The 144,179-nt window shown below is 52.6% G+C and overlaps 1 protein-coding gene and 1 long non-coding RNA gene across 2 annotated transcripts; both read right to left on the bottom strand.

Moving 5' to 3' along the window:
• Positions 1-26,466: 26,466 nt before the first annotated feature.
• LOC142906412 (uncharacterized) lies at positions 26,467-35,571 on the bottom strand. Its single transcript, XR_012930227.1, has 2 exons — positions 34,631-35,571; positions 26,467-34,535 (listed from the first exon to the last, which is right to left on the bottom strand). It is a non-coding gene; the product is annotated as an uncharacterized LOC142906412 (long non-coding RNA).
• Positions 35,572-36,501: 930 nt separating this feature from the next.
• LOC116956326 (cAMP-dependent protein kinase catalytic subunit PRKX-like) lies at positions 36,502-143,597 on the bottom strand. Its single transcript, XM_076054111.1, has 6 exons — positions 143,037-143,597; positions 104,590-104,685; positions 78,390-78,447; positions 52,523-52,600; positions 38,943-39,124; positions 36,502-36,770 (listed from the first exon to the last, which is right to left on the bottom strand). The coding sequence occupies exons 1-5, from the start codon at positions 143,045-143,047 to the stop codon at positions 38,996-38,998; spliced, it is 372 nt and encodes a 123-aa protein (XP_075910226.1). The 5' UTR covers positions 143,048-143,597; the 3' UTR covers positions 36,502-36,770; positions 38,943-38,995.
• Positions 143,598-144,179: the final 582 nt, after the last annotated feature.

Below are 144,179 nucleotides of genomic sequence, written 5' to 3'. Positions count from 1 at the left end.
ACACAGAGCAGATGGAGAGAGAGAGAGAGAGACAGAGAGAGAGAGCGAGAGAGACGGCCGTGTGCTCGGTGGCAGATGACGGGGAGCTCTGCATGCAGATCTGAGCTACCCGTCGGAGGCCGTTTGACTGTGGGAAGGGCTGCGTGCAGATGCAGCACTTGTCGTAGTTTAAAATATATTTTTTGTTGGGTCTTTCATTTAAAAAGGGGGGGGGTTACATAAAGCAAAGCATTAAAAAATAAAAAAAACGAAATGATGAACGAAGCAAAGTGCCGACTACACCAAACAACTTCGTGTTTCATACTCTTTGGTTCTATTGGGTAAAGTCACGTAGGTGAGAATAAAATAACAAAAAATCACGACGTTTCGGCCACAACACAAGCGGCCTTCATCAGGTGAAGGGACGAGACTGTCTGGAGGACAGCGCTGGAGTGGGAGAAGCCACGCTTAGATCACGACCTTTAAGCTTCACAATGATGAAGGCCGCTTGTGTTGTGGCCGAAACGTCGTGATTTTTTGTTATTTTATTTTCACCTACGTGACTTTACCCAATAGAACCAAAGAGTATGTATCCTAGCAGTCACGAAAGCTTCAAATCTAGAACTTCTTGTTTCCTCTGATAGTAAAAAAAGAGAGAGACAGCGAGAGAGAGAGAGAGACGCTGTTCGAGGTCCTGAGAAACATCCTCCTAAGTTTCAGCTTCCATTTCTCCACGACGGTCCTCATCTTTGGATACCCGAAGGGCGACGGACCCCAACATCTTCAGGGTCTGGTTAACGTGCTCTTCGGCTATGCCAAGCTCGCCGTATACAGGGCGAGGAAGGTGGCCCTGGAGGGGCAACGTCCGGCCAGCAGCCTGGGCATCTTCCGCGCTCTGGTCGGAGCCAGGGTGTGGGCCAGAGAACCGCCATGTGCGGCTGACCCACGCCGTGCCGACCTTCAAGGAGCAGTGGGCGCTGGAGGAGGCCGTGTGCTCGGTGGCAGATGACGGTAGAGAGCTCTGTGCGTGCAGATCTTAGCTACCCGTCGGAGGCCGTTTGACTGTGGGAAGGGCTGCGTGCAGATGCAGCACTTGTCGTAGTTATAAAAAAGAGAGAGAGAGCGAGAGAGAGCGAAATGGAGTAGGAAGAGAGGGGGCAGAGAGAGAGAGAGGGGGGGCAGAGAGGGGGGTAGAGAGAGGGGAGGGGCAGAGAGGGGGGTAGAGAGAAAAATACTTTGTTGGGTCTTTCATTAAAAAAGGGGGGGTTACATAAAGCAAAGTATAAAAAAACGAAATGATGAACGGAGCAAAGTGCCGACTACACCGAGCATCTTCTTGTTTCCTCTGATCGTAAAAAAAGAGAGACAGCGAGAGAGAGAAAGAGAGACAACGAGAGAGAGAGAAAGAGAGAGAGAGAGACAGCGAGAGACAGCGAGAGAGACAACGAGAGAAAAAGAGAGAGAGACAGTGGCAGGACAACGATGCCATGTGTAGAGATAATTTTCTTGGACGACGAAATGTATGTGGTCTTGAATTTTTGAGAGAAAAAATAAAAATAATAATTCAATTTCAGAACTGTTACCGCATACCCATCAATCAATCACATTCGCAGTTTAGCCCGGACTGCGTGCAACCAGACACGTTGTTGGAATATGCGGAGATGTCGCGATGTTTAATTTAAAGGGCGCGAGGGGAGATGGAAGCGAGAGATCTAGGGAGCGAGAGAGGAGAGAGAGGAGGGAGAGAGACTTTTGACTTTTAAGCAACTTTTATTGCCGCCAGCAGCAACAGCACTGGAGGCGATTTCGATATGAAATACACAAAGTCACCAGCAACACAAATACACAAAGTCACCAGCAACGCAAATACACAAAGTCACCAACAACACAAATACACAAAGTCACCAGCAACACAAATAATCGCTACAAATCCACGCGCTGCGGCGCTAAATGCACCGCGCACAACACGAAATAAAAGTCACGTGGTGGTGGTGGTTGTCATCGCGCACGTCACGATGACGAGCGAGCGCTTCAGAAGGTGAACACGTGGGGTGCCGTCCACGCTGGTACAGAGAGGGGCTTGCCCGGCTCCCCAGCGTTCGAAGAAGACGCGCTGCACATCACCGACACGTGTGTGGTACGTGGCGTGCTCCAGCCGGAGCCGCGCCTTGAGCAGGCCCCTGAACACTGGAGAGAGAGAGAAAGAGGGATGAAGGGAGAGAGAAGGAGCCTCTTGACTTTTAAACCACTTTTATTGCTGCCAGTAGGAAAAGCACTGGAGCCGATTTCGATATGAAGTGACGTCGAACACAGCGTGACGACACAACAAAAACACTACCTGCGGCACGTGTGCCCCCCACGCGTGTGCCCCCCACACAAGCAGCACGCCGTTACGCACGCCAACGCTCGACGGTTGAGCTCGCTAACAAGCAAAATCAAGAATGCCGTTCGCGTCGGTGCAGTGAGCTTGACCGGCCCGCCCACCGTTCAAAGAACACACGTGGCATCACCGGCATCGAGCTCCAGCCGGAGCCGTGCCTTGAGCAGGCCCCTGGACATTGGAGTGGTAGGCCTCGTGCTCCAGGTACAGCCGTGCCTTGAGCAGGCCCCTGGACATCGGAGTGGTAGGCCCCGAGCTCCAGGTAGAGCCGTGCCTTGAGCAGGCCCCTGGACATCGGAGTGGTAGGCCTCGTGCTCCAGGTAGAGCCGTGCTTTGAGCAGGCCCCTGGACATCGGAGTGGTAGGCCTCGTGCTCCAGGTACAGCCGTGCCTTGAGCAGGCCCCTGGACATCGGAGTGGTAGGCATTGTGCTCCAGGTAGAGCCGTGCCTTGAGCAGGCCCCTGGACATCGGCACCGCGGATCAGCCGTCAGCGTCGCCTTGCGGCATATTTTTCCTGCTCTTGTAAACCGTGCCGTGTTTGCTTGGGCGCAGACAAAGTTTGCAGGATTGTTGCGATTATTAGGCAGGTAAGGCGCACACCCCCCCCACCCCCCACCACCATGACTGAAAACTGTGCTTGTGAAAATGTCTCCTGAAAATGGACCCGAAGAGCCGTAACATTGGGGTTGAGCCGCTGGGAACAGCCCAGGTGCAAGTGGAGCCAGATCCTCCCTGTCACCGCAGAACGCAAAAGAGTCTGGTGCCCCTGGGGAGATTCGGCTGAGCCAGCCGGCCGACGGCACCGTCCGCAGTACCCCGGGGATACCGTAGCCCGTGATGCCAGTCATCTTGAGTCTGTCGATGGGCGGCGATGCGGCTACCGACTCAATCTCGACGGAGCTGCACGCGATGCACCGCTAACGATTGCGTACCGCGTGCGTTCATGGTTTCGGCGGAGTCGTCCTCGCTGACGTTTCGACATCGCAGAGTGGCACCGATTTCGGAGTGAAGTACACCCTTGGAACAAAAATAGTGTCCCGGAAATAAAATATTTTAATTGCCCATTTTGTGTTGTCTGGTTACCCCGGGGTACGGCCATGAGGATCACGTGTTGTCATTGAGCAGAAGAAAAGGCGGACGACGTCTGCCGGGGACGTCGTCGCTGCGTCTCGGGGGGTGAATCCACCCACACATTTCCTCCGCCTGGACTCTGTTTAACGGCCTAAACGAAAAACTAAAAAATCCCGTCCGCACTTCTCTCCTTGGCGCTTGTTTTTCATTTCCCTAACTGCCTGCGCGCGTGTGCGTGTGTGTGCGTCTGTGTGTTGCGTAACGCTGTGTGGAAGCTACCTGGTCTGTCGCTCCGCACTAAGCTTCAGGTCTTCTCGGCCACGGTCATTCCCTCCCTTCTCTACGCTTGCGAAACGTGGACCCCCCTAATGGAACATCTTCGCCGGTTAGAAACATTTAGGCTGGCCTGCCTACGATCCATCCTGGGTTTAACCAGACTGGATTGTGTGAGGAGCTCACAAATCCTTGAAAGATCTGGGCAAGGTCCCATCGGTGAGCTCCTCCGGCGGGCAAGGCTGCGATGACTGGGTCATGTAGCCCACATGCCCAGCCACCGCATGCCGAAACAGCTTTTGTTCAGCCGGATGGAGGGGGCTAAGCGGGCGCGGCACGAGCTAGAGAAGAGATGGAGTGATGTGGTACAGGAGGACGTGGAGCTGAGTGGACTTGCCGATGACTGGTACCAGCGGTGTCAAGATCGGCCTCTGTGGAGGAGGCTCGTGAAGGATGCTACTGGGCAGTTGGAGGTGGTCGCCCTCCAACAACAACGGAGGGCGGAGGAGCGACGCTCACAACAACGAGCGGAGCGCCGGGTGGCTAAAGCACAGCAGGTTGGCACAGTAGGTGGCACAGGTGGTGCATCAGCCAGTCATCTCAGTCAGTCGACCCGTGGCACCTGGGTATGCCCCGTGACCTCCTGCCAGCGGGCGTTCGACACTTCACGTGGCCTCAGGGTGCACATAGCGTCGTGGTGACGTCACCGCCACTTAGTGGCGAATGGCGGTTGTTGTTTGTGTGTGTGCGTCTGTGTGTGTGCATCTGCGCGTGTGTGTGTGCGTGTGTGTGTCTATGCGTGTGTGTGTCTGTGTGTGCGCGTGTGTGTATGTGTGTGTGTCTGTGTGTGTGCGCGTGTGTGTGTGTGCGCGTGCGTGTGTCTCTGAAACTGATTGTCCCACACCAGAGACAGCAGCAGTGAGTCTCACCACCAGTGTCAGACTCAGAGAGCAAAGCCACAAGGCGACCAGTACAAGGGCAATGCCACACGCATCAGAGTGTGCCTAGCTCGTGGTGAGCAGCAGCTGTATCATGGTATACCTGTTTGCCCGTATCAAGGTATGAAAAACAAGAAAAGGTTTTACCCTTAATACAGACACGATTCCTTGCAAAATGTTTCTATTTGGTGTTTGAACATCCTAAAACCTGTCGTATCGCCAGAAGGGGTGACACCGTTCCTTATTCTCGTGCTATAAACTATTTAAACTATATTTACTTTATTTTACTGGGTAAGGGCGCACTGAGATGCGTAGCTCGTTCTCAGGACCCACCCTGGCCATCCCAAATGAAAGCACAGCGAAGTGGCGGCTTGTATCATCACTGTCGCATTCGAAAAACTCTTGAGAACGCGTGATGTTGATTCTAAATGTGGAGGGGAACAGCCGGAGGGAAAATCCACGCGACCACGGGGCCAGCAAGAGAGAGAGAGAGAGACACGCAAACTCAGCAGCAGTTGTCACGGCTTGGGATCGAACCCACGACCTCCTGTATACCAGGCGAGGTAGTTAACATCTCCTAGCCACCGTGATGATGATGATGAAAGAGAGAGACACGCAATCTCCAAATATACAGCAGGCGTCATGGGTCGGGATCGAACTCACGACCTCCTGTACACCAGGCGAGGTAGTTAACATCTCCTGGCCACCGTGATGATGAGAGAGAGAGACACGCAAGCTACAAACATACAGCAGCAGGCGTCAGGGTCGGGATCGAACTCACGACCTCCTGTACACTGGGCGAGGTAGTTAACATCTCCTAGCCACCGTGATGATAATGAGAGAGACACGCAAACTCGAAATATACAGCAGCAGGCGTTAGGGTCGGGATCGAACCCACGACCTCCTGTACACTAGGCGAGGTAGTTGACATCTCCTAGCCACCGTGATGATGATGATGAGAGAGAGAGACATGCAATCTCGAAATATACAGCAGCAGCAGGCGTCAGGGTCGGGATCGAAGCCACGACCTCCTGTACGCCAGGCGAGGTAGTTAACATCTCGTAGCCACCGTGGCAATTGCAGGGCTGCGCATTTAGCTACTGAAGTTGCATGTATTACAGGAAGTCACCTCGACAAACAGCACGATGATGTCTGGGGTGGCTGTTTAAGTTCCTGCCACAATTTCTCTTCACCTCCTGGCGAGGGCCCCATTGGAGAATTATTTAGTTTTGCTTCTTCTTGTTAAAGTGTGGGTAAAGAAAAAATAATAAAATAAGTATCGTCTAGAAATATTTAAAACTAAATTCTCAGCGAAAGAATAATAAGAATCACCGCCCACGCCAGCCAATGAGCTTCTGTTGGAGCGCCATAAATTGGCTTTGAATTTCCGCAATAAAAATCGAGTGGAGAGAGAGAGACTGCGGTGACCTGGTCTCGACGCCGGAACACTCTGGGGTTATGTTGTTTGTGTGTGTCTCAGGGTTATGTTGTGTTGTGTGTGTGTGTCTCAGGGTTATATTGTGTGTGTGTGTTTAAGGGTTATGTTGTGTTGTGTGTGTGTGTCTCAGGGTTATTTTGTGTGTGTGTGTTTAAGGGTTATGTTGTGTGTGTGTGTGTGTCAGGGTTATGTTGTGTTGTGTGTGTGTGTCTCAGGGTTATATTGTGTGCGTGTTTAAGGGTTATATTGTGTGTGTGTGTTTCAGGGTTATGTTGTTTGTGTGTGTTTAAGGGTTATGTTGTGTGTGTGTGTGTGTCTCAGGGTTATGTTGTTTGTGTGTGTTTAAGGGTTATGTTGTGTTGTGTGTGTTTAAGGGTTATGTTGTGTGTGTGTGTCTCAGGGTTATATTGTGTGTGTGTGTTTCAGGGTTATGTTGTGTTGTGTGTGTGTGTGTCTCAGGGTTATATTGTGTGTGTGTTTAAGGGTTATGTTGTGTGTGTGTGTGTCTCAGGGTTATATTGTGTGTGTGTTTAAGGGTTATGTTGTGTTGTGTGTGTGTCTCAGGGTTATATTGTGTGTGTGTTTAAGGGTTATGTTGTTTGTGTGTGTTTAAGGGTTATGTTGTGTTGTGTGTGTGTCTCAGGGTTATGTTGTTTGTGTGTGTTTAAGGGTTATGTTGTGTGTGTGTGTGTCTCAGGGTTATATTGTGTGTGTGTTTAAGGGTTATGTTGTGTGTGTGTGTTTAGGGTTATGTTGTGTTGTGTGTGTGTTTAAGGGTTATGTTGTGTTGTGTGTTTAAGGGTTATGTTGTGTTGTGTGTGTGTCTCAGGGTTATATTGTGTGTGTGTTTAAGGGTTATGTTGTGTGTGTTTAAGGGTTATATTGTGTGTGTGTGTGTTTCAGGGTTATGTTGTGTGTGTGTGTTTAAGTGTTATGTTGTGTGTGTGTGTCTCAGGGTTATATTGTGTGTGTGTGTTTAAGGGTTATGTTGTGTGTGTTTAAGGGTTATATTGTGTGTGTGTGTGTCTCAGGGTTATATTGTGTGTGTGTGTGTTTCAGGGTTATATTGTGTGTGTGAGTTTAAGGGTTATGTTGTGTGTATGTGTGTGTGTTTAAGGGTTATGTTGTGTCTGTGTGTTTCAGGGTTATGTTGTGTTGTGTGTGTGTCTCAGGGTTATATTGTGTGTGTGTTTAAGGGTTATGGTGTGTGTGTGTGTCTCAGGGTTATGTTGTGTGTGTGTGTGTTTAAGGGTTATGTTGTGTGTGTGTGTTTCAGAGTTATGTTGTGTGTGTGTGTGTGTCTCAGGGTTATATTGTGTGTGTGTTTAAGGGTTATGTTGTGTTGTGTGTGTGTCAGGGTTATGTTGTGTTGTGTGTGTCAGGGTTATGTTGTGTTGTGTGTGTGTTTAAGGGTTATGTTGTGTGTGTGTGTTTAAGGGTTATGTTGTGTGTGTGTGTTTCAGAGTTATGTTGTGTGTGTGTGTCTCAGGGTTATATTGTGTGTGTGTATGTCTCAGGGTTATATATATATGTGTGTGTGTGTGTGTTTCAGGGTTATATTGTGTGTGTGTTTAAGGGTTATATATTGTGTGTGTGTTTCAGGGTTATATTGTGTGTGTGAGTTTAAGGGTTATGTTGTGTGTGTGTGTGTTTAAGGGTTATATATTGTGTGTGTGTTTCAGGGTTATATTGTGTGTGTGTGTTTAAGGGTTATATTGTGTGTGTGTGTTTAAGGGTTATGTTGTGTGTGTGTGTTTCAGGGTTATGTTGTGTGTGTGTGTTTCAGGGTTATATTGTGTGTGTGTGTTTCAGGGTTATATTGTGTGTGTGTTTAAGGGTTATATATTGTGTGTGTGCTTCAGGGTTATATTGTGTGTGTGTGTTTAAGGGTTATATTGTGTGTGTTTCAGGGTTATATTGTGTGTGTGTGTTTAAGGGTTATGTTGTGTGTGTGTGTTTCAGGGTTTTATTGTGTGTGTTGTGTGTTTAAGGGTTATGTTGTGTGTGTGTGTTTCAGGGTTATATTGTGTGTGTGTGCGTGTTTCAGGGTTATATTGTGTGTGTGTGTGTTTCAGGGTTATATTGTGTGTGTGTTTAAGGGTTATATTGTGTGTGTGTGTGTTTAAGCCAGGGTGTCTTCTCTGTGCTGTTTGTCTGTGTGTGACCGATGGAACATGCTAATTATAACCGGACCGTGGTCTCAGTCAGAATTCACTTCATCGTCTACGCAAACACAGAGAGACACACACAGAGACACACAGAGAGAGACACACACACATATACACACACACACAGAGACACACGCACAGACACACACACAACTACAAAGATCCCCCGTATAGCCATCGACTAACTGTTGGGGGCAAGTGCTGTTCGTGATCAGTACCTGGTGCGGTGTGTAGGCATCGCCACTGGGGAGACAAAGGCGGTCGGGCGTGGTGCTGGGCCACCCACCCCCTCGTGTGCCGTGCCGACCTTCATAGGTGCTGCTACTCGCTAACAGCACTTGCCCCGACAGTCTGTTAAAGCTACACAGGGGATCTTTGACTTTGAAGTGTGTGTGTTCTCCCCGTGTGCAGCAAGGTGTTTCCTCCACGTGTTTCTCCTCCCATACCCAAACCCACACCCACAGTGGAACTGGCATTGGCCAAAACTGTCCCCCAATACTGAACCAATTCCCATACACGTGACTAAACTGGGATCATAACGCAGCAGCAGCAGTAGCAGCAACAGTAGCGGCAATAGCAGCAGCAACAGTAGCAGCAGCAGTAGCAGCAGCAACAGTAGCAGCAGCAGTAGCAGCAGAGCAACTCTGGCTGTCGCCTGATAATGCTGGTTGTAATTACTGGCGAAACGTCACGATGCTAGAATTGTAAATGTTGTTTTGGGTTTAGTCTCCAACACACAACCGGTTAGTGCTGTAGTAGTAACTAATTAAGTTTACAGTCCAACACACAACCGGTTAGTGCTGTAGTAGTAACTAATTGGGTTTACAGTCCAACACACAACTGGTTAGTGCTGTAGTAGTAACTAATTGGGTTAACACTCCAACACACAACCGGTTAGTGCTGTAGTAGTAACTAATTGGGTTTACTCTCCAACACACAACCGGTTAGTGCTGTAGTAGTAACTAATTGGGTTAACACTCCAACACACAACCGGTTAGTGCTGTAGTAGTAACTAATTGGGTTTACTCTCCAACACACAACCGGTTAGTGCTGTAGTAGTAACTAATTGGGTTAACACTCCAACACACAACCGGTTAGTGCTGTAGTAACTAATTGGGTTTACAGTCCAACACACAACCGGTTAGTGCTGTAGTAGTAACTAATTGGGTTAACACTCCAACACACAACCGGTTAGTGCTGTAGTAGTAACTAATTGGGTTTACTCTCCAACACACAACCAGTTAGTGCTGTAGTAGTAACTAATTGGGTTTACTCTCCAACACACAACCGGTTAGTGCTGTAGTAGTAACTAATTGGGTTAACACTCCAACACACAACCGGTTAGTGCTGTAGTAGTAACTAATTGGGTTTACTCTCCAACACACAACCGGTTAGTGCTGTAGTAGTAACTAATTGGGTTTACACTCCAACACACAACTGGTTAGTGCTGTAGAGTAACTAATTGGGTTTACTCTCCAACACACAACCGGTTAGTGCTGTAGTAGTAACTAGCTGAGTTTACAGTCCAACACACAACCGGTTAGTGCTGTAGTAGTAACTAATTGGGTTAACACTCCAACACACAACTGGTTAGTGCTGTAGTAGTAACTAATTGGGTTTACTCTCCAACACACAACCGGTTAGTGCTGTAGTAGTAACTAATTGGGTTTACTCTCCAACACACAACCGGTTAGTGCTGTAGTAGTAACTAATTGGGTTTACTCTCCAACACACAACCGGTTAGTGCTGTAGTAGTAACTAATTGGGTCTACACTCCAACACACAACCGGTTAGTGCTGTAGTAGTAACTAATTGGGTTTACTCTCCAACACACAACCGGTTAGTGCTGTAGTAGTAACTAATTGGGTTTACAGTCCAACACACAACCGGTTAGTGTTGTAGTAGTAACTAATTGGGTTTACTCTCCAACACACAACCGGTTAGTGCTGTAATAGTAACTAATTGGGTTTACATTCCAACACACAACCGGTTAGTGCTGTAGTAGTAACTAATTGGGTTTACTCTCCAACACACAACCGCTTAGTGATGTAGCAGTAACTAATTGGGTTTACTCTCCAACACACAACCGGTTAGTGCTGTAGTAGTAACTAATTGGCACATGTTGTTAGCGTGACTAAACCCTTACGAGTTGGCTGCATCGGGTGGTCGGTGGTGGTGGGTTTAACGACACAAATGTTCAGATGATCTAACCCAATAATCAACGACGTGGCAGGAGCCTCCCGACAGAGACACGTGACCGAGCGAGCCAGTCCTGGGCGAACGAGCGAACTAATGAGCTCATCAAAGGGGTCGTCCATAAATGACGTCACGCACCTATTGGGGGGGGGGGTCAGATATTTGTGACGATGTGTGACGAGGGGGGGGGTTGAGAAATGTGACGTCATATCAAAATGCGCAACTTTAAATAAATATAGACAACACGTTCTACTTTATAAAATAGACTTTCTAATAAATGTTTTCTCCTACAACGCCACATTAAATACGCACTACAATGACAATAGTTTAAAGCGAATTGAAGCATGTTTTTTTTGAGGGGGGGGGCAGAGCTTTGTGACGTCATATTTGAGGGGGGGGTCTGACTTTTCGTGACGCCGTGTTACGAAGTGGGGGGGGGGGGGTCAAAAATCGTCCAAAATCGCGTGACGTCATTTATGGACTGCCTCAAAGATCATTTTGTGAGCACGGCTGCCGTGGCAAACAAAGAGGGCAAATCTTTAAACTCACGTCACTGCTGGCAGAAGTGCCATCCACTGGAGCCCGCTATATTTATATCCCGAGAGAGAGAGGAAATGTTGGCCTACTCTTCCACACCCGTCAGGCCGTCTTTGGAGGGCCGACGTGGTAGCGGCAACGGTGGTAGCAGTAGCAGCGGTTTTGGAAATTAGCAATTCGAGAGTAAATTAAGCCAGTCGCTTAAGTGTAATAAGGTTAGGGCAAATACGATCATGAATCACAGCAAAACACAAAACAGATGGGTTCGCATCGCGAACTGCTAATGAGCAATTAGGGACCTTCCCCTCCCCCACACACCCACCCCCTCCCTCCCACCCCCCCCACCCACCCCCTCCCACCAACCCCCTCCCATCCCCTCCCACCCACCCATAGTTCATTGTTCCATATATTTGGTATGGCCCTGTGAGCCAATCGGCTCTTGAATCGGGTGCAACCGCAACAAACAAAAACACGAACAAGTGAGCAGAGAGCCAGCGACTGGTGGGGAGAAAGAGAGAGGAAAGGAGAGAGAGAGTAAGGAGAGAGGGGGTAGAGAGAGAGAGAGGGGGTAGAGAGAGAGAGAGGGGGTAGAGAGAGAGAGGGGGTAGAGAGAGAGGGGGTAGAGAGAGAGAGGGGGTAGAGAGAGAGAGGGGGGGTAGAGAGAGAAATATTTCATGAAATATTTCATTAATAAAAGGGGGGGTTTACATAAAGCAAAGCATTAAAGAAAAAAGCGAAATGATGAACGAAGCAAAGTGCCGACTACACCGAGCATCTTCTTGTTTCCTCTGATCGTAAAAAAAAAACGAGAGGGGAGAGACTGGGGAAGAGGAGAGAGGGAAGGAGAGAGAGGGGAGAGTGAGAGACGGAGGGGGGGCCACTTTGCCTGAGATGACGTGGGTCGCGAACGGGCCTTGTTTTGTTTTGCAAAAATATGCCGGCAATTGTGGGCGTTTAAATGCCGACCGGACAATTACGCTCCGGAGTGACTCATGCGTAATGAATTTAAGCCGCTACGTGGCTCCCGTTTGGTTGGGGTTATTTCCACGTGGAGCAACTGCAGCAGCAGCAGCTGCATCATCATTCAGATTTCAAGCAGGGAAACGGAGGGGATGTCATTCATAACGGCAGGGTCAAGGTCAAGAGGTCACCGCTGATGCCACCTCTCACGACCTTTTCCGTAGCACACCGTCGTTCTCTCTGCGGAGTCCTCGACACTGCTCCGACTGAGAGGGGTTCCTTGCCTAAAACGTCGAGACCGTCCAGCGGGCGGCATGGACCCAAGCGGGTCCGGTTGGCGAGACGCCGCGCGGGCGGAAATGGCGCGCGGACTCCCAGAAGGCCGTTGGGCCATGACCACCACCAACCACCGCAAGGATGGAATCCTCCCTTGTCACACAGTTGCCACTCCAATCCCGAATCTCCGATACCTGCCCTCCTCCAGCCTCCACACCACGCGTCCCACCCATCACTACCACCTCCTCTATTCCCAACCTCCAAGTTTCTTGTCCCATCATCCTGTTCCTCCAGCCTCCACACCACGCGTCCCACCCATCCACTACCACCGCCTCTATTCCCAACCTCCAAGTCGCTTGTCCCATCCTGCCTTGGAATTACCAGACATACACCGTTTTAAAAATAAATAAATAAATGCAAACCGACACACCTGATGACGACCGTTTGTGTTATGGTCGAAACGTCGTGAGAATTTGTATTGTTTTATATATTTAATTATTTTATTGTTTCCCTTCAACGTGACTTTACCGAAAGAGCTAAGAATATGAATTACTGCAGTCACAAAAGCTTTAAATCAAAATTTAGCAGAGGGGTTAAAAAAAAGAGTACAGGGACTCCTCTATTTACGAACGAGTTAGGTTCCAGAGGTATCTGTTCGTAAGTCGATTTGTTCGTAAGTCCAACTCTACTCTTGTCGATTCCAAACACCTTGTACGATGTGTACACTAAATATGAGGAAGGGCTTTAAAAGTTGTAGATGCCACTGGTTCTTCACGTTCTTCAGATGTAGATGCCACTGGTTCTTCACGTTCTGCAGATATAGATGCCACTGGTTCTTCACGTTCTGCAGATGTAGATGCCACTGGTTCTTCACGTTCTTCAGATATAGATGCCACTGGTTCTTCACGTTCTGCAGATGTAGATGCTACTGGTTCTTCACGTTCTGCAGATGTAGATGCCACTGGTTCTTCACGTTCTTCAGATATAGATGCCGCTGGTTCTTCACGTTCTGCAGATGTAGATGCCACTGGTTCTTCACGTTCTGCAGATGTAGATGCCACTGGTTCTTCACGTTCTTCAGATATAGATGCCACTGGTTCTTCACGTTCTGCAGATGTCGATGCCACTGGCTATTCACGTTTTGCAGATGTAGATGACACTGGTTCCTCACGTTATGCGGATGTAGATGCCACTGGTTCTTCACGTTCTGCAGATGTAGATGTCACTGGTTCCTCACGTTCTGCAGATGTAGATGCCACTGGTTCTTCATGTTCTTCAGATGTAGATGCCACTGGTGTCTTCACGTTCTGCAGATGTAAATGCCACCGGTTCTTCATGTTCTGCAGATGTAGGTGCCACTGGTTCTCCACGTTTTGTAGATGTAGATGCCACTGGTTCTTCACGTTCTTTAGATATAGATGCCACTGGTTCTTCATGTTCTATAGATGTTGATGCCACTGGTTCTTCATGTTCTTCAGATGTAGATGCCACTGGTTCTTCATGTTCTGTAGATGTAGATGCCACTGGTTCTTCATGTTCTATAGATGTAGATGCCACTGGTTCTTCATGTTCTGCAGATGTAGATACCACTGGTTCTTCATGTTCTATAGATGTAGATACCACTGGTTCTTCATGTTCTGCAGATGTAGATACCACCACCGTAGTGTAACACGTAGGCTTTCGCGACCAATATGAAAAAAATCTGGCTGTCGCCTGATGAAGCAAGTTGTTATCACTGGAGAAACGTCGTACTCAGTTTGTAAATGTTGTGGCTTGGCTCTCCAACACACCGGTGTGCTGTACTAGTACACTACACTATACACTACACTATACACTACACTATACACTACACTATACACTACACTATACACTACACCATACACTGGTGCTGTACTAGTGACGCATTGGCCACGTTCTGTTTACGTGACAACCCTTACTGGTTGGCTGTGTCGGGTGGTGGCGGGTTCTAACGACACATTTATATATTTTACGCGATCTAACCCAAAAAAAAAACCCTCTATTATGGTTGGCTTGCTTGTGTCTGGGTTACCTTAACAGCAGACATGAAGCTCGGCGATTTAAAATAATATATATAAATATACACGTAACATACTTTCCAAAATATGTTTCAAATGTTCAAATATATATATACATTTACAAAATATAAATATTAACAACTGGTTATAGTCTTCTTTAGGCGACGCAAGGTTATTTGCAAGGAAGCGTGTTTTTTTTTCAGCTTCCAAAATGAAAAATGGTTCGTGTGTTATTGTTATTTTTTTAACGTTCAAATAGATTTAAGAAACACAGCGGCAAAATGTGGAAAGATTCTAAAGTGCACGCGCACGCAAAGACAAAGATCCCCCGTGTAGCCTTTAACAGGCTTTTGGGGCAAGTGCTGTGAGCGAGTTGCAGCAGCAGCTTTGAAGGCCGCCACGGCACACGAGGTGGTGGGTGGCCAGCACCACGTCAGGTCCGCCTTTGTCTCTCCGAGTGGGGGTGTGTTTACACCCTTCGCCAGGTACTCGTTCGAGGCTGAGTCGACCTAGGGGAGGCCCAGAACCGGGAATCGAACTCGGTTTGTAGGGCAGCGTGCTCAATGCTACAGTACGGCTGATAAACACACACATAATAACATCTCATACACACACACATAATAACATCTCATACACACACACATAATAACATCTCATACACACACATAATAACATCTCATAAACACACACACACATAATAACATCTCATACACACACATAATAACATCTCATACACACACATAATAACATCTCATAAACACACACACACATAATAACATCTCATACACACACATAATAACATCTCATACACATTATACCATCTCATACACACACATAATAACATCTCATAAACACACATAATACCATCTCATACATACACACATAATAACATCTCATAAACACACACACACACATAATAACACATACACATTATACCATCTCATACACACACACATAATAACATCTCATACACACACATAATAACATCTCATACACACACATAATAACATATCATAAACATACACGCATAATAACATCTCATACACACACATAATAACATCTCATAAACACACACACATAATAACACACATACACATAATACCATCTCATACACACACACATAATAACATCTCATAAACACACACACATAATAACATCTCATACACATTATACCATCTCATACACACACATAATAACATCTCATAAACACACATAATACCATCTCATACACACACACACACACATAATAACATCTCATAAACACACACACATAATAACACATACACATTATACCATCTCATACACACACACATAATAACATCTCATACACACACATAATAACATCTCATACACACACATAATAACATATCATAAACATACACGCATAATAACATCTCATAAACACACACATAATAACATCTCATACACACACACATAATAACATCTCATACACACACACATAACATCTCATACACACACATAATAACATCTCATAAACACACACACATAATAACATTTAATAAACACACACACAATAACACCTCATACACACACACATAATAACATCTCATACACACACACACATAATAACATCTCATACACACACATAATAACATCTCATACACACACATAATAACATCTCATAAACACACACACATAATAACATTTCATAAACACACACACAATAACACCTCATACACACACATAATAACACAAATACACACACATAATAACACAGATACACATAATACCATCTCATACACACATATAATAACACATACACATAATACCATCTCATACACACACACATAATACCATCTCATACACACACATAATAACATCTCATAAACACACACACATAATAACATTTCATAAACACACACACAATAACACCTCATACACACACATAATAACACAGATACACACACATAATAACACAGATACACATAATACCATCTCATACACACACATATAATAACACATACACATAATACCATCTCATACACACACACATAATACCATCTCATACACACACATAATAACATCTCATACACACACACATAATAACATCTCATAAACACACACACATAATAACATCTCATACACACACACTTAATAACATCTCATACACACATAATTACATCTCAAACACACATAATAACATCACACACACACACACACTTAATAACACATACACATAATAACACACACACACACATAATAACATCTCACACACACATAATAACACACATACATAATAACATCTCATACACACACTTAACATCTCACACACACACATAATAATAATAACACACATACACACATAATAATAATAACATCTCATACACACACTTAATAACATCTCACACACACATAATAACACACATACACACACACATAATAACATCTCATACACACACATAATAACACACACACATAATAACACACACATAATAACACACACACATAATAACACACACACACACATAACACACACACATAATAACACACACACATAATAACACACACACACACGTGTACGTCAATACACGTGCGTGGCAAAGTACCCCGCGAATTACGAACCCAAGACGGCCGCTGCTTCCTGATGCTTGTGTGATGATTATAATGATTCACTCGAGCCAATTACAACAAACAGGGTCCGTTCGATGTAATTCAATTTACGTCGGGTGTTCTTTTATCGTTTCTTTTTAAATTTTGGGTTTTTAAACCTCCACATCATTATTGTGCCAAGGGCATTTGTGCTCGCGTCCGTGTGTGCGTGTGCGTGGGTGTTTGCGTGCGTGGGTGCGTGTGTGTGTGTACGTGTGTGTGCGATAGTGTAGCGGTTAGCGCTACGCTGCGCTATGAACCTGGCGACCCGGGTTCGATTCCCGCCCACGGCCAACATCAGTGACGATTATCTGAACCGGTCCCGGGCCTCCCCTAGGTCGACTCAGCCTCAAATGAGTACCTGGTGCGGTGTGTAAACATTGCCACTAGGGAGACAAAGGCGGTCGGGCGTGGTGCTGGCCACCCACCCCCTCGTGTACCGTTGCAGCCTTCATAGGTGCTCGCTAACAGCACTTGACCCTACAGTCTGTTAAGGCTACACGGGGGATTTTTGTGTGCGGCAAAACAACCCCCTACCTCCTCGCAGTGCAGGACGGGCAACTCTGTCGTGGACAGTGCTGTGGGGGAGGTCCAATTTTGATTGGCTCCTCCCCTCATGGTATATGTGTCCACCACAGGGGGCTAAACGGGGGCTCTGGACGGGTGCGAGGGGCTGGTAACCCCTCCACCTTCAATTAATTACCACGAAACCACGAGTTAAACTGAAATATGTAACTAATAAACTTGTGCCGGAGGCCCCGGGGGGCCAGGCGTCTATGACGTCTCCTGGCCAAACCCCAATTGGCGGAGCCAGGAGATTGAAAATCTACCCTCGGGGCTCCTCCAGAAACAACGAAAATCCACTACGGGTGGCCACGTGGAATGTTCGAACGCTCACTGCGGAGGAGAGGCTGCCACTCCTCTGTCGAGAGCTGGACCGGTACCGCCTGGATCTCTGTGGCATTCAGGAGGTCCGGTGGACCGGCTCTGGCTCCTGCCACCATGAGGGGTGGACAGTCCTCTACTCGGGGCAGCAGACTGCCAAACAACAGGGTGTGGCTCTTCTTTTGAACAAAAGAATGAAGGGGGCGTGGGAGCGTGGCGGTGAGGTGTGGGAAGCTGTAAGCCCCAGGCTACTTTGGGCTCGCCTTCCCATCAACCGGAGGCGAGGAATGGTGGTCGTGGTTACTTATGCCCCCACCGAAGATAAACATCCGTGGAGGGATGCAGGCAAAGCCGATGAGTCAAACGCCTTCTATGACCTCCTGTCACAGGTGCTGGCTAAAGTGGCCCCTCGGGATAGAGTCATCATGTTGGGTGACTTCAATGCCCGAGTTGGTCATGATACTGGCACCTGGTCTGGAGTGATTGGAGGGCATGGGCCAGATCAGCTCAATAACAACGGTAGGAGGCTGCTAGATTTTTGTGCAGCCCATGGGCTTGTAATTACCAACACGCTGTTCCGGCATCGGCGCATCCACACAACATCATGGATGCATGCCGGGTCCAAGCAAGAACATCTGCTGGACTACATAGTGACAGACCAGCGGATGCGAGCCCATGTCCTTGACACCAGGACCTACCGTGGAGCTGATCTGCCCTCTGACCATCGACTAGTCATCTGTAAGATGCACCTGCCATTCTTCCACTCCGGTGGTGGGTGTACACCCAAGACCCCATTCCAACCTAAAGTGGCCTGGTCTCAGTTATCTGATGAAAGTTGCAAGCGAGAATTTCATCATCGCTTGCGGCTGGGATTGGCATCGTCCCCGACTCCTCCTGATGTCGAGGGTAAATGGGCGAGGTTTAGGACTGTGACTCATGCAGCTGCAATGGCTGCTTTGGGTACGCGGTCCAGACCTCCCCAGAGACCCTGGCTGACAGAGGTGTTCAGGATGGTTGAGAAAAAGCGACAGGCCCACTGTCATCGGCTACAGAATCCCACGTCAGAGAATGAGGAGGCTTACCACAGCCTTCGCTCGGAGGTTCGGAGAGCCGTGAGGCGCTGCAAGGATGGGTGGTGGTCGCGGGTTGCTGAGGAGATGGATTCTGCCTCAGTGGCCCGTGATCACAAATCTCTATTTAACTCCATCAAAAAAGTAACCTGCAGCGCCACACCTATTACCATCATTAGGGGAAAAAACGGTGATCCAATCTCCGACCCCCAGGAACAGGTTTGCAGATTTGCTGAGCATTTCTGTGAGGTCCTGGGGGAGGGAAAATCCCTCAGCCAGGAAAACATCGTGGCACAAAGTGAGGATGACCCTGCTGAGGCTGCAGTGCCTCAAATATTGGAAGAAGTCACCTCCTGTGAGTGGCTGGCTGAGGTGCCATCTGTTGAGGAAGTACTGAAGGCGATCCGGAGTCTGAGACCAGGAAAGGCAGCAGGCAAAGATGATCTCCCAAGCGAAATGCTGAGGGAGGGTGGCGTTTGTGCACAGACTGCCCTATATGACATCATAACAACAGTCTGGACCACTGGACGGGTTCTGCAGGATTGGAAGGATGCCCTGGTGGTCCCCCTTTTTAAGAAGGGGGACCGCACAGACTGTAACAACTACAGGGGCATCTCACTCCTCAGTGTGCCGGGAAAGGTCCTGGCAAGGATTATTCAGCATCGCCTTGCCAGGCACGCTGAGGAGAGGCTTGCGGAGCCCCAATGCGGTTTCAGGATATGGCGGTCCTGCACAGATGCCATATTTTCTGTCCGTCTGCTACAGCAGAGGTGTAGGGAATTCCAACAAGACCTACATCTCTGCTTTATTGACCTGGTCAAGGCCTATGATACCATCAGTAGGCCTGGGCTCTGGGTCGTTCTTCGTGCTTTTGGAGTACCTGACCCTCTGCTCACGATCATTAAAGACCTTCATGATGGTGAGCGGGCCCGGGTAAAACTACGTGGCCGGGAGTCAGAGCCATTCCCTGTACACCTTGGGGTGCGACAGGGATGTCCTCTGGCTCCCACATTATTTAACATCTATTTTGACCACGTAGTTCGTGAAGCCTTCAATAGCTGTACCGGGGGAATCTCCATATGGTACAGATATAATGGGAGGCTGATCAATGCCCGGGTGCGGTCAAGGGATGGCTCCCTATTGCTCAACCACGTTATGTATGCTGATGATTTGGTAATAGCTGCTCAGTCAGAGGAGGAGTTGGAGACGCTGCTGCTGAGACTGGAGCGTGCCACTAAGAGCTGGGGCCTTACCATCAGCCCCACCAAAACTAAGCACCTGCCTGGGTATTTTGTACCATCGGACACTCCACCCCCACAACTCCCGATCGGTGATGGGGCAGTTGTAGAGAGAGTGGAGAGTTTCCCATACCTGGGCAGTGTGCTTATGACTGGCTCCAGTTTAACAGCAGAGGTCTCACTCCGAATCAGTCGAGCGGCAATATCTTTTCATCGGTTGCGTAACGCTGTGTGGAAGCTACCTGGTCTGTCGCTCCGCACTAAGCTTCAGGTCTTCTCGGCCACGGTCATTCCCTCCCTTCTCTACGCTTGCGAAACGTGGACCCCCCTAATGGAACATCTTCGCCGGTTAGAAACATTTAGGCTGGCCTGCCTACGATCCATCCTGGGTTTAACCAGACTGGATTGTGTGAGGAGCTCACAAATCCTTGAAAGATCTGAGCAAGGTCCCATCGGTGAGCTCCTCCAGCGGGCAAGGCTGCGATGGCTGGGTCATGTAGCCCACATGCCCAGCCACCGCATGCCGAAACAGCTTTTGTTCGGCCGGATAGAGGGGGCAAAGCGGGCGCGGCACGGGCTAGAGAAGAGATGGAGTGATGTGGTACAGGAGGACGTGGAGCTGAGTGGACTTGCCGATGACTGGTACCAGCGGTGTCAAGATCGGCCTCTGTGGAGGAGGCTCGTGAAGGATGCTACTGGGCAGTTGGAGGTAGTCGCCCTCCAACAACAACGGAGGGCGGAGGAGCGACGCTCACAACAACGAGCGGAGCGCCGGGTGGCTAAAGCACAGCAGGTTGGCACAGTAGGGGGCACAGGTGGTGCATCAGCCAGTCATCTCAGTCAGTCGACCCGTGGCACCTGGGTCTGCCCCGTGACCTCCTGCCAGCGGGCGTTCGACACTTCACGTGGCCTCAGGGTGCACATAGCCTGGCACAAGCGTCGTGGTGACGTCACCGCCACTTAGTGGCGAATGGCGGTTGTTGTTGTATGTGTGTGTGTATGTATGTGTGTGTATGTATGTGTGTGTATGTGTGTGCGTGTATGTATGTGTGTGTATGTATGTGTGTGTATGTATGTGTGTGTATGTGTGTGTGTATGTGTGTGTATGTGTGTGTATGTATGTGTGTGTATGTATGTGTGTGTATGTGTGTGTATGTGTGTGTCCGTGTGTGTGTATGTGTGTGTCCGTGTGTATGTGTGTGTCCGTGTGTGTGTGTGTATGTGTGTGTCCGTGTGTGTGTGTCCGTGTGTGTAACACGATCCCGGCGAGCCGAGTTCGATTCCCGCTCACGGCCACCAACCACCAGGGGCGATTATCTGAAACCGTCTCCTGGGCTTCCCCTAGGTCGATTCGGCCTCAAATGAGTAATCGGTTGCCGTGTGGAGTAAACATCACCACTAGGGGAGACAAAGGCGGCCGGGGGTGGTGTTGGCCACCCACCCCTTCGTGTGCCGTTCCGGCCTTCACAGGTGCTCGCTAACAGCACTTGCCCCTGCAGTCTGTTAAGGCTATACGGGGGGGGGGGGGAGGGGTTTGTCTTTGTGTGTTTATATATAGACAGCTTTTTTTTAGCACAGCACGGTAGAAATGAACTCTTTGCCACCACTGTGATCGAGCGTTCTGCGTTACGCCCCTTCCGATGTAGCGGCGCGTGCGTTGGTGGACTTGGTGGAAAGGGTCGCCGCAGCAGCATCATCATCATCTTCGTGCTGCTGTCAAACCCCCACTCGCACTGGCGACGTCTTACCGGCGACAGTGCCCCCCCCCCTCCCCTCTGAACGTTCGTGAAGAAGACTGATTTGGGATCAACGATCAAGCACTCCGCCTGCCTGGCTCTGTGACGACCTGCTTGCCTTCCCAGCCAGGAGGCGCAGGTTCGACTCCTCGTAAGGGAACGCTGGCCAAAAAGTCAGCACACGTAGGTAGGGTTGGCCGAAACGTCAGGACGCGTAGGGAGGGTGGCCGAAACGTCAGGACGCGTAGGGAGGGTTGGCCGAAACGTCAGGACGCGTAGGGATGGTGGCCCAAAAGTCAGCACACGTAGGGAGGGTGGCCGAAACGTGAGGACACGTAGGGTTATTTATTTTACTTTTTAACACCGGCATCAAAATACTTTCATAATTTAATCAGAAATCAGCTACAAAGCTAATTTTTTTTCACAGACGTCCACCAATTGGTGCTCTCGTCCCCCCGCCATGCAGCCCTGCAGGGCCAGTGGCGGAAACTCCACATTCGTATGTCGGGGGCGAGTCCACTCGTGTAGCAGCCAAGCGGTCGCTGACTTCCCCACACACAAAGCGGTAGCTACTTTATCGACCCCTCCACCCTGAGGAGGGGAGGGTGGTGATGATGGGATGAGATGCGACCCTCAAACAAGGATTTGACCTCGCGACCTTTCTATTGCTGAGCGTCTCGGTGGGATCTATTAATACAAAATATTATTATTAGTATTGCAGTATACTTACTTATTTGGATGTGAGCTAAGTGGGGGGGTGGGTGGGGGGCAGGTTAATTTTCTTCTTCTTTATATTTATAAAAGCCAGACGAATTTACCACCGGCCGATTCCGCAGGATCGCATTTCAGGCCCCCCACCCACGCGCAAAAAACATTTCCACCGAAAATAACCCCGCCGACTTTAAATGGAAGGCCGCGGACGGAGTCGTTGCGATAATAAATGAAGCACGCACAGAGGCAAAGGGCAGAGATGACGGGTGCCCCCCCCCACCCCCCCCCACCCCCCACCCCCACCGTGCAGCCTACGCGTTTGCTGCGAAGGGCAAGTGCTGTCAGCGAGCACCTATTAATATGAAAGCCGGCACGGCGCGTGAGAGGGTTCACGTTAAGGTCGTCCACCCTGCGTTGAGGGCCCCCCCCCCACCACCCCCCTCTGTCGTCACACGGCGTCACAAAAAGTCAGACCCACCCCCTCAAATATAACGTCACAAAGCTCTGCCACCCCCCCCCAAAAAAAAAAATATACATATTTACATTTTGAAAATAAAACATGCTTTAAATTGTAAACTATTGTCATTGTAGTGCGTTTTTAATGTGGCGCTGCACTCTGATGTTGTAGGAGAAAACATTTATGAAAAAGTCAATTTAATTAAGTAGAACGTGTCGTCTATATTTATTTAAAGTTGCGCATTTTGATGTGACGTCACATTTCTCAAACACCGCCCCCGTCACACATCGTCACAAAAATCTGAGCCCCCCCCCCTAGGTGCGTGACGTCATTTATGGACGGCCCCTAAAGGGGATGACCAGGACCGGTTCAGAGAATCGTCGCCGTTGTTGGTGGCCGTGAGCGGAAATGGAACTCGGGTGGTTGGAGGTTCGGAGCGCAGCGAAATCGCGAACCACTGCCACTGCCTGTCCCAACTCCCGAGACCACGGGCCTGGAATCACAAACCCCAGCCGCAGGCTTCGCTAACCCACCGCTCCGCACGAACAGACTCACACACACACAGACACACACACAGACACACACACAGAGACAGACACACACAGACACACACACAGACACACACACAGAGACACACACAGACACACATACACACAGACACACACATACACACAATTACACACAGACACACACACAGACACACACAGACACACAGACACACACAGACACACACATACACACATACACACAGACACACACAGACAGACACAAACATACACACACAGACACACACAGACAGACAGAAACACACACAGACACACACACAGACAGACAGAAACACAGACACACACACACGCACGCGCCAGCAACAGCGGCACTCCGCCGCGAAGTGGCGGTGTCGTGACCACGGCGCCTGTGTCAGGCTAGGTGCACTTTGAGGTCGTCACGTGAAGTATGGAGACTCTCGCTGCTGCTGGCTGGAGGAGGTCACGGGACAGACCTCAGGTTGTGCCATGGGTTGACTGCTGTGCCAGGCTAGGTGCAGGGGGAGGTCACGGGACAGACCTCAGGTTGTGCCATGGGTTGACTGCTGTGCCAGGCTAGGTGCAGGGGGAGGTCACGGGACAGACCCCAGGTGGTGCCATGGGTTTACTGCTGTGCCAGGCTAGGTGCAGGAGGAGGTCACGGGACAGACTCAGCAGGTGCCATGGGTTGCCTGCTGTGCCAGGCGAGGTGCAGGGGGAGGTCACGGGACAGACCCCAGGTGGTGCCATGGGTTTACTGCTGTGCCAGGCTAGGTGCAGGAGGAGGTCACGGGACAGACTCAGCAGGTGCCATGGGTTGCCTGCTGTGCCAGGCTAGGTGCAGGAGGAGGTCACGGGACAGACTCAGCAGGTGCCATGGGTTGACTGCTGTGCCAGGCTAGGTGCAGGGGGAGGTCACGGGACAGACCCCAGGTGGTGCCATGGGTTGACTGCTGTGCCAGGCTAGGTGCAGGAGGAGGTCACGGAACCAGACCCCAGGTGGTGCCATGGGTTGACTGCTGTGCCAGGCTAGGTGCAGGAGGAGGTCACGGGACACACCCCAGGTGGTGCCATGGGTTGACTGCTGTGCCAGGCTAGGTGCAGGAGGAGGCCACGGGAGACCCAGGTACCATGGGTTGACGGTAGTGCCAGGCTAGGTGCAGGCCACGGCACAGACCCAGGTGACATGGGGTGAACCGACTGAGATCACTGGCAGATTCACCCATCCAGCTGTGCGCCCCTGCATTGTTGCCACCCCGCTGCGTTTTATCCGCCCGGCGCTCCGCTCGTTGTTGTGAGCGTCGCTCCTCCGCCCTCCGTTGTTATTGCTGATGCTGCTTGCTGGAGGCCGACCGCCTCCAACTGCGTGGCCCACAAGCAGCGTCCTTCACGAGCCTCGCCATCCCACAAGAACCACAGTAAACACTCAGAAACTAACACTCGGTAAACATTGCTCACGTTTGGGGACAACGTCCATGGCATTTTGGTTGGAACTGTTGGCACAACCCAACATTGCTCACGTTGGGGCCAACGTTGGCATTTGGTTAGAACTTTGGATTGCACTCTCATTGTGCTAATCTCTCATTAACACTGCTGTTGTGCGCACGTGCGGGCATGATACTCTGATGCGGCGACGGAAGCTCCATTCATGCTAATCTCCCTCCCTAATCCCTCTCTCCCTAATCTTCCCCCATTAACACAACTGACGTGGATTTAAAGCTTTCGTGACTGCAAGGATTCATTTTCTTTGGTTCTTTCGGTAAAGTCACCACGTAGAATGAGAATAAAATAATAAATCGATAAAATAACACAATAAAATTCTCACGACGTTTCGGCCACAACACAAGCGGCCTTCATCAGGTGAAGGGACGAGACTGTCTGACGCTGTCCTCCAGACAGTCTCGTCCCTTCACCTGATGAAGGCCGCTTGTGTTGTGGCCGAAACGTCGTGAGAATTTTATTGTTATTTTATTTTATCAATTTATTATTTTATTCTCATTCTACGTGACTTTACCGAAAGAACCAAAGAAGACAACTGAGGTGCTTGCGTCCGTGGATGGAATTTCCTTTCCAGCTCAGACCCCGCTTGCTTGCCCATCGCCACGTATATAGCCTCCTTGTTGTAGCTGCTCTCTCGCTGGTTCAGCAGTTTCCAACGCTGGATTATATTTTTTTCCGCCTGAGGACGACCGCTTGCTCGTGTTGCGATCGGAACGTCGTGATTTATTTTATTTGATACCTACGTGACTTTACTTTGGTTGGAACTGTTGGCACAAGCAAACATTGCTCACGTTGGTGGCCAACGTTGGCATTTGGTTGGAACTGTGGGCACAGCCCAGCCTTCCGTGTTCACTGGGGACATACAGACACACGAGGCAAAGATCCCCCGTATAGCCTCAGCAAACTGTTGGGGCAAGTGCTGTTCGCGAGTGGCACCCTATGAAGGCCGGCGCTGGTGGTACACGAGGGGGGTGGGTGACCAGCATCATGCCCCGGCCGCCTTTGTCTCCCCATGTGGCGGCTTTTACACATCCCATCGGGGTACACAGTTGAGGCTGAGTCGACCTAGGAGATGCCCAGGACCGGTTCAGGTAATCATCACTGGTGTTGGTGGCCGTGAGCGGGAATCGAACTTCGGGTCGCCTGGTTCGTAAGCGCAGCGTAGCGCCAACCACTGCGCAACCGCTCCCCACGTATGGACAAAGATCACCCGCATAGCCTAAACGGATTGTCGGGGCAAGTGCTGTTAGCGAGCAGCACCTATGAAGGCCGGCGCTGGTGGTACACGAGCGGGGTGGAGGTGACCAGCACCACGCCCGGCCGCCTTTGTCTCTCCCGGTGGCGATGTTTACACACCGCGCCAGGTACTCATTTGAGGCCGAGTCGACCTAGGGGAAGCCCAGGAACCGGTTTAGATAACCGTCGCCGATGTTGACTGTGAGCGAGAATCGACACACATACACACACACACACGCGTGCACGTCTTTGATCAGCCTTTAATAGTCCAACTGAGTTTTAATTTACAGAATGTACAGACCTATGCTCTTTTATTTCCCTACGATAAACCCAGCCTGCTTTGTGCATCAAAGCCGGGTAACATGCACGCACGTGAGACCGCCCGAAGCGTGTAACAACAACAACAACAGCCCATTGCCAAAACACAGTTGCGGCGTGAAGCGGTTCGTAGCCTTCAGTAAAACTTTGCGTGCTTGAGATCGATCGGCAGTCATCGATATATATAGTTTAACACGTAGGCTTTCGCGACCAATATAGATATATAAAAATTCTGGCTGTCGCCTGATGAAGCTGGTTGTAATTACTGGCGAAACGTCGTACTCAGTTTGTAAATGTTGTGGCTGTACTAGTGACGAATTGGCCACGTTTTTGTTTACGTGACAACCCTTACTAGTTGGCTGTGTCGGGTGGTGGCGGGTTTTAACGATTTGTTCTCCAACACACCGGTTGTGCTGAGCTGGTGACGAATTGGCCACGTTTACGTGACAAACCTCAATAAGTTATCGTGTTGGTGGAGGGTTTAACGACACATTGATATTCGCGCAATCGAACCCAAAAAAAACACACGCCCATATTATGGATTCTATATATATATTCATATATAATGTGTGTATGTGTGTGTGTGAAGGATCTGGAGCAAAATAACAAACGTATGACGTAAAACGGTAACTCCCGTTTGCAATGAAATGATCCAAATTTAGGACATCTCCGTGGGGTATATTTGGTTTGCTTAATTGCGGATATGAGGACATTGCACAAGCGGCGCACTCCCCGCCACCACGGGAATGGAATCGTCAACGTCAGCAATTGTGACTGGAGGAATCCGATGAGGTGTGAAGCTCTTTTTTTTCCCCACAAGGTGTCCGGTGGATGTTCACAGATTGTCTCGTGTTTGTTTTTTGTTTGTTGCTTTGCTTGAAAGGCGTCGTCAGGCTCTAGCGGAACGGCGCAGCGCTCCACTCGCACCCCAGCTACAGACCCAGCGGGGCCCAAGTTCGACTCCCCGGGGGCCAGCGAGCGGGCACCTGAACACCCGCACCCTGTGGCAAAAAGCGCGGCTGACTCTGCGTTTGAAAGCAAAAGGGGGGTGGAACTAATGAATAAATAAAATAATCAACACACCCCGCCGTACCTCTCCATCCCCATGATCGACGCCGCACGGGGAAAGGAGGCCCTTCATCCAGCAGTGGATTTTGCCCAGAGGGCACGCTGATATATATCGCTGTTAAATCGTTTAGAACTATCGTCGAGTTACCTTTAAAGTTCATTTAAACAAAACGTGTGTGGCGGTGTGTGTCGTGCCGATCCTGTGCATTCCTAACCATCAGTTTAACACGGGGTAATAGTAGTCTAAGGGCGTGCCGATATTATCCGTAATAAGAGGTTCTGTTTGTTGGGTCAGATCGCGTAAAATATATAAATGTCGTGCCGTTAAACCCGCCACCACCACCAACACCACCACCCGACACAGCCAATGAGTAAAGGTTTGTCGCGTGAACAACACGTGACAAATTTCGATTTAAAGCTTGACAATTAGTGTGCTGTAGTAGTAACTAGTTGGGTTTAATCTCCAACACACAACCGGTTAGTGCTGTAGTAGTAACTAATTGGGTTAACACTCCAACACACAACCTGTTAGTGCTGTAGTAGTAACTAATTGGGTTAACACTCCAACACACAACCGGTTAGTGCTGTAGTAGTAACTAATTGGGTTAACTCTCCAACACACAACCGGTTAGTGCTGTAGTAGTAGTAACTAATTGGGTTAACACTCCAACACACAACCGCTTAGTGCACGTTCTGTTGACGTCACAAACCTTACTAAATCGTGCCTGTTTGGTGGCGGGTTTAAAGACACATTTGTTTATTTACGCGACCTCACCCAAAGGACACTTTTATCGTGAACAAAAATTGTCGCGAAAGCCCAACTACTACGACAACAACCACGACGACGTGTCAAACTCCATGCGCGTGCTTATCGCCGGCAAAGGAAAAGTGAACGGAATAGTGGATTCGTGAACATTCGAGGACCTGTGCCCGAACCCGCGATTGGCAACCTCGCGAGCGGGGAGACGGGGTCACGACGACGGACCGTGTGCCCTAGTAATACCCGTCGTGAAAGCTGGTGGCCGTCGTAGTTAACGTGACCGTTGCTGCTGCTGCTGCTGTTGTTGGAGGTTAACACGCGCGCATTTTTTTTTTTGGTACAAAGAAATACATCGGACGCCGCGGTGTTTGAGGTCGTCGTCATCTCGCGACGCGACGCCACCGAGGGGGGGCGAAGGGACCGACGGGCAATTCGCTGACGCTGCATTCGGAGCGGGCGGATCGCGGGTTGACGACAGCGAGGAAGACCTTCGCTCATGCAGGAAAGCCTCGCGACTAACTCGTCAGAAAAGGTGGCTTGTAGCCGTCTGGAACGCTGTTACTGCTGCTGCTGCTGCTATGCGTGATGCCAATTGAGCACATTCGAAGGTAGCGTGTTGTTTCAGCGTTGGTAGACGTGGTTTGGGCCACGGTGCAGTGCATGCTTCCGTCGTGTCTGGCGACTCTCGGCTGCGGGAGATTGTCGAGCGGCGATGGAGCGGCGTCGGCCGGGAGCGCGCGGTGGTTTAGGCAGCGAGACCGGGGGATATTTTGGATGGGGGATCAAGAAAGGCTCCACGCATCCCATGCTGACGATGGCTGCGGCGATGATGGTGATGACGAGTGTGGTCGTGATAGCGATGATTACAGTGATGACATTAATAAGCGATGCCGACGACGATGATAGTGACGGTGACATTAACGACCGTGATGACGACGACGACGATAGTGACGGTGACATTAATGACCGTGATGACGACGACGATGATAGTGACGGTGACATTAACGACCGTGATGACGACGACGACGACGATAGTGACGGTGACATACGACCGTGACGACGACGACGACGATAGTGACGGTGACATTAACGACCGTGATGACGACGACGACGACGATAGTGACGGTGACATTAACGACCGTGATGACGACGACGATAGTGACGGTGACATTAACGACCGTGATGACGACGATGATAGTGACGGTGACATTAACGACCGTGACGACGACGACAGTGACGGTGACATTAACGACCGTGATGACGACGACGACGATGATAGTGACAGTGATGACGACATTAACGATCGACACACCGCTTATCGCTTCGCGTCCTAAGGTCGCACTCGTGAGGCACACAAAGCGCTCGCCACAAATGGACCGCGGTACCTCGCCCATCTCATCAAGGAGCGATAAACCATCGTCATCACGTCGTCATCACGTCATCATCACGTCGTCATCACGTCATCATCACGTCGTCATCACGTCATCATCACGTCGTCATCACGTCGTCATCACGTCATCATCACGTCATCATCACGTCGTCATCACGTCATCATCACGTCATCATCACGTGAACTCGTCGTCCTCGCAGCAGCAGCAGCAGCGAACAAAGATGGCGATCACCACGGCGCTTTCAGACGCGCTTCTGCAGCCGTCTGGAACGCTCTCTTCCTTCCAATATAAGGAAGCCATTGGGAACTGTGCACTTTAAATCTAGATTGACAAACTCGTTTCTTTAGAAACTGCTTTTTGTGCTTAGTTTGTTGTCCTTCCCCCGCACCTCCGATTAGCTCGGTTGCCTACGTAGGGTGCAAAAGAAGTTCAACATACATAGACTCACGCAGAGACCCATAGACTCACACAAAGACCCATAGACTCACGCAGAGACCCATAGACTCACGTATAGACCCACAAACTCACCCAGAGACCCATAGACTCACAAAGAGACCCAGACTCACACAGAGAGTCACAAACTCACATAGAGACCCATATACTCACACAGAGACCCATAGACTCACACAGCAACCCATAGACTCACGCAGAGACCCATAGACTCACGCAGAGACCCATAGACTCACACAGAGACCTATAGACTCACATAGAGAGCCACAGACTCACACAGAGAGCCACAGACTCACACAGAGACCCACAGACTCACACAGAGACCCATAGACTCACATAGAGAGCCACATACTCACATAGAGAGCCACAGACTCACACAGAGACCCACAGACTCACACAGAGACCCATAGTTTGTTGTTCTTCCCCCGCACCTCCGATCAGCACAGTCGGCAACGTACGGCGCGAAAGAAGTTCAACATACGGACATACACGCATACTAACCACTCTGCAGTAATAACACTAAACTCTTGGAAGAGAGAAGTTTAAACAATACGTCTCTCGATATAAAATTCTTAAAAGCGCCATAAATTAAAAGTTGAACTTATTACTCTTCTTCACTCTCTTTGAAAACTTTCTTAAATACGTATTTAGTTTTTTTTTGTTACTTTACCCAAGCAAACATGTACACATCAGCGACGAACACCGCAGGTAAAAATTCATTGAGCGATTTGCGAAAACGAAGACGGTCCGTGAAGAGCTCAGGAAGACGTACGCGATATTGCGAGCTTGTTTTGTGCGGACTTGACAGAAAAGGACGTGCGGTCTTAGAAAATAAAATTTACATCGCACAGTTTGCCTGTGTTCGATTTTTACAGAAGGCGAATGATTATGGTAGGCGCCGTGCAGTTCCGAACCAATTCTGTCCTGTTCCGAAGCAATTCTGTCCTGTTCCGAAGCAATTCTGTTCCGAAGCAATTCTGTTCCGAAGCAATTCTGTTCTAAAGCAATTCTGTTCCGAACCAATTCTGTTCTGAACCAATTCTGTTCTGCTTTGAACAAATTCTGTTCTGTTCCGAACAAATGCTGCTCTGAACGAATTCTGTTCTCCTAACCAATTTAGTTCTCTTCTGATCCTTGTCTGTTCTACTCTTAAAACAACTCTGTTCTGTTCCGAACCTCATTCCTTCGTCCTTATGCATCTTCCGGGCTTGCACGCCGGCGCCCCGTTCGAGCACCGCGTCCCGACGTTCCGCAAGCGATGCGCTCGGGGGCCCCTCCTCCGGGTGCCGGGAAACCAGCGAGCGACGGCAACACGGCAGGACGGCACAACCGCGGCACGATCGCGATCGCGTTCCGTTCCGCGCGGATATCCCGCGTCCGTTCTCAACGGGTACCGTTCCTGGCACGGTATTCGCCCGCATCACCCCACCCCTCTCTCCCGTTACTTCAGTGTGCTTTGTTGTAATTGGGTGGGAAACAACCGGTTAGGGGCCATCCATTTAGTACGTACGCATGGAGGGGGAGAGGGGGGTTAACCCAAATGCGTACGCTTGCGTATGGGGGGGGGGGGATCTACTGACAATGTACGCATAGGAAACGGGTGGGGGGGGTGAAGCCTCGACAATAATTTGTCTACATTGGCCTTCAAATGAGTCAGAGAGTCCGGCGGTGGACTATCTTGTTTGCTTAAACACGTTAATATTATGAATCCTTGATCGTTTCCGCGTGGATTAAATATCGGCCGCTCTGTAGGATTCTAAGGGGGGGGGGGTGGGGTGGGTGCGTCAGGCGTACGTACGCAGGTGGGGGGAGGGGGGGTGGTGTAGAAAGTACGCGTTGCGTACAGGGATCGGGGGGAGGGGTCCAGCTTTGACGTATTTCTGCGTACCTACTCAACAGATGGCCCCTGAACAATAACTCCACGAAATCCAATCAAACGTCGCCTCCCCCCGGGTGCGTTCCCCCCATGCCGACGACGCAGGGGGGGGGGGGGGGGAAGGGAAAAAAAATAACAACAAAAAATTTTGCTTCTCGGGTTTGCATTGTTTTTGTGATTCGCCGCTCGGCAAAGTTCGAGTCGCACGTTCGAGACTCCGTCAAGTCGAGCGCCGCCGCTTAGCCCCGGGGGAAGGGGGGGGGGTGGTGGAGGATGGGGAGGGGACATTCGGTGTCGATCGTTCGCTCCCCGCCAGTGGGGAAGTAAAAATGTTAAGAATAAAAATAATAAATAATGACAACAATTGTGAATCGCCTCCCGGTCGCGTCAAAGCGAGCAGCGGGCGACCGTCGCGAGCTGCGCCCGCTCCCCCCGTGACACCGAGCCGCGGTTTTGACGGCAAGGGCGAAAAACGCCGCCGTTTGGGGGGGGGGGAGGGAGCGCTGCCCCCCACCCCCCCACCCCGGGAAGACATTTGGAAGGTCCGCCTCAACGGGGCGTCTGCTTGTGAAGCCATGAGCTTAACGGGGCCGCTCCTGGTGGTAGTAGCGGCAGTGGTGGTGGTGGCGGCAGTGGTGGTGATGGTGGTGGTAGTTGCGGTGGTGGCGATAGTGGTGGTGGTGGCGGCGGCGGTGGCGGCGGTGACGGTGGTGGTAGTGGTGGTGGTGGCGGTGGCGGCGGCGGTGGCGGTGGTGGTAGTGGTGGCGATGGTGGTAGTGGCGGTGGTGGTGACGGTGGCAGTAGATGCGCTCCTGTAAGAGTGCCGCGTCCAAGCTAAGGACGATATCCCCCCCCCCCCCCGCAAACAACGTGGCTGATGATGAAGCTTGGCGAGACACGACGTGCTACCACCACGACCACCGCGACGGCCACGCATGACCCTGCGCGGTGAGACGCCGTACAAATCTCCGCGTCACCGCGTCACTGTCACCGCTCGGGCCGCGCAGCGCAAGCAAGCAGCTCGCCCTCGATTGCCCCGGAAATCGCGTTGCGCATCCACGCCGTAACGCGGTGCGCCAGAACAATCGGAAGAGCCGCGTCTCGCGCCGAGGAAACCAAAAAAAAGAGAGAGAGACGTGAACGCAACCGCCGCGTCACACCAGGGAGGAGGGGGGGGGCGCGAAACTTTTTTGGAACTCGTCGCCGGCCGCTCGGGGTGGGGGGGGGGGGGAGTGGGGTGGGGGGCTCGCAAACGCTCGCGCTCATGGGTGGCGCCTTCCCGACGCGGGAGGCAGCGGCTGCTCGTGACGGCGGCAAGGCGGCAAAGAGAGCCGAGCGGGCGGCGGGCGGCCTGCGACTCGTGCGCGTTCGCGGCCACAAAAGTGCGGCAACGATAACACCGCCACGTCGTCGCGTCGCCGCAGGAGGACGTGGGCCCAATACCGTAGTGGTGGCACAGCAGTGGTAGTAGTGGTTAATAATTGATCGTTCATATTCCAAAGACAGATATCTTTGAATTGCTTTTGGTCAGGTCCGGTCACGGCTGTCGAAGGCGTGCGTGCGTGCGTGCCGGTAGAACTTTACAACGGAGAACCAAAGTTCAATACTCGTGAACAGTACGGTGGGGTACGGAGCGGGCCGTGAATAGAACTTAGGTCTCAGAATGTCAGCGGCGTGGTGACTCCTCTCCGACACGGAACATCAGCGCCCCCCCCCCCCGCCTCCTTGCCACTGTGTTCCGTGTTTCTGAACGCAACGTGAACATTTTTTTACCGCGGACAATTTTTTTTTTATACTTTCAGGACAAGGGGGCAGGGATAAAAGAAATGAATCGAACGAGCGTCAGCAATATTCATCATTATTTTCTAAAATTAAATAAAAAAAATCTCTCCTGCATCGACAGATCAGCGGGACGCGGCGACCCTCACACTTTGCAGATACTGGCTCCTGCGCTAAAAAAAAAAAGCTTGCGGGTCATGTGACACATATATACAGATACTATTAAAAAATGTATTTACGCTCGGTTACTCAGGAAAGCCTCTCCCGAGTCTCGAGACTCGTTTGCCAAGAGGGTCCTGCCAAGTTTTCGCAGAAGTAGGAGGGGCTGCTGCTACTGCAGCTGCCTGCTGATACTGCTGCCTGGTGCTGCTACTGCAGCTGCCTGCTGATGCTACTTCTGCTGCCTGGTGCTGCTGCTGTCTGGTGCTGTTACTGCTGCCTGGTGCTGCTACTGCAGCTGCCTGCTGCTGCCTGCTGCTGCCTGGTGCTGCTACTGCTGCTGCCTGCTGCTGTCTGGTGCTGCTACTGATGCCTGGTGCTGCTACTGCCTGCTGATGCTGCCTGGTGCTGCTACTGATGCCTGGTGCTGCTACTGATGCCTGGTGCTGCTACTGCCTGGTGCTGCTGCCTGGTGCTGCTACTGCCTGCTGCTGTCTGGTGCTGCTACTGCTGCCTGGTGCTGCTACTGCTGCTGATGCTGCCTGGTGCTGCTACTGATGCCTGGTGCTGCTACTGATGCCTGGTGCTGCTACTGCCTGGTGCTGCTGCCTGGTGCTGCTACTGCTGCTTGCCGCTGCTGCCGCTGCCCGCTGCCGCGAGGTGCAACTGGGCAGCGTGGGGGCAGGAGGGCCGATGGGTTCGAGACAGCGTTGGGAGTGACCTCCATCAAGTCTGCCGACGGAAGGACGAAATCAGACGGTGTGGGGGGGGGGGGGAGGATGTTAGGGCCAAATAAAAAAAAAAACGCGGGTCTCTCCCGTTGTGGGGTCCATGGGTCTTCGCAGGCATGGGGGTCCTGCTGAGTAGAGCGGGGGGGGAGGGGGGGGGTTTCCAATTATGAGTGTGCAATTGGCCTAGGTTCGAAAATCCGTGGTTCTCTGTGCGAGCCGAGGAGGAAGTGGGTGGGACGCTGCGGTCGGGGGAAGATCTTCGGAATGTGGCGGAGGTCGAGAAAGCATTGGTAGCGACGAGATGCGGCGGTGGTGGCGATGGCGGTGGTGGTGGTGGCGGTGGTGGCGGTGGTGGCGGTGGTGGCGGTGTTGGAAGGGCGGCGTTGGTGCTGGAACGTACCGTGGCAAGGAGAGGGGGGATAGCGTGTCGGGCCCCCGAGAGACGTTCCGTTACGATAGCTATCCGTTGGTGGTTGAAATCATCATTATCATTAATAAGCAACTGGACTTGTAATGCTCCGGGAAGACTTGAAAAGAGATTTCGAAAACTTTTTTGACCACCCACTTCTGGAACGTCCAGGAAAGTCTGGCGACTCGCTACCCCCCCCACCCACCCTCCCCTCCCGGCCCGGCACGGAACTAGAAGGCGCGAAAACGCCGAGCGGACCGACGGAGCGGACAGAAAGCCACCCGGGAACTTTGGACGCAATCTCGCACACTCACCCACCCACTCACCCACCCACTCACCCACCCACTCACCCACCCACTCACCCACCCACTCACCCACCCACTCACCCACCCACTCACCCACCCACCCACTCACCCACCCACCCACTCACCCATCCACACACCCACTCACCCACCCACCCACTCACCCACCCACCCACTCACCCATCCACACACTCACCCACCCACTCACCTACCCACTCACACGCTCATCCACTCACCCATCCACACACTCACCCACCCACTCACCCATCCACCCACTCACATGCCCACTCACACGCCCACCCACTCACCCATCCACACACCCACCCACTCACCCACCCACCCACTCACCCATCCACACACCCACCCACTCACCCACCCACCCACCCACTCACCCATCCACCCACTCACCCACCCACTCACACGCCCACCCACCCACTCACCCATCCACCCACTCACCCATCAACCCACTCACCCATCCAGACACTCACCCATCCACCCACTCACACACTCACCCACCCGCTCTAAAACCACGCCCTCTTCACCTTCATCATCCAAGCAAAGTGAGGGACGGCGTCAGCGACCGGCGGGCGTCAGCAGGGTACGCGCTTACGACCCCCACCCCCTGCACCCCCCGTACCCCCACCGCCCCATGCCACTCTCGCCCTACCACCCCCCCCCCCAGTACGCACCCCCCCCCCCCCCCACGATTTTCATTTTTTTCCTTTAGGCTTATTCCACCTAAGCGGCGTAGGGGAAGGAGAGTGCGGTTGGGGGTGAGTTGTTGGGGAGTGGGGGGGGAGGGGTGAGTTGTTGGGGAGGGTGAGTTGGGGGGCTGAGTGGGGGGCTGGCGGGGTGTTTGAGGTGAGAGGCCGCCCCGTGCCACGTGGGGGGGCCGCGCGGCGACACCGTCGTCGCCACTGCGCTCACTCGGTTCTGGCCGTGGCCGCCGTGCCTCGGCCGACAGAAGTTCCCAGGATGGGGGAGGGGTGGTATCGGGGGGGGGGGTAGCGGGGGGGAAGGTAGCGGGGGGGGGGGGTAGCGGGGGGTGTAGAGGGGGGGGGGGCCTTGTGTCTCCGGAAGAGAGACGGCGAGGAGGCGTTGGAGGTGCGGACGGAGCGTGAGGAGCTCGGAGGGACAGCCGCTTTTGCTCTTCCCGACCTGTTGACCCGCCCATTAGTTTCCACCAGCACCAGTAGCACCAGCACCAGTAGCACCACCACCACCAGCACCACCACCAGCACCGCCACCAGCAGCAGCAGAGACGCCCCGGCTTGGCAGTGCGGAACTGTCGTCCCCCTCCCTGGGACCTGGCGAAGAGAGAAAGAGAGAGAGAGAAAGAGAGGAGGGACCTTCCGTGAGCAAGGAGGTCGCCACCGTCGCCGTTCAACCGGACAGTTTGGGGGAGGGGGGGGGGGGAAAGAGCTTTACAGCTCATCGGATTTCTCCAGTTATAAAGACTGATTCTGAAGATTCCATTCCCGCGGCGGCGGGGAGTGCCCGCCGGCCCAATGTCCTCAAATTCGCAATTAACGAAATAAAATGCCCCACGAAAATATCCTAGTTTTGATCATTTCGTTACCGTTGCACGTCAAACATTTGTTATTTTGCTACAGAAATAAATGGTCCGATTCTTGATTTCCCGTGGAACGGCTCGGAAACTGAAATGAAGCGGGCGGGCGGGCGGGCACTACGTGGGGACGAATTTGTCCGTTGACGCCGATGACGCGATTCCAGAGGGAGCCGGATGGCTCAGCAGGGCTCGCAATTCCCATGGCGGAGCGTTCGTACCCGTGGCGATGCTCGGGCGCCATTGTGGAACATCACTTCAACTCCCAACTAAACTAAAGCAATTGTTTTTATTTTCCCAGGTAAAAGGCCCCCCCACCCCCCCCCCCACCCCCCTAACCCCCCCCCCCCCACACTGAGCTACGCCGCTCTTTCGACGGGAAGCGACCGGACCATCGCAATCGATAGCTCGACGAGGCTGGCGGCTTGCACGTCGCTCGAAATGCTCCTGAACGCGCCACGTGGACTCTCAAAGTGGAGGGGAAAAACCGGAGGACCCGGAGAAAAATCCACGCGACCACGGGGAGAGAGAGAGAGAGAGAGACACGCAGGCTCCAAATATATGCAGCCGTTGTCAGAAAACAAAAACAAAACTGGGCATTGTACCCAGGTCACCGGGTCAAGACCGCAGCAGTCAGTTAAATAAATTTACCATTAGCATCGCAGATTTAATTTCCGGCTTGAATAAACGCTTCCCAACAGCACGTGCCCCTACAAACTAAACGGATGATCTCTACCTTTGTTCTGTTTCCGTCTCCCCCATTGCCGACGTTCACGCACGGCACCAGGCACGACTATATCTGAACGGGTCATGGGCCTTTCCCCGAGGTCCACCGAGCCTCAAATGAGTACCTGGTTGCGGTGTGTAGTAAACGTCGCCGCTCGGGAGACAAAGGCGGCCGGGCCCGTGGCGTTGGCCACACCCACCCCCTCGTGTGCCACAGAGCCGGCCCTCACAGCTTGCTACTCGCTGGCAGCGCTTGCCCCAACGAGCCTGTTAACGGCTGCAACGGGAGATCGTTAAGTTTCCACCGGAAGAAGACCCTCCGAGTGAATACAAAAAAACAAACCGGCGGGCGCTTTCCCCCCGCAAAAAGAATTCCTAAGCATCACTTTGGGCCTGACAGCTGTGCAAACGTTGGTCACAGCACCCGCCACTCCAACCCCCACAACAACCGACGCTGTTGCGGGCACTGACAACGCCGCGCGAGGAGGAGGAGGAGGAGGAGGAGGCGAGAAGCGAGGGCGTGCGAGCGACACGAACGCTCGGGGCCCGTCGACGTGGCCAAACGGCTTCGTCGGCCCCGGCGGCGCCGAGGCCACGGGTTCGACTCCGCCACCAGGCGCACGGTGGCGGCCGGGCGCGGCCGGGCGAGATGCTTGCGTGACGGTCAGACCCTCCGCCGCCCGACACGGCCAGGAACGATTGAATCGTCGCGTGGCGTGCACACGCGTCTCGAGGTGCCGCCGTGGGCTCCTTTCGTTTCGGCTCAATCCGCCGCTGTAAGTGGGGAAACGATTCCCACGCAGCCGGATTTTAGCAGCCGAGATGTTGACTACCTCGCCTGGTGTGCAGGAGGTCGTGGGTTCGATCCCGACCCTGGCGCCTGCTGTTGTATATCTGGAGTGAGAATGGTCTCTCTCTCTCTCTCACCATCATCATCACCATGGTGGCTTGGAGATGTTAACTACCTCGCCTGGTATGCAGGAGGTCGTGAAATCATCGATTCGTCGGGTTACCAGGTCGAGTCATCGGGTCATTAAATCTTGGAATGATCGAGTCGTCGGATCGTAAAATCTTCAAATCATCGAGTCGTCAAGCCATAAAATCTTGGAATCATCGAGTCTTTGGGTTATAAAATCATCAAATCATCGAGTCGTCGTGTCGTGGAGTTGTGAGCGAGTGACGGTACCTCGAAGCGCGAGCCCCCCCCCCCGTCCCAACGACAGTGGAGGGGGGGGGGGCTCAGAAGTTCTTGAAGGGCTCCAGGTCCTTGGTGCACAGGGAGGGAGGAATCTTTTTGGGGTCTTCGGGAGGGTAGCTCTCAAAGTTGGAGGTGTCTCCTTCATGCACGATCCGCGGCTCGATGGGAGGCTGCGGAACAAAGACAAAGATCCCCCGTAGAGGCTCAACAGGCTGTTGGGGGCAAGCGCCCTTGAAGGCCGGCACGGCGCACGAGTGGGTGGGTGGCCAAAACCTCGCCCCGGCCACCTTTGTCTCTCCAGTGGCGATGTTTACACGCCGCGCCGGGTGCTCGTTTGAGGCTGAGTCGACCGAGTGGGGGGGGGGGGGTCCAGGAACGGTTCAGATAATCGTCACTGGGCGGTGGCCGCGAGCGGGAATCGAACCCGGGTGGCCGGGTTCACCGCCACGCCACCGCTACCCACACACGCACGCACACGGCTGCGTTAGTACGGACAGAGGCTTCCATTACAGGGTAGCGTTTACAAAGATAAATAAATATATATCAGCGGCGGCCAAACGGCGTCTCTCCCGAGCCGCATGCGACCCTTCCGTCCACCAACACGCGGCTCTATCGAAGGTGCGTAACGCAGGAGGAGCCTGTCACAGTGAGTAGCAAGGAGTTCATCAATGTCTCCCGTGCTGTGCCGAAAACTGCCGGCAGCAGCAATCGTCGCACCCCGCCCCTACTCGCCAAACCGGGAGGGGTCTTGGCAAAACCTCGGCAAGGCCCCTCCTGAACAAAAGTTCCGGGACTCGGCAGGGCTTTTCCCGTGTAAACGATCGCTACGGCATCAACGAGGACAACAACAACAACAGACGCGGCAAACGCCTAACGCTCGGGGGAGGGGGCGACGAGGCATTCGCGTGCAGCCGTGACCCTCAACCCCGGGGAGCTCAGAGAGAGAGAGAGAATGAGAGACATCCGGCCTCTAGAGATTACGGGCGGCAAGCTTCGGCAAACGCTGGCTCTCGGCGTCCGGCACGGTCGCCCTGAACCCCTAAGACTGGCGCGGCGGCCGTGTCCGTGTCTGGGGGCCACGATTATAACCTACCTCCGCCAGGACCGTGAAAACGGCGAGACAGCACGCACGTCACAACCCTGACCCGAGGATCCCAGCGGCGTCTCCGGCACGGCCGCTATGAATGGAACCCTTGAGGAGGCGACGCAGAGGCTCGGGGTAGGCTGCAGTGGCCGCCCTCCTTAATACCTCGTTGTGCGCTGGCAGTATGAGACATCGGAGATGGGGGGGGGGGGGTGTGGGGGGGGGCTCTAAGCGATTACGCGCGAGACGTCTCAGCAGCGTCTGACACGGCTCCTATGAGCTCCTCGATTGACACGGTGTTGGTGTCAGTGTCTGGGGTGCCCGTGATGTACCACCCCCCCCACCCCCCACCGGCCCACCCTCAACCACTCCACGCCGGAACCCTGAGCCGAGCGTCTCGGCGGTGTCCCCGACACGGCCATTGTGAATGAAGCCCTCAAGAGGGTGACGCCGTGGGGGGGGTGTGACGCATCCCGGCGCTAGCGCGTTCGCCGCCCGACTCGCTGGAACCGCGCGCGGTTCCGAGTGCGGCGGCCGCCCCGATTAATGCCGCCTTGTGCCTCCAAGTCGACACCGGGCCCCTAGAGATGGCACGTGGAGCGTATCAGCAACGCTGGCTCAGTGTCTGACACGGCCACTGCAAGCTCCTTGATTGACGCGGTGGTGGTGTCAGTGTCTGGGATACCGATTAAGTACACCCCCCCCCCCCCCACCTCTCCACCCGGGCATTGAAAACGCCGAGACAGCCGCGTGAGAACCTTCACCGGAGGATCTCACGCTGGCGTCTCCGGCACGGCCACTATGAATGGAGCCCGTAAGGGGGCGGTGCAGAGGCTCGCGGTTCGAATGGTGTGGCCGCCCTGCTAAATGCCGCGTTTGTGCATTTGACGCAAGTACGAATCCCTTCGGACGGAGAGACATCGGGCCTCCAGGAGATAACGCGCGGCAAGGCTGGCTCCAGGCGTTTTGACGCGGCCCCTTAGGAGCTCCTCGAGAGGCAGAGGCGGAGTGCCGGTGGGTGTCGCGGCGGTTCGAATCCAGCGGCCGCCCCCGATTAATGCCGCGTCGACCGCAGCGAACGCGAATTGGCCGGCGTAGCCACCGCCGTCGCTCGCACAGAAGGGTAGGCCGTCGTGCGCCGCCGTCACACGGTCCAAATCGAGTCGGACTCTCGATTTGTCCGCGCCGATGACGCGGAGGACGTCCGCGGGTAGTTCGCAATCGCGAGATGATCCAAAAAAATACAACCGGCTTCCGCCGGGCCTCCGCGCCAAAAAACCCACCGACGCGATGTTTACGTTTGTCTGCCGTAGCACAGCTTCGTAAGTTGAAACTCACGAAATGAAGGATGGGATGAAGCGCTCAAAACGAAGCGCTCAAGTTGAGGCGCTCAAGTTGAGGCGCTCAAGTTGAGTCGCTCAAGTTGAGTCGCTCAAGTTGAGTCGCTCAAGTTGAGGCGCTCAAGTTGAAGCGCTCAAGTTGAGGCGCTCAAGTTGAAGCGCTCAAGTTGAGGCGCTCAAGTTGAAGCGCTCAAGTTGAGGCGCTCAAGTTGAGGCGCTCAAGTTGAGGCGCTCAAGTTGAGGCGCTCAAGTTGAATCGCTCAAGTTGAGGCGCTCAAGTTGAGGCGCTCAAGTTGAGGCGCTCAAGTTGAAGCGCTCAAGTTGAGGCGCTCAAGTTGAGGCGCTCAAGTTGAATCGCTCAAGTTGAGGCGCTCAAGTTGAGGCGCTCAAGTTGAGGCGCTCAAGTTGAGGCGCTCAAGTTGAGGCGCTCAAGTTGAGGCGCTCAAGTTGAATCGCTCAAGTTGAGGCGCTCAAGTTGAGGCGCTCAAGTTGAATCGCTCAAGTTGAGGCGCTCAAGTTGAGGCGCTCAAGTTGAATCGCTCAAGTTGAGGCGCTCAAGTTGAGGCGCTCAAGTTGAGGCGCTCAAGTTGAGGCGCTCAAGTTGAGGCGCTCAAGTTGAATCGCTCAAGTTGAGGCGCTCAAGTTGAGGCGCTCAAGTTGAATCGCTCAAGTTGAGGCGCTCAAGTTGAGGCGCTCAAGTTGAGGCGCTCAAGTTGAGGCGCTCAAGTTGAATCGCTCAAGTTGAGGCGCTCAAGTTGAGGCGCTCAAGTTGAATCGCTCAAGTTGAGGCGCTCAAGTTGAGGCGCTCAAGTTGAATCGCTCAAGTTGAGGCGCTCAAGTTGAGGCGCTCAAGTTGAGTCGCTCAAGTTGAGTCGCTCAAGTTGAGGCGCTCAAGTTGAAGCGCTCAAGTTGAGTCGCTCAAGTTGAATCGCTCAAGTTGAGGCGCTCAAGTTGAAGCGCTCAAGTTGAAGCGCTCAAGTTGAGTCGCTCAAGTTGAGGCGCTCAAGTTGAGGCGCTCAAGTTGAAGCGCTCAAGTTGAGTCGCTCAAGTTGAATCGCTCAAGTTGAGGCGCTCAAGTTGAAGCGCTCAAGTTGAAGCGCTCAAGTTGAGTCGCTCAAGTTGAGGCGCTCAAGTTGAGGCGCTCAAGTTGAAGCGCTCAAGTTGAATCGATCAAGTTGAGTCGCTCAAGTTGAAGCGCTCAAGTTGAAGCGCTCAAGTTGAGGCGCTCAAGTTGAGGCGCTCAAGTTGAGGCGCTCAAGTTGAGGCGCTCAAGTTGAGTCGCTCAAGTTGAGTCGCTCAAGTTGAGTCGCTCAAGTTGAAGCGCTCAAGTTGAAGCGCTCAAGTTGAGGCGCTCAAGTTGAGTCGCTCAAGTTGAAGCGCTCAAGTTGAGGCGCTCAAGTTGAAGCGCTCAAGTTGAATCGCTCAAGTTGAGTCGCTCAAGTTGAGGCGCTCAAGTTGAATCGCTCAAGTTGAGGCGCTCAAGTTGAAGCGCTCAAGTTGAAGCGCTCAAGTTGAATCGATCAAGTTGAGTCGCTCAAGTTGAAGCGCTCAAGTTGAGGCGCTCAAGTTGAGGCGCTCAAGTTGAGGCGCTCAAGTTGAGGCGCTCAAGTTGAGGCGCTCAAGTTGAGTCGCTCAAGTTGAGTCGCTCAAGTTGAAGCGCTCAAGTTGAAGCGCTCAAGTTGAGGCGCTCAAGTTGAGGCGCTCAAGTTGAAGTGCTCAAGTTGAGGCGCTCAAGTTGAGGCGCTCAAGTTGAGGCGCTCAAGTTGAGTCGCTCAAGTTGAGGCGCTCAAGTTGAAGCGCTCAAGTTGAGCGACTCAACTTGAGGCGCTCAAGTTGAGGCGCTCAAGTTGATTCGATCAAGTTGAGGCGCTCAAGTTGAAGCGCTCAAGTTGAATCGATCAAGTTGAGGCGCTCAAGTTGAATCGCTCAAATTGAAGCGCTCAAGTTGAGGCGCTCAAGTTGAAGCGCTCAAGTTGAAGCGCTCAAGTTGAAGCGCAACCGACGATTGCGATTGTTACTCTTTCGATTCGGGAAACGGACACGACCGACCGACCGACCGATGCGCGTGCTCCGTGATAGTAACACTTCCCTGGCTCCCGCGCCAGACTCGGGCCTACCGAGCAGACGACGGCAGCAGAGCCACGCCGATCAACGTCAATCAAACGGCGCCGCCCACTGTTGTAAAGGTGTGGCAACTGCTGTAGCAGTCACCATGTCGTGGACGCCGGATTAACAGGATCACATGTTTTTTCGGTGACTTGTAATAAACATGTCCAAGAATAACAACGCGTAACTGTTTTAAGATGATTCATTTGGGCTTAAGGGAATAAGTTGACACACGTCGAAATCTCAGGTGCGCGGTTAATCAACAAATCGGACAAACCGCGCGCGGATAATCGAGAGTGGACTGTAAACAAAACAAAAAGGCCTCTCAACTGGGTCACTCATGCCAATGAGAATCAACTGAAACTCACCATCTCACCCACCATCACACTCACCCACTCACCATCTCACCCACCATCACACTCACCCACTCACCATCTCACCCACCATCACATTCACCCACTCACCATCTCACCCACCATCACAACTCACCCACTCACCATCTCACCCACCATCACAACTCACCCACTCACCATCTCACCCACCATCACAACTCACCCACTCCTTCACTCACCATCACACCCACCATCACACTCATCCACTCACCATCTCACCCACCATCACAACCCACCCACTCACCATCTCATCCACCATCACAATCACCCACTCACCATCTCACCCACCATCACAATCACCCACTCCTTCACTCACCATCACACCCACAATCACACTCATCCACTCACCATCTCACCCACCATCACAACTCACCCACTCACCATCTCACCCACCATCACAATCACCCACTCCTTCACTCACCATCACACCCACCATCACACTCACCCACTCACCATCTCACCCACCATCACAACTCACCCACTCAACATCTCACCCACCATCACAATCACCCACTCCTTCACTCACCATCACACCCACCATCACACTCACCTACTCCTTCACTCACCATCACACTCATCCACTCACCATCTCACCCACCATCACAACTCACCCACTCACCATCTCACCCACCATCACACTCACCCACTCACCATCTCACCCACCATCACACTCATCCACTCACCATCTCACCCACCATCACACTCACCCACTCCTTCACTCACCATCTCACCCACTCACCATCACACCCACCATCACACCCACCATCACACTCACCCACTCCTTCACTTACCATCTCACCCACCATCACACTCACCCACTCACCATCACACCCACCATCACACTCATCCACTCACCATCACACCCACCATCACACTCATCCACTCACCATCACACCCACCATCACACTCACCCACTCCTTCACTCACCATCTCACCAACTCACCCACTCACCCACTCACCATCTCACCCACCATCACACTCACCCACTCACCATCACACCCACCATCACACTCATCCACTCACCATTACACCCACCATCACACTCACCCACTCCTTCACTCACCATCTCACCAACTCACCCACTCACCATCTCACCCACCATCACACTCACCCACTCCCTCAATCACCATCTCACCCACCATCACACTCACTCGTAAGCGCTGTTCGCTAACAGCACTTTCCCTAACAGTCTGTTTAGGCTACACGGGGGATAATAATCATGTTAAAAAGTGTCTCTGACACGGCCACCGCGAACCCCGTATGAAAGACAGAAACCCAAGCGGCTGGATTTCCTCGGTGCTGACTCAGCAACCCCCCCCTCCCCCCCCTCCCCCCCTTCACGTGAACGCGAGCACCACTCGCGAGCCATCCAAACCACCACCACGGGAGCCAACTCCAACCCAACGAAGCTGGTTTATTTTGTTCAATCGTTCCGCTTCAAATTCTGGCCGCCCCCACCAGCGCCTCCCCCGAGGGGCAACCAAAGCAAACGATCCGCCCACGAGAGTAGAAATTCCGACGTGCGCGTGCGTGTTGTGCGCCCCTCCTCCACCCGACGCAACCGGGGGCTGGTGAATGGCGTGGCGTCTACCGAGCCGTCGCCCGCCGGTTGCTTGCTGCTGCGGTGGCGGCGGTGCACCGCGACCGGTGGGACACGCACCATTTTTATTTTACGTTTTGATTTTTTGTTTTTCGCGATTTGCTGACCCTTTCGACCTCCACCCCACCCCCCACCCCCCCCCCCCATGCCCCCTACTGGACATCTGTGTAATGAAAAAAAAAGAGAGAGAGAGCTTCATCGGTCATCGGATTCCTCCTCCTGCAAAACGACTAAATGCTCCGATTCAGTACGTACGTTGAGCGTCTTTCGCACCGTTGCGTAAGCCAACCGCGCCGATCGGAGGTTGCCGGGGTTAAAGAACAACAAACTAACGCACAAAAAGCAGCTCTAAAGAAATGACTTTGTCAATCGAGATGAAGATGATGATGAAGATGATGAAGATGATGATGAGATAATGATGATGATTTAAAGGTGCGCACAGCTCCAGCGACTTCCTAACATCGGAAGTGAAGAGAGCGTTCCAGACGGCCGCAGAAGCGCGTCTGAAAGCGCCGCGCGATGCGGTGCGACCGCCGTCTTTGTACGACGGCCAGCAGCAGCAGCCGCCGCCGCCGCCGCCGCGAGGGTGACCGGAGTTTCCCGCGCGGTGACGCTTGACGAGATCGGCGAGGCCATCGCGGTTAACTTGTGGCGGCGAGCGCTCTCTCTGCGCGTGTGCGTGCCATTAGCGCGGCAACAGGAAAGCCCGCGCAGCCCGGCACGCGGGGCCGGAGAGCGTTGAACGCTCTCCGGCCCCGCCCATCTCCTTGCCGGATGCGGCCTCCGACGGCGGAGGGGATTGCGGAAGGATTTGCGGCGCGGTGGTGTGGTGGTGGCGGCGGGGGGGGCGGGGGGGGGGGTGGGGGTGGGCATGGGGCCACGTGACTCCATCCCGGCGTGCGGTGATGGCGGGCCTCCTGACCGGCGTTCGAGGCTTCGTCGCCGCGACCGCCGGCACCCTCCCCCACCCACCCCTCCCCCCCCCCCGGGGTCACCGAAACGGCTCTCTCTCTCTCGCTCGCTCGCTCGGACCGGTGTCAAGCGAGAGAGGGAGAGAGAGAGGGAGGGGGAAGAAGCTGCCGGCACGCGTGTCACGGAACGTCGGACGTCGGCAGAGGGCCGCGCGGGCCGCGAAAACCTCTGGCAGGAATGCGGAGGAGGTTGGGGGGGGGGGGCGGGTGGCGTTGCGGCAGTGTGAGGAGAGAGTTAACGCTGGGAGGGGGGGGGGGGCAAGGTCAGGATTGTGCGCCCGCATCGAGTGCCTCCTCGCTTACGACGGCACCTCGTGGAATTCGCTTTCCTTCCACGCTGGGAAAAAAAGGTGCAGCACCTGAAAGCGCTCGGTAAGAGCCGCTACCGGGTGGGGTAAGGGCCCCTACCGGGTGGGGTAAGGGCCGCTACCGGGTGGGGTAAGGGCCACTACCAGGTGGGGTAAGGGCCCCTACCGGGTGGGGTAAGGGCCCCTACCGGGTGGGGTAAGGACCCCTACCGGGTGGGGTAAGGGCTTCCCCCGTCGACAGCTCCAAAGAGCCCCCCCCCCCCCCGCCTATCTCTCTCTCTCGAGGGGCTCGCGAGTAATCCGTGACGCAGGCACGGATTACTCCCAGCCAACTCTTCTTTAGAACGACGCCGCGGCGGGGCTCTCTGGCGGAGGGCCGTGCGTGGGGTGCTTGCGGTTGGCACGCACCGGGGCGTTAACCACGGTGGCTAGGAGATGTTAACTACCTCGCCTGGTGCGCAGGAGTTCGTGGGTTTCGACCCCGACCCCCGACGATGTGAGGTCGGGGGGAGGACGGGTGGAAGGGGTGGATGCGGGGGGGGGGGGTGTTGCGAGGGATTTGTGGACGGGGGAGGAATGACCTCGGAGTTGACCGGCCCGAGACGGTTCGAGAGGTCGGTTGGGGTTCAAGATGGCGCGACGTGGCGTAGAGGCGGCCGCGGCGTGGGGGCCACTTGCCGGGCCGCGATGCCGGGGGGCGGCACGCATTCCGCCGTGGCGGCGGCGGCTAATTCGGTGGAGCGAGGGGGTCGTAGGCACCGCGGAAAGTCGGTCGTTTTGCCTCGCGCGCAATCACTCGCCGTCTCTGTTTCGCTCGGTCGCTCTGTGAAGGCCGGCACGGCACACGCGGGGGTGGGGGGCCAGCACCGTGCACGGCCGCCTTTGTCTCCCCAGTGGCGATGTTTTTTTTGCGCACCGCACCACGCACTCGTTTTGAGACTGAGTCGACCTAGAGGAGACTCGGATGATCGTGGTGTTAGCCGTGAGCGAGAATCCAACTCACTGTCTCGCTCACACTCCCTCATACTAGCATTCACACATTCACACATTCACACTCGGCTCTGTCACTCAAATACTCACTCACTGTCACACTCTCGCACACTCACTCTCTCTCACACACTCACTGTTACACTCTCACACACTCACTCACACTCACTGTCACACTCTCACACACTCACTCACACTCACTGTCACACTCTCACACACTCACTGTCACACTCTCACACACTCACTGTCACACTCTCACACACTCACTGTCACACTCTCACACACTCACTGTCACACTCTCACACACTCACTCACACTCACTGTCACACTCTCACACATTCACTCACACTCTCACACATTCACTCACACTCACTCTCACACACTCACTCTCACACACTCACTCATAATCACTCTCACACACTCACTCTCCCTCGCACTGCAGAACAAGGGGGGGTGGGGGAGGACATGCAAACTCCAAAATATACAAACGCGATTACAGCCACGACCTCCTGCATACCACGCGAAGGAGATAGCATCTATCTCACTCACTCCTTGCCTTGGAAATGTAGAATTTCTCCCGACTAGCACGGTTGGCTACGTAAGAAGATTGACATACATACAAGGTGGCTAGGAGATGTTAACTACCTCGCCTGGTGTACAGGAGGTCGTGAGATCAAGCCCGACCCTGACGTCTGCTACTGTATATTTGGAGTCTGCGTGTCTCTCTCTCATCATCATCATCACGGCGGCTAAGAGCTGTTAACTACCTCGCCAGGTATACAGGAGGTCGTGAGTTCGATCCCGACTCTGACGGCTGCTGTATGTTTGGAGTTAGCGTGTCTCTCTCATCATCACCATCACGGTGGCTAGGAGATTTTAACTACCTCGCCAGATATACAGGAGGTCGTAAGTTCGATCCTGACCCTAACAGCTGCTGTATATTTGGAGTTAGCGTGTCTCTCTCTCATCATCATCACGGCGGCTAGAAGCTGTTAACTACCTCGCCAGGTATACAGGAGGTCGTGAGTTCGATCCCGACCCTGACGGCTGCTGTATGTTTGGAGTTAGCGTGTCTCTCTCATCATCACCATCACGGTGGCTAGGAGATTTTAACTACCTCGCCAGATATACAGGAGGTCGTAAGTTCGATCCCGACCATAACAGCTGCTGTATATTTGGAGTTAGCGTGTCTCTCTCTCATCATCATCACGGCGGCTAGGAGCTGTTAACTACCTCGCCAGGTATATAGGAGGTCGTGAGTTCGATCCCGACCTTGACGGCTGCTGTATGTTTGGAGTTAGCGTGTCTCTCTCATCATCTTCTTAGTTCTTTCGGTAAAGTCACGTTGAAGGGAAACAATAAAATAATAAAATATATATAAAACAATAAAAATTCTCACGACGTTTCGACCATAACACAAACGGTCGTCTTCAGGTGTGTCGGTTTGCATACATTTATTTATTTTTAAACGGTGTATTTATTTATTTATTTAAAAAACGTCAGCGCCACGCGCAGCGATTTCGCAGTTTATTTAGAAGGACTAGTCCATCTATGTTCTGAAAAGAGGAGGGGGGAGACGATTTTTTTGTGATGATGATTGCAACACAAGCAATCATCATCAGGTGTGATGATTGCTTGTGTTGCAGTCGAAACGTCGTGAGAATTTTATTGTTTTATATTTTTATTATTTTATTGTTTCCCTTCAACGTGGTGACTTTACCAAAAGAACCAAGAATAAAAATAGTTTAGTTTAGTCTCAATGGACCGCTATGTATCTCTATGAATCTATATGGGTCTCGATGGGTCCCTATGCATCTCTGTGGGTCTCTATCCATCTCTGTGGGTCTCTAACCATCTCTGTGGGTCTCTACGCATCTCCGTGGGTCTCTATGCGTATTTGGCTGCTATGAATCTCCACATGATAAGCCACTTCCGTTTGCGATAGCTAGGGTCGCTCAGTGGGGCCTTACCTGGTAAAAAGAAAATAAAAATCACGTTTTTACGGACATACAATTTCCGCCACCACAATTTGCTCATTTGTGGAGGGCCAACATTTTTTTGGCACGTCAATTTTGTATTTCTTCACTAACCAAAGAATTTGCGTGTTTGAACGAATTCTCCGTTTTACGTCCAGCCCGAGGTGATGTTGGCAGGCCATTTCAGAAAGCCCGCATTCACGACGACATTCCTGACGTAACCTCCCTTCAATATTTACGGCCCAAATTTTTTTCTATTTTTTTTTTACTTTTACGACCGTTATTTTAATTAACTTTAAGAAGAAATAAAAAAAATGGTTACATGTTACGGCTTCACACTCTTTGGTTCTTTCGGTAAAGTCACGTGGGTAGAAAAATAAATAAAAAATATCACGATGTTTCGATCGCAACACAAGCGGTCGCCCTAAGGCGGTCAGAATAATTCAGCAGTGGCAACGTTTTTCTTCCTGGCTCAGCAGTTTCCACTGCTGGATTGTTTTTTTTTCCCGCCCGAGGACGACCGCTTGTGTTGCGATCGAAACGTCCTGTAACATTATCCTTGGTTCGTTCGGTAAAGTCGCATAGGTAAAGAAAATAACAAAAATACATTAAACCACGACGTTTCGGACACAACACTACTTCAGCAACTGTTTTTTTTTTTTGCTGTGGTTGTCCCACCTGATGTTGTGTCCGAAACGTCGTGATTTAATTTATTTATTTTTATTTTCTTTACCCACGTGACTTTACCGAAAGGACCAAAGAGTACGGATTCCTGCAGTCACGAAAGCTTCAAATCAAGATTTTACGGTTTGGCATTTTTACTTAACAAATATAGCGTGCAAAAATAAAAAAACGTTGTTTTTGTGAGCTTTGGAGTCTCTGCAAAGTAGTCCGGCTTTTGTTTTCAGACAAAGCTCCACCACACCGAGTACTCATTTGAGGCCGAGTCGACCTAGGGGAGGTCCATGATCGTCACCCGGTGTTGCTGGTGGCCACGGGCGGGAATCGAACTCGGGTCGCCGGGGTTCGAAGCGCAGCGGTGCTCACCGCTGCGCCACCGCTCCCCCCCAAACGCAAAACAAAGACAAAGATCCCCCAGCTTAAAAATTAGCAGGCTTTCGCGACCAATATTATTCATCATAAAGGTTTTTGGGCAAGATCGCGTAAGTCTAAATTCGCCAAATCGATTTGGCAAATCGCCCGATGATGCTGGATGCAATTACTGGCGAAACGTCGTACTCAGATTGTGAATGTTGTGGAGTCACTCTTCAACACACACCGGTGGGCTGAAGAAGTAGTCACTATTCGGCGTTTTGTTTACGTGACAAATCCACTTACTGATTGACCATGTCAGGTGGTGGAGATTTTCGACACTTTTATATTCACGCGATCTCGCCCAAAAACCTTCAGAATGAACAAAAATCCCCCGTACAGCCTCAACAGACTGGAGGGGCAAGTGCCGTTAGCGAGTAGCAGCACCTGTGAAGGCCGGCCACGGCACACGAGGGGGTGGGGTGGGCCAGCACGCCACGCCCGAACGCCTTTGTCTCCCCAGTGGCGATGTTTACTACACACCGCACCAGCTCCTCACTTCAGACTGAGTCGACCTAGGGGAGGCCCGCAAGGGTTCAGATACATATCTCCCGCTGTTGTCGCTCGCGAGCGGGGAAACCGAACGCGGGGGTCGTTGGCCGCGAGCGGGAATCGAACTCGGGTGCGACCGGGTTCGCAGCGCGGCTGGCCGACCTGCGACGCGGCCCCCTCCCGCACAGGGCTCGCTCGTGCTGTGCTGTCGCTCGCTCGCTGTGCTGTTGTTCACTCACGCCGTGCTATCGCTCGCTCGCTCGCTAGCTGTGCTGTTGTTCACTCACGCCGTGCTATCGCTCGCTCACTCGCTCGCGTGCCATGCTGTTGTTCACTCACGCCGTGCTATCGCTCACTCGCTCGCTAGCTGTGCTGTTGTTCACTCACGCCGTGCTATCGCTCGCTCGCTCGTGCGTTGTGCTGTTGTTCACTCACGCCGTGCTATCGCTCGCTCGCTCGTGCGCCGTGCTGTTGTTCACTCGCTCCGTGCTATCGCTCGCTCACTCACTCACGCCGTGCTATCGCTCGCTCACTCGCTAGCGCGCCGTGCTGTTGTTCGCTCGCTCCGTGCTGTCGAGCCACAACGCCTCAAAGGGGGTTTCGGGGAAATGTGGTTTTCATGTCGTCGCGAGGCTGCTGGCCAACGCGTGGGAAGGAGGCGATGCGTGTCGCCTACTCCGGAGGCAGTAAAAATAATAATAATAATAATTTACATGTACCTGTAAGGCGCCTTCCACCAACGTCTCTCAAGGCGCCTTGTAAGAACAAGGATAAGACAAGGGCCAAGAGAGAAGCTAAACGGAATGAACTGACTTAAGAAGAGACTTCACAGTACGCACACTGTCGGACGAACGAATTTCCAACGGTAGGGAATTCCACAAACCGTGGCGCAGCCACAGCGAGTCGCCCGCTCACCCCAGGAACGCAGCCGAGATCCAGGCGTGCACACACACAAGGGCGGAGTCTGCAGATCTTAACGACCTTGAGGGGGTCGTACGGATGAATGAACAATATTCGGGCAACCGTCAGCGTCCTTCACAAGCCTCCTCCCTCCTCCTCCTCCTCCTCCACAGAGGTTCGACCTGAACACCGCCGGTAACGTTCATTGGCAAAGTCCGCTCGGCACCACGTCCTCCTGTGCAGAGGCCGTCGACCCATCTCCACGTCAGCGACTCGCGGGCGGGAGCAACGGGCGCAGCCAGCGAGCCCGCGACACTTACATTGAGCCTCTTGAGAGGCACGGCTGACCAGTCGACGCCCTTGAACCACCGGTGGTTCTTCACATCCTCGGCCCCGTTCTGTTCGGGAGACACGGGGACAGGGCGGCGGGCGTGGGCGACACGTTACAAGAAGACGAAACGAGAGAGATGAGCGGGACAAACGTCTCCTTCACGTACGACGATCCGTCTCCCTCCGTGTAAAATAAATAATAATGTTGTTTTCCTCTTACCCAACCCCTCGGCCGCACGGCCACAAGCAATGCAAAGCCCAGGGCAGGAGCGCAAACTGTAAGAAAGGGAAGCAAATCACTAAAAGCTATTGGAACTAAACAGTGTTTGAATTTTTACCGGGTAAAAGCTCACCGGGCCATCAGCTTTGTGTCGTTGCAGAAGCGTCAAACGACAGCTCAACAAAGTGGCTTATCACGTGGGAAATGTCAAGCAGCCAAATCAGAATCAGAATGTTTATTTATGCTACTGGAGGAATCCGATGAGCTATGAAGCTCTTTGTCACAGATATCCAGTCGGGGTCACAGGAGTGCAAAGTACAGGAAAGTAAAAAAAATCAATAACAAACTAGTTTCCGAAGTCACTTAGAAGGGAAACAATAATAATAAACAATAGGACCAACACCTCGGCCGTGGCAGATCACTGTTATAATTCAGTAGGTTCACATGACATTGACTTCTCCAAGACAGAGGTTCTTTGCAAGCCATCTGGCTATCATGAGAGATTCGTTCATGAGGCTATCCACATATACAAACACAGAGACAATTTCAACCGAGAAGATGGATTCTGGCTTAGCAATCATTGGAAGGATTTGATAAACCATTTCGGGTCTTAATTGATTGATCACGCTTAAGGTGGCTTTCAGACCGCATCCATTATTTTCGTCTCCCCCCTCCTCTTTTCCGAACATAGATGGACTCGTCCATCTGAACAAACTGTCAAATCGCTCTCCATGGTGCTAACGTTAAAAAACCGCCACATTTTTCAAGTTTTCTTGTTGTGGTTTCCACACCTGATGATGATTGCTTGTGTTGCAGTCGAAACGTCGTGATAATTTTATTGTTTTATATTTTATAATTTTATTGTTTCCCTTCTACGTGACTTTACCGAAAGAACCAAGAATATGATCCCTGCAGTCACGAAAGCTTTAAATCAAAATTTAGTTTTCAAAGCTTTCGTGACTGCAGGAATTACTCTTTGGTTCTTTCGGTAAAGTCACGTGGACAATAAAATCAAATAATAATAGAATACTACGCTTCGGTTGCAACACATGCAGCCATCAACAGGTAAGAATGAATGATAAAACACAGACACGCAAACATGTGTGTCCGCCTTTGTTGTTTCCATTTGAACCACCTCTATACGGGGAGGGTTTGCTCACAACTCACACTTTTAAATTTTGATTTAAAGCTTTCGTGACTGCAGTAATTCATATTCTTAGCTCTTTCGGTAAAGTAACGTTGAAGGGAAACAATAAAATAATACAATATATATAAAACAATAAAAATTCTCACGACGTTTCGACCATAACACAAACGGTCGTCATCAGGTGTGTCGGTTTCGCATTAACTTATTTATTTTTAAAACGGTTCTTATAAATAAATAAATCGTTCAAAAAAAAAATAATGCGAACCGACACACCTGATGACGACCGTTTGTGTTATGGTCGAAACGTCGTGAGAATTTTTATTGTTTTATTTATATTTTATTATTTTATTGTTTCCCTTCAACGTGACTTTACCGAAAGAGCTAAGAATATAACTCACACTTTACTTCTAATTTAACAATCTTTGGGAGCACGTTAATCAACAAGGCAATACGTTAACTGTGTGTTAGCCAACTCTCTCCGTCGCATTGCATTACACTTCTTAATTTTACTAAATTTGTTTTCTCAAACTTTAGATTTTTTTTTTTTAACTCTAAACCATTGTCTCGCCTCCGGCCACTGTGGTGCGGAATTCCAGACTGCTCCCTCATTGTCCCCTCCGTTTGACTGCTGGTCCCCTCGTTTGTCCGCCTCCCCAGTCCTCTCTTGGTGTGTGTCTCGCTCGGTGTGTGTCTCGGCACGTGCGTCTGTCTGCGTTGTTTTCCGTGTCTGTGTTTTATCACTCGTTCTTACCTGATGATGGGTTGCTTGTGTTGCAACCGAAACGTCGAAATTCTATTATTATTTGATTTTATTTTCTACGTGACTTTACCGAAAGAGCCAATGAGTAAATCACTGACACAATATAAAACAAAACGATATTCACTGAGCTGTTAGCTTATTTTTCAGAAGCGACCTGACCATCGCAAATGACAGCTCAGCAAAGTTGCTGATATCATCACCATCATCATCACGTGGAGATTTACAGCAGCCGCCAAATACTCTGCATAGAGATTCATAGAGATTCAGAGACCCACAAACGACAACTCAGCCAAAGAGTCTAAACGTATAGAGATGCATAGATACCCATAGAGATGCATAGAGATGCGCAGACATCCATAGAAACGCACAGAGATTAACAGAGACCCATAGAGACCCATAGAGACCCATAGAGACCCACAGAGATGAACAGAGACGCATAGAGACGCACAGAGATGCATAGAGACCCACAGAGATGAACAGAGATGCATAGAGACCCACAGAGATGTACAGAAGACCCATAGACGAATCTAAAATATTTTTATTTATTTTATTTTACCAGCTAAGGCCCACTTGAGCTACATAGCAGCCCTTCTTCAGAAGCGACCCGCACATCACAAACGACAACTCAGCGGAGCTGGCTTCGTCACCACCACCACCATCATTACGGCACGGGACATTTGTAAAGGGGGGTAGCGTGGGGGGGGGGGGGTGTGGACGTACGGGGGGGGGAGCGCGGAGGGGGGGGGCGGAGGCACGGGGGAGGGGGAGCGCGGGGTGGGGGAAGGGGGGGGTGGAGGCACGGGGGGGGGAGCGCGGAGGGGGAAGGGGGTGGAGGCACGGGGGGGAGCGTGGGGGGGGGGGAGCGCTAGGGGGGGGGGCGGAGGCATGGGGGCACTCATGTGTGTGCCCGGAGCGTTTTAAATCCAGACCCAGCTGGGCGCAAGGTGTTGTCGATTTGAACCCTCCCCGGGGGGGGGGGGGGTGGTGGGGGAGTTGGGGTCACATCGCTCACCATCGGGCGTGTTTCTTATTCCCTGCCTAATCACCCCTCGTGCAACCGGAGATATTTCTAAGTGGGACTTTTTTTCTTATGCTTCTCCGTACGAAACTAATAAGGGAGTTTTTTTGGGGGGTTTTTAAACGCCCGCCGGTTAAAGTTTCACGAGCGAATAGACGTCGTCGTCGTCGTCGTGATTATCGTCGGCCGTGGTCGATCTGCTGCTGGATACCGCGATCAGCTCACTAGATGAACTGTCGCTTCACGCGACCGTGAGATTATTATTACGATGGGGGTGTGGGGAAGGGGGTTGTATGTATGTAGAACTTTTTTCGCACCATACTAATCATCCTAACCATCATCCCCACCATCATCATAACCACCATCATCATCACCACCATAACCAGGTAAGGGCCACTGAGCTGTACAGCTGTTTTTCGGAAGCGACCTGGCCACAAATGAAAGCTCAACGAAGTGGCCCCATCATTAGGACATTTAAAGAAGCAGCCACATACTCTCAAACACGTGATTCTAAATGTGGAGGGAAAAACCGGAGGATCCGGAGAAAAATCCACGCGACCACGGGGAGAGAGACACCGCTAACTCCAAATATACAGCAGCAGCAGCAGGCATCAGGGGTCTGGATCAAACCCACGACCTCCTGTACACCAGGCGAGGTAGTTAACATCTCATAGCCACCGTGGCGCCCTCACCATCATCACCACCACCATCATCATCACCATGTATGTATGTATACTTCTTTCGCACCGTACATAGCCAACCGTGAATAATCGGAGGTGCGGGCGGTTTTGTAAAGGACGACAAACTATCTTCTTTGGTTCTTTCGGTAAAGTCACGAAGAATGAGAATAAAATAATAAATTGATAAAATAAAATAACACAATAATATTCTCACGACGTTTCGGCCACAACACAAGCGGCCTTCATCAGGTGAAGGGACGAGACTGTCTGGTAGTCTCGTCCCTTCTCCTGATGAAGGCCGTCCCTTCACCTGATGAAGGCTGCTTGTGTTGTGGCCGAAACGTCGTGAGAATATTATTGTGTTATTTTATTTTATCAATTTATTATTTTATTCTCATTCTACGTGGTGACTTTACCGAAAGAACCAAAGAAGATGAATCATTGCAGTCACGAAAGCTTTAAGACGACAAACTAAACACAAAAAGCTATTAAAAAACATTACAATGACAACAAATGGGATTGGGGGGGGGGGTTGTTTGGGATGCCTTCATCCAGCAGCGGATAGACCACGGCCAGACGACGAGTCTCCGACGACGATTCTCTCGCGCAAGCCAGGCGCGTCGTCGGGCCGCGAGAGTTGCTGGCGGGCTCGGGGAGCCCTTCGTCCAGCAGCGGATCGATAACGGCTCCTGCTGCTGACTATGACGACTGGGTTAGGCCCGGTGCAAACGAGCCCTAAGTTGACGTTTGTTCTGAGTAAGCGCCAGCGCCCGGATGTGACGTCCGTTGTTCAACTCTCCCCCCCCCACCCCCCCGTCCGAAGTCCTTTATTTAACCCCTTCGGTCACCGTTGCCGGTCGCGGGCGGCTGGGGCGCGACCGTGCTTCACCGCCGCCGCTGCCGCCGGTGAAGTCGACGGCGCGGCTGGGCGATGGGAAGGGCGCCCGGCAGTTTTCCGGGGGGGTGTTAGCCCTCAAGGCGTCGCTCGCCGCTCACGTTGGCAGCCCTGGGCCGGGAATTGAACCCGGGTCACCGCACTCGCGGCGCAGCGCGTCGCTAATCGCTGCTTCGCCGCTCGGCTCCGGAATAATTACCGCCGACAAAATTGTCTTAACCTTCAACGGCGCAACTTCAACCCCGATGATGATGGTGACGGTGACGATGACGGCTAGCACGGTTGGCTCCGTTACGGCGCGAAAGAAGTTCAACGTACACACGAACATGGTGATGATGGCGACGATGTTGGTGATGACGATGGTGATGATGATGATGATTAGCACGGTTGGCTACTTACGGTGCGACACAAGCTCAACATACATAGATGGTGACGATGATTACGATAAAGGGTATTTAGCCTCTGAACCTTCGACGCCGAGGACATGCGCTGGGAGCAGGTTGCAGTACCCACACTTGACCCCACTGCACGCGAGCTGCCCGCCTCCAGGCGTTTCTTTCGACAAATAATTCCTAAACGACGTCTCCATCCCGCCCCCCCACCCCCCCCCCCCCCCACCGATTGCCCTAATTTGTGGGAACGCGATGACTTACATGCCAATTAGCGCGTGACTTTTTCCACCAGCCCTCGAAAAAGGCTCACGCGCAAGCGCGGGCGAGAATTTGCGCGGGGCCGGTTGTTGTTGTCGTTGTTGTTGTTGTTGTTGTCGTTGTTGTTGTTGTAGTCGACGTAGTCGTTGCCCGAGCCCTGCTGAAACGTCGTCCCCGCAAGGGAGGAAGTCCGCGGCCGCTCAAGAGCCGCGAACAGCGACGGCGGCCGGAGCCACTTTGACGTTAAAGGGCCGATATCGAATTCCAACAGTCAACCCTCACCGGTGATTGGCTGCGGGCTGAGCTTGACGAGTTCATGACAGTCGCGGCACGTCCAGCGCCGGGCCGGGCCCCCCCGCCATGGCCGGGCCACAGCCGGGGCTCCCTGGCCACCGCCGATGATAAACCTGGGTTTGACTCCCACCGCTGGCTGGCTGGCTGCCTCTCTCTTTTTCTTTTACTTCACTTCAAGAGAGGGCTCACGATGGTGGTAGGCCCGGTTGTCCAACGTCAGAGGGGGGGGGGGGAGTGGTGGGGGGGGAGGTTCAAACCTGGGTTGGGTTCTCAAGGCAAGTTACATTGGGGGGCGCTATCCGGGGTGGGTCAAAAATGAAAATTTTGGGGGGTTTTTTTTGACCCTCTAACTGTAAGCAGACATAATCCAGCTCCGATGACTAAAACCTATCGGGTTTTATCAGCGTACAACGTTTTTGCTTAATTTTACACAAGCGCACGAAGAGGCAAACCCCTCTGGTGTTAGGGAGCATGAGGTCCTGCTGAGGAGGACTTTCAGGGGGTAGTTCTCGGAAGTGAACTTCTGGGGACCGTTGTGCTGGAAGTTCGTGAATTCCCAACTCGACAGAGAAAAAGATCCCCCGTGTAGCCTTAACAGGCTGCTAGCGAGCAGCACCTATGAAGGCCGGCACGGCACACGAGGGGGGTGGGTGGTCAGCACCACGCCCGACCGCCTTTGTCTCCCCAGTGGCCATGTTTACACACCGCACCAGGTACTCACTTGAGGCCGAGTCGACCTAGGGGGAGCCCACGACTAGTTCAGATAATCGTCAATGGGTGTTGGCCGTGAGTGGGAATCGAACTCGGGTCGCCGGGGTTCGAAGCGCAGCACTCTAACCCTCTACACTACCAATCCCCAATGAGTATCACACACACACACGTATATAACACACACACGTATATAACACACACACACACGTATATAACACACACACACGTATATAACACACACACGTATATAACACACACACGTATATAACACACACGTATATAACACACACACACGTATATAACACACATATATAACACACACACGTATATAACACACATATGTATATAACACACACACGTATATAACACACACACACGTATATAACACACACACGTATATAACACACACGTATATAATACACACGTATATAACACACACACGTATATAACACACACACGTATATAACACACACACGTATATAACACACACACACGTATATAACACACACACACGTATATAACACACACACACGTATATAACATACACACACGTATATAACACACACACGTATATAACACACACACGTATATAATATACACACACGTATATAACACACACACACGTATATGACACACAGACGTATATAACACACACACACACACGTATATAACACACACACGTATATAACACACACACGTATGTAAAATACACACACGTATATAACACACACACGTATATAACACACACGTATATAACATACACACACGTATATAACACACACACACGTATATAACACACACACACGTATATAACACACACGTATATAACACACACACGTATATAACACACACGTATATAACACACACACACGTATATAACACACACACGTATATAACACACACACACGTATATAACACACACGTATATAACACACACGTATATAACACACACACACGTATATAACACACACGTATATAACACACACACGTACATAACACACACGCGTACATAACACACACACGTATATAACACACGTATATAACACACACACACGTATATAACACACACGTATATAACACACACACACGTATATAACACACGTGTATATAACACACACACACGTATATAATACACACACGTATATAACATACACACGTATATAACACACGTATATAACACACACACACGTATATAACACACACACACGTATATAACACACACACACGTATATAACACACACACACACGTATATAACACACACACACGTACATAACACACACACGTACATAACACACACACGTATATAACACACACACGGATATACCACACACACGTATATAACACACACACACACACGTATATAACACACGTATATAACACACACACGTATATAACACACACACACACACGTATAACACACACACACGTATATAACACACACGCACGTATATAACACACACACGTATATAACACACACACACGTATATAACACACACACACGTATATAACACACACACACGTATATAACACACACACACGTATATAACACACACACGTATATAACACACACACGTACATAACACACACACACGTATATAACACACACACACGTATATAACACACACGTATATACCACACACACACGTATATAACACACACACACGTATATAACACACACACGTACATAACACACACACGTACATAACACATACACGTATATAACACACACGTATATAACACACACGTATATAACACACACACGTATATAACACACACGTATATAACACACACGTATATAACACACACACACGTATATAACACACACACACGTATATAACACACACACACGTATATAACACACACACGTATATAACACACACGTATAACACACACACGTATATAACACACACGTATATAACACACACACGTATATAACACACACACGTATATAACACACACACACGTATATAACACACACGTATATAACACACACACGTATAACACACACACACACGTATATAACACACACACGTATATAACACACACGTATATAACACACACACGTATATAACACACACACACACACGTATATAACACACACATATATAACACACACACACACGTATATAACACACACACACGTATATAACACACACGTATATAACACACACGTATATAACACACACACACGTATATAACACACACGTATATAACACACACACGTATATAACACACACGTATATAACACACACGTATATAACACACACACACACACGTATATAACACACACACACACACACGTATATAACACACACACACACACACGTATATAACACACACACACACACGTATATAACACACACACACGTATATAACACACACACACGTATATAACACACACACACACGTATATAACACACACACGTATATAACACACACACACGTATATAACACACACACACACGTATATAACACACACACACACGTATATAACACACACACGTATATAACACACACACGTATATAACACACACACGTATATAACACACACACACACGTATATAACACACACACACGTATATAACACACACACACGTATATAACACACACACACGTATATAACACACACGTATATAACACACACACACGTATATAACACACACGTATATAACACACACACGTACATAACACACACGCGTACATAACACACACACGTATATAACACACGTATATAACACACACACGTATATAACACACACGTATATAACACACACACACGTATATAACACACGTGTATATAACACACACACACGTATATAATACACACACGTATATAACATACACACGTATATAACACACGTATATAACACACACACACGTATATAACACACACGTATATAACACACACACACGTATATAACACACACACACACGTATATAACACACACACACGTACATAACACACACACGTACATAACACACACACGTATATAACACACACACGGATATACCACACACACGTATATAACACACACACACACACGTATATAACACACGTATATAACACACACACGTATATAACACACACACACACACGTATAACACACACACACGTATATAACACACACGCACGTATATAACACACACACGTATATAACACACACACACGTATATAACACACACACACGTATATAACACACACACACGTATATAACACACACACACGTATATAACACACACACGTATATAACACACACACGTACATAACACACACACACGTATATAACACACACACACGTATATAACACACACGTATATAACACACACACACGTATATAACACACACACACGTATATAACACACACACGTACATAACACACACACGTACATAACACATACACGTATATAACACACACGTATATAACACACACGTATATAACACACACACACGTATATAACACACACGTATATAACACACACGTATATAACACACACGTATATAACACACACACACGTATATAACACACACACACGTATATAACACACACACACGTATATAACACACACACACGTATATAACACACACGTATAACACACACACGTATATAACACACACGTATATAACACACACACGTATATAACACACACACGTATATAACACACACACACGTATATAACACACACGTATATAACACACACACGTATAACACACACACACACGTATATAACACACACACGTATATAACACACACGTATATAACACACACACGTATATAACACACACACACACGTATATAACACACACATATATAACACACACACACGTATATAACACACACACACGTATATAACACACACGTATATAACACACACGTATATAACACACACACACGTATATAACACACACGTATATAACACACACACGTATATAACACACACGTATATAACACACACGTATATAACACACACACACACACGTATATAACACACACACACACACGTATATAACACACACACACACGTATATAACACACACACACACGTATATAACACACACACACGTATATAACACACACACACGTATATAACACACACACACACGTATATAACACACACACGTATATAACACACACACACGTATATAACACACACACACACGTATATAACACACACACACACGTATATAACACACACACGTATATAACACACACACGTATATAACACACACACGTATATAACACACACACACACGTATATAACACACACGTATATAACACACACACACGTATATAACACACACGTATATAACACACACACACACGTATATAACACACACACACGTATATAACACACACACACACGTATATAACACACACACGTATATAACACACACGTATATAACACACACACGTATATAACACACACACACACGTATATAACACACACACACGTATATAACACACACGTATATAACACACACACACACACACGTATATAACACACACACACGTATATAACACACACACACACGTATATAACACACACACGTATATAACACACACGTATATAACACACACACGTATATAACACACACACACACGTATATAACACACACGTATAACACACACACACACGCAGGGCACTTTCTCAATCCACTGCGAGACTGCGGCCTCCCCTTGCCGTGCGGTTCGCGGGAGTTATTTGACCGTTCTCCTGCCCCCCCCCCCCAATGCCTGGTGTGTGAAGGTGAGGGGGGGGCCACACAAGTACGGTACAACACCGCAAGTCCACGCACCGCTCCCTGCTTAGCTCCCAAGAGATCCTGACGAACCGGGGGGCTAAGGGGGAGGGGGGGTGGCCGCATCGCGGGCCGTGCCGGCCTCATTAATAGGCGCTCGCAAACAGCGCGGGTGCCTGGCAGTCCGTAACAGTACAGGGGGAGGAGCGGGGGGGGGGGGTGGAGGTTACCCTTGAGGGGGAGGGCGGGGGGAATGGTGGGGGTCACCGATGTCGTAAGAAGAAAGTGTTATTTGCGAGCCACTTTCTCCGCTCATCTGCCAAAAAAAACGTTCGGGGAGGGACCTTGTAATGGAAACCCGACAAGGCTTCAAAGGGTCAACACATCTGGGTCGCGTTTCGCGACCGTGCCCCCCACTAACCCTCCCCGCCCCCTCCAACCCCCCCCCACCCCCCCACCCCCCCACCCCCCACCCCCCCCAAAACTGAAAAAAACTGGGGGTAAAAAAATAAAAGGCCGCTATTTATGACACGGCCAGATATATGTCCGGAGAGGGAACACCGCTGGCAACTCCCGAGGCCGTAGAATCGTCACAACGACAACGGTGGCGAAAATAACCAACGGGAACGCAACCGACTGAAACACGCACACACAGAGACAAAGATCCCCCGTGTGAAGGCACACGAGGGATCGGGTTGGACGGCACCACTCCCGGCCGCCTTTGCCTCCCCAGTTGCGATGTTTGTAGACATCGCACCAAGGTACTCATTCGAGGCCGAGTCGACCGAAGGGAGGCCCAGGATAGGGTTCAGATCATCGTCACCGGTGTTGGTAGGCGTGAGCGGGGATCGAACTCGGGTTTGCCAGGTCCGTAGCGCAGCGCGGCTAACTGCTACGCCACCGCTCCCCACACAGACACGCATGCACGCACGCACACGCGGGGGCGGAGGCGGGCATGCACACACACACACGCACACACACGCACGCACACGCACACACACACGCACGCGCACGCGCGCACGTTCACGTTCGTTCTGAGTAAACGCCAGCGCTCGGATGTGCCGTCCGTTGTTTAACTCTTGGCAAGGGCCTCCCCCCCCCCCATCCGAAGTCCTTTATTTAACCCCTCCGGTCACCGTTGCCAGTCGCGGGCGGTGGGGGTGACCGTGCTTCGCCGCCGCCGCCGCCGCCGGTGAGGTCGACGGCGCGGCTGGGCACCCGGCAGTTTTCAAGGCGTCGCTCGCCGCTCACGTTGGCAGCCCTGGGCCGGGAATTGAACCCGGGTCACCGCACTCGCGGCGCAGCGCGTCGCTAATCGCTGCTCCGCCGCTCGGCTCCGGAATAATTACCGCCGACAAAATTGTCTTAACCTTCAACGGCGCAACTTCAACCCTGATGATGACGGTGACGGTGACGATGACGGCTAGCACGGTTGGCTCCGTTACGGCGCGAAAGAAGTTCAACGTACACACGAACATGGTGATGATGGCGACGATGTTGGTGATGACGATGGAGGTTATTCAGCCTGTTACCCTTCAACGCCGAGCACATGCGCTAGGAGCGGGTTTGAGTGCCCACACTTTACCCCACCACACGTGAGCTGCCCACTGACGCACCGCGGCGCGTGCCCGTTGATGGCGCCGCCGGGAGATGGAACCGAACCCCGGCGACCTCCGGATCGCGAGCACGTCACGCCGCTGACCGGTGACCCCACCACCGTGCACAGAATTGAGGAACGTTCGTACGTAGGTGCGTACGCTGGAACTTCTCTCGCGCACCGTGCGTAGCCAACCGCGCGAATAGAAGTGGACGGTGAAGTACGTACGTACGCCGGAACATCTTGCGTAGCGAAGTGGGCTCGCCGGAGATACCGTCGATTTAACAACTACAAAAAAATATTGGCTGCGAGAACCCTCCTGCAAGAAGAACAGATATATAAATGGGAGCGAGCGGAATGATTGGGATTTTTAGAATTTTTCCGGTCCAATGGGCAAAAACAGGCGTCAAAGAAGCAGCTCCCCCCCCCCCCCCCTGTCCCCCCCTGTCCCCCCCACCAAACCCAAAACATCTCAAAGCGGAGAATGAACATCGTGAAATTGGCTGCAGTAAAAAAATGTTTTTTTCAAATAAAAACCCAATTCCTGATGCCAGGGCCAAAATAAATTGAGCCGCTCACTTCGTCGTGAAAAGAGAAGAGAAGAAGGGAATATTTATATGATGGCGGAGAGAAATGAGCGCCAAAGTAAACGCTCCCGATTTTTAAACAAACGGACGCTCGTGTAGTTTCTGGATGCCCGTGTGTAGCAGGATCCCACACGCCGATTGATTAACCTTCTGCGAAGGCCTCGCAGTGAACTAAAACTAAAAACTATTTTTTTTATTTTACCTGCTGAGGCCCCACTCAGCTAAAAAGCTCTTTTGTCCGAAGCGACCAGGCTTACGCAAAATGACAGCTAAACCAGGTGGCGTACCATCATCGCGTGGAAATTTATAGCAGCCAGATATTCTAAATGCGGAGGAAAGAAACGGAGGACCGGGAGAAAAATCCACGCGGCCACGGTGAGAAAGACGCACAAACTCCAAATATACAGCAGCAGGCATCGTCAGGGTCGCGATTGAACCCACGACCTCCTGTACACCAGGCGAGGTAGTTAACATCTCCTAGCCACCGTGATGATGATGAGAGAGAGACACGCGAACTCCAAATATATAGCAGCAGGCATCGTCAGGGTCGCGATCGAACCCACGACCTCCTGTACACCAGGCGAAGTAGTTAACATCTCCTAGCCACCGTAGCGCCGAACAATATTAATCACCTCGCTTCCCCCTTCGCCACTCTGCTGCTGGATGACGTTTGTGGCTCGTGTGGGTGGCGGAAAGGGGGAGCTTGTTCGACCACACTTCACCGTGCCGGTTATGGTCAGGCGAGACGGCACACCCCCAAGCCCCACCACCCCCCACTGATGTTAGCCGCGACGGGGCAATCGAACTCGGGTCGCCGGTTTTCGAACACGAAGGCCCCCCGAACGAAACTACGCCAGGCCTGTGCTATTCCGGTGGCCAAACGGAGGCAGCTTCGAGTGCCGCGTGAAAAAAAAAGACGGGCGTCGTTTGCGGCGTGCGTTGGTCAGCGTTCGTGTCCGACGCGGGGATGACAGGCGGGGGGGGGGGGTGGACTTTTGGCGAGAGCACTGAAAAGAGAGGCTTCTGGGGGTGAACGGAGAGGGGGGGGGCGAGCGAGGAAGGGCGGAGGAGGGGGACAGGGTCAGCAACTTGGCGGCTGGGAATGGAGGAGGAGGAGGCAGTGATGGGTGGGAAGCCAGGTCGCTGAGTCGGCACTGGAATTGCACCAAGATGTTAAACATCTCGCGTGGTATCCAGGCGGCCGTGGGTTCCATCCCAACCCTGCTGCTGTAAATTTGGAGCTTGCGTGTCTCTCTCCCCCGTGGTCACGTGGATTTTTCCCTGGGTCCTCCCCGTTTTTCCGTCCAACACGCACACACACTCTCACACAAACTGCTATCGTAAGCTACGTGATAAGCCACTTCGTTGAGCTTCCTGGTAAAATATTTTTAAGTTTTGAATAGTTTCAGAGAAGACCTAAAGCCAGACGGTGGTGGTGGTGAGGCTGTAAAGAAGAGACTGAGTTTGATGATGATGGTAGTGATGGTGGAATCAACAGCAACGTTTGTGACTCCCTCGACAAAACCATGCTCACAAAGCAAAATTAAAACACAAGACAAAGATCCCCCGTGTTGTCTTAACAGACTGTTGGGGCAAGTGCTATTAGCAATTAGCACCTATGAAGGCCGGCACGGCACACGACGGGGTGGGTGGCCAGCACCATGCCCAGACGCCTTTGTTTCCCCAGTGGCGATGTTTACTACACACCACACCAGGTACTCATTTGAGGCCTAGCGGAGGCCCAGGACCGGTTCAGATAATCGTCACTGGATGTTGGCCGTGTGCGGGGATTGAACTCGGGTCGCCGGGTTCGTAGCGCCGTGTGCTAACCCGCTACACTACCGCTCCCTTTTGCCTTTGTCTTGAAAACACAAAATACACAACGCACACACTGGTGCATTGTCAAACTCCTCTCCGACCCCCCCACACACACACACGGTCAACAGAGATTGGGCGCGAGCGTTCAGAGTCGAGGCTGCAGGAAAAACATCTCGAATCTTAAGCAAACATGCAACCCCCCCCACCAACTCCACCCTACACTCCGTCTGGCTTGCCGGTGAACGGGAGGACTGACGATTGGCAAAAAGGTTTGAAACGAAATCTCGCAGAAAGCACAAGTCAAAAGCTACTTGCACGTTGAGACACGCCCCTGAGCGTTGAGCTTCTTTCGCACCGTACGTAGCCAACCGTGCTAATCGTAGGTGCATGTATATCATGTATATATGTTGAACTTCTTTCGCACCGTACGTAGCCAACCGCGCTAATCGTAGGTGCCTTGGGCAAGGGAAGCAACATTTTTAAGTGAAGCGTAATACGAATAATAATAATAATCGCTAAGTAATAACATAGCCAACGACAATAAGACTTGGTCACGTGTCGAGATGTAGAAGTGGATTAAACTAACTCGAGCTTGACCGGTGGGCCAGGTGAACAAACGAGCATTGGGATTTCCAGAGACCCTTTTTTTTTGTTACGGAGCCAGACACGCGCCGTTTAATTTCCTCTCAATTAACCCAGCTGCATTCAGCAAACCGTTGAGCAACGTAGTGCGTTGAAACGTGCAGATCGGTTGCTATTTTTGTATTGTTGTACAACGTCGTTGAGCATTGACGAGCCGTTAATAAGCGGCGCCACGGTAGCTAGGAGATGTTAACTACCTCGCCTGGTATGCAGGAGATCGTGGGTTTCTGTCCCGACCCTGACGCCTGCTGCTGTATATTGGGAGTTTGCGTGTCTCTCTCTCTCACCATCACGGTGGCTAGGAGATGTTAACGACCTCGCCTGGTATGCAGGAGATCGTGGGTTTCTATCCCGACCCTGACGCCTGCTGCTGTATATTTGGAGTTTTCGTGTCTCTCTCTCTCATCATCACGGTGGCTAGGAGATGTTAACGACCTCGCCTGGTATGCAGGAGATCGTGGGTTTCTATCCCGACCCTGACGCCTGCTGCTGTATATTTGGAGTTTGCGTGTCTCTCTCTCTCTCATTATCATCACGTTGGCTAGGAGATGTTAACTACCTCGCCTGGTATGCAGGAGATCGTGGGTTTCTATCCCAACCCTGACGTTTGCTGCTGTATATTTGGAGTTTGCGTGTCTCTCTCTCATTATCATCACGGTGGCTAGGAGATGTTAACTACCTCGTCTGGTATACAGGAGGACGTGGGTTCGATCCCGACCCTGACGCCTGCTGCTGTATATTTTGAGTTTGCGTCTCTCTCTCTCTCTCTCCGTGGTCGCGTGGATTTCTCTCCGGGTCCTCCGGGTTGTCCCTCCACATTTAGAATCAACATCACGCGTTTAGAGTATATGGCTACTGCCAATCAACATCACGCATCTCTGTGGGTTTCCATGGGTCTCTGTTCATCTCAATGCATCTCTATGGGTCTCTATGGGTCTCTATGCATCGATATGGGTCTCTATGCATCTCTATGGGTCTCTATGAATATCTATGGGTATCCGTGCATCGATATGGATCTCTATGCATCTCTATGGGTCTCTATGTGTTCAGAGTATTTGGCTGATATCAATTTCCACGTGACGATGAGCCCACTTCGTCGAGCTATCATTTGTGATGCGTAGCTCAGTGGGCCTCACCTGGTAAAATAATTCCAATTGCTTATCTCCATATATATAAAAGGCAAAGATGTGATTATGTGTGTCTGTTCAAAATGTTTAGCGTACTTCCCGACATGCAACAAACTTGAAATTTGCCATGTGGGTACTTTCCAGACTGTACACCATGCAAACATGTATAAAAATACACTTCTTTTTTTGGGGGGGCGGGGAGCTCAATAATGCATTTATTTTTTGCACGGCAAGTGAGCTGTGACGTCAAATCAGTCACGTGACCCTCGCACGTGGAAGCGTAACGCATTGTAGTGTAGTGGTTAGCACGCTGTGTGTGTGTGTAATGTGTGTGTGTAATCTATGTGTGGAAGCATAACGCATTGTAGTGTAGTGGTTAGCGCGCTGCGCTACGAACCCGGCGGCCCGAGTTCGATTCCCACTCACGTCCACCACCGGTGACGATTATTTTAACCGGTCCTGGGCCTCCCCTAGGTCGACTCAGCCTAAAACGACTAACTGGTGCGGTGTGTGAACATCGCCGTGTCTCTAAACATTTATATTTTCTCGCCTTTCTTTCTCCATTGTTGTGTTCTACCCCCTTTTCATCTCTCTCTCCCTCCCCTAGGTCACGACTGGGGAAGCGCGCCACGATTAGTCGCTAATTGGTCGGTCATTTCGGGCGACCGTCTCACCCCCCCAAATTCATGTCTCCATGATTGTTGTTGGAGATAAAATAAACATTTTTTGAAAAAGCAAGAGAGGCCGGGGGAGGCCTTGACCCTTTGCCCTGCGCCCTTCTCGCCCGGGCGGTCTGGCCCAGGGAGCCTGGCAGGAAATCTAGGCGAGGAAGGTCACCACTTGCTCGGCCTATGAATAATAAAAAAAAATATGGCACGACTCTCCTTTTCCAATATGCGTTTGTTCTTTAAAGGCGTAGTGAAGCAAAAGGAAACGAAGAAGATAGGAGTGGGGGGGGGGATATATTTCTTGAATATAATCATCACCCTGAATCTTAGCTAGCGGGTGGGGTGAATGGAATTATGTTAAGAACTAATCTCATCCATTGCGATATGGGGGGGGGGGGGGCCCCCGGGCCCCCCCCCCCCCCCCCATATCGCAGAAACTATTCTTCATGGGGTGAACATTCACGGATAGCCCGAGGCGGGAATTAGAAATAATTTTCCGCGCGACTTCCTGTTATCCGCGGAAAACCACGCGGGTCTTAACGAAGACGCCTCGCTGTGCATCAAGGAGAGCACCGTGGACAATTTAATCCGTTCTACATTTCAAGAGGGCCTCCTTCACTCGAGGCGCTCCATGACATAGCTTACAAAGCGGTGACGCCGAAACGGAACGATGCCGCTGGCAGGGGCGCAGTGCTACGAGGCTGGAGGAACGGATGACAGCAGCAGCCGAGGGGTGACTTAGGGGACGATGAACGGGGCTATAGGGGAGGGATAGGGGAATGGAAGGGGCGACGGAGAAGCGGCGAGGCTTTAAGAGAGGAACAGGAGGGGGTTAAGGTAGCGCACCGCTCCACGTGGGGGGGGGGGTGAGGGGACGACTTCATTCCAGAAATATTTCCGCAAACAATCGGGGTTTTCACGGATCCAAAAGCTGCCGTGCGGTAATAGAGCCGTGGAGAAAATGCGTTATGTATTCATCTCTGTAAGCCCGGATGGGTGTAAACACTGCCGCGCGCCTACGATGTTGCACCAATTCCTTGATTTTTTTTCTCTCGTTATTTTGCCGTTGCATAGGGTGCGGTTGGTGGTTAGGGGGTGGCGGTGGAAATGAGCGAAAAACAAATTGGGAGAAAAAAAAAAACCCAACTCCGTTTTGAACACCGATAAAGGCACTCGGAGGGCTCTCAACCGTGATTTAAAAAAAAAAAAGTTAAAAGGCCAGCGGTGGAGTCGAAGGAAATCGAGAGCAGCACCTCACCGCAAAAAAACTATTCGCACCGCGGCGAATGGAATGACCAGCGCTGGCACGAGCGGCGGAGTAACTTGGCGAATGTTTTTTGCTTCTCTTATTTTGCCCGCACCCCGAATGTGATTTCCCTTTCGAGAAACGCCGCCGCAAAAGGAGCTTTAGTATTTTAATATAATATTTTTCTAAAATGGAAATAACCCCCGAAAATAATGTAACGACCTCTGCCGTGGTGTTTTTTTTTTTTTAGCCGAGCCGATGCCGATGCAAATAGACAGACGAGTATTATTTCCTATAACAATAATACAAAGACAAGGATCCCCCGTGTAGCCTTAACAAACTGTTGGGGCAAGTGCTGTTCAGCACCTATGAAGGCCGGCACGACACACGTGGGATTGGGTGGGCGGCACCACTCCCGGCCGCCTTTGTCTCCCCAGTTGCGATGTTTACGCACCGCACCGGGTACTCATTTTGACGCCGAGTCGACCTAGGGGAGGCCCACGACCGGTTCAGATAATCGTCACCGTTGGGTGTTGGTGACGGTCAGGGGCGGGAATGGAACCGGGGGTTGGCCGGCTTCGCAAAGGTGGCACGCTAACCGCACCACGCACACCGCACCACGTACAGAAACGTACGTGTCAGCAACTTCATGAGGATGATCCTCCGTGGGAAGGGAATGGAGGAAGACAGGAAGCGTTGGGGGGTGGCGGTGGGGGGGCAGTGGGGGGGGGGGGGGGATGTGGTGGGTGGGGGGGAGTAAAGACAAACGAATACCAGCACGACTGCAACAACACAGAACAGAGACGACGGACCGACGATCGAGATAGGACCCCCAAGACGATCGGAGAAAATTAACGGCAGTGGGCCTCGGTCCGTTGGCACGGGGAAGACGCGGCGGGGTGGGTGTGGGTGGGTGGGTTAGTGGGGTGGGTGTGGGTGGGTGTGGGTGGGTGGGTTAGCGGGGTGGGTGGATGAGGGGGCGGTGGTAGATAAACAGCCGAATGTCATCAAACCCACGCACGTGTTTTCACTGTCAACAGCAGGGAAACCCGACACTGGCAGAGCCTCGCTATTGCTTAGGGGGGGAGCGAGCTAGGGTGGTAATAGATGGAGGGGGGAAGGGGGGGGGGCAGGGAGGGGGCAGGGGGGGGACGTGGTGGTGGGGGGGGGGCCAGGGAGGGGGGGGAAAGGGGGGTGGACGCAAGACCCCGACGGTGCGTCTTTGGACGACGTCACCGGCCCCCCTTTTTGAGAGGCCCAGAGAAGCAGAGGAGGAAACGAGGGGAGGTTTGGGGGGGGGGGGAGAAACAAATGAGATGAAGCTCGGAGGTCGGAGCGGCTGACAACCCGAGTTTGATTCCGGGACGTGGACAGCGGTACCGAGTGGTACGTGAAATCAGAGTCAGGGGGAGCGGCGGTGGCTAGGAGATGTTAACTACCTCGCCTGCTGTACAGGACGTCGTGGGTTCGATCCCGACACTGACAGCGCCTGCTGCTGCTGTATATTTGGAGTTTGCGTGCCTCGCTCTCTTATCATCATGGTGGCTAGATGTTAACCACCTCTCCTGCTGTACAGGACGTCGTGGGTTCGATCCCAACCCTGACAGCGCCTGCTGCTGGAGTTTTCCGCAGGTCCTCCCGGTTATTTCCCCCTCCACATTTAGAATCAACGTCGCGCGTTCAGAGCATTTGGTCGCTGCTAATACATTTCCCACGCGATGATGGTGGTGGCGACGGTAATCGGCCGCTCCGTTGAGCTGTCGTTTTGTGATGGCCAGGTCGCTTCTGAAAAAGAGCCACTCTATATATTATTTGGTTCTTTCGGTAAAGTCACGTCGATAGAAATTCATCCAATAAAAAACCAAGAACTCACGACGTTTCGATTGCGACACAAGCAGTCGTCATCAGGCGGGGAGAAAGGGGTCTAAAAAGAAAAAGAGCTGCTATTGAGAAAAGTAGGCCTTAGCTGGTAAAATAAAACATTTTTTTAGTTTAGTCTATGGGTGTCCATACATCTCTATGCATCTCGATTCATCTCGATGGATCTCTATGCATCTCTATGGACTTCATGCATCACTATACATCTCTATGGGTCTGTACGCATCCTTGTGCATCTCGATGGGTCCTGTCTACATCTCTATGGATCTCTATGCATCTCTATGGGTCTCTATGCATCTCTGTGCGGCTCTATGGGTCTCTGTTAATCTCTGTGGGTTTCTATGGATTTCTGTGCATCTCTGGATCTTTATGCATGTCTATGCATCTCTATGGGTCTCTATACATCTATGTGGGTCTCTATGCATCTCTCTAATCTTCACTCTCATAACCGCCCACCGCCCACCGCCACCACCATCACCGTTATTATGCCGCGTCAACCCATCACGGATTACCCGTGTGTGCAGGGAAATTGAGTTTTCAGATCCGTACGGCGTACAGCCGTTTCAATGCGGGCAAAATAAAATGTGTTGTCTATTCGTTTGTGTTTCTCCCTTGCGATGGGACTTTGTAGGATGAACGTTGAGATTTATAAGGGGCACGGGGTGACCAATAAGGTCTGAGTTGGTCTGTGAAAAGGTCGGGCACTGATAAGGGGTTGACTGGTTTGCGCTATACTGCTCATATTTTCACATTCTCATCACGTGGCTACGGCTCACAATGGCCCCGATTCGTTAGATCCGTTCATCATCATTGGCGGTGGTTTCTCGGGGTTAACGGTGTTAATTGGTTCCACGAAAACCACCGTCAATCTAAATAATCGTCAATCGAACGTAGGAAATAGGCGATAAAGCGGCTTCATTAGTTCCAAGACGATCGGAAGTTGACCCTTTTCATCCCTAAAAAAAATCCATAGTAAATAATATTTAAACACTCAATTTTAATCAATAAAACGTCGAGAGAAAATATCGAAGCATTAATATTAATTGAAAGATGGATGAATAATGAATGCGTAAATAGTGCATTAATGAAAACAAAATTCTTAGTTCAGGCTAAGAAGATGGATGGGTTAAGAGGTTAAAGGAGAAGTTTGGGTGGGAGACATGTCATGCAATTGTTTACTTTCTTGTTTATCTTCACATTAATTTTAGGGGTCATTGTTAATTGAACGTTGAAAAGCTTAGCGAGCCCAGCTGCTCTCAAAATGTTCACAGCAGGGGACGTCGCCGATTGGCCGAGCTCTGCCGCAGAGTCCACTTAAGGGGCTCTCCGATTGGCCGCAATTGGCGGGTACCGCGTGACATCGTGAAACACATCCGTCGACACGAACATTTATCGGCAATTCGAAGCAACAGCACCCCCCCCCCCGCCCGCCTGCCCGACGGGAGGCGGATCATCCATCGAAACCATCGCCCATCGACGGCGCCATCGAAACCGAGCCAACGCCGCGCTGTCATCAATTTCGCCTTCGCCGATTTCCAGCGTCGTCGCAGATTCGCCCACCAACCCACCCACCCATCCCGTCATCTACTTCATTCATCTCCGTCTCCACGTCCACACACACACACACAACAACAACAACCGCCATTCGCCACGACGCCTGTGCCAGGCTATGTGCACCTTGAGGCCACGTGAAGTGTCGAACGCCCGCTGGCAGGAGGTCACGTGGCAGACCCAGTAGGTGCCACGGGTGGACTGACTGAGATGACTGGCTGATGCACCACCTGTGCCCCCTACGGTGCCAACTTGCTGTGCTTTAGTCACCCGGCGCTCCGCTCGTTGTTGTGAGCGTCGCTCCTCCGCCCTCCGTTGTTGTTGGAGGGCGACTGCCTCCAAATGCCCAGTGGCAGCATCCTTCACGAGCCTCCTCCACAGAGGCCGATCTTGACACCGCTGGTACCAGTCATCGGCAAGTCCGCTCAGCTCCACTGCATCAGCTCAATCTCTTCTCTAGTCCATGTCGTGCACGTTTAGCCCCCCCTCTATGCGGCCAAACAGAAGCTGCTCAGGCATGCGGTGGCTGGGCACACGTACCTACACGCACGCTCACGCCACACATCTGCAGACACCTTTTGTCTACGTTTCAATCACGAATATGTTGAGTTCTTTTTTTTTTGTAGCTCTCTACTCTCTGGTCGTGTTTAAAGCAGAGCCCATGGACCCTTCACGTGAATCCCAAAGCTGTAGTATATTGACGTCAGGACAGCAATGTGTTTCTTGGTTTCGATTCATCCTAAAATTCTTGGTAAGCAACTGGAAGCAGATGCCCGAATTGGAGGCGAAATATCTCATTTTTAAATTTAGATTTAAAGCTTTCATGACTGCAGGGATTCATATTCTTGGTTCTTTCGGTAAAGTCACGTAGAAGGGAAACAATAAAATAATAAAAATATAAAACAATAAAATTTTCACGACGTTTCGACTGCAACACAAGCAATCATCATCAGGTGTGAAAACCACAGCAAGAAAATTTGAAAAAATTTGTCATTTTTTTTTAACCGCCACTTTTTTCCAAATTTCTTGCTGTGGTTTTCACACCTGATGATGATGATTGCTTGTGTTGCAGTCAAAATGTCGTGAAAATTTTATTGTTTTATATTTTTATTATTTTATTGTTTCCCTTCTACGTGACTTTACTGAAAGAACCAAGAATATATATCTCATTTTTAGTTTTGCTTCGGGGCATTTTGCGTAGTATTTTATATAATTATTTTTTTCCCCCCAACAGAAGACGGGAGAACGGCGACTCCCATATCGTTTGGTGAACGCCGCCGCTGCTGCCACGGATGCCGGGTTACAAGCGGTGCCCAAGGACAGACCGACAAAACTCCAACACATTCATCAAGCAACACGACAAAGGTGGCTAGGAGATGTTGACTACCTCGCCTGGTGTACAGGAGTGCGTGGGTTCGATCCTGACCATGACGATGCCTGCTGCTGTGTATTTGGAGTTTGCGTGTCTCTCTCTCTCATCATCATCACGGTGGCTAGGAGATGTTGACTACCTCGCCTGGTATACAGGAGCGCGTGGGTTCGAACCAGACCCTGATGCCTGCTGTATATTTGGAGTTTGCGTCTCTCTCTCTCTCATCATCATCCGTCACCAAGAACCACCCCTGGAGATATTAGTGCTTCTCCGGCCGTCTGGAACGCTCTCTCTTACTTACGGTGTTAGGAAGCCTCTGGAGCTGTGCACTTTTAAATCATCTAGATTGACAAACTCATTTCTTTAGAGCTGCTATTTTGTGTTCAGTCTCTTGTCCTTCCTTCACACCTCCGATTAGCACGGGTCGGCTACGCGGGGTGTGAAACGAGTCCAACGTACAGACATACGTTCCCAATAGTCCCCTTTTTGCAGTTCACATTTTTTTCGTTAATATTTCGTCGAAACACGCTTTTAAAGGCTGCTCGCTCCGAGAGACGTTGCGTGTTGGTGCAACCCCGAGCGAGCGAGCGAGCGTGCGTGCGCCGTCAAGATGAACGGAAAAAAAAACACCCCTGGGGGGGGGATTGATAAAAAAAAGAAATTCTGGCGTTTGTCGTGCTCACACAAAGTGGGAAAACGGTTTTCAATTAAAACGTCAAATACATTTTAACATGAGCAATGGCTCTTACGTTAATATAATTAATAATAACAAGACGATATATTTTTTTTGTAAGTTCATCAAACTTTCAATTGCCATTCATGACGCTGTCCAGCCCATGTCCAGATATTTTTTTTCCATTCAGGGTGAAGGAAGGAAGAAAAATGCGTGGGAGGCTCTGAAAAAAACTGAGAATATTTTTTTCGAAGCGACGGATAATATCGCCGTTGCGCCCGGCACAGCCGACGGTGCTGCTGGCCACACGGGCAAGCTGCGTGCGTGGGTAGTGCGCTACGAATCCCGGCGACCCGAGCTCGATTCCCGCTCACGGCCAACACCGGTGACGATTATCTGAACCGGTCCTGGGCCTCCCCTAGGTCGACTCAGCCTCAAACGAGTACCTGGTGCATTTTGTGAACATCGGTACTCGGGAGACAAAGGCGGCCGGGCGCGGTGCTGGCCACCCACCCCCTCGTGCGCCGTGCCGGCCTTCGCAGGTGCTGCTACTCGCCAATGGCACTTGCCCCAACAGTCCGTTGAGGCTATGCTGTGCGTGTTATAGTTTCCGCCGCTATCGAACACTTTAGTCGACTCTGCAGATCAGGCAAACTCAGGCAACCTCGATGAAAGATAAAACTTCTTATAAGTGGAATTTTCTATTTTTTTTTCCTTCCTTTGGTGGCGATTTTGTGCGTATTTGTGTATGCATGCGCGTGCTGAACTTCTTTCGTACCGTACGTAGTCGTGCTCATCGAAGGTGCGTTTTTTTAATATATATAAATCTTGCACGACCCCACTATTGCTCGTCGGGAGTTATAAGCTAGGACGATGGCAAAAAAACAACGTTGTGAATACAACTATAAAGTAAAACTATAAAGTAAAACTATAAAGTAAAACAAAACCATGGGCAGTCCCCCGCACTTTTACGACACACTGCGGTTCCTGGAAACTCCGTCGTAAAGCGGTGATGTGGATGGCGGTGATGGGGATGGCGGTGATGGGGATGGCGGTGATGGGGATGGCGGTGATGGGGATGGCGGTGATGGGGATGGCGGTGATGGGAATGGCGGTGATGGGGATGGCGGTGATGGGGATGGCGGTGATGGGGATGGCGGTGATGGGGATGGCGATGATGGGGATGGCGGTGATGGGGATGGCGGTGATGGGGATGGCGGTGATGGCGGTGATGGGGATGGCGGTGATGGGGATGGCGGTGATGGGGATGGCGGTGATGGGGATGGCGGTGATGGGGATGGCGGTGATGGGGATGGCGGTGATGGGGATGGCGGTGATGGGGATGGCGGTGATGGGGATGGTGGTGATGGGGATGGCGGTGATGTGGATGGCGGTGATGTGGATGGCGGTGATGTGGATGGCGGTGATGTGGATGGCGGTGATGGGGATGGCGGTGATGGGGATGGCGGTGATGGGGATGGCGGTGATGGGGATGGCGGTGATGACAGTGATGGTGGATGGCGGTGATGCAGATGGCGATGATGGGGATGATGGTGATGTGGATGGCGGTGATGTGCAAGGTACCTTCATGTTGCCAAGCCTCCTGCTGCGATCAACGACGAGAAGTTTCCGAATAAGGTCCCTGAAAAACACGAATCGCAGGTTACATCAGCAAGAGCAGAGGGAAAAAAAGTCAGAGGGTAAGACCCGCGATAACCTGACAACAATCATGCTCGGTAAGTCAAGATCACAGCGTGTTCCTGCTCAACCGAAACCGCGTGTGCGTGGCCGCAAAGATCTGGACACAGTCCCATCGGTGAGCTCCTCCGGCACGCAAGGCTGCGCTGGCTGGGTCATGTATTCCCGCATGCCCAGCCACCGCATGCCCAAACAGCTTCTGTTTGGCACGATTAGAGGGAGCTAAACGGGCGCGGCACAGGCTGGAGAATAGATGGGAGCTGATGCGGTAAGGGAGAGGATGTGGAGCTGTTTGGACTTGCCGATGACCGGTACCAGTGGTGTCAAGATTGGCCTCTGCGGAGGAGGCTCTTGAAGGAGCCTCGTGAAGGACGATGCTACGGGGCAGTTGGAGGCAGTCGCCCTCCGGCAACAACGGAGGGCCGAGGAGCGACGCTCACAACAACGAGCGCAGCGCCGGGCGCCTAAAGCGCAGGGGGAGTCTGCACGGTCGGGGAGCACAGCTGGTGCATCGGCCGGTCATCTCGGTCGGTCAAACCATGGCGCCACGTGGCTCTGCTCCGTGCATCGCCCCGCAGCGGATTCCTAACATGGGGAGGAAGACCGCTCCAGGCGGGTGCATGAAGAGCGTCCGAAAGTGCCGCGCGGTGGAAGAGGCGACGGTGGCGTTTAAGGAATGGGAAAGGGGGGACGGGTTGGACAAGGGGCCTGGAGCACAGGGGGTGAGATTAATCGATAGCGCCAAACCGAGTCTCAAGTGTCTATTCAGGAGGGGGTCCTGCCGAGCGTTCGCAGCCGGAGCAAAGGTGGGGGATCGATGTTGCTTCACAGTCACCCCAATTCAGGTTTCGACCTCGTGCGTATTTTGGTCGCATTGTTGGGGCGTCTGAACGACGGCAGCTACGTCGCGACGTTTTTGCCTGCGTTCGGCTGCGCGCAGGAAACCCCGGAGAACCCGGAGATAAACCTCACGCAGAACAGCGGGAGTGAACACAGACTCGGCACACACACACACACTCACACACACTCACACACTCACACACAAACTGCTATGATAAGCCACGTGATAAGCCACTTCGTTGAGCTATCTTTTGCGATAGCCAAGGTCGCTTCTGAAAAAGAGCTACACAGCTCAGGGGGGGGGGGGGCCTTACCTGGTAAAATATTTACAGTGAGGGGAAAAAAGTATTTGATCCCCTGCTGATTTTGTACGTTTTCCCCACTGACAAAGAAATTATCAGTCTATAATTTTAATGGTAGGTTTATTTGAATGGCGAGAGACAGAGTAACAACAATAAAAATCCAGGAAAACGCATGTCAAAAATGTTATAAATTGATTTGCATTTTAATGAGGGAAATAAGTATTTGACCCCCTCTGCAAAACACGACTTAATACTTTTGGTGGCAAAACCCTTGTTGACAATCAGAGGTCAGACGTTTCTTGTAGTTGGCCACCAGGTTTGCACACATCTCAGGAGGGATTTTGTCCCACTCCTCTTTGCAGATCTTCTCCAAGTCATTAATGTTTCGAGGCTGATGTTTGGCAACTCGAACCTTCAGCTCCCTCCACAGATTTTCTATGGGATTAAAGTCTGGAGACTGGCTAGGCCACTCCAGGACCTTAATGTGCTTCTTCTTGAGCCACTCCTTTGTTGCCTTGGCCGTGTGTTTTGGGTCATTGTCATGCTGTAATACCCATCCACGACCCATTTTCAATGCCCTGGCTGAGGGAAGGAGGTTCTCACCCAAGATTTGACGGTACATGGCCCCGTCTATCGTCCCTTTGATGCGGTGAAGTTGTCCTGTCCCCTTAGCAGAAAAACACCCCCAAAGCATAATGTTTCCACCTCCATGTTTGACAGTGGGGATGGTGTTCTTGGGGTCATAGGCAGCATTTCTCCTCCTCCAAACACGGCGAGTTGAGTTGATGCCAAAGAGTTCCATTTTGGTCCCATCTGACCACAACACTTTCACCCAGTTATCCTCTGAATCATTCAGATGGTCATTGGCAAACGTCAGATGGGCATGTATAAGTGCTTTCTTGAGTAGGGGGACCTTGCGGGCGCTGCAGGATTTCAGTCCTTCACGGCGTAGTGTGTTACCAATTGTTTTCTTGGTGACTATGGTCCCAGCTGCCTTGAGATCATGGACAAGATCCTCCTTTGTAATTCTGGGCTGATTCCTCACCGTTCTCATGATCATTGCAACTCCACGAGGTGAGATCTTGCATGGAGCCCCAGGCCGAGGGAGATTGACAGTTCTTTTGTGTTTCTTCCATTTGCGAATAATCGCACCAACTGTTGTCACCTTCTCACCAAGCTGCTTGGCAATGGTCTTGTAGCCCATTCCAGCCTTGTGTAGGTCTACAATCTTGTCCCTGACATCCTTGGAGAGCTCTTTGGTCTTGGCCATGGTGGAGAGTTTGGAATCTGATTGATTGATTGCTCCTGTGGACAGGTGTCTTTTATACAGGTAACAAGATGAGATTAGGAGCACTCCCTTTAAGAGTGTGCTCCTATTCTCAGCTTGTTACCTGTATAAAAGACACCTGGGAGCCAAAAATCTTTCTGATTGAGAGGGGGTCAAATACTTATTTCCCTCATTAAAAGGCAAATCAATTTATAACATTTTTGACATGCATTTTTCTGGATTTTTTTGTTATTCTGTCTCTCACTGTTCAAATAAACCTACCATTAAAATTATAGAATGATCATTTCTTTGTCAGTGGGCAAACGTACAAAATCAGCAGGGGATCAAATACTTTTTCCCACACTGTAAAGTTTTTAATGGTTTCAGAGAAGACCTAAAGCCAGACGGTGGTGGTGGTGGTGAGACTGTAAAAAGAGACTGAGTTTTTTATTTTAATTTGGCAGTCAACTGGTGCCTGTGTAACAGTTTCAGAATCTGGCAGGGAGCAGGAGGAGATGGTGGTGGTGGCAGCGGTGGAATCAACAGCAACGTTTGTGACGTTGGCAACTCCCTCGACAAAACCACGCTCGCAAACCAAAATTTAAACACAAAGACAAAGATCCCCCGTGTAGCCTTAACAGACCGTTGGAGCAAGTGCTGTTGGCGAGCGCACTATGAAGGCCGGCAAGGCACACGAGGGGTGTGGGGTGGCCAGCACCACGCCCGGCCACCTTTGTCTCCCCAGTGGCAATGTCTACTACACACCACACAAGGTACTCATTTGAGGCTGAGTCTATCTAGGGGAGGCCCGGGATCCAGTTCAGATAATTGTCACGCACACACTCACTCGCCACATGCTTCATACACAGGATAAATGTCGCCCGGGTCGGGGATCGAACCCAGGCCCCCCCACCCCCCCTTGCTGTAGCGCACGAGCGTCACCACTCGTGCGCCACCCATCCCACCCATCCCACCCATCCCACCCATCCCACCCATCCCACACATCCCACCCATCCCACACATCCCGCCGCCAATCCAAAAACAACGAGTGAGCGGCGATCCGGGGGATGGAGGGCACGGGGGCGGACGGATCGCCGCGGTGAAGCGTCTTGGCTTTTTACACCCGTCCCTGCCCCGTGCCAAGACTAACACGGTGGGCCAGGTAGCGGCGGGAATGTTGGAATTTAATTTTGGCTGAAGTCTGGTCTGTTCTTTATTAGAACGCGCCCTTCGCCGCACAGGAGGTTGGTTCTTTTTTTCAACCACGGACACGCACGTAACAAAGACAAAGATCACGCCTCCCCTCCCCCCCCCGCATAGCCTTAACGGACCGTTGGGGCAAGTGCTGTTAGCGAGCAGCACCTACGAAGGCCGCCTCCGTCTTCCCCGCACCGAGTACTCTTTTGAGGCCGAGTCGACCTTGGGGAGGGGCCCAGGAGCGATTCGGGTAATCGTCGCCACTGCTGTCGGGAGGCCGTGAGCGGGAACCCAACCCACACCGGCGGGTTCGTGGAGCAACGCGCGAACCGTTGCCGTGACCGCTCCCCACTCGCGTCGACAATCCTCGGCATACACACAAATAAATAAGGACAAAGATCTCAGCCGCCCTCCCACGCCCAAACAAGTGCTGTTAGCGAGCGCCTTTTAAGGCCGGTACGGTGCACAAGGAGGTGTAAGGGTGTGGCCTAACGGGATTTCCCCTGCCGCCTTTGTCTTCCCAGTGCTGGTGTATATTTGGAGTTTGCTGTGTCTCCCTCTACTCTCCCTCTCTTCCCGTGGTCGAGTTGATTTTTCTCCGGGTCCTGCCGGGTTTGCCCTTCCACATTTTGCAATCGATGTCACGCGCGTTATTTCGCCGCCGCTGTAAATTTCCACGCAGCGACGACGACGATGATTAAAAGGTCGCCCACTTCGTTGAGCGACGATTCGTGATGGTCCAGCGTCGCATCCGACAAGGGAGCCACATTGCTCATTTTGGGGCTTAACCTGGAAAAATAAAAATACAAAAATCGAGGAGGCCTGAAACAAAGGTGGCATTGTTAAAAGCGCGCGATGGACATTACACACGTACCTAATATGATTCTTTATGGAAAGTCACTCCCGCGACTATCAATTATTTTCTCGCCGCAGACATTCTCACGCAAGCTGTTTTATATATTTTTTAAAATATATTTACGTAACTTTTTCTTACATATGCATATATACATAAAAACGAGTGGAGGTGCAGTGCTGCGGCTGTTCTTGACCGTGCGATCGCAGGGCCACGGCAGTGAGAGACCTCCAGCCCCTGAATCCCAAGAGGGTGGGTGTGGCCTCTGCCGCTTATCTGCTCATTCATTTACTTATTTTAGACCGGGCGCGTTTATTTTCGTTTCAGTCCACGCACCTGACAACAGGCACGTGACAACAGGTAACTCGCGTGTTTTACAAACGTGTGTGTCGCAGAATCAGAATTATGTATTTAAACTGCTGGAGGAATCCGATGAGCTATACGAACGTTGCAACGACAAACAGGACAAAAAATACGATCGTAGTTGCAAAGTTAAAGAAAGTTTAACAAATCGCGCAAACGCATACAAATACAAGACAAACCATCCCCATCCTACCAGACAAAGCCCACCGAGGCATTAACTTAATTTTCAGAAGCGACCTGGCCACAAATGACAGCTCAACAAAGTTGCCCCATCATTAGGACATCCGTAGCACCAAAAATAAATCGACATCATCTCAATGCGTGTTCCTAAATGTGGAGGGAAACAGCCGGAAGACCCGGAGTACAAATATCCACGTGGTTGCATGGATTTTTTCCTCCAGGTCCTCCGGTTTTTCCTTCCACGTGTAGACACGCACACACACCCGCCGGGAGCGTTCTCAACGTCGGCGCTGCTGAGGGGAGGTGAAGCCGAGTTCGATCCCAGGCCGTGGCTAACGTCAGCGGCCAGCGATGTCCGAACAGCTCCCTGGGTCCCTGACCCCGTTCACCGACTCGCGCCGGCACGAGCCACAGGGCTGTGCCGAGCCGTAGCCAGGACGCGGGGACAGGCGACGTTTAGCCGGGGCCGGGAATCAAATCAAAACTCTGGGCCGTTCGAGTTCTCGACGAGTGTTCGCCCGCCAACCACGGCGCCACTAATCCCCACTCAGACTCACTCGCACGCGCACGCACAAGCGCACAAACACGCAGACACACACACACACACGCTCACACACGCGCGCGCGCCCGCAATGATCGTTTGGCGAATGGGAATAACATCAAATGTTTTCAAACAAAGTGGCCGGCAGTTTCACAAATATTTACATTCTTGCTGCTTGGCCTTATGTTATTCTTAAAGACGTTTCTTCCAACTCTGTGTGCGCGCGTGTGTGTCTTCTGGGCAACCGCGTTCTTTTTGTGTGCCTTGTGCCTTTCAACCCCTGACCCCCACCCCCCATCAAGTACCCTTCAAATCAGGGCAAAACACCTGCCACCCCAGGGTATAAGGGTCTTCACGGTGGCTTGAAGATGTCAACTCCCTCGCCGGGTATGCAGGAGATCGTGGGTTCAATCCCGACCCTGATGCCTGCTGTATATTCGAAGTTTGCGTCTCTATCTATCGCTCGCTCATCATCACCATGACGGTGGGTAGGAGATATTAATAACCTCGCCTGGTGTACAGGAGGTCGTGGGTTCGATCCCGGCCCTGACGCCTGTGGTATATCTGGAGCACGCGGTGTCTCTCTCGCTCCCCGTGGTCACGTGGATTTTTCTCCGGGGCCCTTCCGGTTTTTCCCACGACATTTAGAATCATCCACCACGACGACGACCACCACCACCACGACCGCCAGCACCACCACCACCACGACCACCACGACCACGACCACCACGACCACCACCACCACCACGACAACCACGACCGCCAGCACCACCACCACCACCACGACCACCACGACCACCACCACCACGACCACCACCACCACCACCACCACCACGACAACCACCACCACGACCACCACCACCACCACCACCACGACCACCACCACCACGACCACCACCACGACCACCACCACGACCGCCACCACCACGACCGCCACCACCACGACCGCCACCACCACCACCACCACGACCACCACCACCACCACCACGACCACCACCACCACCACGACCACCACCACGACGACAACTACCACCACCACGACCACCACCACGACCACCACGACCAGTAGCATCCCTCTGCTATTTCGATTCTGCCCGGCAAAAAAAAAAAACGCGGCGCGGAGGGGAAGGAAAAAAAAGTTACGCAGACGAGCCGCAGTTTGTCGGAAGCGGACTCCTTGCCAACTTGGAAACCGACGCTTTCACTGCGATTAGCGTAATCACTCTAGCACGTCCGTTCGGTGAAGCCGGGTGGGGGTGAGTGGGTGGGTGTGGGGGGTGAGTGGGTATGGGGGGTGGGTGGGGTGGGTATGGGGGGTGGGTGGGGTGGGTGTGGGGGGTGAGTGGGTGGGGGGGGTGGGTGGGGTGGGTGTGGGGGGTGGGTGTGGGGGGTGAGTGGGTGGGGGAGGCAGTGCGGGGGGGGGGGTGAGTGGGTGTGGGGGGGGTGGGTGGGGGGGTGAGTGGGTAGGGGGGTGAGTGGGTGTGGGGGGGATGAGTGGGTGGGGAGGGTGGGGGTGTGGGGGGGTGAGTGGGTGTGGGGGAGGGGTGAGTGGGTGGGGGGGGGTGAGTGGGTGTGGGGGGGATGAGTGGGTGGGGAGGGTGGGGGTGTGGGGGGGGGTGAGTGGGTGTGGGGGAGGGGTGAGTGGGTGGGGGGGGGAGAGTGGGTGTGGGGGGGATGAGTGGGTGGGGAGGGTGGGGGTGTGGGGGGGGTGAGTGGGTGGGGGGGGGGGCAGTGCGGGGGGGGGGTGCAGGCAAGGGAGGGGAATGCGTGCGCGGGGCAGGCAACACGCCGCAGATGTGGAAGCCTCACAAGGGGGGGGGGGGGGGAGAGATTTCCATAGCCGGGCGCCAAGGCGGGGAGGGGGGGGGTGAAGTATGGCCGGTTTAAAGCTCCCGACGCCTGCGACGATGGTCGCTGGACGTTTGTGGAAAGTTAGTAAGGGAAAAGAAAGTGTGTGTGTGGTGTGTGTGTGTGATGTGTGTGTGGTGTGTGTGGTGTGTGTGTGTGATGTGTGTGTGGTGTGTGTGTGATGTGTGTGTGTGGTGTGTGTGTGTGTGTGGTGTGTGTGTGTGGTGTGTGTGGTGTGTGTGTGGTGTGTGTGTGGTGTGTGTGGTGTGTGTGGTGTGTGTGTGGTGTGTGGGGTGTGTGTGTGGTGTGTGTGGTGTGTGTGTGTGATGTGTGTGTGTGTGGTGTGTGTGGTGTGTGTGTGGTGTGTGGTGTGTGTGGTGTGTGTGTGTGGTGTGTGTGGTGTGTGTGTGGTGTGTGTGGTGTGTGTGTGTGTGGTGTGTGTGGTGTGTGGTGTGTGTGTGATGTGTGTGTGTGGTGTGTGTGGTGTGTGTGTGTGTGGTGTGTGTGTGTGGTGTGTGTGGTGTGTGTGGTGTGTGTGTGTGCTGTGTGTGTGGTTTGTGTGTGGTTTGTGTTGTGTGTTCTGTGTGGTGTATGTGTGGTGTGTGTGTGGTGTGCGTGCGAGGGGGGAGAGAGCGGTAGTGTAGCGGTTAGCGCTACGCCACGCTTCGAAATCCGGCTACCCGGGTTCGATTCCCGCTCACGGCCAACACCGGTGACTATTATCCGAACTGGTCCTGGGCCTCCCCTAGGTCGACTGAGCCTCAAATGAGTACCTGGTGCGGTGTGTAAACATCGCCACTGGGGAAACAAAGGCGGCTGGGCGTGGTGCTGGCCACCCACTCCCTCGTGTGCCGTGCCGGCCTTCATAGGTGCTCTCGAACAGCACTTGCCCTAACAGTTTGTTGCTACACGGGCGATCTTTATCTCCGTTATATCCAGGGTGGCCCAAGGGTCAGGACACAGGGTTATTCTATTTATTCTAAGAAATCACATTGTGGTAATTCAATACATTTTAACAAATGTGCAAACCGACTTGCATTGTTAACATGAATGCGTGATGCGTCAAATCTGTTTGGACTTTCTTCTTAAGATTACTAACTACAGCTGGCTTCTTGAGCAACAAAAAAATACAATGTCATCTGAAAAGGAGGAATAAATAAAGATATGAATCACGATCATAAATAACATATCAACTTCAAGCACAATACACCAAAATGTTCTCACGCCAGCGTTAATATAAATAAAGTCACCCTACGTGTGCCCTGACTTTTGGCCCACCCTGTATATCTCTCGCTCTATATATATTTGTGACCTACTTTCGCAAATCCCAAAGTTTGATGCGCCTAAAAAAGCCAACCGACGATTCGCGGAAATGTGTCCGTGCGAAAGCCAAAACATTATAATGGGCTGCCAACAAGCCAGCTGGTGCTGTGGGTTAGAGGTCAGAGGTCAGAGCGCTGAGCTGGAATCTCCGCGATCCTTGCATCGGCGTATTTTACGAATAGATCACCGGCTGTCACCGATTGCACGCGGTACCTCCTTGGCCCGTGTGTTCCAACGGGAACACGTGGGGACTCCAAGGTGGCTAGGAGATGTTGACTACCTCGCCCGGTAGGTCGTGGGTTCAAAGAGATCGTGGGTTCAATCCCGACCCTGACGCCTGTTGTATATTTGGAGTTTGGGTGTCTCTCTCTCTCATCATCACCACGGTGGCTAGGAGATGTTAACTACCTCGCCTGGTATACAGGAGGTCGTGGGTTCAATCTCGACCCTGACGCACGTCGCATATTTGGAGTTTTCCGTGTCTCTCTTTCTCTCTCTCCCCGTGGTCGTGTGGATTTTTCTCCGGGTCCTCGGGTTTTTCCCCTCCACGTTAAGCATCGACCTTCACGCGTTCACAGTATTTGGCCACTGCCATGAACTTCCACGCGATGATGAAGAAGCCACTTCGTCGAGGGTGAAAGCGGGGTCGCTTCTGACAAATAAAGCTACACAGTGGGGGCCTTCACCCGGTAACATAAAAATAGTTTCAATAGTTTATTCCCCCTTTCGGTGGGACCCCTTCCCGCCGTATGGTTTGCGGCAGCGAGCCCGTTCCGCATCTCTCTATACCCCCCCCCCCCCCCCGCTTTTCATCACGGGGTTTGGTTCATATTCGCGGTGTGTGCGCGCACGTGCGGTCAATGCGTGATGCGCCGGGCCCTCGCGCATTTCCGCAATATATATACGTTTAAAAATGTAAAAAAAAAATGGTGTTAATCGTTTTGGCGGAGGGCTTCTTGTGTCGCCCGAGCCTGGCCCGCTGCGTGCGCGCCGAGGTCACGCGTCTCTGAGCGACGATGACGACGACGATGACGACGATGACGATGATGATGATGACGATGATGACGATGGGTGTCCGGGACTTTCCTCGTGTGGCTGCACCCCCCCCCCCCACGTCACCCACCCCGCCAGGTTGCGGGATTCACTTACCCTGGATGCTCGCTCAGCTGACTACCCCCACCCCAGCCCACTCTCATTTGCGAGTTCACCACGCGAGCCAATTATCGTTTTCATCAATTTGGACGGGTCTGGGTTCCTACGCGAGTCTTTACCAGCGCACGCGGTCCTTGACGCGCATTCCACAACGGCGTTTCGGCTGCGTGATACGCGTGCTCCAAACCTCGACCATACCCGTGAACTCACTCGGGAAATAAAGATTCGTGTTTTTAAAAAAATATATATATACATACATACACACAGCAAAAATATATATATACTAGACGAATTAACGTGTAAGCTTTTCTAAGAATTTCAAAAATAATCCGTCCGAAAAGAGCGTAACGGGTCGCTTCTAAAAAAAAAAAAAGCTTCGCTTGTTTAAAAGTTCAGGATAAACCTCACAACGAGTCTCGAGACTCATATTCTGAAGGGGCCTGGGCCGAGTCTTCTGCAGTAAGCGTGGCGTGGCCGAGGGGGCGCCCCCATTGGCAGCCGTCCCCTGTGCGTTGGCGTGCGAGCGGGGCAGGCCGGGCGATGATCGCTGCCCACTGCCGCCGCTGCCGCTGCTGCTGCCACCGCGTGATCACGTGGGGGATTTGCAATGCAACTGGAACTGTTTGGCAAATACGAAATAACGCGATCTAGCACAAAACCCTTTATTATGAACCAGTTGCGTTGTTTTTTGTTTTGTTTTATTAGCTACGGGAGGAAACCGGAGAGCCCCGGAGGAAGACTCCACGCAGAAAGGCGCCCAAGGTCTTGAATCGAACCCGGGTCCCCCGCAGCATTTTGAGAAATCGAGGTGTAAAAAACTACAAAACCACAAAACCGTTTCGACTTTCACGGACTCATCAGCGGCACGCGCGGAGCGGGAGACGTGGTGGGGGCGGTGGGGGCGGTGGAGGCACGTTTCCCCGTCACCGCAGACGCAGCCGCCATCCCTCGCCCCAGGTGCGACGGATGGCGAGTTGAAGCCGGCAAAAGCCGAGTTCGAGCCCAGGCCGTGGCTATCGCCGGTGGCGAGCGGCGTCCAAGCCGCTCCCGAATGCCCTTCCTCTCAGCCCCAGCCCCAACGTTCATCAACTCGCACGGACCAGAACGGTGAAGTACAGTCAAACCATCGACGCGAGATTTTGGCGGGTGGAATGCCGGCAACGCCGAGTTCGAGTCCAGGCCGTGGAATCGAACTCGCCAGCCCACGACGACCGCCGTTGACGAGTGGCGCTAATCTCGGAGCACGCATCAACACTCGCCTAAGCATCGTCGTCATCGTCGTCGTTGTCGGCTATGACCATCGATCCACTGCTGGATGAAGACCTCGCCGAGCCGCCGTCTCTCGCGGATCCCGCGTCGCTCAGCCGATCTAACCAACCGCTCCATCTCTGCGGCAGACGCGCTCTCTCTCTCTCTCTCTCTCGCCCTCCCTCCCTCCCTCTATCGGCGGCGTTGCAAAAACCACACCGCAAACAAATTTTAGCAGCCGTGCAGAATAACTGCAATGCTTGGGAGTTGTTCGTTTTTTTTTTCCGACAATAATTCTAAATCCTCCGTTCCACTTCGTTGCCATCGAGCTTTCGAGCGTGACCAACTCGTCATCGCAGGCCCGTCAAGGTCTCGTCGCGCCCTCTCCTGAAGCCCTCTCTGGTCGCGGCCAGGAGAAGACCTCCCCAGGAGCGTTCTGCAAGCGACGGCGTAACGGTCCATTCCTCGGACGTTAACTGCACCCCCCACCCCACCTCTTCCATGAAGGTCTGCCCAGCGTGGGAGACGGAGACAGAGAGACAGAGATTATACATCGAGAGAAGCGGGCGAGCAGACTGGGAGGTTTGAGCGTCTCGAGTAGCTGCAGGCGCCCAGATTTCCCGGGAAACCCTTTGCTCCTAATCCCCCTCGTACCACCCACACACCCCAACGAAGACAAAGATCCCCCCGTGTAGCCCGTAAAAAAAACTGTTGGGGGACGAGTGCTGTTAGCGAGTAGCAGCACCTGTGAAGGCCGGCACTGTGGCACACGTGGGGGAAGGCGGCCAGCACCACGCCCAGCCGCCTTTGTCTCCCCAGTGGCGATGTTTACTACACACCGCACCAGGTACTCATTTGAGGCTGAGTCGACCTAGGGCGAGGCCCAGGACCGGTTCAGATAATCGTCACCGGGTGGCGGCGGCCGTGAGCGGGAATCGAACCCGGGTGGCCGGGTTCGTAGTGCGGCGCACTAACCCGCTTGCACCACCGCTCCCCACGCACACTCCCACACTCCCACAGACACGCACAAAGACACTCTCACAGACACAAAAACATCCTCCGTGTAGCCTTAACAGACTACGGGGGCAAGTGCTGTTAGCGAGCAGCACCAATGAAGGCCGGCACGGCACACGAGGTGGTGGGTGGCCAACACCACGCCCCGGCCGCCTTTGTCTCTCCAGTGACGATGTTTACTACACACTGCACCAGGTACTCATTTGAGTTTGAGTCGACCTAGGGCCCCCCCCCATCCCCACCGCCCCCCACCCCCCCACCACCAGGGACACAACTGGACTCGGAGGAACACCACGGGGGTGAGGAGGCACAACGGAGGGCGCTGCGTCGCTCCGTCGCTCCGTCGCTCCGTCGCGCAGGGAACTCTCCACGACGTCCACCGTTCATTCCGATCGCTCGCTGGGGTCAAGGAGGGATTTGGTTTCTTGGGCGGTGGGCGAGGGTGGGGGCGGTGAGGGTGGGGGCCGTGAGGGGGGGGGGGGCGAGGGGCGGAGACCATTGGCAGGGGACGATGCCCCGCATGCTTCGTGCGTGCTTCTCCAGCCACCGCGTGCTTTTTGGCGTGCTTCTCCAGCAACCGCATGCTTCTTGCGTGCTTCTCCAGCAACCGCATGCTTCTTGCGTGCTTCTCCAGCAACCGCATGCTTCTTGCGTGCTTCTCCAGCCCCGTTTATGTGTATGGAGCAGGGGATGGATGAGTGGTCGAGTGAGTGGTCGAGTGAGTGGTCGAGTGAGTGGTCGAGTGAGTGGTCGAGTGAGTGGTCGAGTGAGTGTGTTGTTGTCACCTGCAGTGCGGTCACGGTTGAACACACAGTGTCGATGAGCCAAAGCAGACGGTCCGGCATCAGCAACAGAAGCGTGGTGGGCAGGTGACTGGCCCGACCAGAGCGAAATCTCCGTCGCTCGGGATCATCAACCAACACGTCTACAAATTGCTTCCGTTCACATGAACCACTCAGCCCATCATGCTTCTTGTGCGGCCGGGGTGGGATAAAATGAGTACCGATCGTCGCGAAAACACCGCGCGCCTGTCCTCTGAGAATGTGGAATTTCTAACGCGGGGGGGGGGGGGGGGCGCGGGGGGAGAAATATTACCAACTGGGCATCACACGATGAGAAATGTACTTTCCACTCCGTGGTTCCATTTCTCATGAATGTCTTTTTGTTAAAGAATCACCACCCCCCACCCCCCACCACCACCGCTCCCCCCTCTTCAATATCTCTCACACGGTTCGCGAACGAGGGGACGGGAGAGGAATCGACTGTGAAAATATATACGGGGGGGGGGATAAAGATTGATTGCTTTGCGGCAAGCGGACAACGTGAACAGAACGTGGGCAGTGAAGACAGCTTTCCAAGGGCTCTCGGAGGTTTTGTGCAGACGTTTGTAGATTTGCATTCGGTGAATTAGATTAACATTTTTTTGTTTACAGTTTGGAAGTTCACAATGACTTAGCTAAGTACTAGTCAAGAGTGCTGGTACGCGTATGTGTGTATGTATGTGTGTGTATGTGTGTGTGTATGTGTGTGTGTTAATGTGCGTGTGAATGTGTGTGTATGTGTGTGTGTATGTGTGTGTATATGTATGGGGAGCGGTAGTGTAGCGGTTAGCGCGCTGCGCTATGAACCTGGCGACCCGGGTTCGATTCCCGCTCACGGCCAACACCAGTGACGATTATCTGAACCGGTCCCGGGCCTCCCCTAGGTCGACTCAGCCTCAAATGAGTACCTGGTGCGGTGTGTAAACATTGCCACTAGGGAGACAAAGGCGGTCGGGCGTGGTGCTGGCCACCCACCCCCTTGTGTACCGTTCCGGCCTTCATAGGTGCTCGCTAACAGCACTTGCCCCTACAGTCTGTTAAGGCTATATGGGGGATCTTTGTCTTTTTGTATATGTATGTGTGTATGTGTGTATGTGTGTGTATGTGTGTGTATGGGTGTGTGTATGTGTGTGTATGTGGGAGTGCGGGGAGCGGTCGTGTAGCGGTTAGCGCTACGATGCGCGACGAACCTGGCAAACCGGGTTCGATTCCCAATCACGGCCAACACCGGTGACGATTATCTGAACCGGTCCTGGGCTTCCCCCAAGGTCGACTCAGCCTCAAATGAGTATCTGGTGAGGTGTGTAAATATCGCCACGGGGAAGACAACGTTGGCCAGGCGTGGTGCTGGCCACCCACCCCCTCGCATGCCATGCCGGACTTCATAGGCGCTACCCACTAACAGCACTTGCCCTAACAGGCTGTTAAGGCTATACGGGGGATCTGTGCCTTTGTGTATGTGGGGAGCCGACGCCGCAGCTCTACACCCCCCCCCCTCCCCCCATCGTCTAGCCACTGCTGGATGAAGGCCTCCCGAAATTCATCGCCATCCCTCCGCAGTCTCAGGACGTCACGATTCTTCACGAGCCCGTCTCATCGCACCTCCTTAATCCGCAGAGTAACCACCCCCCCCCCCCACCTTCTTCATCCGCAGAGTGACCACCACCCCCCCCCGCCTCCTTCATCCGTAGCGTTCCACCCTCGTCGGGCGCCATCCCTCCGGTCCCCCGTTCCCGCTCGCCCCCTCCCACGTCGGCCGACGTCCTCACGACGGCGGCTCCTCTCACCCTCGCGGCGGCGGCGGTGGCGGCGTCTTCTGGCCGACCACCGAATCGTCGTCGCGCAGCGCTTGCAGACGCGATGCTTCTGCGGCCGTCGGGAACGCTCCTCCTTGTCGATATTAGGAAGCTGCTGGGAGCTACGATGCACTTGTAAATCGTCATCTAGATTGACTAACTAATTTCTTTACAACTGCTTGTTGTTGAGTTTGTTGTTCTCCACCCACTCCCCCCCCCCCCCCCCCGTACTGAAACCACCGATTAGCGCGGTCGGCTACGTAGGGTGCGAAAGAATTTCAACGCACTCCGTCGGCTGGTTCTTCGCTGGCGAAAGATCAGGGAGGAGTGCGAGGTCCATGCAGTTGGGGGGTTGTACGGGCCGATCCTCGACTCGCAGCTTTTGTCGCAGGCGGTGCATTTGAACTCCTGACCAATCAGTGCCCGAGTGGGGGACGTGTCCGCGGTGGGAGTCCTTCCGCGCCTCCGCTTTCCTGTTGACGCTTTGCGCCTCGTTCGGTCTGCCGTTTTAGCCGCGTCGTTGGCTGTGGAGCGCCCAGCGTTCTTTGTCCGCGGCCCTGAGCTCCCAGGTTCGCGTGTCGATACCCGGTCAGTTGCTGCTTGAGCTGGTCCCTGAAGCGTCCACGAGGTCCACTCCCGTCTCGCTTCCCCGTGACGCAGCTCGTTGCAGAGGACCGCTCTGGGCATCCCGTTGCCCTCCGCGCGCGAGACGCGGCCAGCCCAGCGTAGCTGACGAAGGCAGCAGGATGGATTCAATGCCGGGTGTCTGAGCTCTCTCCAGGACCATGCTGTTCGTGGCGCAGTACTGCCAGCGGATGTTCATGATGGAACGCGGGCAGCACTGGTGGAAACGCTCCAGCAGCCCCAGCTGTTTCCTATACAGGACGCAGGATTCTGAGCCGTATAGAAGGGTGGTTTACGACGGCTGCCACGTGTGCCTGTATCTTTGCGTCGAGGCGAAGCGAGCGGCTCTGCCAGACGCACGTGTGGCGCCGGCCAAAGTCCGTTGTCAATGTCCCTGGTGATGGATGCGTCGTTGGATATTACGCTGCCCAGGTTTGTGAACTGTTCCACTGCGTTGAGATGGGGTGTTGACGATGGCGATTGATGGTGGGGTGTACACTACGCAAGGTGTGGGCTGGTGTAACACCTCGGTTTTCTTGAGGCTGATGGTCAGGCCAAAAGCATTAGCTGACTCAGAGAAACAGTTCGCAATGAGCTGTAGGGCCTTCTCCGTGTGTGCGAGAAGTGCGCAGTCTTCTACAAAGAGCAGTTCCAGAACGTGTCGCTCCGTGGGTTTTGGTCTTCGAAAAAAGACGCCGAAGATTGAAAAGAAGACCGCCATCTGTTCGGAATCGGATGTAGAGAGGCCTTCTGTCAGCCCCTCCTTTGCCTCCCGGAGAGTCATCGGGCTGAAGAATATGTCGACGAGTGTAAGGTGCCAGCACGCAACCTCGCTTGACCCCATTGTTGATGGGGAAGCTGTCCAAGAGGCGTCCGTTGTGTTCATCCCGTGGCATTTCCGTCCAACGTGTAGTAAGCTGCACGATGGTTCAGAACTTGGGAGGGCGGCCCAGTTCGGACAGCATTCTCCAGAGGCCATCACGACTGACTGTGTCAAAACGCCCTGTTGTGAGGTCAACAAATGCAGCATAGAGGCCCACGTTCTGCTCCCTGCACTTTTATTTTAACTGCCTCAGGACAAAAACCACGTCTGCTCTTCTCCTCCCTGACCTGAAGCCGCGCCGGCTTTCAGGGAGGACTTCTTCGGCAACGTTGGGCACTAATCTGTCTAGTAGGAGCCTGGCCAGATATTTTTCCTGAGATAGTAGAAAAGGGGCGATTCCACGGTAATTGGAGCCGTCAGATTTCACCCCCTCGTTCCTGCACAGGGACACAAACGCTGCTTCCCGGAGATCTTGGGCGTTTCGCTCCCTCCTACCCAGTGAGATGAAAAAAAGGTCTGCGATACCGGGTGCCTCGTGTGATTTGAGCTTCGTGATGGCAGATGCAAACTCTGCCCGCGTTGGTGGTGTGTCCGGCCCAGTCCTCACTTCGTGCCGTTGGATCTTGGCTACGGATGCTTCTTGGACTGTCCGCTTATCTGCGAAGAGACCGCTGAAGTGTTCCGACCAATGATGCATGATAGCTTCCTTGTCTGTCGCAAGGGTTTTGCCATCCGATGATCTTCAGGGGGGCCTGTGTCTCGTGCGAGGGTCCATTCACCGAGCGTAGGGCTTCATAGCATACTCGTGTCCCACATGTATGCATACAGCTGCGTCCTTTCTGCGAGGTCTGCCCACCAGTTGGTTTCGAGGACTCTCAGCTTTGTTTGCAAGGCTTTGCACGCAGCGCTGTGTGCGGCTTTTGCCGCTTGATCATTGGGACAGGCAAGTGGTCCGGAATGACAGGGACCGCTTAAGTCTCGAGGAGTGATGGGATTTCTGGATCATTCTCACCGAGCCAATCTTTGCGTTTCCCTGTTGAGAAGCCAAATCACCTCCGCGCCGATGTGTCCTAAAGAGCCGTGCCTTTAGATGTTCCCACTGCTTTCCAGGGGTCTGCATCCGTGCCCTGGGTCTTGATGCTCACTGCGCCTGGTATTCGGCTTGTTCTGCAATTCCTCCCTTGACGGGCGGGGGGGGGAGCTTCTCTACTCGGAGCTTCTTGGGGTGAAGACCTTGCTTCTCGGGTGGTGGTTTTGATCCTGACGGTGACTTTGGCTCTGACCAATCTGTGGTCTGCATCGCAGTCGGCACTGGGCACGACTCTGGTTGTGGAGTATGTCCCTTGCGCCCTGTTGATGCACAAGAACGCCATCCAGCAGATGCCAGCGCTTGGAGCACAGGTGCCTCCACGTGGTGTTCCATCTGGCTTTGTGTTGGGATTGGTGCGCTCGTAATGCCGAGGTTGTGTTCTGCGCGGAGCTCCAGTAGCTTACGCCCAATGCCGTCGCAGTTGCCAAGTCCACGCTTTCCAAGGGCTCTCCCCCTCCAAGAGGTCACGGCTCTGACCAACTCTTGCGTCGAAGACTCCCATCACAAGAAGCTTGTCTTTTGCGGTCAACCCCCCGGAGAAGAGTTCCCAGGTCGTGACAACAACGCTTCCTCGACGGCCTGATCAGCCTGCAAGGTTTGGTGCGTGAACGCCGATTACGGTGGCGAATCGGTTACCCTGCATGGGCAACCGTAGAGACACCAGGTGGTTTGATTGGCCAATTGGTAGGCCCAGGAGTTTGCCAGCGATGGTGTCCTTCATGGTGAGGCCAACGTCCGACTGGGCGCCTCTCCACTTCGGCTTTCCCAGACCAGAACAGAGTTTTGGCCCGCCCTTTCGTGCTCAATCAGGGATCCCTGCCGTGTCGATGTCAAGCCTGGCGCGTTCCCTTGCCGCGAGAGCCGGGCGCCGCTGTGTTCGGCCGTTTTCGTCCGGGGTCCGGCACCGTCGTGCGAACGTCCCAGCGTCCACATTTCGAGTCCTCCAGACAGTCTCGTCCCTTCACCTGATGAAAGCCGCTTGTGTTGTGGCCGAAACGTCGTGACTTTTTGTTATTTTATTTTCACCTACGTGACTTTACCCAATAGAACCAAAGAGTATAGTTTGGTTTCTCTTCGTTCTTTCTGACCGCGCAAAAAAGAGACGCCCACGGCGCGAAGGGACGCGTCAACGCACGTGGGCACGAGGCGACAATTTGATAGAAGGCAAAGAAAAAAAAAAAACTTGCGCCTAATTTTTTTCGTGGAGGGAAAAAGGCGTTCCGGAAATGCGGCCATAAGTTTCACCCCGGCTACGAAGCTCATTAATTACGCGGTCCGCTAGCTCCACTTCCTCCGTCTTTAATGGGGGGGGCGGGGGGGGGCGCCACTTCTCAGCACGTGCGCAGCACATCGCCAGGCTCCCACAAGTCGCCTCGATCAATCATCGCCCCTTAATTAACCAGGTGAGCCTGCGACGGTTAACCTTGGGAAACCATAATTATACCGGGGGGGGGGGGGGGGGGGTCAGGTTTTTATTGTTATAATTATTATTAATGCGATATAAAATGCTATTTAAACTGTTGTTGCGCGCGATGGCACTATCAATATGTTCAGGTGCAAAATGCCAATGCCTGGGGTCCTGCTGTTGCTGCTGCTGCTGTGTCCACGACCACAGGGCTTCAGCAGAGAGAGCCCGTGGATTGTCGCCCTCCCTCACTCCCTCTCTCCTTCCATCCTTCCGTCCATCCCTCCCTCCCTCGTCCGTTGAAGGAGCGCGGAGCACAGTGGGGTTACTGTGCACTCCACACTCTGTGGGGTGTCTTTAATGTGTTCTCTATGGGTCTCTATGTATCTCTATGGGTCTCGGTATCTCTGTGTATCTCTACGAGACTCCATGGGTCGACTGTGTGGTCAACAGTGCGGGGTGCATGGTCACAGTAGCATCACTGTGGCGAGTCTATTACAGGTCTCTATGCATCTCTGAATCTCTATGACTCTCTATCGTCAACATTGCCAGAAAGGGTAAAACCTCAACTTATTTTTTTTTTAACCTCTGATACCGGCAAACAAAATAAAATACATTGGCAATATCGCCAGAAAGGGGATCAAAAAACCTATACTTTTTATTTTCATCATCGTCACTTGAGCGGGCGATCGGAACCGTTCACGTATATATTTTCCCCAGTCGCCCGGCTCAACGAGTCAAGTTTAGTCTCGTAAAAACAAATCTGACGACCAACGGGAACCCCACGGGGACGTCTGCAGTAACTCGTCGATTGAGTGCCTGCCGCTACCCTGGGAGAGGGCGACCTATGACCCCCCCCTCCCATTACGTAACGCGTTCACCGCTAAGAGCCGCCGCAAGTGGCAGCAGTACGCGGTGAGAATCAGCGATGACAAATGAAAGCTCCACACGTGGGACAGATCGGGTGTTTCGAGACGGATTATTATTTTTTATTGCAAAATGGGGGCGAGCGTTAATGACCACCCCTCCTTTCCATCCCCCCCCCCCCCAACCTTTTTTGCTCATTAGACGAGAGATGAGCACCAGCGGGTTTCACTCGCGGACGCTTGACACGTCAGGTGCGCTTTTAGCGACAAATTAAAAGGGTGGTGTTTTTTATTTATTTTTGGTGGGATTAGAACCCCCGCCGCCACGGCCGACCGGTAAGGGGTTCCGCTTTCACGTGAATAAAAAAAAAGTGGCCAATTGCCGACTACTTCAGCCCACCACCGGCTGTGTGTGTTGGAGAGCGAACCAAATGACATTTCACTTTTTGAGCATCGCGAGGTTTCGCCGGTAATTGTCGCCAACCTGGATCGTCGGTGCGATTTTGCCAGCTTTACTTACGCACGCAAGCACATACACACACACGTACACACGCACACACGTACACACGCACACACGCACACACGCACACACGTACATACACACACACGTACATACGCACACACGTACACACGTACATACGCACACACGCACACACGTACATACGCACACACGCACACACGTACATACGCACACACACACGTACGCACGGCGACGCCGAGCAGCAACACAACGACGGTGGCGGTAACGGCGCTCCCCCGCTGCGTTTCCTGGGCCACGGCGTTTTTCGGAGAATTTCCCAACGCTTGCGTTTGTGTGTTTTTCACCACTCCCCCCACACCGCCCCCCCCCCACCACCGCTCCCCCCACACCGCCCCCCAAACCCCCCATGTAATTGCTAATGCGGATCACGTGCGCGTGAGAGCAGTTCTTTAATGCAACTCCCTATTTAAGTTTTTTTTTCTTTCAGAAATACACCACGCAGAGGAAATGAGCAGAAGTGTAGTCTGCCGATCATTCTTAAACGCGTGCGCGTGCACGTCGAGTTACGCACATATGTACGTATGCTGAACTCCTCTCACACCGTACGTAGCCAATAACCATGACAATCATGTGGGTGGGCGAGTGGGTGAGTGGGTGAGTGGGTGGGTGAGTGGGTGGGTGGGTGAGTGGGTGGGTGAGTGGGTGGGTGAGAGGGTGGGCGAGTGAGCGGGTGTGCACGTGGATGGGCGGGCGGGCGGGCGGGTGGGTGAGCCGTCAATGGGTAAATTTCGCCCAAATCCAAGATGTGACGACAAAATGTGTTCGTCCATACTCCGCCACGCCGGTCGGTCGATGCGGGCAGGAGGGACCGGGGACAAAGGTGGGAGCGTCCGAGACCGGTGCACGTCGCCGATGTTAGCCGCGGCCGGGAGTCAAACTCGGGTCACCGGGGGTCCGTAGCGCGGCTGCGCTGGCCACTCATCGCCACCCCCCCCCCCCATCTTTTTTCTTATATATATTTTAATAAATTTAATGCCTGAATTTTGATTTAAAGCTTTCGTGACTGCAGTAATTCATATTCTTAGCTCTTTCGGTAAAGTCACGTTGAAGGGAAACAATAAAATAAAAAAAATATAAATATATAAATATATATTTCTTTTTTTATTGTTTCCCTTCAACGTGACTTTGCCAAAAGAGCTAAGAATACAAAAATGCCTGGTTATTTTCCTATATTTATACATGGCCTACGTATGAACACCGTTATATTTTTAGCTGATAGTTTTTTTCTTTCTCTCATCAAGATGAGCAACTCATGATGTACGGTACATGCATTTAACGCCGTCATGTTTTTCTTTTTCTAACGTAGGCCTGGGCAGGACGCGTCGCCCCGGAGCCCAACGGCCGCAGTCCCCCCCCCCCCCCCCCCCCGAGGGCGCTTTGTGCCAGGCTAGGAGCGCCCCGGGGGCTTGGCGCGCGTGGAAGTGGCGTGGGGGAGGCTCGCCGCCGGCGGAGGGTTGGGACGGACGCGAGGTGTCACGGCACGGACGTGGGTGTTCCGAATTAACTGACCCAAGAAGACGGGCAGATGCGCCGAACCTGCGCTCCCCCCCCCAATGTGGCCAACTCGCCGCGTGTTTCCGCCGCCCGGCGCTCCGCTTGCGGGCAACCGCGAAAGGCAAAGATCCCCCGTGTAGCGTACGCAGAATCCTGGGGGGCAAAGTGCTGCCATGGAGGCCGGCAAGGCGCACGAGAGGGCGGTCGCGGCCAAAGCGCCACCCCGGGCCGCCGGCGTCTCCCCGGTGGCGACGTTTCACACGCCGCGCCAGGCACTCACTTGAGGCTGAGTCGACCTAGGGGGAGGAGGCTCAGGACCGGTTCAGCTAACCGTCACCGGCGTCGGCCGTGAGCGGGTCGCCGTGTTCCTAACCGCCGCACCCCCCGCTCCCCTGACGGCACGCGCACGTGCGCGCACGCACGCGAAGCCTAACACCGCTCCTCGGTATAACAACTTTCAGATGGGGTGAGCGGAGAGAAAGAGGGAGAGACGCCAGCAGCTCGCTACCGCTGCTACCGCTGCTACCGCTGCTACCGCTGCTCCCTCCCAGATGTTATCAGACGCCATCGGCCATGAAACAAGCTACGGGACAAAACCCCAATGACCTCACGCAGCGGGCAAATCAAAATCCGCGCGAATTGAGGTGTAGGAAGGCGATCCAGGAATGTAACGTCATGGCGGACGGAGCCACTGCCGTCAAAACGGACATTGGCTTTGAGACGATTTGGGGGGTGGGTGGCTAGGAGATGTTAACTACGACGCCTGGCATTCAGGAGGTCGTGGGGTTCGATCCTGACCCTGATGCTTGCTGTGTATTTGGAGTTTGCGTGTCTCTCTCTCTCTCATCATCATCACGGTGGCTAGGAGATGTTAACTACCTCGCCTGGTGTTCAGGAGGTCGTGGGTTCAATAGCGACCCTGACGCCTGCTGTATAAGTGGAGTTTGCGTGTGGATCTCCCCGTGGTTCCATAGATTTTTCTCCGGGTTCTCCGGCTTTTCCCTCCACATTCAGAATAGTTAGTTAAAAAGTGTAATTTTTTTTCTAAAACGGTTGGTAAAAAAATTGCTGTCAAATCACGGTTTGCCGAGCGGAGAGCCGAAAGGGCCCAGAACGCCAAGCGTCTTAGCAAACAAAGGGAACGCTTAAAGTGATTTTTTTTTTATTCACTGAAACAAATTAAAAGGCTCCGCCCATTTCCGGCAATCATAAAAGTAATAATACAGCAGCGTGTTAAGATGCTCAAACACAAAAATAGACACCGCCCATTAGCAAGGCCTCGCGTCCGCATCAGCCGCGCGTACTTGCGGCGAAGCACGCAAACCGACATGCTTTGGTAAGATCATGGACGCATCGCTCCTTGTTTTTTTTATAGTTCTCACGGGACGTCTGGCAGAAACATCACCGATCCGCGGAGCGCGCAAAAAAGAATTCCCCGGCGCGTGTCGTGCCGGGGCCGCCGCGAGAACCCGACACCGCGTCCATCCGGCGCCCGCCGAGCCGCGTCGGCACTTTGTTTCTTTTTGTTGCGGCCGCCCCGAGCGAACGCCGCGCCGGAAGGCCGCGCTCGTCGCTGCGCGCGGAGCGCTTCTCCGCCGCCGGTGGACCGCGATGCCTCGCAGTGAGCCGCGGTCGCCGCGCGAACTCCAGCCATCGGCGGCGGCGGCTTCTGGCTCGCCCGTCGGTCGAAGACGGCGGTCGGCGCACTCCCGCGGCCGTCTGGAACGCTTGTTCCTTCCGACGTTAGGAAGCAGACTGGAAGCTGCGCAATTTCAAATCATCGTCGTCGAGATTGACAAACTCATTCCTTCAAGAGCTGCTTTGAGCGCTTGGTTCGTTGTCCTTGGCCCGCAGCTCCGATGAGCACGGTTGGCCACGGTACGGTGCGAAAAGAAGTGCAGCGCACGTGCATACACCGCACCTCCGATTAGCACGATTGGTAAGAAGTCCGGCATACTTACGGACATGCATACGGAAATTTATGGCGGGGTGGGGCAGGTTGGGTTGATGAGTTGACTTGTTAGAAACCACGACCATCAAAGTTGCCTCGATCGTTTGATGTGGGGAGACCCTACGGCCGGGTGTTGCGTTACAACCAAAGCGGCGCTTTATCGCTGCTCCCCCCCTCGCCCTCCCCCAACCTCCCCCCCCCTCCCCCCCCCACGATAGAATGTTCAGCTGGCAAGCCGGAGAAGAGAGCTGGACAGGTCACCTCGCGTCACCACCCGACCCCACCTCTCAGGCCGAACCGTGCTCGCTTTCTCCCCAACGGCCTGAAACGCGACGTCCCTAGCGTGCGCGTCTCGCCTCCCATCGGCGGTGAACACGGTGGCGGGATGTCGACTACCTCGCCTGGTATGCAAGGAGGTCGCGGGTTCGATCATCATCACCGCCGTCATCGTCACCATCATCTTCGCCACCATCATCATCATCACGAACATCACCGCAATCATCATCACTATCATCATCGCCATCATCATCACCACCATCATCACTATCATCATCACCATGTTTTTTTTTTAAATGCCCACTGTCCCCGGCGGTCATCTGACCAACCAGCCACCCGGCCTGGCAGCGAGCCAGCCAGCCAGACAGCCATCCAGGTCTGAGGACCGGCTGGCAGGGCCGGCGTGTGTTGGGCTGCCGTGCAGGCGGGCGCACACCCAACAGCTCGCAAGACATCTGGGCCGGCGTGCCGGAGTAGGCCAAAGTGACCCTTGAAACGGCGGGTGGGGGTGGATGGGGGGGAGGGGGCGGTGGGATCGGAGGAAAGGGGGGAGGGGCTCTTCAAAGCCGTGGACGACGCAGCGAATACAATTTAAATAACCTCCTCCTCCTCTTCGTGAATTTTTTTTTTTTTTAAGTCGATTTTCAGAAGCCGGAGAAAAGAGCTGGACGCTGAACCTCTCATCCCCCCCCCCAGGGCCCCTAACCCCCACAAGCCCCCCCCCCCCACCAGCCCCCCCCCCCCACGGAAGTAGATTCTCCCACAGCGATGAACCAACCGACGGGACGACACGGGACCCACGGACGCCACGCTCCCTCCCTAAATGCCTTCAAGGCCGACCGGACGCCGGTTTGCAACCCGCGGCTCACCGCCGCCGCAGGAAGGGAACCGCCGCCTTCCCCAGGCGCGGCCGCGCGTCCCCGACGACGGACATCTGCGGGGGGGGGGCCCGTGTGGAAACGGCGGGGCCGCGAGCACGTGCACGTGCGGTCGCTTCGCTGTGCGTGTCCGCGAGCTGTAGCGAGCGGGCGCGCGTGTGCCGCGCCGCTGCCTTGCGCTGGTGCGCGTGCTCTGCGTGCGTTTCCGCGCGCCCTGCGGATAAAACACGCGCTCGCGCACAACCCGCTGGCGCGGTGGTTCCTTCTGTCTTGATGCGCAGTGCGTACACGCGTCACACACGTGCTTGGCCCTGCGTGTGCCTACGGTGCTCGCACACGACGCGTGGCCGCCACCCGCCGTGTCTTCCTACGGATGCTCTCGGCTTCGTTTGCCAAAGTGCATTCGTTATTGACGGCCCGCCTTGCCTCTGCCCGTGCGCGTCTGCCCGTGTGCGTCTGCCCGTGTGCGTCTGCCCGTGCGTCTGCCCTGCGCGTCTGCCCGTGCGTGAGCCCCTGTCAGGGCTCGCTCCGTCGCCCGACACGTCGACCGTTGCGTATTTATCCTTTTTAAAAGCCGTTGCCCTTCACCGGACGTCATTCAGCAACGACGTCTTGAGCGCCCGACTGCTTTCGCTCGCCAACGGCACTTGAGCCGACGGTCTGTGTGGTGATGTGTGGTGATGATGGTGATGGTGGTGGCGGTGGCCGTGACGTCAGTGGCGATAGCGCTGGTAGCGCTGGTGGCGCTTGTGGAGGTGATGATTATGACGGTGGTGGTGGTGGTGATGATTATGACGATGGTGGTGGTGATGATTATGATGGTGGTGGTGATGATTATGACGGTGGTGGTGATGATTATGACGGTGGTGAAGATGATTATGACGGTGGTGGTAATGATTATGACGGTAGTGGTGATGATAATGACGGTGGTGGTGGTGATTATGACGGTGGTGGTGGTGATTATGACGGTCGTGGTGGTGATTATGACGGTGGTGGTGATGATTATGACAGTGGTGGTGATGATTATGATGGTGGTGGTGATGATTATGACGATGATGGTGATGATTATGATGGTGGTGGTGATGATTATGACGGTGGTGGTGATGATTATGACGATGGTGGTGATGATTATGACGATGGTGGTGATGATTATGACGGTGGTGATGATTATGACGGTGGTGGTGGTGGTGATTATGACGATGGAGGTGATGATTATGACGATGTGGTGATGAATATGACGGTGGTGGTGATGATGATGACGATGATGACGGTGGTGGTAATGATGATGGTGCTGGTAACGATGATGATAGTGGTGCGGTTGATGGTGGTGGTGGTGGCCTTGGCGGTGGTGGCCTTGGCGGTGGGCGGTGTGCGCGGTTGGCGGTGCGCTCACTTGGCGTAGTAGTCCATGTGCTTGGGGAAGTCGATCTTGCACGCGAGGATCTTCTGGTACGTCCCGAAGGGGTTGTCGTCGAAGAACGGCGGGTGCCTGCGCGGACGCACGCGGACGGGAGCACGGCGGGGCGCGTCAGGGCGGTGCCGGTGACGACGCGAGCGCAGACGCAACGAGAGGCGGTGACGACGCACGCGGCGGCGGGGACGCGCCGGCGCCGCCAGGGCCACCGGCGCCGCCATCGTCGCCGCCGCCGCCAGCGTCACCTTCATCACCATGGTCGCCACCACAACCACCATCGCCGCCACCATCATCATCATCAACACAACCACCGGCATCATTATCACCACCACCACCACCACGACAACCGCCATCATCAGCACCGTCGCCATCATCATCATTAGCACCAGCGCCAGCGTCACCGTCATCGCCATCGCCGCCGGAGAGGTGTCCGTGGCCGCGTCTTCCGGCTCGCAGCGAGCTTCTGGCGCGGGTTGCGCCTAGAATTATAATAGTTTGTCGTCGTCGTTGTCGTCGTCATCGTCGTCGTCGTCATTTGCCGCCGTCGTTTCTGCCCTCTCGTCAGTTCGCGTGCGTCCGTGAAGAAGCGCTTCGGAGCTCGTCGGAAGCCTCCGGCGTGAATAAATATTCTGATTCTGACAATCCCCTCCACCCCACTATTGCCCCGCTGCCGGCTCGGGTCAATGGGCCTCGATGTGACTCTATGGATCTCTCACCAAACTCTGTGGAACGCCATGCAGCTGCATAAGTCCATATGCAACTATAGATGTCTATGTGACTCTATGAGTCTCTATGCAACTCTATGAGTCTCGATGCAACTCCATTGATCTCTATGCAACTATAGATGTCTATGTGACTATGAGTATCTATGCATCTCTATGAGTCTCGATGCAACTCTATGAGTCTCGATGCAACTCCATTGATCTCTATGCAACTATAGATGTCTATGTGACTATGAGTCTCTATGCATCTCTATGAGTCTCGATGCAACTCTATTGATCTCTATGCAACTATGGATCTCTATGCAACTCTATGCATCTCCATGTAACTCTATGAGTCTACACGCAAATCTACGGGTCTCTACGCAACTCTATGGATCTTCTTTGGTTCTTTCGGTAAAGTCACGTAGAATGATAATAAAATAATAAATTGATAAAATAAAATAACACAATAATATTCTCACGACGTTTCGGCCACAACACAAGCGGCCTTCATCAGGTGAAGGGGGCGAGACTGTCTGGTAGGACAGCGCTGGAGCGCTGTCCTACCAGACAGTCACCTGATGAAGGCCGCTTGTGTTGTGGCCGAAACGTCGTGAGAATATTATTGTGTTATTTTATTTTATCAATTTATTTTTTATTATCATTCTACGTGACTTTACCGAAAGAACCAAAGAAGATGAATCATTGCAGTCACGAAAGCTTTAAATCGAAACTCTATGGATGTCTATACAATATGATGAAAATCCATCCAACTCTAGGAGTCTCTACGCAAATCTATGTGTCTCTATGCCGACTCTACAAGTTCACACGTAGGCTTTCGCGACCAATATCATTCATAATAGATGTTTTTTAGTTAGATCGCGTAAATTCATAAATGTGTCGATATGGCTTGGCTCTCCAACACACAGGTGCGCTGTACTAGTACACTACACTATACACTACACTATACACTACTATACCACGACACTATACACTACTATACCACTACACTATATACTACACTATACACTACTCCTACTATACCACTACACTACACTATACACTACTATACCACCACACTATATACTACACTACCATACCACTACACTACACACTACTATACCACGACACTACACACGACTATACCACTACACTATACACTACTATACAACTACACTGTACACTACTATAAACTACACTATACACTACTATACCACTACACGACACTACACACTACTATACCACTACACTATACACTACTATACCACTACACTACACTATACACTACTATACACTACACTGTCCACTACACTATACACTACCATACCACTACACTACACTATACACTACTATACCACTACACTATACACTACTATACACTACACTGTCCACTACACTATACACTACTATACCACTACACTACACTACACACTACTATGCGACTACACTATACACTGCACGATACACTACTATACCACGACACTACACTATACACTACTATACACCACACTGTCGACTACACTATACACTACTATACCACTACACTACACTATACACTACTATACCACTACACTATACACTACTATACCACTACACTACACTATACACTACTATACACCACACTGCCCACTACACTATACACTACCATACCAATACACTACACTATACACTACAATACCACTACACTATACACTACACTATACACTACTATACCACTACACTATACACTGCACGATACACTAGTGCTGTACCAGTAACGAATTGGCGCACGTTCTGACCACGTGACAAACCTCACTAATTGGCTGTGTCGGGCGGTGGCGGCCGTGGCGGGTTTAGCGACACGGCAGTCATGTATTTACGGGATGTAACCCCCCCCCCCCCGAAAACACCGGCGTTGGCTGCCAGTCCCGCCACGGGAGCGGGATAATGCAAAGAGCAACACAGACGGGCGATGGGTGGGACTGGGAGATGGACGGAGGGAGAGACGGGTGGGCGTAGGAGCGGTGTCCTTCGCTAGCAAGGCCCCGCACGGCCCACTGGCACCGGCGCGGCCCACCGGCGCGGCCCCTGGTGGCACTTTAGTGCGGCCCCTGACGTGAAGAGAGCCCCCCGCATCGTCGTCCATCGTGCTGCTGTCACGAACCCCCCCCAAATGGCATTTCGAATGACGTGTGACACACACACACGCACACACGCACACCGATGATGTCTTTTCGGCAAGTGCCCCCCCAACTCCACGGACACCCCCTCCCCCATCTCGCCCCCCCCGCCACCGGCCCCCCCGCCCCTCTGCCCCCCCCCGCCCCGGTCCCCCCGCGCCACTCCGCCCCCACCCCCGCACGACTCCGGGCTCTGAAAACGTAGCGAAGAGAACGCTGGCCGTGGGTGGGGCGTGCGACGATGGACGTCGCAGATGACTGCGAACGGGGGGGGGGGGTGGGGGGGTGGGGACAGCTTCGGACGGAGGTGGACAGAGAGACGAGGGGGTGAATTAAGCGAGAGGGAAAGAATGCGAACGTCGGGGGGGGGGGGGTGTCTCACGGGGCGCGCTTCACATCGAAGTCACTCGAGGGAGCGGTGATTTCAGGCCGCGTCCTCGCGCGTCACCACGTCACCGTGTCACCGTGTCACCGTGTCACCGTGTCACCGTGTCACCGTGTCACCGTGTCACCACGTCACCGTGTCACCGTGTCACCGTGTCACCGTGTCACCACATCACCGTGTCACCACATCACCGTGTCACCGTGTCACCGTGTCACCGTGTCGACGCGGGCGACTGGGCCGGGAGGCCTCCGTCGTTTGGCCGCGGTTTCGCTCCCGAGGTCGCGGACGCGCACGTGTGTACGTGTGTGTGTGCGCGTTTGTGTGTGTGTGTGTGTGCGTGTGTGCGTGTGTGCGTGTGTGTGCGTGTGTGTGCGTGTGTGTGCGTGTGCGCGTGTGCGCGTGTGCGTGCGCGTGCGTGTGTGTGTGTGCGTGTGTGTGTGTGTGTGTGCGTGTGTGTGCGTGCGTGCACGTGTGTGTGCGTGTGTGTGTGTGTGTGCGCGTGTGTGCGTGTGTGTGCGTGTGTGTGCGTGTCTGTGTGTCTGTGTGTGTGCGCGTGTGTGTGTGTGCGTGTGTGTGTGGCGGGGCTGAGTGCACCGCTGGCCTCGGGCCAGCCGTGGAAATTCCACATTCCCACAGTGGGGGGCTGGGAGGAGGGGCGGGGGGGAGCGGGGGGGGGGGGGTGCAGGGGCAGTTTCCCCCAAGGAGAGTCCACACACACACACACACCCGTGCGTGTGTGTGCGTAAATGGTGCTTAAGTGTGCACGTGTTTGAGAGAGTGCTTGGGGAGCGGTGGTGTAACGGCGGTTAGCACCACGAACCCCGGCGACCCGGGTTCGATTTCCCGCTCGTGGCCAACACCCGCGACGATTATCTGAACCGGCCCCTGGGCCACCCCTAGGTCGACCCGGCCCCAAATGAGTACCTGGTGCGGCGTCTGTCAACATCGTCGCAACCAGGAACCACCCAGTCCCTCGTGTTGCCGTGCCGGCCTTCGTAGGTGCTACTCGCTAACAGCGCTTGCCCCGACAGTCCGTTCGGGTTTGTACAGGGGATCTTTGTCCTTCTTAATATGGCACCTGGCAGACGCTGCGTGGCACCTGGATCTGTCCCGCGATCTCCTGACGGCAGCGAGCCTTTCACGCTTCATGTGACCTCAGAGTGCACCTAGCCTGGCACGAGCGCCTTGGTGGCATCACAGCCACTTGTGTAAGTTGAACTTCTTTCGCACCGTACCACCATCGGTGCGGGGGAAGGCACAACAAACTGAACCCACCAAAAACAGCGCTCAAAGAAAACGAGCCCGTCGATCTACGTGACGATGTAAACAAAACAAACAAAAAAGCGCGCAGCAGCCAGCGGCCTCCGAATATCGGGAGGGACGAGAAGAGCGTTCCAGACGGCCGCGGAAGCACGTCCGAAAGCCAACACAAAACGCCGGCTTGCTGCCGCCACCGTCGTCATCGTCGTCGTCATCGGTCGTTGCGCGCGATCTGACGCTCGCGTTCATTTCTCGGGGGAGGTGCCTCTGGGGAAAGCCGCGACGCACCCGAGCCGATGACGGAGCTTGCCCCCGCGAGTCGGTTAAAACTAAAGCACTCGCCTATTTTTTTCATTTTTATTTTACCAGGTGAGGCCCGTAATGGAGGTGCTTGGGTTAAGATCGCGCGAGTGTATACATTTCGATTTAAAGCTTTCGTGACTGCAAGGATTCATCTTCTTTGGCTGTTTCGGTAAAGTCACGTAGAATGAGAATAAAATAATACATTGATAAAATAAAACAATAATATTCTCACGACGTTTCGGCCGCAACACAAGCGACCTTCATCAGTCTCGTCCCTTCACCTGATAAAGGCCGCTTGTGTTGTGGCCGAAACGTCATGAGAATTTTATTGTGTTATTTTATCAACTTATTATTTTATTCTCATTCTACGTGACTTTACCGAAAGAACCAAAGAAGATGAGTGTATAAATGTTGTGTCGTAACCCTCCACCAACCGACACAGCCAGCAAGGTTTGTCACGTAAACGACACGCCGATTAGTTACTAGTATAGTGTAGAGTGAAGTGTAGTGTATAGTGTAGTGCATAGTGTAGTGCATAGTAGTGTATTGTATAGTAGTATAGTGCATATTAGTGTAGTGGATAGTAGTGTAGTGTATAGTGAAGTGTATAGTGTAGTGTATACTAGTGCAGTGTATAGTGTAGTGTATAGTAGTGTATAGTGTAGTGTATAGTGTAGTGTATAATATAGTGTATAGTAGTGTAGTGTATAGTAGTGTAGTGTATAGTGTAGTGTATAGTAGTGTAGTGTATAGTAGTGTAGTGTATAGTGTAGTGTATAGTGTAGTGCATAGTAGTGTAGTGTATAGTGTTGGGGAGTAAATCCACAACATTGGCGCGTTGTTAACGTGACAAACCTTAGTGGCTGTGTTGGGTGGTGGAGGGCTACGACACATTTATACACTCACGCGATCTAACCCCGAAAACCCTAATTATGAATATTGGTCACGAAAGGCGCACTGAGCTATGTAGCTCTTTTTCAGAAGCAACCTGGCCACAAACGATAGCTCAACAAAGTGGCCCTCATCATCGTCACGTGGAAATGCATGAGCAGCCGAATGGTCTAAACGCACGTCGATTCCAAAAGGGAAGGGGTCAAACAAACCGGGAGCACGCGGAGAAAAATCCACGTGACCGTGCTGAGAACGCGCAAATTCCAAATATACAGCAGGCACCAAGAGTCGGGATCGATAGCCATGACCTCCTGCATACCAGGCGAGGTAGTTGTACATAGATTTAAAGCTTTCGTGACTGCTAGGATCCATACTCTTTGGTTCTATTGGGTAAAGTCACGTAGGTGAAAATAAAATAACCAAAAATCACGACGTTTCGGCCACAACACAAGCGGCCTTCATCAGCTGAAGGGACGAGACTGTCTGGAGGACAGCGCTGGAGTGAAAAAAGCCACGCTCAGATCACGACCTTTAAGCTTTGTAAGAAGAAAACAAAGCGCCTTGACAAAGGAATTAGCATATAATTTAGCATTGAAATGGCTCATTGAAATAGCTAAGTTAAAGTATACACATCCGCAGAGGTACCCCTTGACAAAGGAATTAGCATAGAATTTAGCATTGAAATAGCTGAGTGATTAGCTTGTAACTGGTCACAGAAATAGCTATGTTAAAGTCAGAGCATATACATTCACCGAGGCACCTAGTACTCATCAAACAGGAGAATTTAGTGAAACACAACCACGCTCAGACAGCGGACCTTTAAACTGTGTGGGAGCAAACAAGGTGTTCTGACAAAGAAATTAGCATAAAAATTAGCATTTGATTGGCCGATTTTAGGAAAGAGGTGGTGTACATGCCGGTGGAATTGCCGTTTGGCGTGGGGGGGAGGGGGAGAGGGGGAGTTTACCTATTGATGGTGTGAAAAGGGAAATTATAAGAGCTGCGAAAGTTTTTGTTATTTTATTTTCACCTACGTGACTTTACCCAATAGAACCAAAGAGTATAGTTGAACATATCCTAGCCACCGTGGTTGCTGAGGCTATCCAGGGCATCTTTGTCTTTGTGTGGAATTGCAAGCGCTTTCCAGCCACTGTAAAGCATCGCAGATTCTTTCCCTTCCTGTCTCGAATTGTGCCCATTATTTAGCCCATTGGAAAAGCCATAAATTTCAACGTCTCACCTGTTGCTGCTTAAACTCCTACAGATGGGAGTTACCTAATAAGACAGGAGCAATAATATGAACCTATTCGTACGTGCGAGTGTGCGTGTGTGCGAGTGTGCGTGTGTGCGTGTGTGCGTGTGTGCGTGTGTGCGTGTGTGCGAGTGTGCGTGTGTGCGAGTGTGCGTGTGTGCGTGTGTGCGTGTGTGGGGAGCGGTCGTGTGACGCTACAACGCGGGCGACCCGGGTTCGACTCCCGCTCGCGACCAACACCGGTGATGATTATCCGAACCGGTCCTGGGACTCCCCTAGGTCGACTCAGCCTCAAATGAGTACCTGGTGGCGGTGTGTAAACATCGCCACTGGGGAGACAAAGGCGGCCGGGCGTGGTGCTGGGCCACCCACCCCCTCGTGTGCCGTGCCGGCCTTAACAGGTGCTCGCCCAACAGCACTTGCCCCAACAGCCTGCGTAGGCTATACGGGGGATCTTTCTCCTTTTGTTCGTCGCTGGGTATATGGGGAGCGGTGGCGCAGCGGTTAGCGAGTGTTGCCCCACCCCCCGCTCTCGAGCAAGGTGTGGGTTTTCTCCGAGAGCTCCAGTTTCCTCCCACGTGCTACAACGAACACAACTCAGCTTTAATGAACCCCATTCCCATTTAAAGCTTTCGTGACTGCAGGCATTCATATTCTCGTTTCTTTCGGTAAAGTCACGTAGAAGGGAAATAATAAAATAAAATAGCACAAATAAAACAATAGAATTCTCACGACGTTTCGATTGCAACACAAGCAATCGTCATCAGGTGTGAAAACCACAACTGTTGCGATTGCTTGTGTTGCAATCGAAACGTCGTGAGAATTTAATTGCGTTACATTTTTATCATTTCATCATTTCCCTTCTACGTGACTCTACCGAAAGAACCAAGAATATGAACCCCATTCCCGTCGCGAGAGACGTCCGCAGGGTGGTGGTGGCGGTGGTGGTGGCGGTGGGTGGGTCCGTGTCCCCGTTCGCCGACCAATCTCGGACAAGCACCAGCGGCTCGACGCCGTCCTTACCAAGACGTCGTCACTCGCGGCGCGGAGAACCGCAGCGCCGCGACCGCACGCGCCCGCCCCCTCCCCTCCCACGTGGCCTCGTCAGCGTGGCACACGCGGGGATGGGGACGCCTTTGCCAACTGAAGTCGGGCAATCGGAGCCGGTGGATGCATTCAAGCCCGCTTTGAAAAACCCCATCACTGTAAAGTGGCCTCGCCCTCTCCAGATTGGTCGCTTGGCCCCCTGGTTCCGTTTTTGCGCTGCGCACTGGGATCCTAGGACGGAATGCGCTGTTGTGCAATTGGATTATTTTTATTGTTGTTGTTGTTGCGGGAGCCCGATCCGGAGACGGACCGATGAAGCTATTTTTACTTTAGCCCCGTCTTCCAATTCCGTTCCGATGACGTACGTGCGCTCCTCCCACCGCGTCGTCGGAATGTGAAGCGGTTTACTTTGCCCACAACCATCTGAGAATAAAAACCCAGAGTGTACTACGTTTAACCTCTTTTTGCACCGCACGCAGCCAACCGTGCTCATCGGAGGTGCGGGGGGAGGTGGGGGGGGGGGGGAAGGACAACAAACTCAACGCAACAACAACAACAACAACAAGTTGTCAATCGAGGTGACGATTCAAAAGTGCATCCGTAGCTCCCAGCGGCATTCCCGACGGCCGCGGAAGCATCCCAGTCTGAAAGCGCCGCGCCGCGCCCTTCTCCAGAAATGACTTCGTCAATCCAGACGACGAAACATCAAGTGCTCGGCTGCCGCGGCTTCCGAACATCGCAGGGAAAGAGAGCGTTCCAGACGGCCGCGGAGGCGCGCCCCGAAAGCGCGGCGCGGCGCGGCGCGCGGCGGCCGCCGTCTGTCGTTCCGACGCCGCGAGGGTGACCGCAGCGGCTCGCCGATCCCCTCCCCGCCGCGAGATCGCGGCGGGCTCCTTCCTGGCGCACCTGGAGGGCACAGCGGGGGGCAGGGCCCGCACGTGAAGACGGGCGGGCCGCGGCCTCCCCCGCCCCCACCCCCCCCCCCCCCCCCCCGCGCGCAAACTGGCGAGCGAAATGGAAGTCAATAAAATGAGCGAGTGAAACGAGAAGGGAAGCGGACGAAAGACGTTCCCGACGCGAAGCCCACCGCAAGCCAGACTCCCCAAACACCGCCCTCCCCTCCCCCAGCCCAAGCGAGCGAGCGAGCGAGCGAGGTTGTCCGCGCGCTCCGGATCCATTACGCAGACTCAGCTCCCCGCCGTCTTTTGGCAGCCGATGCCTTTTGGACAAACCCTGCGAGTCCGTCGACTACGCTCGCGAGTTTGGGGTGGGGGAGGAGGTGGTGGTGGTGGTGGTGGTTGTGAACGTCCAATTGCCCCACTTTTCATTTGTTTACAGTCGGGACGGCAGTGGTGATGGTGGGTGGTGGAGGAGGGGGAGAGTGGAGACTGAAAATAAAACTCCAGGGGAGGAAGGGGAGGGGAAAACCGTATATATAAATTCAAATCCATTCCTGACTCGTGTGTCACGGGGGGGGGGGGGGGGGGTTAGTAGCAACGGGAGAATTTTCCACTGGCAGTGAGGTCATGGCGCGTCTAGCCGCAATCAGCGCGCCCCGGTGCTGTAACCACGACCGCCCCCCCCCCTTTTTGTTTACTCCGAGGAGGAAGAGGAGGGGGGGGGGGCGGAGGCTTCGCTTGTATCCCCGTGTACCCCCGGAGAGCCGCTGGGTCTCGACGGGGGCCCCCCCCTACGGCGGCGTGGATTGTCTAATCCGATCCGCTGGACACGTGTTGGGGGGGAGGGGGGGGGGTTGGGGAAGAAAAATAAAAAGATGGACCTCTTAGCTCATCGGATTCCGTCCGGTCCAAAAGAAGAGATTCTGAGAGGTTTTCTCATCGCTCACTTAGGGGAAAAGGGGGGGGGGAGGGGGGGGGGTGAGACCCACGGGCGCCTGACCGGTTCCGCTGACGAGCGGCCGCGAAAACCAACGACGGACTCAAGGGGGCCTGGGGTCACGTGGTGTGCACACGGAGCCGCCAACGCCGAGGGCTCGGGTTCGAATCTGGGTCTCGTCCGCTTGGGGGGTGTTCCTCAGCCTCAGCGGTGGCGGGTTGATGTCCTCGAGCCCCCCCCCCCCCCCATAGCCTTCCAGTGGTCTCGCTCTGGATGTACGTGTGTGTGTGTGTGCATGTTTGTGTGTGCATGTGTGTGTGTGTGTCTGTATTTGGGTTAGCTAAAAAAAAAAGTCGACCCAAGGCACCTGGGTCTGCCCCGTGACCTCCTGCCGGCGGGTGTTCGATGCTTCACGTGGCCTCAACGTGCATCTAGCCTGGCACGAGCGCCGTGGTGACGTCACCGCCACTTAGTGGCGGTTGTTGTATGTGTGTGTGTGTATGCGTGTAGCGGTTAGCGCGCTGAGATACAAACCCGGCGACCCGAGATCGATGCCCGCTCACGGCCAACACCGGTGACGATTGACCAGAACCGGTTCTGGGCCTTCCCTAGGTCGACTCAGCCTCAAATGAGTACCTGGTGCGGTGCGTAGCAAAACATCGCCACTGGGGAGACAAAGGCGGCCGGGCGTGGTGCTGGCCAGCCACACCCCTCGTGTGCCGTGCCGGCCTTCATAGTGTGCTCGCTCACAGCACTTGCCCCTACGGTCTGTTAAGGCTACACGGGGGGGTCTATGTGTCTTTGCGTGTGCGTGTACACGTATGTTTCCCGCATGTGTGTGACGTGTGTTGTACGTGTGTGTGCGCGCATGTTGCGTGTGCATACATGTTGTGCGCGTGCGTACATGTTGCACGCGTGCGCGCTGAACTCCTTTCGCAACACCGCAAGCGGGGTGGCGATCGGCACCGGCGACTCGCAATCCGGAGGTCGCAGGTTCGAGTCCAGCTCCCGCCTGAGGCCACACCCAGCCGAGTGGGGAACCGACAGTGGCGAGGAGAGGTTTACTCCCTCGCCCGGTATGCAGGTCGTGGGTTCGATCCAGACCCCCTGCAGTATATTTTAAGTTTGCGTGCTTCTCTCTCATCATCATCATCATCACGGTGGCTAGGAGATGTTAACTACCTCGCCTGGTGTACAACAGGAGGTCGTGGGTTCCATCCCGACCCCTGCTGTATATTTGGAGTTTGCACGTTCTCTCTCTCCCCCCCGTGGATTTTTTTTTTCCGGGTCCTCCGGTTTTTCCCCCTCCACATTTAGAGTCGACATCACGCGTTTTAGAGTATTTGGTTGTTCGAAATGTGCACGTGATGAGAAGCCACTTTCGTTATCATTTGTGGCCAGGTGGCTATAGCTCAGTGGGCTTTACCTGGTAAATAAAATAGTTTAGTTTTAGTCACAGGACTTTATCAACGGGATCCCGCTGCTACATTGGGCTTTTTTTTCATTTTAAGATGTTTTCAGCCCAATTAATTACACGACTGTTGATAATACACGTGGGAGCAAACCGGAGCACCCGGAAAAAAAAATCCACCCACCCGCGCGCGTGCGAGGGTGCAACGCTCGATCCCCGAACAGATGTGAACGGTGAGCGATTTAGTCCACACGCTTTGCTGCTGCGCCGCCTTCTCCTGATGAGCCAGTGGCAGTGCGGCTACTCCTCGACAATTCACATACCTTGTGCGACCCACCATCCCTCGCTGCCGCCGACTCCAAAGCGCAGCCGGATTCAGAATGAGAATCGGAATATTCACCCCATTAAAAGCCTCGATCGGTTTCGGCATTCAAAGTTCCCATCGGCAGAGTTAGGCTTACTTGAATCAGAACGCTTACGTATCCTGCAGAAAGGGATCCGGCGGGCTATAAAAGCTCTTTCTCGCACATGTTCAGTCGGGGCACGGGGTACAAACGCAGCAACAACAAGCAGTACGAAAACACGACGGGAAGGTAAATAAATCACCCCAAACACACACACAGAAAATATACTAAACCATCCCAATCCTATCAGACAAAGCACCACCCCGGCATCGAACCAATTCACCGCCCCGGCAAAAGCACACGCGTTCTGGTGGAACGAGCGGACTACTTCAGGACGTGGGGGGGGGGAAGGGTTCACAATCCCATTCGCGTGCGCTCCACCAACCCTCGCCTCGCTACTGCTGCTGCTGCCGACTCCAAAGAGCCAGTGGGTTACAGGGAGCCAACTGCAGCGTAGCCACCACCACCACCAAACCGCCCGGCACGGAGCCCACTCGCAGGGCTCAAACGTAGCCACCGGAGTCGTGGTTTTTTTTCTTTCCTTAAGACCGACGTTTTGGGGGTTGCCGCAGCCATGGGCATTCGCCGTAAGGGGTTTTACACCAGACCACTGTCCGGAAGAACCCTTGAAGGTTTTTCTGTCGTCTCGAACCTTGGAACACCACTCATGCCCCCCCCCCCACACACTCAGCCTGCCACCACCCCACCCCCACCCAACTACAACAACACTTGTGGAACGATCGGGGGGGGGGGGGGGAACCGTCGCGGTGAGCCGCAAAATTGTTTGCAGCGTGTCGCCGATGACCGCCGTATTCTGGTGGAACAGGCGGGCTAGTCCGCTCAGCTACTCCAATACAACCACCCCTGTTCTTGTGGAACAAGTGGACTAGTCCGCTCAGCTACCCCAATACAACCACCCCTGTTCTTGTGGAACAAGTGGACTAGTCCGCTCAGCTACCCCAATACAACCACCCCTGTTCTTGTGGAACAAGTGGACTAGTCCGCTCAGCTACCCCAATACAACCACCCCTGTTCTTGTCGAACAAGTGGACTAGTCCGCTCAGCTACCCCCAATACAACCACCCCTGTTCTTGTCGAACAAGTGAACTAGTCCGCTCAGCTACCCCAAATACAACCACCCCTGTTCTTGTCGAACAGGCGGGCTAGTCCGCTCAGCTACCCCAATACAACCACCCCTGTTCTTGTGGAACAAGTGGACTAGTCCGCTCAGCTACCCCCAATACAACCACCCCTGTTCTTGTGGAACAAGTGGACTAGTCCGCTCAGCTACCCCCAATACAACCACCCCTGTTCTTGTCGAACAAGTGGACTAGTCCACTCAGCTACCCCAATAGCACCACCCCTGTTCTTGTCGAACAAGTGGACTAGTCCGCTCAGCTACCCCAAATACAACCACCCCTGTTCTTGTCGAACAGGCGGGCTAGTCCGCTCAGCTACCCCAATACAACCACCCCTGTTCTTGTGGAACAAGTGGACTAGTCCGCTCAGCTACCCCCAATACAACCACCCCTGTTCTTGTCGAACAGGCGGGCTAGTCCGCTCAGCTACCCCAATACAACCACCCCTGTTCTTGTGGAACAAGTGGACTAGTCCGCTCAGCTACCCCCAATACAACCACCCCTGTTCTTGTCGAACAGGCGGGCTAGTCCGCTCAGCTACCCTAATACAACCACCCCTGTTCTTGTGGAACAAGTGGACTAGTCCGCTCAGCTACCCCAATACAACCACCCCTGTTCTTGTGGAACAAGTGGACTAGTCCGCTCAGCTACCCCCAATACAACCACCCCTGTTCTTGTGGAACAAGTGGACTAGTCCGCTCAGCTACCCCCAATACAACCACCCCTGTTCTTGTGGAACAAGTGGACTAGTCCGCTCAGCTACCCCAATACAACCACCCCTGTTCTTGTCGAACAAGTGGACTAGTCCGCTCAGCTACCCCAAATACAACCACCCCTGTTCTTGTCGAACAGGCGGGCTAGTCCGCTCAGCTACCCCAATACAACCACCCCTGTTCTTGTGGAACAAGTGGACTAGTCCGCTCAGCTACCCCCAATACAACCACCCCTGTTCTTGTGGAACAAGTGGACTAGTCCGCTCAGCTACCCCCAATACAACCACCCCTGTTCTTGTCGAACAAGTGGACTAGTCCACTCAGCTACCCCAATAGCACCACCCCTGTTCTTGTCGAACAAGTGGACTAGTCCGCTCAGCTACCCCAAATACAACCACCCCTGTTCTTGTCGAACAGGCGGGCTAGTCCGCTCAGCTACCCCAATACAACCACCCCTGTTCTTGTGGAACAAGTGGACTAGTCCGCTCAGCTACCCCCAATACAACCACCCCTGTTCTTGTCGAACAGGCGGGCTAGTCCGCTCAGCTACCCTAATACAACCACCCCTGTTCTTGTCGAACAGGCGGGCTAGTCCGCTCAGCTACCCTAATACAACCACCCCTGTTCTTGTGGAACAAGTGGACTAGTCCGCTCAGCTACCCCAATACAACCACCCCTGTTCTTGTGGAACAAGTGGACTAGTCCGCTCAGCTACCCCCAATACAACCACCCCTGTTCTTGTGGAACAAGTGGACTAGTCTGCTCAGCTACCCCCAATACAACCACCCCTGTTCTTGTGGAACAAGTGGACTAGTCCACTCAGCTACCCCAATACAACCACCCCTGTTCTTGTCGAACAAGTGGACTAGTCCGCTCAGCTACCCCAAATACAACCACCCCTGTTCTTGTCGAACAGGCGGGCTAGTCCGCTCAGCTACCCCAATACAACCACCCCTGTTCTTGTGGAACAAGTGGACTAGTTCGCTCAGCTACCCCCAATACAACCACCCCTGTTCTTGTGGAACAAGTGGACTAGTCCACTCAGCTACCCCCAATACAACCACCCCTGTTCTTGTGGAACAAGTGGACTAGTCCACTCAGCTACCCCCAATACAACCACCCCTGTTCTTATTCTTGGTTCTTTCGGTAAAGTCACGTAGAAGGGAAATAATAAAATAAATAAAATAAAAAATAAAAAAATCCTCACGACGTTTCGATTGCAACACAAGCGATAATCATCAGGTGTGAAAACCACAGCAAGAAAATTTGAAAGTGGACTAGTCCACTTAGCTACCCCAATACCACCCCTGTTCTTGTGGAACAAGTGGACTAGTCCACTCAGCTACCCCAATACCACCACCCCTGTTCTTGTGGAACAAGTGGACTAGTCCACTCAGCTACCCCAATACCACCACCCCTGTTCTTGTGGAACAAGTGGACTAGTCCACTCAGCTACCCCAATACCACCACCCCTGTTCTTGTGGAACAAGTGGACTAGTCCACTCAGCTACCCCAATACCACCACCCCTGTTAATGTGGAACAAGTGGACTAGTCCACTCAGCTACCCCAATACAACCACCCCTGTTCTTGTGGAACAAGTGGACTAGTCCACTCAGCTACCCCAATACCACCACCCCTGTTAATGTGGAACAAATGGACTAGTCCACTCAGCTACCCCAATACCACCACCCCTGTTCTTGTGGAACAAGTGGACTAGTCCACTAAGCTACCCCCAATACCACCACGCGTACTCGGTGGAACGAGCGAACTAAACTCAGCTTCATATATAGAGAGAGAGACACTTGATACACACGGTACTTAACATATATGGACAAAGAGAAATGAAAAAGCGTCCCGAAGTCAATCCACTGCTGGACAGAGGCTTCTCGGAGCCACGTCGGGTAACAGCAGCCACCCAACCATACTTCACCACGCTGGTCAGCGCGGGCTGGAGAAAGTGGATGGCCGGCGGTGGGGGGGCGGCAGGACCGGGTCAGACATCGGCGTCTAAACGCGACGCCGCCGTTTCCTGCAGACGGACGGACGGACGGACCGGACCACGCCATAGCAACGTGGAAATTCCACCACGGGGCCTCCGGGACTGCCAAAGCGCACACACAGGAGCTCCGTTCCCCCGCCCGCCCCGAACTCAACTGGGAAGGCTCCCCCCCCCTCCCCCCCCCGACTGAGATTTTCTGCGCCTGTGATCCGCGCCCGTCCGCGTAGAACCCTAACCCGAATACCGCAGGCTATCTAAAACTAACAAGAGATTAGGGCGGTGCAGAAGAGTGGCAGGTGGTGGTGGGGGTGGGGGAGCGAGGCGCACGGTGCTTTGAAAGGCACCGCTTAGAAACGGAGAGTTAACTGATCGAGAGGAAGCCGCGTTGCAATCTGGGGCCGCGCCACGTCTGCCGTGCCGGCCCCCAAGCCCCCCCTCGGCGGACGACCACCGTGCCCGCAGGGCGGTGAGAGCGTCTCGATCCGCTCGCTCCGTCGGCTTTTTGGTTTTTTTTTGCCGGATTACGTTCGGACGGGAGAGGCACCCCCCCCCCCGCCCGCTCCCACCCCGCTCCCACCCCCGGCTCTCCCGAGGGCTCGGCCGTTACAAAGCACGCGGGACGACGAAGATGACACGAGGCTTTACAAGACGCGGCGATCAAAGTGGCTGGGGGGTGCGGGCTGGCGGAGGGGAAAACGGGACGGCGGCGGCACGAACAGAACGCGGGGTTTGCTTGTTTTCCTGCCCGTGGTGGGTTGCCGTGCAGCGGTGGCTCTTGGCCGAGCGCCGAGCGGAGGAAGTGACCGCATCGCGCGGCGCTATTAGAGGCGCTTCTGCGGCCGCCCGGAACGCTCTTCCTCACGACGTCACAAGGTCGGGCTCATGACAGCGTGAACCGTCGTGCAGACTCCGCTCGTCCTCGCGGCGCCGGCGTCGCCGGCGGCTTTTGGCCCGCCGTCGGACAAAGACGTCGGTCGCACCGCATCGCGCGGCGCTTTCTGCGGCCGTCTGGAACGCTCTTCCCTTCCGATATTAAGAAAGCCGCCGAAGAGCTGCGCGCTTTGAAATCGACGCACCGCAAACTCGTTTCTTTCGAGCCGCTTTTGCGCGCTCAGTTTTGCCGTCCTTCGCCCGCACCTCCGATTGGCACGCCTGGCCGCGTGCGTCGCGAGAGAGGTTCCACCCACGCGCGTGCACGCAGGGCTCCTCCGACGTGCGCGTGTTTTGCTCGTGCCGAGTCAGAGGGGGCGCGTGAGCGTGACCCCGGCGGGTACGGGCGGCGTCACCACCGACGTGCCGGCTTGGCCGGCTAGCCGGCCAAGCCGGCCGGACAAAAAAAATACTTTTTTCTAATTTAGCACGAAGCATCTGGCAGTTTCACCAACTTTTCCTTCACTTTGCACTCCGTTTTTTGTGCGGTGTTTGTTGTCGTAACGTTCTGACCACGTGCCCCCTACTGCACATCTGTGATGAAAGAGCTTCATTGCTCATCGGATTCCTCCTGCAGGACACGTCAAGACGCCGATTCGAGTAAAGCCTAACTCGACCGATGAAGCTTTTGCTTGCGTTGAACCAAATGCCGTTTAAATGACGCACTCCCAGATGGCCGCGTGGCTGATAGGATGTGTAAACACACATGTGAATGAGGCAGATTGTCCGCTCGTGTATTTTGTTACTGTGAAGAGTGATCCCTGCTGGTCGTCTGTGAAACAAGAGCTTCATAGCTCATCAGATTTCTCCTCCAGGATAGATAAATACTCTTATTCTGATCCGTATATATTTTTTTTTACTCCTCACCGCAAATGTCAGCATTCCACGGGAAAAAGATCGGCTATCACGCTGGACTTGCCAATGCAGACGACGCCGATGCTTCAATGGCATTTCCAACGCTGCCTCTGTCCCTCCCGGCAGTTTGACGTGACTATGTCACAGTTTGACGTGGCTATGTCACAGTTTGACGTGGCTATGTCACAGTTTGACGTGGCTATGTCGCAGTTTGACGTGGCTATGTCACAGTTTGACGTGGCTATGTCACAGTTTGACGTGGCTATGTCACAGTTTGACGTGGCTATGTCATAGTTTGACGTGGCTATGTCACAGTTTGACGTGGCTATGTCACAGTTTGACGTGGCTATGTCACAGTTTGACGTGGCTATGTCACAGTTTGACGTGGCTATGTCACAGTTTGACGTGGCTATGTCACAGTTTGACGTGGCTATGTCACAGTTTGACGTGGGCTATGCCCCCTCACTTTGGAACTCTCTCCCAAAACAAATCCGTGACTGCACCGACCTTCCAGCATTCAAATCATTGACTAAAACTCACCTTTTTAAAATTGCTTTTAATGTTTAGCTAAGTTTGATGTTTTTGCTGCTTTTATGATTTTATGTAAAGTGTCTTTGAGTATTCAGAAAAGCACGCACAAATGAAATGTATTATTATTTTAAACTAAAACTAAACCAATTTTTTTTTTAACCAGGTTAAGGCCCCACTGAGGTGTACAGTGAAACCTTGGATTGCGAATAACTTGGTCTGCGAGTGCTTTGCAAGACGAGCAAAAAGTTTAAATAAATAATAATTTTATAAACGAGCTATGTGTTGCAATACGAGCAGTACATGTACAGTATAACGCTTTGTCTGCCGAGCGTCACGTGATCACAACTGAGCCAATGGTTCTTCTCTCTCGCTGCGGGATTGTGGGTAATCATCTCCCATGCTCGGTCTCAGTCGGCGTGCCTCACTCGTATATATAGTCAACATCCGTGCGAGCGTATACTGTTTACTATAGTGTTGTGACCACGTGTATACTGTTTACTATAGTACTATAGTGTTGTGACCACGTGTATACTGTTTACTATAGTACTATAGTGTCGTGACCACGTGTATACTGTTTACTACAGTACTATAGTGTTGTGACCACGTGTGTGTGCGTAAATCATTTTTTTTATTTTGTGTCCAAGTGTAGTGACTGTTCTTTAGTAACTGTACTGACAGTGAAAGTCGTCCTATACAATAACCCTCCTCCTCTCCTCTCTCTCCTCTCCCTCACACCAGCCACGATTACATGCAATTAATAAATTTCGATTTAAAGCTTTCGTGACTGCAATGATTCATCTTCTTTGGTTCTTTCGGTAAAGTCACGTAGAATGAGAATAAAATAATAAATTGATAAAATAAAATAACACAATAATATTCTCACGACGTTTCGGCCACAACACAAGCGGCCTTCATCAGGCGAAGGGACGAGACTGTCTGGTAGGACAGCGCTGGAGTGAAAGAGCCACGTTCAGATCACGGCCTTTAAGCTGTGTGAGAGGAACAAAGCGCCTTGACAAAGGAATTAGCATATAATTTAGCATTGAAATGGCTGAATGATTAGCTTGTGACTGGTCACAGAAATAGCTATGTTAAAAGTTAAAGCATACACATCCGCAGAGGCACCCCTTGTTAAAGGAATTAGCATAGAATTTAGCATTGAAATAGCTAAGTTAAAGCATACACATCCGCAGAGGCACCCCTTGACAATGGAATTAGCATAGAATTTAGCATTGAAATAGCTGAGTGATTAGCTTGTAACTGCTCACAGAAATAGCTATGTTAAAGTCAGAGCATACACATTCACCGAGGCACTTAGTACAAATCAAACAGGATAATTTAGCATTGAAATAACTAGGCGAATTTAGCATTGAAATAACTGAGTGATTAGCTAGTGACTGGTCACAGAAATGACTATGTTGAAGTCAAGGCCTACACATCTGAGCTATTCACAGTACTATATAGTGAACCAATAAAAACTAAAATATAAATTACCTTAATGTTATCAATAAACTCTATATTCTCCAATCAGCTAAGCTACCAACAATAAGTCGTTATATATCACAATGCTATATGGCGAAAAAATGGGTGGATTCTTACCCTCAACTTTAGCACCACGGATAGCTACGGTCGGAACAGAGGAGGGGGAGAGAGACAGCTGCGAGGCGCTATTATACTCCATGTTGTAAAACCATACCATTAACCGTGGTGTGAGAGGTATTAAGAGTCAATGCTGGCGAAGGAGCTGCGGTCTAAAGGTCATTGTAAAAATACAATTAATTAAGAACAGAAATGATTTAAAACATCTTTCCAGTGGTTACTAAGCCAGAATCCATCTTCTCGGTTGAAATTGTCTCTGTGCTTGTATATGTGAATGGCCTCATGAACGAATCTCTCATGGTAGCCGGTTGGTTTGCAAAGAACCTCCGTCTTGGAGAAGTCAATGTCATGTGAGCCCACTGAATTATAACAGTGATCTGCCACGGCAGAGGAGTTCGTCCTACCGTGTTTCAAGTCTGCTTTATGTTCGCGGATGCGGTCCGAGATATGTCTTTTGGTTTCTCCAATGTAGCTACTACCACAGAGGCACTTTAGTTTGTAAACGCCCGGGTACTGTATGTCTGGAACAGCATCTTTTACAGATGGAACTAAATCACGGATTTTATGTACTGTGTTGAATCGGACCTGGATCTTGTGTTTATTCAGGATTTTGGAGATCTTTTTAGTGACCCCTGCAATGTAGGGTAAGGTGATGGTTTTGAGTGGCCTCCACAAGAGGATCCTTCTTCATGACTGGAGTGATGGCTTTGCGGATTGTGTAGTCGGAGTAGCCATTAGCCCTGAGAGCCTGGTGTACGTGCTTGAGTTCACTGGTAATGTGTTCCTGGTCGGAAATGCATTGGGCTCTATGGTATAGAGTCTTGATGAGGGAGTTCTTCTGGGATGGATGGTGGTGGGAATCCGGTTTCAAGTAAGCATCTGTATGGGTAGCTTTCCTGTAGACAGAGTGGCTCATTGAACCATCATGTCTCCTTTTAATTAAGACATCCAAAAAGGGTAGTTTGCCATCTTTTTCGACCTCCATGGTAAATCTGATGGCTGGGTGTATGGAATTAACGTGGTCGCGGAATTGGTCTAGAGCAGGCTGGCCATGTGGCCAGATGACAAAGGTGTCATCAACGTACCTCTTCCATAAGGTCGGGCGTAGAGTGGCAGTCTGGATGGCGTCAGTTTCAAATTTTTCCATGAATACATTGGCTACAACCGGAGATAGGGGGGAGCCCATTGGGGTGCCCTCAGTTTGTTTGTAGAAAGTTCCATTCCAGGTGAAGTAAGTGTTGGTTAAGCAATGTCTCACCAGGGGGGGTACATCAGTATGCAGTCCTTGATGAACCAGGTCTTCAATGATAGCGATGGTGTCAGGTACCGGGACTTTGGTGAACAAAGACACCACATCAAAGCTGACAAGCAGGTCGTTTGGGGACAGGGAAATGCCTTTGATTATCGATACCAGGTGAGTAGAATTTAGTACCGCAGAGGTGCTTTTTCCAGTGAAAGGTCGCAGTATATCAGCAAGAAAACGTGCCAGTTTGTAGGTGGGGGAGTTGATAGTAGAGACGATGGGACGAAGGGGTGTATCTTCTTTGTATATCTCTCACACAGCTTAAAGGCCGTGATCTGAACATGGCTCTTTCACTCCAGCGCTGTCCTACCAGACAGTCTCGTCCCTTCACCTGATGAAGGCCGCTTGTGTTGTGGCCGAAACGTCGTGAGAATATTATTGTGTTATTTTATTTTATCAATTTATTATTTTATTCTCATTCTACGTGACTTTACCGAAAGAACCAAAGAAGATGTAATTAATACATTTGATTACTTTATATTAAATTTAAATAATAAAAAGTATAAAAGGGTATTTTGTATTAATCATTTTTATACGAATACAGTATTTTTGGGTTGTGGAACAAATCATCTGAGATTCCATAATTTCTTCTGGGGAAATTCTCTTCGATATGAGTGCTTTGGATTTCGAGCACGTTTCCAGAACGAATATGCTCGCAACCCAAGGTTTCACTGCATAGCTCTTATTTCAGAAGCGACCTGGCCATCACAGCTCAACCAAGTGACTTATCACGTGGAAATGTAAAGCAGCAGGCAAATACTCGAAAAACTAATTTTTCTAAACGTGGAGGGAAAGATCAGAGGAACCGGGAAAAAAATTCACGCAACCACGTAGAGAGAGACACGCAAACTCCAAATGTACAACAGCAGGCGTGAGGGTCGATATCGAAACCACAACCTCTTGCATACCAGGCGAGGGAGTTAACATCTCCCAGCCACCGTGATGATGATGATGAGAGAGAGACACGCAAACTCCAAATATACAGCAACAGGCGTGAGGGTCGATATCTAAACCACGACTTCCTGCATACCAGGCGAGATAGTTAATATCCCCTAGCCACCGCGGCACCCAGTGTCCGCGTTTAGTAAGTTAAAGTGTGGGCACTACCACCCCTTCCTCGCCATGGCCACCTGACAGAGGTTCCCGGTAGACCCGGTGCTTAGGGAGCGGGGGGTGGGGGGGGGTGAAGACAACGCACCCATTACTATGGGGGCTCCTCTTTGGCGTGAGCCTGGTGCAAGTTGGAAATCGTCCCGCTCCCACGAGCGGAGGCCCCCTTCCGCCAGCGATGGCCGTGGACAGGCAATTGCAGGGCTGCGCCTCCGTCGTCGTCATCGGCGGCGGCGCGACATGTGGCGCCACTTACTCTCGTTTAGCCGGGCCGACGTGGGAGAAGAGGCGGGTTCGAGCGGACGCTCGCCGACGGAGGAAATCTCGCGGCAGCAAAGAGCCGAGTCCCAGTGTTTTTTTGTTTTTACACGAGGAGGCAACTCGCTCCCGCCGGGAGGCCTACACGCGGCTTTCTTGTCAGAGTCGACCCGACTGAACACCAAGCGGCGGCGGCGTCATCGTCCGCGTGGAAATTCGCGGCAGCCGAGCGCGCTCCGAAACGCACGTTCGGCGATTCTGAACGTGCGGGGAACGAAACCGGGAGGGGAGCCGGAGAAAAATCTACGCGACCACTGGGAGAGAGAGAGACACGGAAAACTCCAAATATACAACGGGCGTCAGGGTCAGGATGGAACCCACGACCACCTGTACACCAGGCGAGGTAGCTGACATCGCTTAGCCGCCGTGATGATAAGAGAGAGACACGCAGACTCCAAATGCACAGCAGGTGTCAAGGGTCGTGATGGAACCCACGACCTCCTGTACAGCGCCAAAATCCCACGAAGCCAACGCCCGCTACCGCCCCCCCTCCCCTCCTCTCCACGCGTGTCAGAGGTCGCGCGCTACGGAAAAACTTCGCGCGTGCGTGGGCGGGCGCGCGGGCCGACGGACGCGCCAAGCCTGTCCCGAACGTGTCGACGGGGAAAACTAGGGCGCGGGGGGGGGCGGGGGCGGGGAGAGAGGGGGAGAGAGGGGGAGAGAGGGGGAGAGAGGGGGAGAGAGGGGGAGAGAGCGGGTGCGCGGTTTGCACAGTCGAGGAGAAGGAGGGAAGTGAGAGCGGGCTGGCGGTGTCATCCCCGAAACGTCGGCTTGTCGCTTTCCATTCGAAAGGGAAAAAAAAAACCCCAGCGAAAAAAGGAAACGAGACGGAAATTGAGAGAAATAGAGGAGCTCCGTCGGGGAGGAGCTCACGACCGAAGCAGCGTGCGGGGGGGGGGGGGGGCCCGGGTTTACGTCTCACCGCCTGTTTTAGTTTGTTACGTCGTTTGTCGCGAATCCATCGTAGCCTCGCGAACAACGTCCGTTGTCAACAGCAACACTGGGTCGGCGTCGCCTCGACCGCCACGCACTGACGTCGTCGTCCTCCCGTCCTTGTTCGCTCTCCGTGCGTGCGCGCGGCGTGCAATCGACGCGGACCTCGTCCCAACGGTTTCAAATATCACATCCGAACCCAATAAACCACCCAGCGCCTTCCACAACCACCCCCGCAACCACCCCCACAACCACCCCCACAACCACCCCCACAACCATCCCCACAACCACCCCCACAACCACCCCCACAACCATCCCCCGCCACCCCCTACAACCGCCCCCTACAACCGCCCTGCCGCGACCGCGTCAAATAACCGCGGCACTCTGGACCAAGATCAAACGTCACAGGAGGAACGAAAAATTGTACTTCTTAAAACTTCCGCTCAGTTATAGTCTTGGTTCTTTCGGTAAAGTCACGTAGAAGGGAAACAATAAAATAAAATAAAAATATATATTGTTTCCCTTCTACGTGGTGACTTTACCGAAAGAACCAAGAATATGAATCCCTGCAGTCACGAAAGCTTTAAATTAAAAAATTCCGCTCAGTTCTTATAAACTGGATTCCCATGGTAAACTGGACTTCCATGGTGAACCGGACTCCCATGGTAAACTGGACTCCCAGGGTAAACTGGACTCTCATGGTAAACTGGATTTCCATGGTGAACTGGACTCCCATGGTAAACTGGATTTCCATGGTGAACTGGACTTCCATGTTAAACTGAGTTTCCATGGTGAATTGGACTCCCATGGTAAACTGGCTTCCCATGGTGAACTGGACTCCCATGGTAAACTGGATTTCCATGGTAAACTGGACTCCCATGGTAAACTGGACTCCCATGGTAAACTGGATTTCCATGGTGAACTGGTCTCCCATGGGCTGGAGGGTCTCCACTGCCGTGACCCCACAGTGGCACGAGCAAGGCCAAGCGGCAACCACTGCACCTCCACTCGTTTTGTTATGTGTACATGTAAACAACAAAAATCGATTGAAGTAGCCCGACTCCGACGTGAGAATGTCTGCGGGCGGCGAGCACAAAACTGTCAGGCGGCGGACAAAATCGCGCGAGTGGTTTTCCGTAAAGAATAAAAAATATATATAATGTACGTGTGTAATGCCGACCGCGCGCATTTAACAATGCCACCTTTGTTCCAGGCCCTCCCTCCCTCCCTCCCCGCTGATGGTCTGTTTAATAATTCAATTTTTTTTAATTCTCCGACTTCTTGCTTGCCGCCACCACCGTGTTATTTAAATACAGGGGGGGGGGGTGGGGCCGGGGGTTCCGAGGTTGAAGGGGTTGAAGGGGTGGGTGGGGGGACCCCCTCCCCCCTCCACTCCACTCCACCCCCCCCCCACTCCACCCCTCTGCCACTTACACCAAACCTTTAAACCAAACACGAAAATTACTAGCCACACGGCAGAGTTGTCCAAACAGCATCCCGCTCGCTTGACCCCCCACGCACACACGCACACATCCCCCCCTCCACCCCACCTCCTTCCACACTTTGGCTTCAAATCCCAGTCTTAAATAATAAAACGAAAAAAAACCCGAGCCAGAGAGCACAGAGAGTGAGAGAGAGACGTCAAAAGTGCCGACGGGTGAGCCCATCGCTCAGCGGGCATATTCAAAAAAATGAAAACGATGACCTCTTTTGTTATGACACCGGCGCGTTTGTCAAAGAGCGTCTGACAATTATTAGCTGGACAGATCGACACGGGGGGGGGGGGGAGACCTCCGTGGGTCCCCCGTCTCACTCGGGCGGGAAGAGGCCTCACGAGGGTCGGCGGCCGTGGTTAGGGTGCGGCGGTGAGGTTACGGCGCCTGTGGTGGTGGTGGTAGTGGTGGTAGTGGTGGTGGTAGTGGTGGTGGTGGTAGTGGTGGTAGTGGTGGTGGTAGTGGTGGTGGTAGTGGTGGTGGTAGTGGTGGTGGTGGTAGTGGTGGTGGTAGTGGTGGTGGTGGTAGTGGTGGTGGTGGTAGTGGTGGTGGTAGTGGTGGTGGTGGTAGTGGTGGTGGTAGTGCTGGAGGTGGTGGTAGTGGTGGTGGTGGCAGTGGTGGTGGTAGTGGTGGTGGTAGTGGTGGTGGTGGTAGTGGTGGTAGTGGTGGTGGTAGTGGTGGTAGTGGTGGTGGTAGTGGTGGTAGTGGTGGTGGTAGTGGTGGTAGTGGTGGTGGTAGTGGTGGTAGTGGTGGTGGTAGTGGTGGTGGTAGTAGTGGTAGTGGTGGTGGTAGTGGTGGTAGTGGTGGTAGTGGTGGTGGTAGTAGTGGTGGTAGTGGTGGTGGTAGTGGTGGTAGTGGTGGTGGTAGTGGTGGTAGTGGTGGGTAGTGGTGGTGATAGTGGTGGTAGTGGTGGTAGTGGTGGTGGTAGTGGTGGTGGTAGTGGTGGTGGTGGTAGTGGTGGTAGTGGTGGTGTGGAGTGGCAGTGTAGCAGGCGCTACGATCCTGGCGACCTGGGTTCGATTCCCGCTCAGCACCAGTGTTGATAATGATCTGAACCGGTCCTGGGCCTCCCCTAGGTCGACTCAGCCTCAAATGAGTACCTGGTACAGTGCAAAAAAACGTCACCACTGGGGAGACAAAGGCGGCCGGGCGTGGTGCTGGCCACCCACCCCCTCGTGTGCCGTTTCTGCCTTCATAGGTGCTCGCTAACAGCACTTACCCCAACAGTCTGTTAAGGCTGCACGGGGAATCTTTGTCTTTGGAGTGGTACTGGTGGTGGTGGTGGTGGTAGTGATGGATTATTAATAGACACAGGAGGAATCCGATGAGCTATGAAGCTCTTTCCTCAGATGGTCCAGTCAGGGCACGGGGCAACAACAATACAACAACAAACACAATACAAAAGAAAAACACGCAACAGGAGTGCAGAGGACAAGACAGGCGAGAACAAATCGCCCAAACGCATACAAATACAACACTCAGCCATTAACCCATCCTTACTCTTTGGTTCTATTCGGTAAAGTCACGTAGGTAAAAAATAAAACAACAAAAATCACGACGTTTCGGCCACAACACAAGCGGCCTTCATCAGGTGAAGGGAGCAGACTGTCTCGAGGACAGCGCTGGAGTGAAACACAACCACGCTCAGACCGCGACCTTTAAGCTGTGTGCGAGGAAACAAGGTGCCTTGACAAAGGAATTAGCATAAAAATTAGCATTTGATTGGCCGACTTAGCATGATGAACGGTGTAGAGGTGGTGTACATGCGGGTGAACATGCCGGTTGGCGAGGGGGGGAGGAGGGGGAGTTTACCTATTGATGGTGTGAAAAGGGAATTTTTAAGAGCTGCGAAAGTTTGCGGTACCACTACTCGAAAAAATATACTGTACCATTGACAATTAGTTTAATGTTTGGTTCGATTTAGAACATCTTTCCAATGGTCGCTTAATTTGAAGCCATCTTCTCGGTTGAAATTGTGTCTGTGTTTGTAGATCTGAATGAACCCATCCTATCCTACCTGGCAAAGCCCTCGCACGAAACTTTGGGCCCAGGCCGGTCCCCCCACAGGTGCGTCAGCACGGCCCCCCCCCCCCCCGCCGCCGCCGCCGCCGCCGATCGCACGTTCAGCCCGCCGCACCGTCGCGCCCCCGTAGCTGGCGAAACGCTCGAAGGCCGCCGCACGCGGTGGCGCTTCGCGATCCCGGAGAGCGCGACAATCGCGTCGTAACGAGCGTGATGCGCGACGCCGCGAGACGCGAGACGCGTGCGTGCGCGTCAGCGGCGGTTGGGGGAAGCATCCAGCAGCATCCCGATTCTGCGCAGCCGGTGCGTCCGCTCGATCGCGCCGTGTTAAACAGGAGAACAGACTTTAATCGAAATAACACTTTCATTTTACAGAGCGTCGTTCGTGCTTCGAGCATCACCCCCCGCCCCACCCCCCCGGCCCCTAACGCTGCGCAATTACATGCGGCAGTTCAGGTATCACGAGCCGCCGACGTTAAGGCATCCGTGGTTGAGCAGATTGCGAGACGGGAAGGCTCACCTGGATCGAGTCGCTAACCTTTCTCAAGAGATGCCCACCTGATGGACGGACGGACGCTTGTGTTGCGCCCGAAACGTCGTGATTTATTTTATTTTTCTACCCACGTGACTTCACCGAAAGAACCAAAGAGTACGGGATTCCTGCAGTCACGAAAGCTTCAAATCAAGATTCAGGTTGAACAGTTTTATAGTCTCGGGTGCTAATGATGATCATATATAGTTTTAGTTTTCTTACATGTCCCCGTTTAGAGTAATATTCTTGACGTTAACAAATCACCGAGTGTGGCTGTCAAAGATTAATAATTATAATACTTGTTACATAGAGTCATTCATGCTAAGAGCATCCCATAGCGTGAATCTTATGCATATTTGTGGACCAAATCACATATCAAGCCACTGCCAAGAAAATGAAAACCACTACGACTACTACTGAGCAAAATAAAAAATTATACAAATTAAGAAATGGCACCAAAACCAAAAAAGGCACGAACAAGGACAACAAGGAAAAGTTACTGCAACAAAGACGTGAAGCCCATGAGGCCTCAACGCAGCCTAGACCACAATCCCAACGTCTCAACCAAACCCCCCGAAACCTTCGCAGTAATAATTGTTTGTACGGGACCTTTCTTGACCGATATCACCCGCGCGACTTGCATCTTAACAACAGTTTTATTCAAGGATTAAAACCTATTTTTTTATATTCCACACGGTAATAATTGTTTGTACGGGACCTTCCTTGGCCGATATCACCCGCGCGACTTGCATCTTAACACAAGTTTTTATTCAGGGCGAATTAATTTTTTTAAAAAAACCTGCTCTTATTTTTCATAGAATAATCATTTGATGGCTGCTCCGTTCCTAGAGCATCCCTCCGCCCCCTCTCCGCCCCCTCTCCGCCCCCCTCCGCCCGGATCCGGCGGCACGAACGGGACACCCACACGCCGACCACGACAGCCAACACCGACCACGGCCTGCTAATTGCAGGCGCCTCGGAACGGAAGAGGGGGTTTATACCAACGGCTTCGCGGGGGAAAAAAAGAAAAACACGACGATCGGGGGGGGGGGCGGGGGGGGGGGCGGGGGGGGGGGGGGGGGGGGCCCGCGCCCGCCGCGGCGTTCACGCACGGCCGGGTGCGTAATCTGCCGCAGATGTTCGCACAAAACCTGACCCATGTCGCACGCACTAAGGTAGCGCGGGGTTCTTGACCGTTCGCGTGCGCGGTCTCACTCACCGCTAACGCACAGCAACGCATTACCCACAGCCCCCCAAATCTCCACTCCCCCCCCCGCCCCCCCGGCGTTTAAGGAAGTCTGCACTCTGTAGGTACGCCCGGTAACCTCTTTGTGTGTGAATGACACGAAAAAAAATCTCAGCTCAACGCGTTCCGCGTCAGCAAACGTTTCGGCCTTAAAAATATAAAAAATAAATAAGTACAATGGGTGACGGCTCCGGATATGGCTGTTCTTCAAACCACATTAATGTCGCCTGTTTATATTTTTATATATTTTTTTCCTTTTAAGGCCACACACACACACGGGGTGTTCTTGACGAATGTGGGGCGACGTGATGGCGAGATGTTTACTACCTCGCCTGGTATACAGGAGGTCGTGGGTTCGATCCTGACCCTGACGACTGCTGTATATTTGGAGTCTGTGTGTCTCTCTCTCATCATCATCACGGTGGCTAGGAGATATTAACTCCCTCGCCTGGTATACAGTAGGTCGTGGGTTCGATCCCGACCTTGACGCCTGCTGTATGTTTGGAGTTTGCGTTTCTCTCATCATCATCACCACGGTGGCTAGGAGATGTTAACTACCTCGCCTGGTATACAGGAGGCCGTGGGTTCCATTCCGACCCTGACAATGCCTGCTGCTGCTGTATATGTGGAGTTTGCATCTCTCTCTCTCTCATCATCACCATGGTGGCTAGATGTTAACTCCATCGCCTGGTCTACAGGAGGTCGTGGGTTCGATCCCGACCCTGACGCCTGCTGTATATTTGGAGTTTGCGTGCCTCTCTCTCTCATCATCATCATCATCACGGTGGCAAGGAGATGTTAACTACCTCGCCTGGTCTACAGGAGGTCGTGGGTTCGATCCTGACCCTGACGCCTGCTGCTGTATATGTGGAGTCTGTGTGTCTCTCTCTCATCATCATCACGGTGACTCGGAGATGTTGACTACCTCGCCTGGCATACAGGAGGTCGTGGGTTCGATCCTGACCCTGACGACTGCTGTATATTTGGAGTTTGCGTGTCTCTCTCTCTCTCATCATCATCACGGTGACTTGGAGATGTTGACTACCTCGCCTGGTATACAGGAGGTCGTGGGTTCGATCCTGACCCTGACGACTGCTGTATATTTGGAGTCTGCGTGTCTCTCTCTCATCATCATCATGGTGGCTAGGAGATATTAACTCCCTCGCCTGGTATACAGGAGGTCGTGGGTTCGATCCCAACCCTGACGCCTGCTGGTGTATATTTGGAGTTTGCGTGTCTCTCTCTCTCTCATCATCATCATCATCACGCTGGCTATGAGATGTTAACTACCTCGCCTGGTATGCAGGAGGTCGTGGGTTCGATCCCGACCCTGACGCCTGCTGCTGTATATTTGGAGTTTGCGTGTCTCTCTTCCCACGTGGTCGCGTGGATTTTCTCTGGGTCCTCCGGTTTTTCTTCCTCCGCGTTTAGAATCAACGTCAGGCGTTTAGAGCATTTGGGCTGCCGCTATAAATGTCCACGTGATGATGATGATGCTGAGCACTTCGGTTGACCTATCATTTGTGATGGCAAGGTCGTTTCTGACAATGAGCTATATTGACTCAGTGTGGACTTACCTGGTAACAAAAAAATGTTCCGGATTTTTGTTTTAGTCGTGTTCAGTTTTCCTTTTGGTAACGTGTGCCTGTGCATCACTGCCAGCGTAGCAGCAGCAGCACCACCACCAGACAATTCGTTTTACTTTTGTCACTGTCGTCTTCCTCCCGTTACGTTCGCATATCCGACCCTTTGTCTTCTTATTCACGCACGCACACACACTAGCACACACACAACAACAACCGCCGTTCGCCACTAAGTGGCGGTGACGTCACCACGACGCTTGTGCCAGGCTATGTGCACCCTGAGGCCACGTGAAGTGTCAAACGCCCGCTGGCAGGAGGTCACGGGGCAGACCCAGGTGCCACGGGTCGACTGACTGAGATGACTGGCTGATGCACCACCTGTGCCCCCTACTGTGCCAACCTGCTGTGCTTTAGCCACCTGGCGCTCCGCTTGTTGTTGTGAGCGTCGCTCCTCCGCCCTCCGTTGTTGTTGGAGGGCGACTACCTCCAACTGCCCAGTAGCGTCCTTCACGAGCCTCCTCCACAGAGGCCGATCTTGACACCACTGGTACCAGTCATCGACAAGTCCACTCAGCTCCACGTCCTCCTGTACCACATCACTCCATCTCTTCTCTAGCCCGTGCCGCGCCCGCTTTGCCCCCTCAATCCGGCCGAACAAAAGCTGTTTCGGCATGCGGTGGCTGGGCATGCGGGCTACATGACCCAGCCATCGCAGCCTTGCCCGCCGGAGGAGCTCACCGATGGGACCTTGCCCAGATCTTTCAAGGATTTGTGAGCTCCTCACACAATCCAGTCTGGTTAAACCCAGGATGGATCGTAGGCAGGCCAGCCTAAATGTTTCTAACCGGCGAAGATGTTCCATTAGGGGGGTCCACGTTTCGCAAGCGTAGAGAAGGGAGGGAATGACCGTGGCCGAGAAGACCTGAAGCTTAGTGCGGAGCGACAGACCAGGTAGCTTCCACACAGCGTTACGCAACCGATGAAAAGATATTGCCGCTCGACTGATTCGGAGTGAGACCTCTGCTGTTAAACTGGAGCCAGTCATAAGCACACTGCCCAGGTATGGGAAACTCTCCACTCTCTCCACAACTGCCCCATCACCGATTGGGAGTTGTGGGGGTGGAGTGTCCGATGGTACAAAATACCCAGGCAGGTGCTTAGTTTTGGTGGGGCTGATGGTAAGGCCCCACCTCTTAGTGGCACGCTCCAGTCTCAGCAGCAGCGTCTCCAACTCCTCCTCTGACTGAGCAGCTATTACCAAATCATCAGCATACATAACGTGGTTGAGCAATAGGGAGCCATCCCTTGACCGCACCCGGGCATCGATCAGCCTCCCATTATATCTGTACCATATGGAGATTCCCCCAGTACAGCTATTGAAGGCTTCACGAACTACGTGGTCAAAATACACACACACACATCAGCACCCACACACACTAGAACACACACACACACACACTAGCACGCACGCACATTAGCACACGCGCACGCACACACACACACACACTAGCATGCACGCACACTAGCACGCTCGCACACACGCACACTAGCACACGCGCACGCACGCACACTAGCACACGCACGCACACACACACACTAGCACACACACACTAGCACGCACGCACATTAGCACACGCACACACGCACACTAGCACTTGCACGCACACACACAAGCACACGCGCACACAAGCACACGCGCACGCACGCACACTAGCACACGCACACACACACACACTAGCACACACGCACACTAGCACGCACGCACACTAGCACGCACGGACACGTGCACGCACACACGCACACACGCACCGCCAAAGCCTCAAGGCCACTTGCCGAGTCGGCTAAAACGTCGCGCTATCGTCACTGTCACCACCGTCGCCCAATGAGATTACGGTGACGACGGTGGACATCGCAGATCCCGTAAACGACGAGGCCCCTCGAACGGCTCGGTGAGCCAACGCCGAGAGGTGGACGCCGGGAGGGGGAGGACGATGGAACGGGGACGATGGGAGGGCAGCGTGCCGTTGAGCGTGTGTTTTTTGTCACTCTCGCTCTTTCTCTCGTCATGTCGCCGCTGAGTTTTGAGGATTCTGCTCGTCAAGCGGACCCTCTCGGTGGCGACAAATTGTTCGAGCGTTTTGAGACGGGATCTTTCGCGGCGTTCATATTTATTGAAAAATCAAATGTCACGGAGTGTTGTCTTTGTCGCGTTTTCACGTCTCCGGCCATGTTCAGCGGTGACCAATTTTTTGCCGAGTCGAATGCGGGATTTAAGAATAATTTTGTTCAAATTAATTTTCGTCGTTCGTCCCGGTTGAACGCCGCCGGTCGTTAACGGATAACAAAAACCCAGCCGTGGAAAATTTAATTCTGTCGAAACGGGACCCTTTAATTAGGGAAATAATTATTTAGGTTGTCCGTGTAAAAAGAAAAAATGAAACTTGATTTGAGTGTTTGCAACATTTATTTTTTCATAATGGGAAAAAAAAACTTTTTCTCAGTTTTATTTTTCTCTCCAGCTGTTTCAGTCGAACCATATTTTTGGCCTACTCGTTTTAGATTTCCTCTTTTAATCTTTAAATTCCTCAAATTGCTTGACCGTCAACATTATTTTCCACCAAATGCCAAGCAGCCCGTCGGTTCCGCTCGCTCCCCTCCCTCGAGCCAGCCACCGATCAAAACTTTTATTCCGACGGATTGTGACAGGACACTGACTGGAAAAGTTGCGCTTGCCAAAGCAGATGGTGCAGTTGTAACAACGCAAGAAAAAAACCACGCAAGAACAAGTTGAGCGCTAACTTGGCAGAGTTGCAAGTACAAAAATAACAACGACAATGCATGGCTAATAAAAAAAATCACTTGGCCATTCAGGGATATCGTATTAAAACACGAAATGAAAACACACATTTCGGAAGGTGATTTCTGGGTAAGTTTACGTTCAGGTAAATTCTATATTTTGTTCGCCAATTAAGCGAAACTCAATTTTGGCCTCGTAAATAGATTTGTTTTCTCCCTGGGTCAGATCTCGCAACTAAATTGCGAGCTACGTTCGCATATCCGACCCATCGTCTTCTTCTTCTTCTTCGCATGCACGCACTTACGCACGCACACACACACACGCGCACCGCCAAAGCCTCGAGGCCACCGGCAGAGTGGGCTACACAACGTGCTGTCGCACTGTCGCACAGCTGTCAAGCCCTTGTCGGTGCCCGACCTCATCACAGACCAACTCAGACCTTATTGGTCACCCCGTGCCCCTTGTAAATCTCAACGTTCATCCTACAAAGTCCCATCACAAGGGAGAAACACAAACAGACACTCACCACTAGTACACTCACCACTAGTACACTCACCACTAGTACACTCACAACTAGTACACTCACCACTATACTCACCACTAGTACACTCACCACTGCACTCACCACTAGTACACTCACCACTAGTACACTCACCACTTAAACACTCACCACTACATAGCTGTCAACCCATTATCAGTGCCCGACCTTATCGCAGACCAATTCAGACCGTATTGATCACCCCGTGCCCCTTGTAAATCTCAACGTTCATCCTACAAAGTCGGATGAACGTTGCCTTTTTACTGCCAGTGGATTCTGGGAAGCTGTAAAAAAAAACTTCCAAAGGGAAAGAGAGGGGTGGGGGGGGGTGACCCTCACTCCCTTCGTGAAGTGGGGCAGAGACGGGGGCTCAGAAAGCATCAAACGTGAGTTGGCGTGTCTCTCTCATTTCATGGTTGCGTGGGATTTTGCTCCTCCGGTTTTTCCCTCCACATTTAAAAACATTTCCACACAAATAAGCCACTTCTTCTTTGGTTCTTTCGGTAAAGTCACGTAGAATGAGAATAAAATAATGAATTGATAAAATAAAATAACACAATAATATTCTCACGACGTTTCGGCCACAACACAAGCGGCCTTCATCAGGTGAAGGGGACGAGACTGTCTGGAGGACAGCGCTGGAGTGAGAAGCGCTGTCCTCCAGACAGACTCATCCCCTTCACCTGATGAAGGCCGCATGTGTTGTGGCCGATGGCCGAAACGTCGTGAGAATATTATTGTGTTATTTTATTTTATCAATTTATTATTTTATTCTCATTCTACGTGACTTTACCGAAAGAACCAAAGAAGATGAATCCTTGTAGTCACGAAAGCTTTAAATCGAGATAAGCCACTTCGTTGAGCTATCGCTAGCGATGGGCCAGGTCGCTTCTGGCAAGAGAGCTACGTAGCTCCGTGGGCCTTACCTGGTTAAATGAAAAACAGTTTCGTTTAAATAGTGCAATAGTTTTGGGGAGATGCGTTCATCCGCCAGTGGATCGAACATGGCTGATAATGATGATGACGATTGTGACGACCCACGATTCCTTTTGGAAAAATATATTTTCGGTGGACCCATCTGTCGTGCCACCGTCGAAGCAAACTGAGCATCACACCGTGATTTTTTTTAAACGATTAGGATAACGCAACCTCACAATTGATCTTTTTTGTGGTCGTACACCCCCCCTACAGAATCAAAATATGTATTTACACTGCAGGAGGAATCCGATGAGCATTCAAAGCTCTTTTTTTTTTACACATGTCCAGACGGGGAACGTGATAAGAACGTTACAACGAAAACATTTTTTTTAAACATGATAGGAGTGCAAAGTATAGGAATGGTATCCAAATTACTTTAAAATGTACAAACAAAACCAAATGATTTTAATCTTACCAGGTAAAGCCCACTTAGGAATTAACGTATTTTTCAAAAGCGACCAGGCTTATCATGAATGATAGCTCAACAAAGTGGCTTATCTCGTGGAGATTCACAACAGTCAAATATTCTCGAGACGCTGGTTCTAAACGTGGAGGGGAAAAAAATCAGAGGACCCGGAGAACAAAAATCCACGCCACCACAGGGAGGGAGGGAGGGAGAGAGACACGCAAACTCCAACAACATACACAGCGAATCCTCCACTCGATTGGCTGCGTAGGGTGGTTGAGGGCGTGCGACACACAATTTAGTTGCGAGGTCTGTTTAAGAGGCAAAAATTGAGTTTTGCTCGATGGCCAATTAAAATATGGGTGAGCTAACAAGAAAACTTGGAGAAAAACTTACCCAGAAATACCCTCCCAAAACGTGTTTTTTTTTCTCCAAATTAATACGACATCCCCAAATGGCCAAATAATTTTTCAATTATGCGTTGTCGTTGTTGTTATTTTTGTACTTGCAACTCTGCCAAGTTAGCACACAACTTGATTTTGCATGGTTTTTTTTCGCGTTGTTACAACTGCACCATCTGCTTTGGCAAGCGCAACTTTTCCAGTCACTGTCCTTGTCACACTCCGTCGGAATAAAAGTTTCGATCAGTGGCTAGCTAGAGGGAGGGGAACGAGCGGACGGGCTGCTTGGCATTTGGTGGGAAAGAATGTTGACGGTCAGGATAATTTGAGGAAATTAAAGATCAAAAGAGGAAACCTTAAACGAGTAGGCCGCAAAAAAAAATGCTCGATTGAAACAGCTGGAGAGAAAAATTAAACTGAGAAAAAGTTTTTTCCAATTATCATGAAAAAATAAATGTTCCAAATACACAAATCAGGATTAATTTAATGAGCAATCGTTTTAATTTTTACAGACAACCTACGCAAACGTTTCCCTAATTAAAGCGTCCGTTTGGACAGAATGCATTTTTGCGTGGCATTCAACCGGGACGAAAAATGTATTTAAACAAAATTATTTTTGATTCCGCATTCGACACGGCCAAAAATTAAGTCTGCTGAACGGGGCCGGAAACGTGAAAACACGGCAAAGAACACTCCGACGCCCCTAAAGATCCCGTCTCAAACGCTCAAGCAATTTGTCGCCACCGAGAGGGTCGGCTTGATGAACAGAAACCACAAAACCCAGCGGCGGCATGACGAGAGAAAGAGAGAGAGACAACAAACACACATTCTACAGCACGCTGCCCTCCCAGCTAGCCCTCTCGTCGCCCCCCTCTCGTCGCCCCCCTCTCGTCGCCCCCCTCTCGTCGCCCCCCTCCCGTCCCCCCCCCTCCCGTCTCCCCCTCCCGTCTCCCCCCTCCCGTCCCCCCCCTCCCGTCCCCCCCCCCTCCCGTCCCCCCCCCTCCCGTCTCCCCCTCCCGTCTCCCCCCTCTCGTCGCCCCCCTCTCGTCGCCCCCCTCCCGTCTCCCCCTCCCGTCTCCCCCCTCCCATCGCCCCCCTCCCGTCCCCCCCCTCCCGTTCCCCCCCTCCCGTCCCCCCCCTCCCATCGACCCCCTCCCGTCTCCCCCCTCCCATCTCCCCCCTCCCGTCTCCCCCCTCCCGTCTCCCCCCTCCCGTCCCCCCCCTCCCATCTCCCCCTCCCGTCTCCCCCCTCCCATCTCCCCCCTCCCATCTCCCCCCTCCCATCTCCCCCATCCCATCGCCCCCCTCCCATCTCCCCCCTCCCATCGCCCCCCTCCCAGCGGAAGGCACTAGGGGGAGATGCCGACCCCCCAACCCGCGTCCCAGCATCCTTCCGCTCACTCTCCACCACTGGGCCCCGTGTTTTCGCATCAAGGACCCCCTGCGGAGGGGAGTACGGCCATCCGCAACTTGGTCTCCCATCTCCGATGGCGGTGCCGCTGCAAATTGCTTGCACGTGCAACCGTAGCAACGCGGGCCCCCGGGAATCGTTCCTCTTTTAGTTTTTCTCTCTTCCCCACTCCGCCTTTTATCCGACCCTCGTTTTTATCTTCGTCGTCGTGTTTCCGCCACGCTAGCCGCAAATTAAATTACGACGCTCTCTCTCTCCTCCTCTCTCTCCCCTCTCTCCCACCCTCCGTGTGTTCGCACGAACGCCGCGCGGCAAAACAGAGAAGGCCCCTGCCGTCCGCGCGTTTTAAAAAAAAAAAATTGAACAACCACACGGCGGGGAGACACAGAGAAGCCCCCTGCCGTCCGCGCGCTTTTAAAAAAAAAAAATCCCGACACCTAACCCCACCAGGCCGCGGCGACGGGAGAAACGGCGGCCTCGCCGGGAGCCTCGCGAAGGCCGCTTGCCGGACACGTACCGGGGCGCGCGCTGGGACTTCCCTCGCGCCGTACGCAGCCGGCCGTGCTCAGCGGGCGTGCCGGAGCGCCACACGACGGAGCAGAAAAGCAACGCAGCGCCGAATCGCGCTACAAAATCAGCGTGGCTGCGCGTAGCCCCGGCGCTGCAGAGGCGACGGCGGCGGCGAGGGTCAGCGAATCACGCGCAGAGACGTCGAAGAGACACCCAAAACCCGCCGGGGTTGCCAAGCAGCCATCTGCGAGCGGGCTAATTCCCCGTCCGTACTCCATCTGTACGGGGGAAACCAACCTCGCCTCCCCTTCTCCCCCACCCCCCCCACCACCACCTCGGATGCGAGGGTTTCCCCCGGGCGCTGCGGTTTCCTCCCCGCGTTCATTATTCGCACGCTCGACAACGGGGCGAGGCCGAACGTCGCACGCAATACAGGATCGCAGAGTTTGGTGTAAAGGTCGATAGCGCCCGTCCTGCCTGCCTGACCACGCGCCTCCGAAGCCGGCGGACGGCCGCGTCCGGCGCGTGAACTCGCGCGCCGATTTCTTTCCCTGCAAAGTCATTTTGACAACGCAAGGTCGGGGGCGCCACCTGCTGTCTAAAAAACAAAATAGGTAACCTCACGGGGGTGCCCGGGTTCATCGAGCCGCAGACCTCTTTTTTTCTATTCCCCCCCCCCAGGTTTGCCGAGCTTTCAAACCCCGTTGTTGCAAGGTCGGCACTCGTTACGCACGGAGCGCGACACCTCGCCGATCTCGACCGGAGTTGGTCGCGCGAACTCCGGTCATCGTTCCTCGCAGCGGCGGCGGCGGCGCCCGCCGCCTTCGCCCCCGCGCTTTCAGACGCGCTTCTGCGGCCGTCTGGAACGCTCTCTTCACTTCCGACGTTCGGAGGCCACTGGGAGCTGCACGCCACTTTTAAATCGTCATCGTCGGGAAAGCTCATTTCTTTAGAAACTGATTTTAGTGTTCGCTGTTCTTCCCCCGCACCACCGATCGGCATCGTGGAGTGGCGACGGTCGCGTCGCTACGGTTCCCTGCGGCGAGTGACGACGTCTCTGTAAAAACAGCGCTGGTGCTGCTGCTGCTGCTGCTGCTGCACCTCTTTCAATGACATTAACGCCGAGCCGCTCGCACCACCTCATCACCGCGTCGTCGCCCCGTCGCCACCGCATCATCACCGCATCATCACCGCATCACCATCGCATCATCACCACATCATCACCGTATCACCGTGTCATAACCCCGTCGTCACCGCGTCGTTACCGCATCATCACCACATCATCACCACATTACCGCGTCGTCACCGCGCCGTCGCCCTGTCGTCGCCGTCGTCACCGCATCATCACCGCATCCTCACCGCATCCTCACCGCATCGTCACTGCATCGTCACCGCATCGTCACCGCATCGTCACCGCGTCGTCACTCACCCGGAGAGCATCTCGAAGATGAGGATTCCGAGCGCCCACCAGTCGATGGCCAAGCCGTGGCCCTTGCTCTGAATCACCTCCGGGGCGAGGTACTCCGGTGTGCCACACAGCGTGTACGTCCTGACCACGCGCGCACAAACACAAAGATGCACCCCCACCGTGTGGCGTTCAAAAGACCGTGAGGGCAAGTCCTGCTTGCGACTAGCACATCGATGAACTAAACACTAAACTATTTTGATTTTGACCGGGTTAAGGCCCCACTGAGCTTTCGCGAACCAAGATCACGATTCACAATTGATAGATATTTTTTGCGGGGGTCGTAATCACGTCACCAAAATGCGTGTCCGTACACCCCCCCACCACGCTACAGAATCGGAATATTTCTTTACACCGGAGGAATCCGATGAGCTGCGAAGCTCTTTTTTCAAAGATGCCCAGTAGGGGCGGGTTCCGAACGTTGCAACAACGAACGGCACGAAGACACGATAGGAGTGCAAAGTACAGGAACGGTGAACAAGTAAAATAAAGATATGCGAACAAAACAACATTATTTTTTAACTCCGATTTAAAGCTTTCATGACTGCAGGGATTAATATTCTTGGTTCTTTCGGTAAAGTCACCACGTAGAAGGGAAACAATATATATTTTAATTTTATTTTATTGTTTCCCTTCTACGTGACTTTACCGAAAGAACCAAGACTATAACTGAGCGGAAGTTTTAAGTTCTTTCGGTGAAGTCACGTAGAAGGGAAATAATAAAATAATAAACCACGGCAAGAAAATGTTCTTGCTGTGGTTTTCACACCTGATGACGATTGCTTGTGTTGCAATCGAAACGTCGGGAGAATTTTATTGTTTGATTTTTATGATTTTATTATTTCCCTTCTACGTGACTTTACCGAAAATACCAAGAATACATTATTTTTTTATCTTTCCAGGTAAGGGCCCACGGAGCTACGTAGCTCTTTTTTTCAGAAGCGGCCTGACCATCACAAGTGACAGCTCAACGAATTGGCTTGGTAATCATCATCATCATCAACGCGTGGGAATTTACAGCAGTAGGCAAACACTCTAAACGCGCGACGTTGATTCTAAATGTGGAGGGGGAAAACCAGGGGGACCCGGAGAAAAATCCACGCAGAG

The sequence above is a fragment of the Petromyzon marinus genome, chromosome 64, assembly GCF_048934315.1.
Source record: "Petromyzon marinus isolate PM22_M1 ecotype Great Lakes invasive population chromosome 64, UKy_Petmar_22M1.pri1.0, whole genome shotgun sequence".
NCBI classification, from domain to species: domain Eukaryota; kingdom Metazoa; phylum Chordata; class Hyperoartia; order Petromyzontiformes; family Petromyzontidae; genus Petromyzon; species Petromyzon marinus.
The sequence above is the reverse complement of the archived record's forward strand: the minus strand, read 5'-3'. Positions and strand labels throughout refer to the sequence as shown.

Excerpts from the sequence above, each read along its gene's own strand:
- LOC116956326 (XM_076054111.1), bottom strand. Across the intron at positions 52,601-78,389 it reads GGAGGCTTGGCAACATGAAG|AACGGGGCCGAGGATGTGAA; the intron begins GTACCTTGCACA and ends TCTCCCGAACAG. Across the intron at positions 39,125-52,522 it reads TGCCTCTCAAGAGGCTCAAT|CCTCCCATCGAGCCGCGGAT; the intron begins GTAAGTGTCGCG and ends TTTGTTCCGCAG.